This window comes from Myotis yumanensis, unplaced genomic scaffold, assembly GCF_028538775.1.
Source record: "Myotis yumanensis isolate MYYU_CA2020_CCGP unplaced genomic scaffold, mMyoYum1.0.hap1 SCAF_1, whole genome shotgun sequence".
Taxonomy (NCBI): Eukaryota; Metazoa; Chordata; class Mammalia; order Chiroptera; family Vespertilionidae; genus Myotis; species Myotis yumanensis.
In genome coordinates, this window is record NW_027223752.1 from 16,089,709 (window position 1) to 16,211,604 (window position 121,896).

The window sequence follows — 121,896 nt, forward strand, 5'->3', positions numbered from 1 at the left end:
CTTTCCTCACTCAGGAAAGAGCAAGCTTTCTACTCTGTGTTTAAGTTACTGCCATTAAATCAACTCACTTCCTGGGAGCAGTATCCTGGGACTCGGAGGAATCCACGACTGTTTCCTCCTCCTCTTCCATTATTGTTGGTAAGAAATACCCTTTTCCTCTGTAAATAGAGGAGAAAGAAAAGCAATCTGGTTTTTAAATAAATCACATAAATTGACTCAGCCCAGCCTGGGACCAGGCCCAGAAGGGCCGGCATTTTCCTGGGACTCAGACATCACGGGGCTCATGGCCTTATGATTGCCGAGTCGGGAACATGGGGATGAAAGCAGGTGACGTGGGTCCGGGAACCCTAACATGTGGAGGAGGCCTGCTGAAGCACCAAGGATCAGGCTGAACGTCGTCTCCAGAGAGCAAGCCCCGAGCCATGTGAAACTCAGGGTCGGAAACCCGTGGGCCCTGACAGCTTAGACCCTGGTTTCCTTGCTGGAAAATGAGTTCCCTGGATCGAGGCAGCTGCTCAGACTCCGTCAGTCATGAAGCTACCCAGGTCCCACCAACACGAGGAACTTTCCGTGAGTTCACCGTGAAGTAAGCATCCCGTGAAAAGTGATGGCTCTCACACCACTGGACCCCTAACCACCGATCCTGCTCTGCTCCCAGTGCCCTTGGCGCTGTTCTTCTAGTCTGTGTTGTTCTCTTCCCACAATCATGCTGGTTGGCCTTATGCTAGAGCGCTTTCCTGTCTGGCTCTGACCAACCCTCCACTCCAGGCGCACAAACGCACGGAGGGCAGGCACCACCCTCCCAGGACTGGGGAAGACTCCGCTCAGAGCAGGCTCAGCAAGCCTGCCATCTCCCTGGCCTCCTGCAGACCTGTTTAATGCAAAACCATCATCAGATCACCCCCTGGATACCAGGACCCGAATCTTCTAGTTGGCACCTGCCCAACCTCTGCTGGTAATTTTTACCCGCTGCGTTACAGAGAGCCAACTTCAGGCCACAGTCATTTCTACCCCAAAACTACAGTGTGGCTTTCCACATAAACCATCCGGGGTAGCTGGCCAACCACTTGTAGAAAAGCAGATGAATCTAAGAGAACAGTAAAGCAGGCCTGCTACCCAGGGAGCTGGGACAGTGCCCCTGGGGTCACTGTGACCATGTCCCTCTGTCCCACATGGCCAGCCATTCCTGACCACAAGGAAGGACAGTCCCGCAGCACAGCACCGAGGGGGGAAGACCACCCTGGGCCCACAAGATGCATCTCAGGTTACTTGACTTCCAACCACAAGATTTCCAACACCAAGGCTCTTCCTCCCGCCCTCCTTTCTGGCAGCTCCGAGGCCTGTAGACCAGCTTCCCATAAACACTCACTTCCCAGTGAACCCGACTCCTTAGCCGGGCATGGACGCCTTCCCCAGCTGAGTGCCGCCTGCTGCAGCCTTCCCTCCTGCCACTGCCTGCACCTTCCCTGCATCCAGACCACCCGTGCTCCACCGTCACTTCCCCCCACCGGCCAGCCCTGTCCCCATCCGGGTCAGCAGCAGCACCCCAATTCCCACCACCACGCTTCCTTCTAGGCCTCTATGAAGCTCCTCAACGCCTGTCTGCTGTGCACACAGCTCTGCTCACATCCCATCACGCCTACTAGCTCCTGGCCACCAGGTCACTGGTTCTGTGCACCTCGCAGGGCCTACGCCAAAGCCAGGAATGTGTCATGTCGGCAGAGGGAGGACAACCATGGTGCACCAACGACCCTCTCTCCAGCCTGTTAAGGGAAAACACACAGAAAGGGCTCGGCCCTCAATCTGAATTCCTTCCCTAGGCACCACTCTACCGCCATCATATTTTTAAAACTGAACTGAATTCCAAGAGCAGATTAAGAACCATCTGGCAGTGGGCAGTATCTTTGAAAAGCCAACCACCCCTACTTGCAGAAATCTAGAACCATTCCAGGAAAACGAGAGGAGGATGCGCTGGGAAGATGGTCTGACCCCTTGCCCTTGGGACACCAGTGCGCCAGGGGGCTCTCTGCCCAGAATGTCGAGGCCCAGGCGCGGGGCTGGAAGTCAGGGCCCCTTTGTGGACAGGGCAGCCCACACCCCTTACATGCACTGAGTATTGTCCTCAATCTCATTTAGAAGCCGACTGTTCCTCTTGGCCAATGTCAGAATCCTGCTCCTGAGTTTATATTTTTCCTCTTCCAAGTTCTTCTTCACACAGACGAACGCCTAGAACACAGGTCAACAATGGCTCACATACCATGCACCCCTGTGATTCCACTGCTGGGAATCTGTTCCCAAAAGAAGAAAAAAAGGCCACGTGCTCAAAGTGACACTCACACACAGTCTTTGAGCACAGACGCCAACGAGGACCCAGTCCCACCTGGCTGAGCCAAGGCTGTCGCCCAGGGCACAGGCCCGGTGTCCTGAGCCCTTCAGCCCAGGCCTCACCTCGCACTGGCTGTCCAGCTTCCTCAGCAAGATTTCAAAGTTATGCAGGTTGTCCCTCGCCTCTTCGTACCGGGCCTGCCAGAGCCTCACTTCCTGCTGCAGCTTCTCTAGGGACGTTTGCATGTCTTTGCTCTGGGTGTTCAGCTCCTTCTGCTCCCCCTTCACCAGCCGGTTCCAGAAGTTGGCTCTGGGGGTGGAGAGTCACATGGCCAAGGGCTGAGGGGCATTCCCAGCCTCCGACACAGGTGTGCACCTTAATCAAAACCACAACCTCTCTGGGCCTCCGTTTTTCCCGTGTGTAAATGAGGGTTGAACAAAATCAGCGGTTTTCAAACTGTGTCTGTTGGGGTTCTATGAGGCTAGCCCAGCTGCCCACTCTGGGCTGGGGGAGACAGGACAGGCAGGTCAGACACCTCTTCAGCAGAGCACCCTGTGAGAATCCTTCCCATGCAAGGCTTTGGCAGACCTGCCGACCTGGAACAAAGGGCTCTTCGACTGAAATACTTTTGAAATACATGGAATCAGAACATTTTGTTCTAAATCTGTATGTCTATGCCCAGCTCTTCCCCCCAATTCCAAGCTCCTTTCTAATTTCACTCCTGAGACAAATAAAATATGAGATTTGAGAGTATTAGGTAAATCCACTGAAATCATCATCGTCATCGTCATAACAGCCCGACTGGGTATCAGGGGGAAGATTTAGACCAGAAAGCTCACATGACCAGAGGCTCATGGACTCAATTTGAACACAGATGTGCTCTGTTTGGCCCACATCATCTGTCTCTGCTGACTTCTGGTTTTTTAATTTATTATTTTTTAAATTAAATCTTTATTGTTCAGATTATTATATTGGTTCCTCTTTTTTCCCACCATAACTCCCCTCCACCCAGTTCCCACCCCACCCTCCGCCCTCACTCCCCACCCACTGTCCTCATCCATAGGTGCACGATTATTGTCCAATCTCTTCCTGCACCCCCCACACCCTTCCCCCCCCAAGAATAGTCAGTCCATTCCCTTTCTATGTCTCTGATTCTATTATAATCACCAGTTCATACTGTTCATCAGATTATTTATTCACTTGATTTTTAGATTCACTGTTGATAGATGTGTATTTGTTATTCATAATTTGTATGTTTACCTTTTTCTTCTTCTTCCTCTTCTTAAAGGATACCTTTCAGCATTTCATATAATACTGGTTTGGTGGTGATGAACTCCTTTAGCTTTTTCTTATCTGTGAAGCTCTTTATCTGACTTTCACTTCTGAATGATAGCTTTGCTGGATAAAGTAATCTTGGTTGTAGGTTCTTGGCATTCATCACTTTGAATATTTCTTGCCACTCCCTTCTGGCCTGCAAAGTTTCTGTTGAGAAATCAGCTGACAGTCGTATGGGTACTCCCTTGTAGGTAACTGACTGTCTTTCTCTTGCTGTTTTTAGGATACTCTGTCTTTTGCTCTTAGCATTTTAATTATGATGTGTCTTGGTGTGGTCCTCTTTGGATTCCTTTTGTTTGGGGTTCAGTGCACTTCCTGGACTTATAAGTCTATTTCTTTCCCCAGGTAGGGGAAGTTTTCTGTCATTATTTCTTCAAATAGGTTTTCAATATCTTGCTCTCTCTCATCTTCTGGCACCCCTATAATTCAGATGTTGGTACACTTGAAGCTGTCCCAGAGGGTCCTTACACTATCTTTGTATTTTTGGATTCATTTTTCTTTTTGTTTTTCTGGTTGGGTGTTTTTTGCTTCTTCGTATTTCAAATCTTTGACTTGATTCTTGCGATCTTCTAGTCTGCTGTTGGAACTCTGTATAATATTCTTTATTTCAGTCAGTGTATGCTTAATTTCTAGTTGGTCCTTTTTCATAACCTCGAGGGTCTCACTAGATTTCTTGAGGGTCTCACTAAGTTTATCGGCTGTTTCTAGAGAATTCTTGATAAACCTTAAAAGTGTGGTTTTGAACTCTATATCCAGTAGTTTGCTTTCCTCCATTTCTGTCATTTGTGACCTGTTGCTTTGTCTCTGCATTTTGGCTGCTTCCCTGTGTTGATAGAGTGGCTTTCTGTGCTAGGTGTCCTATAGGGCCCAGTGGCTCAGCCTCCCCAATTACCTGAGGTGGACACTCTTGGTGTACCCCTTTGTGGGCTTTGTGCGCAGTCTTGTTGCAGTTAAGCCTTGATTGTTGTAGGTAACACTGGGAGGGATTGACCTCCAAGCCAACTGGCTGTGAGAATCAGCTGTGTCTGCAGTGGTAGAACTTCTATGCTGGAGACACCCCTCTGGGGCAAGACTCGCTTTAGTGGGGCTTTGGTGCTCACTGAGTCTGCCCCCTGAGTGTGTCCTTTATGGATCCGAGGAGCTGCAATCTGGATGGTCCCACTCTGACCACCGGGCACACTGGCTCCTGGATCTCTAAGGAGGTGCTAATCTAGCCTCTACCTGAGGCTACCTAGCAGGAGCCAGCTGTGAAGCAATGCGAGTTGCCTGGGGCCTTGGGCCAGCTGCAGTTTGTTAGGTAATTTTCAGATTGCAAAGGGCCAGGCCTTTCATATGCAAAAGCCTCCGTGCATGGCTTGGGCGGAGCGGGTCCCAGGCGATCAACAGGGCGGAGCAAGCAGCTATGGCTGCCCTCAGAGGCCCCGTTTCTCAGTGCCCCGGCAATCGTTGCAAGCACCTCCGAGAGAAAGCTGCCCTTGAGTTCCAACTGATGCCAGACAGTCCAGTTTCTCCCGTATGAGTCTGGGTCCCCAGAGACTCGCCCAGAACTGGAGCTCAGAGCTTGAGACTCCCTCCCGATTGAAAAAGACATCTGTGTCCTCAGCCGCCAGCCCTCTCTGCGTGTGCCTCCGTACCTCTGTACTTTACTTCCACACTGCACCTCCTCTGAGTCTCGGTATGCTTTTCCCTTTCCTTCTAGTTGTAGAATTTCCACTCAGCCAGCCTTCCTGTGGTTCTGGATGATGTCTGTTCCGTCTTTTAGTTGTATTCTTGAAGTTGTTGTGTGAGGCAGCAATCTCCGGTGTTTACCTATGCCGCCATCTTGGTTTTCCTCACTTCCCTTTTCATAGACGTCATCAAACTTCCTCACCATGGCGTCCAGAAAGGGAGCTCCTAATTGCAAGAATGAAACAGACCAAACGTCATCGCAACACCTGACAATCGCGGCAGCAAGTTACTCTCAGGGATCCTTCTTTTCAACAAGCTGAAGTGTTTATGTTGAAAGAGTCAGTACTTTTAAAATCAAGGTGTCAATATACACATGGTAGGATACACACACCCACAGCGGATATGCTTTAAAAACCAGTCTGAGTGTGCAGTATGATACAGGGCCACGCGGACTGGTGGATACAGCACAGAGCAATCCGCCACAGCACTGGGACCTGCCTGTAAGCACACCCTCTCGTCTTCTAGGTCAAGGTGGACTGCCTCGGCCAGCAGCCTTCTGGTTCCTTGGAAAAAGACCACTGCACATCTCTGTCTGCAATGCTGCACATCTAACAGCACTCATTCTGGAGAAGGAGGCAGGAGCAGGACGAGGTGGGGGCATGGAGCCGTGTGGAAGGTGCAGTTGGGAAGGGAGACCTGACAAACGCAGTCCTGTGGGACCTGGGAAGGAAGACCCCGAGACAGAACTAGCAGGTGTGACCAGCCACTTGGCCACTAGACGTAAAAGATTAAACTCTGAGGAACAGGAGCTGGAGGAGAAAGGGAGGTTATGGGGGGCTGCTTCAACTGTGGGTGCAGGTGAGCTCAACCACACAGGTTAGAGTGTGATATACACGCGTCATTGCTGAAGGGCAAACACTAACTGCTAGAAGCCTCCAGAGAAAGACGCAGATGGGCAGGAGGGAACAACTTCACAGAGGCCAGCGCCCACAGACAAGGGATATTCTGTGGGTAACAAATAATAAATGTAACCTGTAAACTCCCTCCTGGAGCCCCTTCACGAAAATCAACCTGAAGAGCATACTATGACCACACATTATGCTCAAGTATAACTTAAAAAAAGAGACATTAGCTCAGCCGGCATGACTCAGTGGTTGAAAGTCGACCTTCGAACAAGGGACTCGAAGTTTGATTCCTGGTCAGGGCACATGCCCAGGTTGTAGGCTCAATCCCCAATGTGGGGCCTGCAGGAGGCAACCGATCAATGATTCTCTCTCATCATTGGTGTTTCTTTCTCTCTTCCTCTTCCTTCCTCTCTGAAATCAATAGAAAGATATTTTAAAAATTAGAATTCTGCAGACATAAACATTATTTATATATAAAACTAGTGGCCCAGTGCATGAAATTCTAGCGGGGTGGGGTGGGGGGGTTGTCCCTCAGCCTGTCCTGCACCCTCTCCAATCTGGGACGGCTGGCTCCTAATCGCTCACCTGCCTGCCTGCCTGATCACCCCTAACCACTCTGCCTGCCGGCCTGCTCGCCCCCAATTGCCCCCTCTTGCCAGCCTGATCACCCCCAACTGCTCCCTCTGCCAGCCTGCTCCCCCCGCCAGCCTGATCACCCCTAACCACCTCTGCCTCGGACCCACCATAATGGCTTTGTCCCGAAGGACAGCTGGAAGATCTTCTGGTCTAATTAGCATATTACCCTTTTATTAGTATAGATAGTATAGATGCCTGGTGCACAGGTGGGGGCTGGCTAGTCTGCCCTGAAGGCAGTCCCAGACCAGGGTGGTGGTCCCCTTGGCGGGGCAGGGCCAGCCTGGGCGAGGGGCTGAGGGCTGTTTGGGGTCAGTGTGCAGACCAGCCAAGCCTCTGGCTTTGTCTGGAAGGTCTCTTGGTCTAATTAGCATATTACTCTTATTTTATTAGTATAGATACTCAGGTTGAATGTTTTCAACACACGATGGGAATTACTTAACTACATCAAATACCTGAAATTTTGAATGTATTTGATGTCTTCAATATAAACTATCATCAGTGGAGCATTTAAAACGAGCAATACCGTTCATGTTGCTGAAGTTGTTAAGCTTGCACATTGGTTCCGATGGGACTTGCACGCAGATCTGCAGAGATCTGGTGTCTGATGGATAAATGACTCCAGAGCAGCTCAGGGGCGCACCCCAGGGGCGTGACCCACTCTGGGCCCCACGAGGACGCTGCTGTCACCGCAGACCTGGAGCCTCCTGCACGTGCGGAGAGCTCCTCCTCTGCGCCCGAGGCATCGTGATGAGGCCCCGCAGCGCGTCCTTCCCGGCGTCCTTCCCGCCACGGGTAAGGCTGACGGGGGAAGCGGACAACGACCTCCGGCGCCCCGTCAGTGGACGCCTGACCTGCTGCCGGGGGCCGGGGGCCGTGGCTTTTACTACAACTCGGGGACTTTCTGTCTGAGCCGAACCCTGTGGCTGAGGAGGGTCCCGGTCCAACACCGGAGGACTTGGGCCGGGAAGCCCTGGAGCGGCGCCCCGAGTGGGGGCCACACAGGGCAGAGGCGGCGCGGGCTCCAGCGCCCTCTGCAGGGCGGGCGGCCTGGGAGGGGGCGTCTTTCTCAGAAACAAACCCCGACTCGGAAGGCGCCTCCCGGAGCCGCTGGTGCAGGCAGAGCGGGGAGGCCGACGCCCGGAGGCCCCGGGGCCTGAGCGGGGCCGGTCCCCAGCCCGCGCCCCGTGCCCCGCGCCCCCCACGTCCCATCTTCCCCGCAGAAGCTGACCGACTCCCCCGCATGAGCACGTCCCCCGCGGGGCTGCCCTTCGAGGCCGCCGGCCGGGCTCCTCCCCGCAGGGTCAGCCGCCCCAGGGCCCCGCCCGCCGCCCCAGGCCCACGTCTGCCCCGAGGTCCCCAGGGTCCCTGCTGCAGCAGCTACAATGGCCAGACACTCCGGTGCCCCGGGACCTCGCCATCTTCCCCAGGCGCCTCGCTGACTTCCTGCAGGGGCGGGACTTCCGGTCGGAGCGCGGCGCTCCGTGAGGGCCGGGGTGTCCCCTGCTGGCGGGAGGCGGCAGTGCAGGGAACCGCGCAGCCGCCGCGCGTCTCCTCTCCAGCCAAGTTGTAAAGGGGTGGGTGGTGCGTGCAGAAGTGCGCCCCCACTTCATCCCGGAAAGCCTGGTGCAGAGGCTTCTGCACGCCCTGCTCGGAAGGGGCCGTGCTTGTCGCCGGCGTGCATCTTGAGACACGTGCACGGGGGAGAGAACATGCCCACAGGGAAATGTGTCCTTGTGCCTGGGCGTGCATTTACCAGTAGTTATGGGAAATTTCTGCTCAGCTTGCTGTTCTGAGACTGGTGTTTCCACTCCACCCCGGGGCTCCGTGTACCGTGTGATACCTCTTCTGAGGTGTGTTGTGTCCCCAAATCCATGCGGATGGGACACAGTGACCGCGGTCTTGTTGGGAATATGGCCTTTGCAGATGTAATCAAGTTCAGAGGAGGCCTTGGGTCTTGGATGGGTAGGCCCTCGCTGCAACGACAGGTGTCCTTGTGAGAGGGAAATTAGACTCACTCGCAGAGAAGGTCATGTGAGTTGCAGCTCCAGAAGGACCAGCCTTGCCCTCACCCTGATTCCGGGAGTGAGCGTCTCACAGGCAGCGTGGAGAGCTCCGGTCCCTGCCCACCTGCCCCGTCACTGTCTCCTGGGCTCCTGGAGAGAAGCCACAGGAGAGGAAGGGACTCCCAGCTGCAGCCCCCAGCCTAGGGGTGAGGAGCAGGAGAAGGGGGTGCCTGGGGCACTGGCCCATCCCTGCCTCCCTGGGCACCTCCCATCCTGTGCCCTGACAGGTGGACCAGGGCTGATATCTGCCCAGAGGGCCTGAGGACCCGTGTGCAGGGCTGTGCAAGGGAGACCCAAGAGCAGGCGTGACAAAGTTCATCTTCCATCTGTCTCACCTCATCCAGTGCTGCATATACTCAGCACCCTCACTACCCCCACCCAAGTCTCTACAGGGTCTCCCTTCTGTCTTACACCCTGGAGCCCATGCCTGTCTCTCACCCAGTGATTTCTCTGGTGCTAATTGGGAAGACGGAGTCAGTCTCCCTTTTCGTCAGCACATTTAACAAATGAAGTAAATCCGTTTATTCCCACGGAGTGCTTGGAAGGGGTCTGGCCCACAGTAACTGCTCAGTGAATGAGTGTCAGCGCCCTCCCCAGGCATTCAGGGCAGTTGGTGGACAGGAACTTCTGTTTCCCTGGACCTGGTGAAAGGGCTGGTTGCAAACGTAAAAGATTCCATGAATGACACAGGGGCTGACAGGTGGGCAACAGGGCAAGTGGTAGAGCCAGGGTGCTGGTGTGCACACATGTGTGCATGAGTGAGTGTGTGTGTGTGTGTATTTGGAAGACGTGCCAGTGTTTCACAGGTTATCATCCTAGAAATAGCTTAGGGAAAATGTATAAATGTACTTTTTAATTAACAGATAATGCCAAATTTCCAACCCACTTCTGTGCCAGCTCACACTCAAATGGAGAGTGAGCGCCTGTTCCCCACACCCCTCCTTCATTGACTCCTTTATGGGTTTTCATCTTTGCCCATCTCGTAGGTGAAAGGTCAGCATGGAGATGCCCTGTGAGAGGGGATGGAGTGTGGGGGGCCCCTAGGCTGCAAGGTCATCCCAACCCCCTTCTTCAGCTCCCTTCACCAACGGGCCACCGAGCCACAACCCAGCTGTCTTCCCTCGCATCCACCCCACTGACCTGGGGGAGAACATTCGGGCAGACCCTGGGAGCCGCCCAGTCTCTTCTTCCATCCATCCTTCTGACCGTGGTCCTGTGCAGCCCCTCCCGTGGGTCCAGTGGATTTGCTGGCAGAGGCCTCACTCTCACCCTCGCTGGCTCCTTCCGTTCAGCCCACCCTGCCAGGCAGTGCCCTTGCTGTGCTGGAGGCAGCCTGTGCTGGCTTGTGAGAGCCCATGGTGTTTCCAGGGACTTCACAAGCCAGGTGTTAAACTCAGCCATGGCTATAAGGTAACTTGTGTGAACTTGGGATTAAATAATTTATATTAAAAACAAAGGTAATACCCCGGCCGGTGTGCTCAGTGGGTTGGGCATTGATTGTCCTGTGCACTGAAAGGTCACTGGTTCCATTCCCAGTGAGGTACAAGCCCGGGGTGTGTGTTTGATCCCTGGTAGGGTGTGTGTGGGTCACAAGTGACCAATGTCTCTCTCTCTCTCTCTCTCTCATCTCTCTCTCTCCTTCTCTCCCCATTCCTCTTTTTAAAATAAGTGAAAACATTTTAAACAAACAAAGGCAATAAATACTCTGAACCTGCCCCTTGTAATTGTTTTCCTGTTACCTATGCTCTTGGGTTATTCATATCTATCGTACCTGCGTGGAGGTGATATTATAGAACAGGTGGCACCGCACATCTAGTCCCATCTTGGTGGATAGGGACTCCAGGTTGGCAGCTTGAAATCAGCGATAGTGAAAGTATTTACACCGAGGAAATTGGCACATGTTACCAAATCAGGGCTTGATTTGTTTTCCTCAGTGTGTGCTCTCTCTAGACTTGAGAAAGTGATGAAGAAAATGTTCATAGTAAAGATTAAAACTAAAACTGTGTTTGGTGAATATTATGGTATGTAAATTGTATCTTTTTTTTTTTTTTTAAGTCTGTAGGCATTACAATGCAAATACATCACAAGCATTAAGGAACTGCCCTAGCCGGTTTGGCTCAGTGGATAGAGCGTCAGCCTGCAGACCAAAGGGTCCCGGGTTTGATTCTGGTCAAGGGCATGTACCTTGGCTGCAGGCTCCCTCAGCCTGGGCCCTGTAATTGAGTCCTATGGGTGGGCCTAATCCAATAGCACTGGGTCCTTATCAGCAGAGGGAAAGACACCAGGGGCCCATGCACCGAGGAGAGGCCGCGTGAGGACGCAGCGAGAAGGCGGCCGTCTGTGAGCCAAGGAGGAACCGATTCTGCCAACGGCTTAACGTAGGCTTCCAGCGCCAGTGAGAAAACCAGTTTCTGTTATCGAAGCCGGCCGTCTGTGGTGTTCTGTTATGGCAGCCCGAGCAGACTAACACCCCCTGTCTTTGAGCCTGCACGTCCTCATCCGTAATATCTCCCTCGAGGGGCTGTGTGCAGATTCAGTGAAATAATGCAGGCGAATTGCTGACAGCACCAGGCCCACCGAGAGCTCCGCATGCGCAACGGCCCTGTCCCGTGGCCCTGGATCAGGCCCCCACACCTGAGGTTGTCCCCTCACACCTCCCTTGGGGCTGAGGCATCCGGATGACAGGGGGTCCAGGTGGCCCCGCCCCTCCTCCTCTGGCCTCTCCTGATGATGGGTGGGCCTCAGCATTGGCCTCAGGATGGTGGGCCTGGTGCACACCCAGGCATACACTGTACACACACACACCCTCTTCTGACAGTGGCCTCTCAGTCCCGCTCGCTGGCTGGCTCTGTTCCCTTACTTGGGAGCTTAACATAATCCCCCCGGGGCTGGGCTTGTGCCCAATCCACCCTCTGAATTCCGCCCCACACCAAGCTGAGGCCCCACCTGGGTAAGAGGGTGTTTGGGTCATGGGCCCCCGTGACCTTCTCCGCCAGCCTCAGGTCTTGTTGGAGGCGGTGGGCGCCTCGCCTTACAACTGGGGGCACAAGGCTGCGAAGGCAGCTCAGCTCAGGGCTGCGGGGCAACTGGAAGCTCAGGAAGGGGAGAGGGTCTGCGTGGGGGAGGGGGCAACCTGGGGTCCTGGCTGGCTGCCCGCAGCTCTGGGTTTGCGTTTTCTCATGTCTGCTACACCGAACCCCAGCCTGGGAAGTCCTCCAGGGCTGGCTGCATCTGGCCGGAGCACGCCCCACAGTTCACACGGGGCTGGCCCAGAGCCAGAGGCCTACAGGTCTGACTGGCTGGGGGAGCTGGTTGGTGCCCAGGAGTTTAATTCAGGGGGGTCCGGCTGACCCCCTTGGGGCAACCTGCTCAATGCTATCCACGTGAGCTTTGCTGTGTTCTCTGCTGTGTCCCAGGGCCTGACAGAGCAGGCACTCCACAAATACATATTTTTAATTAATGCGGAGGACACCCCTGAATGGTCCAAACCTGGTGGAGAAAGCAGACGAATCAACAGACAACTGCACTCTGATGGGATCTCTCTTGTGAGAGAGATGAGCCCAGGGGGCTGTGGGAACGTGGACAAGGTCTATCTGGCCAGTCTAAGAAATCAGAGAAGCCTTCCTGGAGGAGGTGGGCTTTGAAGACTGAATAGGAGTTTGACCAGGCAAAGACTTTAGGGAATGGGATTTCTGGGATAGGTAGCGGAAGCAGGAAGGTAAGAGACTGTTTGGAAAGCAATCCAGAGTTGGGAATGATGGGAACCAAGGATGGTGAGGAGGCAGGAGACGACCGGGCTGAGGGGCACACAGAGGCCAGAGCTCTGAGGCTGAGGCTACATGGCAAATTCTCAAAAGATAGGGCCCTCGGTGTAAAGGAGGGAGTCTTCTGAACCCCTCCCGGGGAGGGAGTTAGGCTATTCATGGGCTGCCTGGCCGGCTGAGCAGAGTCCCAGCCCCTTGAGAAAAGGCGATACCATTTTCAAAAGGGCTTTTATTAAACTGTCCCCACACAGTGCCTCCTGCCACAATGGCCACAGCCCTGGTGTCCGCCAGGGCAAGGGCCCTGTCAGTGTTCCTGTGTGGCCGAGGCTGGGCTCGTTCCTGGAGCAGAGGAGCTGCCCTTGTTTGGGGTCCCGGTGCATGTCTGGCTGCTTCTGGAGGCACTCAGAAGCTGCAGGAGAGACTGTGGGTGCTGGTAGCCGAGGGCAGGCTCTGGAGCAGGGAGGGGGGCCTGTCTCTTCAGCACACACCCTGAGAGATACTCTTAAGATCCTGAGCCTCCTATATACCCCAGTGCCCCCCTGGGGCCCAGAGGGAAGACATCAGATTGGACGATGGTGCGGGAAGGCAGGGCCTGTGTGTGAACAGGGCCCCGTCTTGAGCTCTTTCTGCTGCAGCTGGCAGAGCCTCAGTTTCCCTAACAGGTAACCTGGCCCTCCAGTGCTATGACTCTCCCTCAGGAAGCATGCTTGGCCACTGCTGCTTGTCATTTTCACAGCTGTCCTGCCGCGCTGGCCTCGGCATGCTCAGTGGGTTGCAAGCACGTGTGACAGACGGGCATCCATGTTGGGTGTGTATGTGTGTGTGTGTGTGGTCAGATATGGGCTCCTGCTTGTATGAGGAGGTCCAGCTGAGTGTGAGCATGGGGCGTGAGCGAGTGTGACCGCAGTCTGCCCGCTTCTCGGCCCAGCCAGTCTCAGTAAACACTGCCACCGAGGGGGCTGCAGTCAACCGGGCCTCACAGGAAGTTGGGCTCCCGCACCACGAGGCAGGGCGGGTCCCCGCTGCCCCCCGCCGTCCAGGGGCCGGTACACGAAGTGGAAGTCGCGCTTGGGCTCGCTCCGCAGCAGGTAGCCCTTGATGTGGTGCGGCAGCGCCTCGTCCGCCAGCTGGAAGCAGCGCCCGTCCACCAGCACGAAGAGCCGGTGGTCCTGCGGGTGCAGCACCTCGAACTTCTCCGCGCACTGAGCGCACAGCGCCGTGGCCAGCGTGTCCGCCCGCGACGCCAGCGTCCGCGACTGCTGCTCCGGCTCCAGGTACGACACGCAGATGAAGTCCTGCGGGGTGAGGCGGAGGGGGCTTGGTCACCAGCCGGCCACGCGCATCCTGTCTCCCCCCTACACCCCACGCAGGGGAGCTGGGTGGCCTCGGGCGAGACCTTTTCCCTCTCTGGGCCCCAGGCTCCTCTCCGGAGAGAGAAGGGATGGTCGGACGGTCGCGAGGCTGCAGTCAGGGTACCCGTGGCCGACCCTGCTGTGCCACCTAAGGCAAGGCCCTCTGCACCCCGCCTCTCTGCGGGGATGACCCTGCAGGGTGAGTCAGTGGCTTGGTCTTGGCACCGAGGAGGGAGCACGCCCCCTGGCGGCCAGTACACGGCTCGCCATCATGTATGTATTCAGCTGTCACTTCCTCATCATTTCAGCGGTCCTCCTGCACCCCAGGGGCAATGCAGGGCAGGAAGGGCGGCATACATAAAACTGGAGGCAGGTCCCGGCCCCAGCAGCCCAGGGTCCAGCTGGGACTAAGGCAGGTGGAACAGCTCAGGCCTTAGGGCTGGAAGAGCCTGGGGTGGGTCAAGCTGGAGACAGGGAGGTGGGGGGCGGAGGGAAGGGGGACTGGAGGGAAGGAAGAGGCTTGGTGGAAGCGGGAGGGGAGCTGGGCCTGAAAGGTGGAGGGTTTAGGCCAGGTGGAGAGGGGCAGGGCAGGGTGAGGCGATGCTTCTGCATGTGGCTGGGGATGGGAGCAGCATAGGCGCATGAACACACACACGCACACACACACACGCACACACACCAATGGCACCTTCACCTTCCCCCACCAGTCTGGGAGGGAGGATCCTATGGTGGAAGGATGGGCCCTCCAGTCCCTGCTCCCACTCACTGTGTGACCCTGACCTCTGAGCCTCCATTTCCTCCACTGTAAAGTGGGAAAACTCCAGCTCTTTACAGTTTACACCATGGCTGCGAGGGAGGCCTCTTTCCCAAGCACCCAGTGGGCAGGTGGGAAGGGGTATGTGCGGGACTGTCCCTTGTGGACGGATGGTGACAGGGGTGCATACCAGGTGCTGTGTCAAGAGCGTCACTGGGATCACCCTTTCTTCCAGGATGGGAAGCCCAGCTCACTCCTCCCATGGCAGTGGGGATGGTGTGGGTACAGTCTCCTCCCATGGCAGTGGGGATGGTGTCTGGGACCTGGTCTCCCCCCATGGCAGTGGGGATGGTGTGTGTGCCTGGTCTCCTCCCATCCCCTGTCCCAGGCGTCACCTGCACGGAGGAGCGGGAGGCGCGGGCCTTGTTGAGCGTGCGCCGGCGCTCCCAGCGGTGGATGGAGTCCTGCACCTCCACGCTCAGCTGCCTGGTCACCGTGATCTTGTCGTAGTTCTTGATGTGCTCCAGCGCCCCGTAGGTGGTGGTCAGATAGTAGGAACCTGCGGAGACAAGGGTGTGCGGGTTGACTAGGGCCGCCTGGGCCCACCCACAAAGGGAGCCCCTCGCTTTAGAGAGGGAGGAGGACTTTCATGGGGTTCCCTCCCACTTACCCGGCCTTTCCCCCAGCCCTTTAGGTACCGGGACAATGATTTTTGACGTGAGGCTGATTCTCCTAGTGACCCACCCAAACTCCATCTTCTCGTTCTTCCTTACTAACTGACCTTTACCTTTCTGAGGGAAATAACAATCAGTAGAAAATGCTTACTGCCCTGACTCCCTTGCAACTCGGGGTAGAGGGCAGGAGACCCCGTTCTGGCTATTTATTTTTATTTTTTAAAAATATATTTTATTGATTTTTTACAGAGAGGAATAGAAAGTTAGAAACATCGATCAGCTGCCTCCTGCACACTCCCACCAGGGATGTGCTCGCAACCAAGGTACATGCCCCTGACCGGAATTGAAGCTGGGACCCTTGAGTCCACAGGGTGACGCTCTATCCACTGAGCCAAACCAGTTAGGGCTGTTCTGGCTATTTAGATTTAAGTGGAAGTCCCTGGGTGGGGCAGACTAAGGGGCGGTGAGCACACAACACAGATGATGTATTAGAGAATTGTACACCCGAAGCCTATATAATTTTACTAACCAATGTCACACCAATAAACTCAATTAAAATGAAATAGTAGTTTCTGTTAATTATATATAAAGAGAAAAGGAGCAGACTCCGTTGATACGTCCCTTTGGGTTTTGCCCATTCCCTTCTTCCGACCTGGAACACAGACGTAAGCCCCGAGGCATAGCAGCTGTTTTGTGACCAGGAGTGAGAGGCACGTAGACAAAGGCTCACGCCCTAAGAACAAGGGAAAGAGCTGGGTCCACACTTTCCTGATGGCAAAGCTAAAAACCACCGTCATGATCAGTTGCATACCCCACGACTTCTTGGTGCAAGAGACAAACCATTATTAGCTGCATCGTGAGTTATTTGCAGCTTAGAGCATCCTTAACTTCCACCGGATGAAGCTACATTTACCTACAAACTCTACAGCCAACATGAGAGAAGGCCATGCCCTGGCTGGGTTTGGTGGAGGTTATAATAAAGGGGTTATGGCCACAGGATCACACACCCTGTCATAGTAGGAAAGAGACATTTAAAAAAAAAAAAGTGCCAGGGCCCGTGTAGAACTTGGCCCGTGTAGAACTTGGCCTGGTGTCCCTTGTCAGAGAAGGGCCATGAGCCACTCATGGTCTCCTTTCTCCGTGAAGCAGGAAGCCTGCGTGTGACCGGAGGCCTTTCCTGGTGCCTCCAGCCCTGCTGCCCGGGAGTCCCTGTCCTCTAGTTGGCGCGCCTCGAAGGTCCTGTTTCCCATCCGTGATCCTGGCTGGGACCTGAGTGCCGTGGGCCGATGGAGAACAGTTCTGGAGGCAGAGCAGGATCTAGGTCTCTGCCCTGTGATCTCAGGTGAGTTAGTGCCCTCTCTACACCTGTTTCCTCAGCTGCAAATCCCATAATATCCACGTGAAAAGTAAATGAGATGATACACTAGTGCGTACAGTGCTTAGTAATGAGTAATGCACGGTGGGTGGGTAGGTGACCTAGGGGAGGTGCTCGCAGGAGAAGGGGAAGGAACCCCCAAGTCCTTTAGCCACTCCTCTTGCTCATGTCCTGTTTTTTGTTTTTTGTTTTTCACAGCCCAGGAGACCCCCCAGGCCACTTCCCTCTGTGGGATGCCATGCAGTACCACCGAGGGCCATTAGGTGGCAGGTGACACCAACCACAGTGAGGTTTGGAGCTGATCTCTCAGGGGAGAAAGTGTTGCCCTTTGAGGAGTAAAACTCACTGCCCCATTAGATATTAGCCAGCTGTCATCCGACGTGGAGAGTGGACGTGGTGGATGAGTCCATGCGGCTGCTTCTGGCAGCGGTTTGGAACCTGAGCTGGCTCCAGCCAGGTGCCCCGCAGCTCCCTGGGTCTCCTGTCCATCCCATGGTGGCAGGATGGTGGGAGCTGCAGGGAGGGGCTCACAGGGGGCTGGGGTCCCATCAGCCTAAGGCGTAGGACCTCTCGACTTCTCATCTCCCCAGCCTGTTCTACCCTGACCTCTCACACCTGATAGATAGGCTCGCTGCAGAGAAAATGGGACCCCATCACTTGTTCTTTGCCAAACTACAGCAGACTGAACAGCTGGTGGAACAGCTGGCGGAACACGAAGGTCCCGCAGTGCACAGACTCCGGAGCCCAGCTTGCGGGCTTTTTGTTGAACACAGAACCGTGTGCTACTATGAACCGTGGAACACGAGAAGGCAGAGCCCAGCTCCACCGCTCCTTCTGCCCACGGCTATCTCTGCAGAACACAAAACTGCCCAGACAAGTGGAAAACCCCAAATCCAGCCCAGTGCCTTCACTTTCCTGAGCCAGAGAGGTTACACCACTTGCCCCAGGGCTCCAGCCAATCAGAGGCAGAACCAGGACCGAAATCCCGCCCCCACACCGCTCATATTACTGCATCCTGTGCTACTTCTCCTCTGAGGTTCTAGCAACTGAAGTGCTCAAGACTGGGGACTCCCTGAGGGCGCCTGTGTCCAGGCATCTCTGAGCTCCGTGAGGACCAAGAGCAGGGACTGTCGGCACCCTCTTTACCTTCGCGCGGGGGCTTTGGCGATGGAGCACCCTGGGCACCACCGCCCAGCTAGGACATGAGGATGAAGCCGGGGAAATACAGTGTCTGTCCCTCATCCTTGGGCCCAGATACTTCCAGATGGGGCCTGATAGCTGGCAGACTTGAAGGGTGGGAGCCCCTGCCCAAGCTGGGGATCCCCAAGTCATCTCAGAACAGGAGGCTAATAGCTGTTGAGGCCTGGCCTGGGTGCTGCGACCTCCCGCCCTGGCTATCAGCCTAGGAACACGGATGCAGGGAGGCACCCATGCCAGCCATCCCACCTCCTGGTGTGTGCTGCATGGTGTGACATTTGTCCTCTGGCCCCCATGGGCAGGGTCTGACGCTGCTGTGTGTGTGTGGGGGGGGGGGCGGGGTGGTGAGGGGTGGCAGGCTGCTGGGAGGGGCAAGTGTAGCAGCCTGGCTAGGTTTATCCCACTTAATCTTTATTGCAGCAAACACCCCACAGATTTCTTCGAAATCCCCTCATAGGGCCAGAAGTGGGGTGAGGGTCTCTGGTTACTTAAGTCTGAAAGAGGGCAGGCTGCAGGGGATTGAGGCAGCCTTGGGTCAGAAACTATAAAGCATTTAAGGCCTTTCTGTATTTATTTGTACTTTCGTTTTTCTCAGGAACACACTGTAGCCCATAACAGACCAGTGTTCCTGCCTGAAGGATATCACCTTTCCACTGGAACCCTGAAAGCGTCAGGAACAGGAAGAAGGACCCAGGAGGCCATGGCAGGATGGGGTGGGGGTGCAGGTCCATAAGGAGAGAGTAGTTGGGCCAAGGATGTCCCTGTCCTGCCCCTGCTCAGCCCCTGTGCCTGGCTTGGAGCCCCATTAGGAGTCCTGGTGGCCAGGGCGGGCTGGTCACTGCCGGAGAGTGAGCCAGTGCTGAGACCACCACAGAGCCTTCCGGCCTCACACCATCCTTTGTCTCCAAGACTCGGCAACAGCCCCGTGGGTTTGGAATCAGTCCTTTCACAGAATTTTTAAATGATTTCTTTCCAGGAAGATGAGCAACATATACTCACTGTGGAAAATTTGGAAAACAGAAAAAAAAGTAATGAGAAGATTCTCTGTGCTCAGCGACTCCCTTGGTCATCTGAGCCCTGTCCTGCCCGACCATCCTATCCCACCAGCCTTCTTCCTGTCTTCTCAACATCCACTAGATGTGACAGAACAGAATAAGGCATTCATTCATTTTCATGAGACTATCAGCTCACTACTCTTGCTTGCATTGCAACCCAAGTGCCTGGCAGGGGCCCTAAGCACATGAGTAACTGCTAAATGAACAGATGAATGGGTGGGTGGATGGATGGATGGGGAGATGGGTGGGTAGGTATCTGGGTAGATGGATAGATGGATAGATGGGTAGGTGGATGGATAGATGGCTGGATGGCTGGATGGATAGATGGGTAGATAGATGGATGGGTTGGTGGATGGATTGATGGGTGGATAGGTGTGTGGGTAGATGGGTAGGTATCTAGGTAGGTAGATGGATGGGTGGGTAGAAGGATAGATGGGTCGATGGATGGATAGATGGGTGGATGGATGGGGGGTGGATGGGTGGGTGGATGGGTGAGTGGGTGGATTGGTGAGTGGGTGGATAGATGGGTGGATGGGTAGATGGGGGGGTGGATGGATGGATGGATGGGTGGGTAGATGGGTGAGTGGGTGGATAGATGGGTGGGTGGATGGGTGAGTAGGTGGATAGATGGGTGGATGGATGGGGGGTGGATGGATAGATGGGTGGGTGGATGGATGGGTGGGTGGATGGGTGAGTGGGTGGATAGATGGGTGGGTGGATGGGTGAGTGGGTGGATAGATAGGTGGGTGGATGGGTGAGTGGGTGGATAGATGGGTGGGTGGATGGGTGAGTGGGTGGATAGATGGGTGGATGGGTGGATGGATGTACTGGGTGGCTGATAATCACTGCTGAAGGGGCCTGGCTTCTACTGAGTTCCTGCACCCTCTGGGAGACAGGTTGTTCCAACTGCAGGGAAGTTTTAACTATGGAGGAGAGAAAAATAGATCTAGTGGTCCTAGGGCACAAACCAAAGTCACATGTGACAGTAAACGTCATGCTTTCCATGCTCCTCTGACCTTCCAAGAAATCACAGAGGCTGTTGCTCAGAGACCGATGGTTGCTAAAAATGCAAACAGATGCAAAGAGGGTCGGTTTAGCATAAAACCACAAAGCCCAAAGGGGCCACTTGGGGCCTGAGAGCCTTGTTTCACCCTTCGAGGCGGATGTGTTAGAGGACAATTCGGGGTCCCTCAGAGCTGATACCTGGGCAGGCTGCACCTCTGGGATTCTTGGTGGAGGCGTGGCTGAGGCTGAGTGGGTGGGAGGAATGGGAGGGAAGGAAGAAAGGGGAAGGAAAACTGAGGGTGGGTGGAGCAGACCACAGCCCTGCCATTTACTCACAGCCTTAACCTCCGCCCACTGAGGACCTGGCCCAGGGCTGGCTGAGCAGGGGGCTGAGCGCCCACAGGGCCGCCCCAGCCTGGGAAATGACCATCGTTCCCCTCGCAGAAGCCCCATGGACACTGCAGCCTGCTCTTTTACACGACTAGCAGCTGCGGTTCCCCTTCTATTTTCTTGTTAATCCTCACCAGAGGATATTTTTTCCATTGATCTTTAGAAAGTGAAAGGGAGGGGTAGAGACAGAGAGAAACATCCATGTGAGAGAAACACATTGATTGGTTGCCTCCCGCACGCTCCCCAACCAGGGCCAGGGATCGAGCCTGCAACCGAGGTATGTGCCCTTCATCAAAATCAAACCCGAGACTCTTCAGTCTTTGGGCTGACGCTCTAACCATTGAGCAAAACCAGCTAGGGCCGTTCCCCATTCTTTATCTGGCTGGTTCCTATTCAATCTCCCATGCTCCGCTCAGGTGTGACCTCTTCCAGGAAGCCTTCTCTGACTGCACCGCCTGAGTAAACAAGCTCCTATACCCTCTGGGCTTCTCACCATTTCAGCATATGTCAAGCAGCAGTGACATGGTCCCTTGATTGGCCCAGTTCCCCTGCTAGTCCGTGAGCTCCACCAGCACAGGGTCTGTGTCGGGCTCTGTGCGGTGTCCCCAAAGCTCAGTGGAGTCTGACATCTAGGAGGTGCTCGCTGGACTGCCCAGTGAACCCCCCGCTGGGCTGGGTTGGGGGTGTGCAATAGGCCCCCGGGGCCCAGAGACCGCCCCAGAGTGACTCACCCTCCCCCAGCTGCAGGGCGGGGTCCATGAGCTCCATCATGTACTCCACGTTGAGAAGCATCTCCGTGAGGTTGCTGCGGGCCAGCACGTACATGAGCACGGGCAGGAAGTCGTCTGCCCCGTAGGGCTTCCCTGGGAGGAGGAAGGAGGCAGAAGGCGGTGAGTGAGAGGTTCTCCCTGTGAGCGGCCCCCTGCCCAGGGGGAGGGGCCGGTGGTTTTCTGGGTAGCGGGTGGTCACTGCTGGAAGAGGAACCTTCCCGCTCTCTTAGGACTCTCAGGACGGGGGCGACCCTGGAAGCAGACTTCAGGGGGGTGGCCTGTGACACAGTCCGGGCTTGGGAAGAAGGAACCGAGAAAGGTGCCCTCCGCCAGGGCGGGCAAGACCCAGGCCCTTCCTCTTTCCTGCCCTTCCCCTCAATGCCACTTGCTGCCTGACTGACTGGCAGTCAAGTTCACACCACGCGTCTCCACGGGCCCACCCAGAAGCACCTGCCTGTCTGACGTTGATGTCTTCTGGGAAGGCTCCCTGCACCCCCCCTCCCCTTTTTTTTAGGTATTTTTAAAAATTCTTTATTGTTGAAAGTATTACATATGTCTCCTTTCCCCTTAATGACCTCTCCCCAGCCGTTCCCACCCCCAGCACACGCCCTCACCCCCCACTACTGTCTGTGTCCATGGGTTATGCTTATATGCATGCTTACAAGTCCTTTGGTTGATCTCTTACCCGCTCCCTCTCTCATCCCCCCACCCCCTGCCTTCCCTCTGAAACCACACATCTCCCTCCATCTGCAAAACAGAAAGCCCTCCCTCAATCAGTGCTACCAGGCAGCAATTCCACCATTCCACGTTCATTCCTTGGGCTGAGGTGGCGCCCTTTGCAGAGGGTTTCCTTTAAAATGTACAGCCCTCCAAAAGGGAGTGCTCCTCCCTGCTGCTTCTGCGGGAGATGTTCCCAGGGCGCGAGCCTCTCCGCAGGAACAGAGGCCTTGGGGAAGAGAAGCGGCTGGAAGGGGGGCCTTCCCAGTTGGGCTCTGAAGACTGACCATATGGCAACACAAAAATCAGAGGTGGGACCCGGAGGGCGAGGATTCCTCCTGGAGCTCCCCGTTGGTCTCTTAGCCTGAATACAGGTGCCCTGGGGACCAGGACCACTTGGCAGGGCAGCTTTGCACAGTGAGGAACAGCCACTGGGCTCCCCAACTCCCTTCTCGCCTCCTCTCACTAAAGGGCTCGGAGGACAAAGGCCTCCAGACTCAGAGCTACCAGGCCTGGGCATGGCCCCAGAGGGTCATCCAGGGCTGCTGCCCGCTGTGTCTTGGGAGAGATGAATAATCAGTTCAAATACACACCAGGCAATCTACACTTCTCTCAAAAAGGTAGTTCTACTTGGCATGTTTTACCAAAGGTTTAGGTGGCCCATCAGGAAATACATGATAAAACAGTAAAAATCTACAATAAAAATGTAAACATCAGGGCAAACATAGATTACAAGAGGAATTGTGCATCATGGGAAAAAGCAAACACACGCATAAGCAAGAAGTCACACAACTGCTCCTTTGGAGCCACCAATCTGGCTTTTGAGTTTCCTGGTGGCCAAAGTGAAAAGGGAAACACAATCAGCTACATTCTTCTCAGTGTCCCTGAGAAAATACACCTGTTTCTTGCGGGGGGGGGGGGGGGGGGGGGAGGGGGCGGTTAGGGGGGCAGGGAAACCAAGTTATTTTTCTAAGCCTGAGGACAAAAATGAAATGTTCACATGCGGCTTCATTTAGGGCAGTGGTTTTCAACCTTCCTAATGCCGTGACCTGTTAATACAGTTCCTCATGTTGTGGTGACCCCCAACCATAAAATTATTTTCGTTGCTACTTCACAACTGTAATTTTGCTGCTGTTATGAATCGTAATGTAAATATCTGATATGCAGGATGTATTTTCATTGTTACAAATTGAACATAATTAAAACATAGTGATTAATCACGAAAGCAATATGTAATTATATATGTGTTTTCCGATGGTCTTAGGCGACCCCTGTGAAAGGGTCGTTCGACCCCCAAGTGGGTCGCGACCCACAGGTTGAGAACCGCTGCTTTAGGGGGACATGGTTGTGGGTTCCCATAGCACACGTGAGGACAGGTTTCAATTAGTGATTCATTTCGTTGCCTCAAGGCACGCACCTCCAGGGAGGAAAGCAAATTTCCCAGGTGACTGTGCATACGCACATCATTCCTCACAGCAATCACACAGAGTGGGTATTTTGCCCGCCTTCCTGAAGAAGAGACTGAGGCTCAGAGAGCTTAAGTGACTCTCCCTTGGCCACACACCTTATGAAGTCGTGAGAGGGACAGTGAGTGGTGTAGAGCCAGGCCTCTGGCCGCAGGCCCAGGTTCAAATCCCAGCTCTCCCATTCACTAGCTGCAAACCCGGGGACAGTCCTGCCCTCCTCTAATCTGGGCAGAGAGGCTGGAGAAGGAGGTGGAGATTTGAGAGTTAAATGAAACCACGTCAGCGGTCAGTGCTTTATTGGGCCACAGCGGGGCCTGTGGCAACAGGAACATGTGTGCTCCGACAGCTACTTATCAAAATATCCCCTCGTATTTTGAACCCAAGTGGAAGAAGTTAATGAAAAAACACAACTGCATGTCAAACCCTGGTTAAACATCTGCCTGCATGCCATTGTCAGGCTCCACAAACTCACACGAGCCCAGGAAGTCACCAGCTGATTGGAAATGTCTGTTCCTGTTGTACAGTCACACGGGCCACACAACAGACAACACCCTGCCTTTGCTTAAAAAGGTTGATGTTTTTGTTCATCACAGATTTTTGTGCACTCATTTTTATTTTTTAAAATACTGAGTTAAACGATTACTCATCTTAACATTTGACCCAGTAATTCCACTCCCGGTTGCACACCCGAGAGAAATGTACACACACAGACTTGTACTCACACGGTCATAGCAACATCGTTCATAAAAGCCCAAAGGCGGAAAACAGCAAAGATATTTATCGGCTGGTGAGCGAAGAGACAAAATGTGGTCGATCCAGACAATGGGACACCCGCTGGCCATAAAAAGAACACACTACCGGTACATGCTCCGACACCGATGAACCTTGAAATCATTACGCTACGTGAAAGGAGCAATCCCCGAAGACCACGTGTTGCACGTATTGTATGATTCCATTCATATGAAATGCCCAGGATCAGCAAATCCAGGGAGACAGAAGTGGACTAGTGGTTGCCAGGCACTGGGGGAGGAGGGGATGGGGAGTGACTACTAATGGGTTCGGAGTTTCTTTCAAAAAAAGACAGGAGCTCAGTGTTGAATATCCCAGCCCCTCTGGGGATCGCACCCCGAGAAGCACGAATCGGCACCGCCTCAGTGGGCTCTGCGTGGACACGGGTGTCTCCATAGTTCCACTCATCCTTGTTTGCTTTCCAGAGAAAGGTGTGCCTGTGGCCTGCCTTCCTGGCCACGCTCAGGTTTATTTTTTCTTCTTTTTTCCTGGCCCAACTCAGTTTTTACATCTGCAACATGGGGCCAGCAACACCGGCCCTGATGGTCTTTCAGGTTTTCAAGAGAACAAAATGAGGAAAATAACACGAACGCGATTTGGAGCCCATAAAGTGCCACGGAAAGGTGAGCTCTTACCGACACCCAAGTTTTGTTTTCTTGGGTAGCCCCAGTTTTTCTGCCTGTAAAATGAACAGGCTGAAGGGGCTGGTAACGCAGCACTGACCAGCAGAGGCAGGCAGACCCGCCGCGAGTCCCAGCACACCGCTACCTAGCTGTGTGACCTTGGGCTAATGGCTTTATGTCTCTGAGCCTGCGTTTCCAGTCACCGGTGAACTGACACAGAGAACATGATATCCCAGGGGGTTTTGGTGAGAATCCTGTGGGCCGCTTTCCATGGAGGGCTCCCACCATGCTCGCTGGGAAGCACCCGCTACAGAACATTCGAGATGCAGCTCGGTGCTGCGAGGCTCTCTGAAGATTTGTTCCAAGGCTCCCGCACCCTCCCGGCACAGAATCGGCCCGTGCGGGAGAAAGCCTTCCCATAAACCTCTAGGAGCCGGGACACGACTAATCGGTTCCCAGGGAAAGGCTGTTTTGTGCCAGAGGTTGTTTTTCATGGCGATAATGGAATGATTAGAATCCTGGCATCCAGGAGACTCATTTCTTGTTTGAGTTATGAGTTAGGAACAAGGGGAGTCAGGCAGCAGGAATGTGAGGGAAAGCCCACCTGTGCCTTTAAAATTCACTGGCGCTCACGTGTGGATTTGGGCTGACGGAATTTCTACTCCGGCTCCAAGAACATCGTCTTCTGGGGTGTCCTATGAATAACTCACCAAGGGATACAGTCAGGAACGTCATTTGCTTTCGAGCTGTGGTTCTCCAGCAGGGGCCGTGTGGCAATATCTGGAGTCCCTTTTTTGGTTGTCACCACTAGAGTGATGGTCCCCCTGGCGTCGAGGCCAGGGATGCTGCTACACATCTTACGGTGCAAGGACAGCCCCCCGCCGAACAGAATTACTCAGCCCCTAACTGTCTCTAGTGCCAAGATGGGAAACCCAGCTGGAGGGACAGTGACTTTCAGCCAAAAGGGTGGTCCAGCTGGGGCCCATGTTTGAGGACTTAGAGATGGGGGAGGGGGACGGGAGGAAGCCCTCCAGACTGTGGCTCTGTGCTCCGTGGGATTGGAGAGTCCTTTGCCCCTTTCTCTTTCTTCTCTTCTTGAGAATCTTGGCTGACCCGGTGCATCAGAGGCGGGCTTTGGGGCGCATCTCCTTGATTCCCACCACGTTGTATTCAGCCACCCGCTGCAGGGGACTCCTGCATCTGTCCCTCCACCTACCCATGAGCAACTCTCTGTCGCCCCAGTACACAGAGCATGGCACAGTGCTGGGCATGGCACGGTGCTGGAGGAATGAATGGGTGAATGAATGAATGAATGAATGGGTGATGGATGACTGCCGAGCTCCCAGCAAGACCTCAGAGCTGGTGACTTGGCACCAACTCAGATAAGCCTTTACAGAGACTCCACGAGTCCTTCCCCATTGGGGGCCAAGCCAGGGTGTGCGTCATCTGTTCCTGGAAACCAGCCCTTACTGAGGCCTCCCATTTCCATCAAGGAACCCATCCCCCCGCCCCCAAGTGCTGAGATGCAAGGCCTGGGAGTCCCCCTTTTCTTCTGGGGCCCTCTCTCCCCTGTGGCCAGTGGTGTCTTCCTCCTCACTGCCTCCTTTGCTCACCCTTTGCTTTCCCAGCCCCACTCTCTAAGGTTGCCCCCCAGCAGGCTCTCTGTCCTATGATCTACTCTGTCTACCAACTTATCTTGAGTTACAGCTCCGATCATGCTACGTCTCTTCACAAGAACCATCAATGGCTCCCCACTGCTTAGGGAATGAAGTCCAGATCTCTTACCCTGATGTTCAAGGCCTTCTGCAATTGGGCCCACAGACACCTGTCCCACGTGAATGACCCTCCTCTCCTCCAGCCACATGGCCTAGTCGATGGCCTCTATGCAAGTCACCTGCATTCCTGCCCCTTGGTTTTCGCCACTCACCCACCTGGCAAGCCCTCCCCTTTCCTTCCAAAGGCCGTGCCTCCGTCTCCCACACAGCACCAACATTTAAAGATGCAATGCATATTTTACAAACTCATTATACCAGTGAACTCCTAAACCAACTCTGAGCTGTGTTAGAGTCATTATGCCTACTTCACAGATGAGGAAAGTGAGTCCCAGAGAAGTTAAGCTTCCGGTCTAAGGTCACATGGCTAGGAGGTGGTGAACCAAGACTTGAATCTAGCTTTATTACACGCACAATCCCATGTTCCTGCTACGTCAACACTCTTGCTTCAAGTTCCACCTCCTCCACGAAGCCCTCCTGGACTGCCCCAGCTCCCAGCGCTTACTCTACACTCTGCTTTGCAACTTCTGACTCAGAGCGACATTCCGCCTCCATCACCTTCCACATAGCACTCCACTGGGTTGAATTGTGGGCCATTCTCTGACCTCCACAGGCACTTTTACACCTCTGTGCCTTCACATGCACCATTCCCTGTGCCCGGGGCACCCTTCCTACCTTCCCTTACTGATTTCTCGTCCCCTCCCACACCGTCAAGCACAGCTGGATGGCTCCCGCTCCCAAGTTGTTTAACCACTCTGAGCCTCTGCCTCATCATCCAGTCACTACCACAGAGCTTGGGACATAGGACCCGGGCAGTGGGCTGAATTGAGGCCCACGTGTGTTCACACCGGTCACTCCTCTGTCCTGCCCAGGGCTGGGGCCACGGTCAAAGATACCGGGATCTGCCATGGGCCTTAGACAGGGGTGTGCTGGGAAATGCTTCACGACCGGTTCTCTGAAGAAAAAAGAGTTCGGATTTGTAGAGTTTACCAATTTCCACAGTGTAAATATCTCCTCAGTGCTCCATTTCAGCTTCTACCAACATGGACGAGGAGGGCACAGAGACGTACACAATTAGCTCTCCTGGGCTGGCACGAGCTGACTTAACACATCATGGTCCTGGGTCCATCAAGTCCGACCTCACTGTGAGGAAACTGAGGCTCAGAGATGCAAGACATTTGCTACAAGCCCCACAGCTGGCCAGAGGTGGAGCTGGGCCTAGAATCTGGCCTCTCTGCCCTGTGAGCGTGAGGAACGGCCCCATGGGTTCTGGGCCCTGAGAGCTGTTTGCAGACAAACATAAGCTTCAAGCAACCTTTACAAGCACCAGCTCCCGCTGATCTCCCAGGGGTGGTCAGGGCTGCTCTCTCCTTCCGGTGAGGCCAGGAGCCCAGGCCCAGTCTCAGCCCTGTGCACGGTGGGGCCCCAGGCAGCGCCCTGGGATGCTGGGGCACAGATGCAAAAAGCCCTCCTGTGATGGGAATCTGTCTTTCATGAATCAGATATCTCGCCCCTCTAACTACGCCTCCGGAAGCCCCGCTGGGCTGCAGCCTGCATTTCCCAGTGATGTCTGCTTCCCACCTGTAGATATGGGGGGAGCCGATCACATTTCAAAGAGCTGGTTCGAGGCTTATGGTGTTTCACTGGCTGGGAGATGTCAGAGGAGGAGAGTCTGCTGACAATGGGCTGAAGCCTGCTCACCTGGCTCACGCACACGGAGGCACACCGGGTTAACGGGCCCCCAACTCTGCCACTTAACTAGCTGAGCCATCTGGGGCCACTCATGCTGAGCCTCAGTTTTCTCATCTGAAAAATGGGTATAATAATAAAACTCACTCAGTCTGTTACTCAGGCCCTTGTGAGCATCAGATGAGTGGCTGGATTGAAAGAAGGATTTCTCTTCTAGGAAGCATTATCTAAAAGAAGAGTTGGCAATTGTGTGTGTGTGTGTTTGCTGTAAAGGGCCAGATAGTAAATATTTTAGTTCCATGGTTTCTATCCTGACTATTCAGCTCAGCCATTGTAACAAACGCAGCCGCAGACACTGCGTAAACGAGTGGATGTGACCGTTCCAGGTGGCAGGCCAGAGCGGGCCTGCGGGCCGTAGTGTGCAGACCCCCGATCTAGAGGAAGGGTCTGCCATCATATAACTGCCCCTCCCCCCCCGCCCCGGTCCCCCAATTTGTTGACTGGCCTCTGAATGATGCGACCATCCTGGGGCAGCACAAGACCCTCAGCTGGGACCCGCCTTGGCCCTCACCTCCTCCTTGGTTCCCCCTTACAGCCGCGTCCTTTCTCTAGGAAGTCTTGCCAAAGACCCCACACCCACAAACTAGGTCAAGCACGTCAAACTCGAGGCCAGTGGGCCGCATGCCTCGGAAATAAACGGAATGAATGAAAAAACAAATATTATACACTGATACTTGTGTTAATGAATCAGAGAGGCCCTTACCCCGACCCCGACCTCCCACCCCAGGCAGCAAACTCCTTCAGCACTGCCCGGACCCCTCCTGGTTTCCCCAGGTAGCGTGTTCCAGCACCCGAGGATGTGTTTGGTGTTTGTTTCCTGGTTGCGCACCTGCCTCTCCCCACTGGAATGGAAGGTCTGTGCGGGCAGGGACTTTCTGGTGCTTACTGTTGATACGAAATGCCTCGCCAGTGCCTGTGGTAGGTGTTGAATAAGTATATTTGCTACGTGAATGAATCGCGTTTATCTCTCTGCACAGATGTCGTTTGTTTGGTGCTGTTTTTCCGCCTGAATTGTGACCATCCTAAAGACAGGGACTGTTTTTCTGTCAATATCTGTATCATCCACACATGTCTGTTAAGTTGCTGGATAAATGGACCTACTAGTATTTGATGAAAACGTAGGCTGGCAGGAAGCAGACAGCCTCTAGAGCAGGAGGCCGTACCGTTACTCGGGCAGCGGGAGCCTTCTGTTAGGGGTGTTTTATACAGACGGCGGCTCCTCTGGCTGACTGACTGAGATGGGGAGCTTCCCCTCGCTCCCATGGAGCCCCCAAAGCTGTCCTGTCCGGCTGTTTGCACTGCGTGCAGGTGCGGCTTCGGTCTCAGTTCTGCTTTGAGCAACGCCACATCCCCGAAGAAATCACTCCAGCTCCCTGGGTTCCTCTTTGGAGAGCTCAGCCCGCAAGCCAGCCAGCCGAGTAGGTGTGGGCTCAGAGACCTGAAGCCAAAAGTCCCCGCCTGCCTGGGAGGCCCTGAGGCCGCCCATGACGTGGGCCCATCTCTGAGGTCACCTCTGACCCCGGACACCCTGGACAGGTAGGAGAATGCAGCAGCTCAGCACAGCACCTGGATCCAAGTCCTAGGTCTGCCACTCACCTGCCCAGGCAGGACCCTGAGCATGCTGCCTCGGCTCTAAAATGGGGAGAGCAAGAATGTCCACGCCTTGTGGGTGGTTGTGAGGGTTCAATGAGACAGATGGGAAATGATTAACACGGTGCCTGCTGCGTTACTGGCATGTGAGAAATGTTAGACATGGTTATTAGGCAAGACAGGAGAGTAACATGTCTAATAATAAAAGGGAAATTTGCTAATTAGACCACAAGTCCTTCCGGACAAAGCCGGGGCCAGAGGGAAGCCAGCCTGGGTCCCGGGTGTCTGTGGGCGGCCAGAGGAGGGAAGCCGGTGCTGGCAGCCGGGGGAAGGAAAGCCTACTCTTGTACGAATTTTCGTGCATCAGGCCTCTAGTGTCTAATAATCCTCAGAACATGACATCTTAGAGCAGTGGTTCTCAACCTTCCGGCCCTTTAAATACAGTTCCTCATGTTGTGATCCAACCATAAAATTATTTTCGTTGCTACTTCATAACTGTAACGTTGCTACTGTTATGAATCGTAATGTAAATATCTGATATGCAGGATGGTCTTAGGCGACCCCTGTGAAAGGGTCGTTTGATCGCCAAAAGGGTCGCGACCCACAGGTTGAGAACCGCTGTCTTAGAGGGTCTGAACCCCAATTCTGTTGTGGGGTGTAAAAGCAAGCTTGTGCTTCACTACCAGGCCTGGGTCATATGTGCGTCTCTCTCTCCTGGATGTCAATGCCCAGGGGCACTTAGAAAGCCTCCCTCGGTCTGGGTCCCTGAGTGACTACAAAGCAGAGCCCATGCCCCCGCCCCCAACCATCCTCCATTTGACTGGACTTCATGACTGAGAAATAAACTTCCCTCAAGTTAGAGATTGCAGGGTTTTTCTGTTACAGCCACAAGTGTCTCCTTAATTACTTACCTATCTAGCTCCCTGTCTGTATCTATTTCTAAACCACCAAGAAATCCATCAAAATACTCATCTTTTTTCCTACAACAAACATGAGTGACTTTTGTCATCAGAAATCAGTTTCGATTTTTTTCAACCCAGATTTAAAAACAACCGCAGCCTGACCTCTCTCTGTCCTCTCCACCCCAGTCAATGTCATAGGCCTTTCGTTTCATGCTCTTAGGGGCTCCATCGAGGTTCCTTCCCCCTCCCAACCCCCAGCCTCTGCCCCACTCTGAAGAGTTGCAGATTCTTAGCTCCCTGTGTGGTCTCTGCCAGGGAGATGGAGGGCAAAGGGCCTGAGGGACTTTGGGACTCCAAGACCACCTCTTGGGCCCCATAGTCAGCCACCTGGCTGTTGGGTACCCTGTCCCCCAGGGTCAGGAGCCGGTTCCATTCCCTGAAGTCTAGGGTGTTGAGACAGACTGCTGAAGGGACAGAAGAAAGCAGCCGGCTTCCACTGCCTTCTGGGATATTGCCTGCCCTTTATCTATGTTAGAAGAAAGTTCTTTATATTCTTTTCTAAAGAATCCCACGGCCCTGGCCAGTGTTGCTAACTGGTTAGAGCGCTGGCCCACGCACCAAAGGCTCGTGGGTTTGATTCACGGTCAAGGGCATGTACCTGGGTTGCAGGTTAGCTCCCTGCCGCTGGTGAGTACTTTTCCCTATTCTTGGAATAGTACTTAGGGGTAAAGAGCCAAGATGTATGTGACTTACTCTCCTATGATTCAGAAAAAAATTAAGTATGCTCAGAGATAGCAGGTGGTTCCTAAGCCAGCAGAGGAGGTTGCACAGAAGGAAAAGATATCCCAGATGTAGATTCTCTGATCATTGAGCACATCTAGGTCTCTCTCACATGGATGTTTCTCCCTTTCTCTCTCTCTCCCTTTCCCTCCCTCCCTTCCACTCTCTGAAAAGCAGTGGAAGAAATATCCTCTAATGAGGATTAGCAACAACAAAAAAAAAAAGAAAGAAAAGAAAAGAAAGAATCCCACACTTGCAAACACTGCATTCCTCCTGCCCTTTCCCCCCCCATCTTAGAGAGAAATTCTTTGGCTTGAATCTCTGCCTCCCGAATAGCAGGCCAGCTATCTGGTCTTAGACGCTGAAGAGGTGGGAATCACTTCTTTGTCAAAGTAACGGGGACATGATTCTAGACGTCCCAACTGGTCTCACTGAGCCGCGTGACATCCACGAGAAGCTGGGCTGCTCCTGGCTGAGGATGGAGGCCATGTTTATCCAGAGCCTTTATGTCCTTGAACTACCCCCTCTTCCTGATGTGGGGCCCTCACTTGCTGCAATGGTGGAGGAAGCTCTTGGTCAGGAATCAGGAACCTTGAAATCTGTTCCTAGGCTGGCTGCTCGGCACAACAATAAAAGCATACGTGTTTCAGAGTGAGAACATGCTCGGTTTGAATCCTGGCCCATCTGTATCCTGGGCATAAATACCAACTACGTTTCTAGAAAAGATGGCCTGGCCAGTGACCTCAGGCCTTGTGCTGGCGGGGAGCACAGGGAACTTAGTTGGAGAGTTTGTAAGGAGGAAATTCCAACTTAGGCAAGTTGGCCGAAGGCGGCTACCCCTAATTGTTCCTTGACCTTTCCAAACAAGTCTGTGCACCTGCAGACCCCCGGGTGTTTACCGGAATCTTTATGCTTAATCTTTAGGTCCTTGCTTAAAGGAAACTGCAGACACATGTGTCCTCCCAAGATTACTTATCCATCTGATTGTATCTAAAAGATAAACTTTACCCCAAACTGCTGTTACCATAAAAGCCTGAAGAGGCAGGCGAAGGAGGCTGTCTGGTTCCTTTAGCCAGGCAGTCCCTTAGCCCTCCCTTTCACAGAAATCGTGTGGCAGAGTAATCATTTATCTGTCGTTCAGGGTCTGCTGGTCAGCCCCGGCATTGTGCCTCCAGGTTTAACCCTCTGCCCACTGTTCCAACAGGTCTCGTCAACAGCCAGGCCCTATATTTATCTTCGTCTCAAGTGGCCACGGCTGGACCACAGATTACTCTGCCAGCTTCTTCCCTGGAGATGGAGGGGCTGGGGCAGGGCGGGTGGGGTGAGAGGGAGGGTGGGAAGGAAGGGTTGATCGCTCTGAGGGTGCCAGGGGTGGAGGCAGGCAGGACCCACGCTGGCATTCTGCCCTCCATGGGGTCACTGGCCAACAGCTCCAGGGCCTCTATGCAGGGCTGCTGGTGTGGGACCATTTTGGGCAGCCAGGCGCTGGGAGCGTCTGGCAGGAGGGAGGTGTGGATTAGATGCTCGGGGTCAAGGGCCTGGTCCTAAGGTGCTGAATGTCCAAGTCAGGAGAATTAAAGAGTCAGTGGGGGTCTGGCTGAAAATGGACAACCTCTCTCTGGTCACGAGGAAACATCTGACAAAGACAAAATGAGGAACTTTAACTAAAAAGAAAAACTGGTCTTCCTCTTTCCGAAAGCGGCCCGAGATGACCCCTGAAAATGGTTCACTCTCCACCAGACCCAGAAAACCCCACAGAATCACGCAAACCAAGAGGCTCAAATCTCTGTGTTCCCTTTAAGAACACCTGTGAAACGGCCCAGGCCAGTGGTCGGCAAACTCATTAGTCAATAGAGCCAAATATCAACAGTACAACGATTGAAAATTCTTTTGAGAGCCAAATTTTTTAAACTTAAACTATATAGGTAGGTACATTGTTATTAACTTAATTAGGGTACTCCTAAGGCTTAGGAAGAGCCACACTCAAGGGGCCAAAAAGCCGCATGTGGCTCGCGAGCCACAGTTTGCCGACCACGGCCCCAGGCCACCGAGGATGTGCGTCGCCGAAAAGCCACCATGTATCTGAAGGAGATCACCTTTCAGAAGCAGTGGGTGCCACTCCATCATTACCATGGTGGGGCTGGCAGTGTGCCCAGGCCAGGCAGTGGGGCCGGACACAGCGTTGGGGGCCCCAAAGAGAGCTGAATTTTCGCTGCAGATGCCTCAGAGTGCGGACTGAGGGGTTTCGAGGTAGACTCTCTGGTCTCTGAGCACATCCAGGTGAACAAAGCTCCCAAGATGCAGCACAGAACCTTATAGAGCTCCTGGGCAGGTTAACCCTAACAAGAGCCCTCCCCGGCACATGGAGGTGATCCTACTAAAAAGGGAAGATGGTTCCTGAACCAGCAGAGGAGGCGGCACAGGAGGAAAAACATCCCAGAAGAAACTAAAGAAACGGAAACGTATGGCCCAGGAGTAAATTCAACATAAATACTAAAAAAAGTAAAAAAAAAAAAAAAAAAAAAAAAAGGTGGGGGATGGGGAAGGACAGTTCTATTCCTTAAAAATACCAATGTCATCCAGGACGAAGAAGGGCTGTGGAGACGTCCCCATGACGAAGACTAAACATGATGCGTGACCCTGGGTGCTGAGCTGGGGGAGGAAATGCTAACGAGGACCTTGGTGGCTCAAGTGCCAACTAGGAATACAGATGGCGGCTCAGCTAAAAATAGTTTCAATGCAAATTTGCAAAGCGGACACTTTGCTGTGGTTACGTGGGAGAATTTCCCTATTCTTAGAAACGTACTTAGGGGTAAACTGCCAAGAAGTCTGTGACTTACTCTCAGGCGATTCAGAAAGAAAATGAAATGTGCACAGAGACAGCATAAATGACAAAGCAAACGGGACTGTACCCATCCCCGGAGGATATGTGGATATTTCCACGGGAATGTACTCTTGTTGACGTTTCTGAAGTCTGACATTATTTCCAAATGAGAGATTTTTAAAAAGCCGAAAGATTTCGCAGCAGAACTGGTTCTTTCACACAGAATCCCACGTGGAACCCCACGTGTGAAACAGGGACAGGCAGGATGATCCGGGTGAAGCCAGGGTGGGCCCCACTTGCCTGTGCCCCTTTGGTGGCCCCGGGGGGTGCCTCCTGGAACCCAGTTTGGAAACCACTGAGCGGGTTCAGCCTCCTGGAACCCGGTTTGGAAACTGGGTGAGCGGGTTCAGCCTCCACATTCTGGGGAACACTGTGAGGAGGCAGCCATTCCTGCATCCTCACGTCCATCGGACACACACACACACACACACATACTTGGTTGCATCTGATCCTCAAAATAGCACTGAGAGAGACGTCCTCAGTCCCACTTTGTAAGTGAGAATATCAAGATGCTGGAAGGTAAGTACCTCCTTGGGGTCAAGCCATTCAGGTGTTTTCTATATGCTCTCCTGCCTTCTGCACCAAAGCTGGGGTTCAAACCCAGGCCCGTGAATGAACCCCGAAGACCCTGCTCTTAGCAGAACCTGCTTGCTCCCAGGGGAAGGGGCAGCCTCGGCCTGCTCAGGGCAGGGGTGAGACTGGGAGCTGCAGGACTCGCTGTCCAGTGCTCACCCAGGACCCACCTGGTCCTGGCAGGGAGTCTTTCCATGGAACCAGGCTCCCGGCCTGAATGTCTAGGCTCAGAGACTCCCACTGGGGCTGGCTTCTGGCTCAGGGGAGCTCCCAGCCTCTCTTTGCGAGAGCGGGGGACTCTGAGCTCCCCGCAGCTCTGCTCTCCCACACGCTGTGCCAGGCAGGCCCTCTCACAAAAAGAAAGGCAGGCCTTTCCTTCCTTTCTTTTCTCAAAAGCAGCCATCCCTCCCCCATGCCCTGCTCTCTGGTTTTCACTGAGCGAATTCACTGTCAGTGAAGTCACTGTGTTTGAAGTTAGTCGAGAGATTGTGTGTTTAAAAGAATTCCAGGACGCCCAAGCTTTCTGAGTGAACTGGGACTCGCTGAGAAAAGAATTGCCCTTTTCAGGCCCAAAGCTGTCGCTCTGACAGTCTAGGCCAGCCGTGGGCAAACTACGGCCCGCGGGCCGCATCTGGCCAGTTTGTAATGAATAAAACTAAAAAAAAAAAGACCGTACCCTTTTATGTAATGATGTTTACTTTGAATTTATATTAGTTCACACAAACACTCCATCCATGCTTTTGTTCCAGCCCTCTGGTCTAGTTTAAGAACCCATCGTGGCCCTCGAGTCAAAAAGTTTGCCCACCCCTGGCCCTGACTTTGCTCTGAGCCCCAGCATGGCCTGGGGTGGCGGGGGGGGGGGGGGGGCGCGGAGGTGGGAGAAGATTCTCCAGATTAGAAGTTCCAAAGGGAAGGTCTCTGAAGGGAGCTTTTCTAGAGTGAGTGGACCATGCTCCACCCCCCAGTCACATATGGACCATATTTTCTGTGGGCCTTTGGCCAGACTGGCCTGCCCTCCTCCCAGGGAGAAGGGGAGAATCCCTCCTCTGAAATCGCCACCGTTGGCTGGGCCTGCTGGGATCTACGCTCAAAGGGCCACACTGAACATCTGCTGTTTCTGCATCACCAGGGAACGAGTGTGGCTTCTGAGGCCTCAGGAGTCGTAGTTCCCCTCTTTGTAAAACGGCTTCCCCAGGTGAGGAAACTGGGCCTTAAAGGGTTAACTCATTCAAGGTCACACAGGCCTAAGTGATATCAGGAGTTTGCCCCCAAGTCTGTGCGGCTACAGAGGTGACAGTCCTTCTACTCCCCATGGCCATGCTGTCACGGACGGTTACCCAGGCTGCTTGCTGCACAGGGCATCCGCTGACGGGGTGACTGGGGGACCAGGTCCAGCCAGCGCCTGCTCACTAAGGTGCGCTCCCTGCTGCGGACCCTGTGCTTCTCCCCTGTAGGGGTGCCGTGAGAAGCCGGTTATAAATGGCCCACTGACTCCCTTCCCCACATCTGCATCCCTTGAGGCTCCTGACTTTGCAGCCCTTCCCATCAAGAAGGGCTGGGTTGGTCTTGTGACAAAACACATCAATGAAATATTTCCGAGTGGCATCATGCCAGTCCAAGCTCAGGCCCTGAGAGCCTCACAGGCTTTGCTTGTTCTCTTGGACCGCCTATTGCCATAGGCACAAGCCCGGGCTAACCTGCCGGAGCATGAGAAATGTGTGGCCCAGTCACTCCCGTGCCAGACCAGCCAATCAACCACCCAGCATCTGATCAAGGCCATCCTAGACCAGCCAGCCTCCAAACAACCTCTCTGATCACAGACCCAGCAGCCAGCCCAGCCACGCTCAGCCCATCAGACCAGATCGGCATAACTGCTCCGATCCGTGAACAAGAATACATGCTAACTGATTCAGGTGGCTGCTATGGGGTGAATTGTGTCCCTCCAAAACTCATACGATGACATCTTTTTTTTTCAAATGAGCCCTGACCGAGGCTGGGGATCGAGCCTGCAACCAAGGTACGTGCCCTTGAGTAGAATCAAACCCAAGACTCTTCAGTCTGAGGGCCAATGCTCTATCCACTGAGCCAAACTGGCTAGGGCCCTGTGTTGACCTCATAACCCTCAGTCCCTCAGAATGTGACCTGCCTTGGGAACGGGGTTGTTGCAGATGGAATTAGTTAAGATGAGGTCGTACTGCAGCAGGGTGGGTCCCCAATCCAATATGACCAATGGGGACATTTGGACACAGACATGCTCACAGATGAAATGCCATGTGAAGATGGGAGTGATGCTGCCACAAGCCAAGAACTAGCAGAGGCTGGGAGCGAGGCCTGGAACACAGCCTTCCCTAGAGCCTTTGCAGGGAGCATGGCCCTGCGGACACCTGGGCCTCAAACTTCCTGCTTCTAGAACTGCGGGGGAATAAACTTCTGTTGCTGCAGTCATCCAGCTTGTGGTACTTTGTCACAGCAGCCCTAGGAAGCTAATACAGCACCTTTTCATAATTCACACAAAGGCACAGCCTGGGCTGGCCTCCCTGCCTGCCTCCAGCCGACCGTGGCCCTCCTCCTGGTACCCAGGCAACCCTGCAAGGTGCTCAGGAACTGCACCCCCACCATGCCCAGTTCTGCCCCAGCAGGCCTCTGAGTTGGTAAAGGCTTCTCTAGTGCCTTCCAGAGGCACTGGAGGCCTTGGTGGGAGAGGAGTCGCAGCCCTGGAGCCCCAGCCCAGACCCCGCCGGCCGGCCGGCCGCCTACCTGGGTTGCCGAGGGCCATGGAGTCGTAGATGAGCTTGCAGGTCTTGAGCAGGATGGAGATCTTCTTCTCGGGCGAGTAGGCCTTGTGCATGCTGCTGAACTTCTGCAGGATCTTCTCCATGATGGGCACCTCGGGCACGCTGGTGGTCACGCCCAGGTCGGTGGTGGTGGTGGCCAGGATCACCAGTTGGTTCTCCTTGAGCTGCTGCAGGGAGCCGTCCTTGCTGTGGATCTCATGAAGGCACGAGTTGATGGCTTCCTTCAGGGGCTTCAGCACACACTTGTACAAGGCGGACTCCACAATCGCTTCTGTGGGTGGGAGAGAGTAGTAGGGTGAGGACCCCAGTGGCAGGGATCCTGGCCCCGGGCCTTGTCGCCCAACAGTGTGGCCAGGCCTATCTTCTGATCCCTGGGAAAACATACAGCCCCAGCAGGTACAACCGCCGTTCCGACACAGGAGACTGTGAAGTGCATGCCACAGAAAGCCACACGCGGAGCCCTCCGACTGACACACTGCATCCTAATGCCTTTCACAGGGCCCGGCACAGATTAAACTCCCACAGAGCTGCCCACAGTACACAGCTTTGGAGGGCACTGCTCACACGGGAGTTGTGCAGTGTACAACCTGTGTAGCTGTACTTGGAGGTCCCAGGTACCCAGCAAATGCTCGGTGGACTTATTCTTGATTCTCTCTTTCAATCCTCAAGTCCACTTGTCTTCAGTCTCAAGAATCTAGTATATTCAGAACCTGATTTCTCACCACCTCCAAGGTTTGACCTTGACCTGAGCTACCATCATCTGTTGCCTGAGTTACGCTGGTAGCCTCTTGCTCTGGCCCCTTACAGTCCATTCTCAACACAGAAGCCTGCGTCATCCCGTTATGGCATGATTGACCATGACATTACTGTGCTGAGAACGCTCCAACGGCTCCACCTCATGGACAATACAAACCACAGCCTTCCCTGTGCCTTTCAAGGCCCGAGTGATCTGTCCCTGTGACCTCTCTCACTAGCACCTTGCTCGCTCCCCTATGCTGCTCTGCCACCTGCCATGCCTGCTCCTGCCTCAGAGCCTTTCACCTGCTATTCCTTTTGCCTGGAGAAGTCACTCCACATGGCTTATTCCTTCACTGCCCAAATGTCATCTTATCCAAGGGGCACCCTGATCATCTAGTACAGCGGTTCTCAACCTGTGGGTCGCGACCCCTTTGGCGGTCGAACGACCCTTTCACAGGGGTCGCCTAAGACCATCCTGCATATCAGATATTTACATTACAATTCATCACAGTAGCAACATTACAGTTACGAAGTCGCAACGAAAATAATTTTATGGTTGGGTCACAACATGAGGAACTGTATTTAAAGGGCCAGAAGGTTGAGAACCACTGATCCAGTAGAATGGGAGCCAGCCAGGTTTTCTCTCACAGCAGCTCTGCCACCCACCTGCCAATATCCCCACTCTACAGACGGACCAACTCAGGCTCCGGTGGTGTGGGCCACACAGCTCGCTGGGGGCTGACCAAAGATCTGCACCCATGTCTACCTGACACCAGGCCCATGCCCGGCTGCCCTGGGTGACCGTAGAGAAATATTCTTGGGAAGTCTTTCTGGCTTTACCCTTTCCCCAGGGGAAGGGTCTCAGCTATTGTTTCCTCATCGGCAAAATGAGAGAGGGCTTCGGCCCAGCCCTCCAGGTTCCTTCATCCCCGAGAGCCACCACATCCCCTGCAGAGACCGCCTCTGGCCCTCAGCAGTCACAGGTCCGTACTCCTTCGGCCTCTAATTGCTCCTTGTGACCGTCCCCCTAATAAAACCAGGAGCATCCTGAGGGTGGGGTCCTGCCCAGCCTCTGAGGTGGGCGCATGAGCAGAGCTGGGAAGCACAAGGCAGAACAGCAGAGGGATTAGTTCAGTTAGTTCAGGAGGAGGGGGGTGGGGACGGTGGATGGTGGATTATCTGGGACGACCCCTCCCTCCCGCCCACTCCCAGCCCCCGCCCGGACTGACCCAGCTCCTCCTCGGAGTACTGCGTGTGGTCCCCCAGCGCCTTGAGCTCGGTGCTCTGCAGCAGGTAGCTCTTGAGCTGGGTCATCATGGTGCGGATCTCCTGCAGCATCTCGGTGCTGGAGGCCTGGCGCGCCATCATCTCCAGGCTGTACACTTTGTAGTCCTGCACCAGGTTGCCGAAGTACGAGGCCTTGTCCTGGGCCAGCTCCACCACCTTCTTGTACAGCTTGCGGTCATTGGAGAGGAAGGCCTGGAAGACGCTGGTGAAGCTCGCGAGGCTCAGGCGGTGCCGCGCCTTGCCCAGGATCATGGACGGCTTCTTCTTCACGTTGGGGCTGCTGAACTGCTCCAGCTCCTCCTCCGTGCTGCTGGTCGAGTACGAGTCTTGATCGGTGGCCGGGGTGTGCACCCCCGTACTGTCTGAGAGGGAGGCCAGGGAGCCTTTGAACTCTGGGGCGCTCTGGCGCCAGGCGCTGGCCTGGGCTTCTGGGCTCGGGGTCCCAGCTTGGGAGGCAGGGCGCGGGGCTTCTTCGTGTGGGCCAGGGGTGGGTTTCTCAGGGGCTGCCCCCTCCGTGGAGAGCTCGGCGCTCTCCAAGGGGCTCGGGAGGACCGAGGCCAGTTGCCGGGAAATCCGCTTCTTCCTAGGAGGAGGGACTGGGGGTTGCCGGATCTTCCTTGCCGACTCTGGCAGGATGCCCAGCTGGCTGGCTTGGGCCACTACTTCCTGTCCTTGCTCTGTGGTCCTCTGAGACCTGTCCCCAGGGCTGTCTGAGGTCCCCTGGGGAGGCAGGCCGAGTGGGGGTGTCCGGGAAAGACCCGGCTGGTCCCACTGTGCGGTTGTGCCCCTGTCCATCTTCTCCACAATCGGGTCCTCCAGGGAGAGCTTCTCAGAGAGGCGGCGTCGGGGAGGAGCAGCAGGGGCGCCCTTCTTCCCTGGGCCTGGAGGGGCGGGGGCCTGTTGCAAGGGGCTGGGGGCCGCCCCTGGCTTCATCTCTTCCTCCCTGAGGGGGCCCAGGCCTGTGGGGGTGCATGGGGGCCTCTCACAGGCTGTCATGGGTTGCTGGCTTGGATGGTCCGGGGGGCCTAGGGCATGGGGTGCCAGGTGGGGGGCAGATGCTGGGGATGCAGGAGGAAGGGCGTCTGGAGGTGAGGGAGAACTGGGCAAAGGACAGGCCGGAGCTGGGGCAGGGGGTGGACGAGGCCGGGCAGGACTGAGGGGGTGGAGAGGAGTTGCTGGGGGCGGGGGCGCCGGGCGGCGAGGGGCCCACCGGGAGGCGGGTGAGGTAGCGTCAGAGGTGGGAGGCAACGGGCCAGAGGGGCAGCTTCTCAGGGGTGACAGGTCGGCAGGCAGGGCGCTGCCACAGTCCTCGATGAAGATCGGATTCACAAACCACAGGCGGTCATTTCCTACCGAGAGCTCAATTTCACACGCGCAGTTTTCCTGATGGGAGGCGGACCTGAGGCTGGAGGCTGGGGGCGCCCTGGGGGCTGGGTCTCTTGGGGGTTCTGCTGGGCTGCCAGCTGCTCGCCGGGGGTTCAGCGAGGAGTCCCAGAAGCCTGTGGAAACAAGAGGAGAAGAGGCGGTCAGTCCCGGAGCCGGGCCCCTGGGTGGGGTGGGGTGGGGACGGGGCACGGGAGGGCTGGGAGGGCCGTACCGCGTTTGCTTCTCTGCTGCCTGGGTTGTTTTCCCCTCTTGGACTGTTTCAAACCTCTCCCACCACTTCCTGCCTCGAGAGGGGAAGCCCCGCAAGATCCTCCCCTGCGGTGCTGGGGTGGGGCCAGGCGCCCTGTGACGGGGCAGCGTCGGCTCCGTCCCTGGGGTGTGAGGGCCCACCATGGAGGGCACCGTGACCCCGGTGCAGGCCGTGTGGGGACGGAGGGGCCCACAGCCAGAGTTCCTGCAGCTGGCGGGCCGGGGACTCCGGGGCAGGTGGCTGGATCTTTCTAGGCCCCCGTCTAGTCACCTCTAGAATGGGGGTGGCTGCGTGGGGCCTGTTCCCCGTGGGGAGAACACACCTATGGACTGTGGCTGGTGCGCTCAGGCCTGACCTTCTGAGTGGGGAGCACCTGCCACTGCAGAACGACTGGTCTGGTCAGCCTTGATGCTCACTAGGAAACTGCCCATCCCCCCGTGGGAGGGTGTCAGCAAACGGGGCTCCAGCCCTGCTGGGTGGCGTTCCGGCCCGTGCCTTTCTCCTGACCTAGCCCTCAGGACGCAGCCCACGGCTGTGGCCACTAGGGCACACCTGTCCCTATCCGGGCGTAGCTGGTCAGCGCCAGGCGTGTTCTGGGGAGGAGCGTGGGACCTCCAAACTGAAGAGCATTGGGGGTCACCGAGCTCAGAGTTCTTGACTTCTGGGTCCCAAGCCCCGCGGAGACTCTGACAGAAGCTCAGGGCCCTCCACGAAGGGCAGAGGCACATGGCTGAGAACAATGCAGTCGGCCTGCAGCCGCTCTGAGCCCCAGGCAGCTCCTCCTGGACCAGGGGGCCCAGGTCTGGTTCTACCTGTTAATGTTAGAGATTCAGAGTGCGGACTCCCTTGTTAAAGATGGGCCAGGCCTCTGGACGCTCCCCTGGAGCCCCTTACTTCTGGGAATGATTCATCAGGAAGAAAACCACCAAAATAGCATCCAGCACAGTCACAGGGCAGACCACCCTGAGTCCTGGCGGTGAGGGCCACTGGCTCTACCCGGCTCCTCTCTCACCGATCCTGACCCCAGGCCTTTGGTGTAAGTCCTGATCCATCCCGCATTACACGTGAGGAGAAGAGGCCCAGAGAGAATCAAGAACCCGCCCACAGCCAGCCGGACTGGTGTGGCTCAGTGGTTGAGCGTCGACCTATGAACCAGGAGGTCACAGTTTGATTCCTTGTCAGCGTACATGCCTGGGTTGCAGCTCGGTCCCCAGTGTGGGGCATGCAGGAGGCAGCCGACCAATGATTCTCTCTCATCATTGATGTTGCTATCTCTCTCTCTCCCTCTCCCTTCCTCTCTGAAATCAATAAAAATATATTTAGATAAAAAAGAACCAGCCACGGTCACCGGGCTGGTGAGCGAAGGAGCTGGGGTGTGGGGCAGGTCTGCAGGTCTGAGGCCTGTGAGCCCGGCTGCTGTGCTGTGTGGCCTCCCTTCTTGGGAACTTGCGACACTTCCCATCTCAGCTGCTCGGCCAGCGTGAGTGAGGGGTGGCGTGTACCTCAGAACTGGGGATGTGGTAAGCACCCGACGGGCTCCTGACACCGAAAGAAAGTGGGTATCACACAAAGGCTGAGGGCAGTGCGTGTGCCTGAGATGGGCACTCCCAGGGACGCAGGGGTTTGCCCCCTTGCTGGCCAGGAGACCGCAAACCCCGTCCAGGTGAGCAGGGTGCACCCTGAGAAACGGACACGTGAGCCTGTGCATTCCCTCTGAGGCGTGGCCGTGACCGGGAGGACCCCCGGCCTCAGGGTTCAGCTCCGTCCTGGGCAGAGACCCCGTGTCTGGTAGCCCGAGTGCTGTGGCCAGCTGTCTCCACGGTAGCAAGGGTGACAAGCCTTCGTGGGACTCTGTCCAATTTGCAAAGCTCTGTGCACATCACAGCCACTATCTGAGGACAGAGTGCTGGGAGGGAGGAGGCGTCTCCGGGGTGCGCCCACCCCCCCCCACCACCACCTAGGCGAGCTGTTCTTCACGGCTGCCTAGGCCTTTGCACGTAACTTTGGGAGGCAGCTCCTGATACCTCCATGACTCACCCACTCTCCTGGGTGCCTGGCACCGAGCACACAGCAATTCTGGCCTCGGGGAGTGAGCAGTGGAAGACCGTGCCCTGTCCGCACAGCCCCCACAAAGCTGCCTCCTTGGAAGTTATCCTGGGCAGGCAGCCAGCCTGACTCAGGGGTGAACTGGACAGGAGCCCCCTACGTGAGTGGAGGCCCCTGATGCTCACCTCCAAGCTCCCATAAGCCCCTCCTTTGGGTGAAGGTGGATGCCATGGGGCAGACCATAAACAGAACTGCCCACCCATGCCTGGGCACCCCCATTATTTCTCACCTAGATCATGGCCATAGTCTGCCCTCCCCCCCCAATCCATTCTCCCCTGTGGCACTATGCTGGGCATATAGTAGGCTGTTTGTTCAGAATCACTGCCAGCCCTTTAGCCTGGCACTCAAGGCCTGTGGGATCTGAATCTGTACACCTTTTCTTTTTAAATACATTTTTATTGATTTTTAGAGAGAGAGGAAGTGAGAGAAATAGAGATATAAAAACATCGAGAGAAACATCACCGATCAGCTGCCTACTGGGGATCAAGCCTGCAACCCGGGCATGTGCCCTGACTGGGAATCGAACCAGTGACCTCTTGGTTCATGGGTCAATGCCCAACCATTGAGCCACACTGGCTGGGCTCTGTACACCTTTTCCAGCATCACCGGCTGAGTCCTCACCCCATTCTCTGCCACTTCTTCCTGGGATGCCCCACCTTCAGTCTTGGCTGATGCTGTTCACTCTGCTTGGATGCTTTTCCCAGCCTCTCCACCTGGCCAACTCTCCCTCACCCCTCAAGACCGGGGTCAAAGCTCTGTGCCAATGGCTGTGATGTGCACAGAGCTTTGCAAACTGGCTCCCTGTTGGGTGAAGTCATCCTGACCCATCGGGGCCTCCCCTACACTCTCCGTGCTCCCAGCCTTGGCACACACTCTGACTGAAGTGGCCATCACTGGGCTATATTCTCTGATTTTGTCAGACTGCCCCGCCCCCCGACTCTGAGCTTCCAGAAGGCAGCCACAATGCTTCATCCATCTGAGTATTTCCAGCACCTAAGACGGTGCTTGGCACAGAGCAGCAGCTCAGCCCTTGCGCTTGCACAGTGGATTAGCTTAGCCAGAGGGGAGAGAGGGGCTCTGAGGTGTGGGATACAGGCAAGGTTAGTTCTGATGGGGAAGCGGGGATGACCTGAACCACAGGAAGATGTCTTAAGGCAAGAGAATGAAGAGACGAGAAAACGAGAGGAGGGAGGCACCGAGGAGGGCCATGGAGCTCCACAGGTGGGGCGGCCAACAGCTGGGCGGCCTGTCTCAGGAGAGCAAGGTGGGTCCATCCTGCACAGATTAAAAAAACAAAACGACACACGTTTCCTACAGCCCGGATTTGGGGGTTCTGGAAGGCATGGAGCAAACATTGGGGTTCAGGGAAATGGGCCCAGAGCCTGGGGGACTAGGCACTGCTCCCCTGCTCCTAAGACAGCCTGCTGGCCGTACCCCGGCAGGACAGAGCCAAGGCCACTCTGAGGGATGGGGGGAGCTGAGACCTGAGGGGCTGCTATTTGGGGGCTGGACGCCTGTTAAGGAATTGCAGTGGCAGTGCAGGGTTTTATGATAAAAAAAAAAAAAAAAAGGAAGTGGGTCACTTTCTTTGCAGCCTGCAGAACATCGAGGCCAGAGGAAAAGCGGAACACTGGCCTGCAAGCTAGTGGTTGGCAAAGCTGTGGCATCTGCGTCTAGTGGCAAAATGCCAGGCCTTGGCTCAGGGCCCTGCCTCCACTGCCTCTGTGCTGCCCTTGGACTGAGGGACATTTTGCTGGCCCTTGGCCTCCCCCGCCTTATATGGACATACCTCTTGCCAGGTGTCCGCTCCTATAATCTTTGGGGGTGGGGGAGGGGGGCCAGGGCCAGGCCAGGTGCTGGGGTGTAGGCCCTGGGGGCAAAGGTGACAAAGGTTTCCCTCCTGGGGAGCCCGGGCTAGTGGCAGGGCAGAGAGGGCATGAGTAAATGCAGCAAAGTATTCCAGATGCCAGGGAAGCCGCTCCAAAGTCCAGGGGTTCAGGGAAGAAATATTCCGTAGCGTCCCAATCCCAATGACGGGCAGTTGGACAGTCATTCCAACTTGAGTGTTCAATGAGTTTTCAATAACTAGGAAAATTCTCATTTGTGATATAAAGGAAAAAGCAAGTTCCATGCCAACCCGGAAGAGCAACAGAACATATGCCTTTCCTAAACAAATTTTAAACCTATGAAACATACTGCAGACAAGTCAGAGAACGCCGGCAAGTCTAACCCGTAGTTACCACCGCTTTCTCTAGATTCCTTTGCACTTAGGATCAACCGCATACAGGTAAGTGCTAAATTGCTCCCAGTGTTAGTTGTGTAGCCTCAAGATTATTCCTTTACCGCCTGGCCTGCCCTTTCAAATGGTGGCTTTTCCAAGCCCAAACTCAGAGTTTCTTACGTCAGCTCACGAGCGAGTGTCCTGGGCTATCGTGTGGTGCTGAGCCTGCAAACCAATAGCTCCCTTTCAAGCAAACAAACAGCATCACCCGTGCCTGAACAGCAGGGCTTGTGCAACTGTTTGGATATTTATTACATTCCCCTCATTGCGTGAAAAGTGAGTAGAAGGCCAGAAAAAGAACACTGCTCCCCCCAGGGATGGGAAACACACGGGCCTCATAAACTAATTCCATGCAGAGCGGCGTGGCCACTGCGGAAAACAATATGCAGGATCCTCACAAAATTAAAAACAGAACTGACCCAGAGGACCCACTTCGGGAATATCTCAGAAGAAATGCAAGACATGAATTGGAAAGAATATACGCACCCCTATGTTCACTGCAACATTATTTACAACAGCCAATATTTGGAAGCAACCCAAGTGCCCATCAATAGACGGACGAGCAGATCAAGAAGTTTTGGTACATATACACAATGGAATATCACTCGGCCATAAAAAAGAAATGAAATCTTACCATTTGTGATAGCATGGATGGACCTAGAGCAGTGGTTCTCAACCTTCTGGCCCTTTAAATACAGTTCCTCATGTTGTGACCCAACCATAAAATTATTTTCGTTGCTACTTCATAACTGTAATGTTGCTACTGTTATAAATCGTAATGCAAATATCTGATATGCAGGATGGTCTTAGGCGACCCCTGTGAAAGGGTCATTCGACCGCCAAAGGGGTCGCGACCCACAGGTTGAGAACCGATGACCTAGAGGGTAGAATGCTAAGTGAAAAAAGTCAGTCAGAGAAAGGCAAAACAAACAAACAAACAAACCTAATAGAAATAGACGCATGGATACCGAGAGAGAACTGGTGGTTGTGGAGGGGAGGGAAGTCGGGTGACTGGGTGAAAGAGGTGAAGGGATTAAAAGGCACAGATTGGCAGTTACAAGATAAGTAACTGCCAAGTCACGGGGATATAAAATACAGCCTAGGGAAGACAGTCAGTAACACTGTAATAATTGTGCCTGGTGCCTGGTGGGTACTGGAAATATGGGGGGGGGGTGCTTTGTAAGGTATGGTTGTCTAACCGTGACTGTACACCTGGAACTAATACAAAATAATACCGAATGCCAACTGTAATTGAAAAGATAAAAACAACTTATTCCGATTGCAAGTGGGCAGGAATCTGGAGCTGACGGGCGGGATGCTGCGTGTGGGGAGCAGCTGTGCCCGCAGAGCCCGCTGACCGTCTTCGCCGTTGCTGGGGGGTCCCCGTCCCTTCACCGAGTCCTGTCTGTGCTACGCCAGTTGGGCTGGGTTTCAGTTCTCCGCCGCAAGAGTGCCTGCCTAGGACAATATGTGAGGGGCCTGTGTGTCCTGGCCCTCGGCAATCGCTGCTCTTTGCACATTTGTTACCACAGAACGCAGGTCAGGGCGGCCCGGCTCAGGCCTGAGCATCTCAGAGCCGAGGCCCGGCCTCTGACCGGGTGTGCCCTGGGTCACACCGGTCTCCATCCATGCAGGGGATGGACAGAACTCGGGGATGGACGGAACCCGGGGATGGACGGAACTGGTTGTGGATGGAACCCGGGGATGGACGGGACCCAGGGATGGACAGGACCCGGGGGTGGACGGAGCCAGGAAAAGCTATTCTGATGAGCCTCACTGTACACCCTTCAGCCCTCGGAACACCACGTCCGATCAGAACCCTCTGCTTCCTCAGCTGCCGAGTCCCCAGGTGTTTCACGTGAATCCCCTTCTCAGGGACGTAAATGCTGACAGACGGGTCTGAACTGCCACGGGTTCCCCAGATGACAACCTCTCTCCCTCACTGCATCGCAGCCGCGGTCAAGCTCTCCTCGACAGAAGGGCTTGTCCAGTCCAGAAAGGAGTGTCCCAGGGATGCCCGCCTGAACCCCACGGGGGGCCAAGGGCTGCAGCACAGCACCCCTCCTCTCACAGGTCACCCTCCCGTCTTCCTCCCCTGCCAACTGGCCCCACACTGGCCACTGACTGCTCATGGAAAGACACCGAGAAGGTCATGAGGGGGGCCGAGGGGCGGTGGAGAGCTGGGCTGGGAGTCGGAAAGCCCTGGGTGCTCATCCCAATTTGCTCATCCCTCCCAGGCCCCCGACACGGCTCTGTGCTAACACTAGATTTCCTATCTCTACAAGGGACACAGGGTTACCCAAGACAGTGCTGGGTGTGTCGCAAGGAGAGGTCATTCATGCCGCTGCAGACCTCAGGGACTGTGTGAATTTCAAAACTGTCACCCGCTCCACATTCAAACTTCTGGGAGGGTCAGGGGCCAAAACGGCCATGATCTGGGGGTGAGATCAGTATTTATCCCCAACAGCAACTGAGAACTGGCCCTAAAGTTTCTAAACGGGGTACATCAGACCCAGGAGAGTGGGGTGAAGCGTTAGGGGCGGTGCTGCAGCTGAACAGATGGTGTGACACCGGACACGCCGCTCAAGCTCCCGGGCCTCAGTTTCCTCTGCCATGAAGTGGGGGTGACAATCACAGAACCCACTTTCTGGGGCTGCTCGAAGATCTGAGGAGTCTGAGGTTATGATGCAGTCAGGGCTCCTTGGAGGTCGACGCCCCCGGCCTGGAGGACTCTACTTCCTCATGGGGCCCCTGAGCTTCTTGTGGCGTCGCACGCACGGCTGCCCAGAGGCCCCTCTGGATGGCGGGCTGCAGCCTGGCCTGGGAACCGGTGTGCTCTGACCCCACGTGTGCCCCCAACTTCCTCTACGACCGGGTCCTGGCCGCTCGGTCACCGCTGCCCCCAGGGGCCCAGCTCTGGGAATAGGGCGCCGCTCTCTCCAGGCGCCGAGCGCAGCCGCGTGCTGTGCTGTCCTGTGTGTGGCTCAGTCTTGATAAAGGCCCAGCGATTCACTGCTGGTTCACTGATGTGACCAGGTCTCTCTGCCCGGGGGTCCCAGCCCGCAGAGGCGGCTGGGGGCCAGCACGGTGCGGCCCGGTCAGAGCCTCAGCAAGGCCTGGCCCATGGGAAGGGCCCGTAGATGTGAGATCTCACTATTATGCGGGAGGGCTAGGGTCAGAAACACGCTTGTCTTTTCTCCTCCTGCCTTCCCTCTCCCTCTTCATCCCTCCGAAGGTCAGAAGGGAAAGGCGCAGGGTCAGTTGGCGGGGGCAGGCCAGATGGGGCACACGCTTTAGTTCACGGTCATGTTCGTGCTGCTCTTCCTCTGACAAGGATGGGGCTGGGACCAGGGCTGTGGTGGCGGCTGGTCCCCCCTCTCTGGCCACCGTTGGGAAGGACCTTGGCATTTGGTTTAGCCTCTCCCAGAGCCACGCCTGACCATCGGTGGCCCTGACCAGCCCGGCCCCGCAGGTCCCCTGGGTAGCTGCTAAAAGGCACCTCTATGAAGCCTGGAGGCTCTCCCTGCTGTTGGGCTCAGCAGCCTGGGCAGTGTGGGTCCCCTGGGAGCCGGGACTCAGGATCCAGCCTGGGTCTCAGCGGAGGGGTCACCTCTCTGCACAGTGGTCAGCAGGGGCAGTCCTGGGGCCCCGTTTCCTCGAGCCCCCCCTTCCCCGGCCCTCGGGGCGGACTTACCCAGGCCCAGGTTGGCGATGGTCTTGAGGTCTGTGAAGCTGCTGGCCTCAAGGATGGCCTGCGGCAGCCTCAGCGTGAAGGGCAGTAAATCTCTGTGGGAACAAGAGGGGTCAAGGTCATGTCTGGGAGGGACCTGTGTGTCCATTCTCACCCCCACAGCCCCTGCACCCAGAGCCCATAGAGGAGAAACCCCAGCAGCCCCGCTGGCTGCTGGGGCCTCCACACAGACGGGAAACCCCTGGGGTGGAGGGCACAGCCCCGAGGCTGACGGAGCATCCAGGCAGGTCCAGGCCCCGGGCCAGCACGATGGACCCTGAGAAGTGGGAGACCCCCCATGGGAGTGGGGAGAGGGCACAGCTTCCCCCACTTTTTCTGCCTGGGAGCCCAGGGAGCTTCCCAGGAAGCCTCTACGCTGGGTAAAGCCAACGACCCACCCCTCTCTGCCCTCTGACCCTCACTGCTCCACACAGAGGGGCAGCGAGCAAGCACACAGTCTCGCTTCTCCAGTGAGCACCCAGACATCCCTCAGTGAGCACACAGTCAGGCTTCTCCAGTGAGCACCCAGACATCCTCCAGTGAGCACACAGTCAGGCTTCTCCAGTGAGCGCACAGTCAGACACCCCCAGTGAACACACAGCCAGGTTTCCTTGGTGAGTGCAGTCAGACATCCCTGACAACGCATAGTCAGACAGCTCAATCTGCTGCCTTTGGTCTGAACGGGGAAGTATTCAGGGATTTCCCCAGAGATCTCCTGACAGGGACTCAGACACTCTCCCCCTTTATTGTGCAGATAGGGAAACTGAGGCCCAGAGAGGAAAAGGAATATGCCCAGGCCATACAACAGGTTGAAGGCAGAGTGTGCTAAGCCCTGGGCCTCCTGAGTTCTCTCCCAGGGCTGTTTCAAGGGGCCGGAGGGGGAGGGGCCCCAGGATGGACGGTCCCAATTCTACACTTCAGCCTGGCATTCAAGGCCCATCACAGCCTGACCCTGACACCTCCCCCGCTCTTTCCAGCTCTAGCCACCTTCTCCCCAAACCCCAATTCCAACCCTGTGGGTAGGCATTAATGCCTTTGTGTTAAATAATTAATTTGGCATTAAATCCCCTAGGGCCGTGGTCGGCAAACTGCGGCTCGAGAGCCACATGTGGCTCTTTGGCCCCTTGAGTGTGGCTCTTCCTAAGCCTTAGGAGTACCCTAATTAAGTTAATAACAATGTACGTACCTATATAGTTTCAGTTAAAACAATTTGGCTCTCAAAAGAAATTTCAGTCATTGTACTGTTGATATTTGGCTCTGTTGACTAATGAGTTTGCCGACCACTGGCCTAGGGGAGCTACTAAAAATGCATATTCCAGATCCATGCCCAGGGGTGCCCAGGGTTAGGTCTGGGGATGGGCCAGGAACCCACATTTTTTACAGCTCTCTGGACACCGCCTTGGGTGGGAATCACATCCCCCAAAGCAAGGGGGGGGGGCCAATAAAAATAAAAGTTAAGCAGCTCTCCTTATGTATGTATGTCTATACTTCCTTATAAACTAAGACCACTGAAAAGCATTCACGAAGAGAAAATTTCAAAATGAGAGTTTTAGAACAAGTGTCCTACCCTCCCCCCCCCCGCCCCCCCCCCCCCCCCCCACACTCTGGTGGGTCAGCTTGTGTACCTCCTAGGGCGCCAACGCCCCTCCGTGGAGGCCTCTGTTCTAGCTGATGTTTTTCAAACTTTTTGGATTATGACTGCCAGCAAGGAACACATCTGGCATCATGGGGCAGTGTGTACACACACACACACACACACACACACTCCTAAAAGAAGTGTAGCATGAGACTTAGTCCAGCCACATGAGACACACTCTGGTATTTTCTAGTCTAGTTTAATTTTTCATCAAAAAACAAAACAAAACAGCCAGTCGTGCCCTGGCCGGTGTGGCTCAGCTGGTTGAGCTTTGCAGGTCAGGGCACATGCCCAGAATGGGGGCTTGATCCCCAGGAGGGGGCGTGTGGGAGGTGGACAATCGATGTTTCTCACATCGATGTTTCTCTCTCTCTCATCAATAAAAACATATATATTTTTGAAAGAGCCAGTCATGATCCACTCAATTGATTTGACGACCCCTCTGGGTGTCTTCTGACATTACCAACCAAGCCACCAACACTAGGGGGGTGTCCCCCAAGGTAATGCAGTTCTGGAGTTAGTGCAGACCCCACAGGTTAAGGACACGGTCCCCCACTCTGCCCCCAGTCCGGGTGCCCTCTGCGAATCCCAGGCCGCCTGGACTTCCGACCGGCTAGAAACCAGGGGCTCCCGTGACCCCGTCCTCAGGCTCGACAATTTGCTGGAACGGCTCTGAGAACTCGGGGAAACACTTCACTTACGTTTACCGGTTTGTTATAAAGGAACAGCCCGATGGAAGAGGTGCACCGCCAGGGGGTAGAGGGAGGGGCAGGGAGCGTCCACACCTCCCTAGACCCAACGCCCTCCCAGCACCTGGGAGTCCATCTGGGAGGTGGATGGGTGGGGCTGAGAGCTCCGGCCCTCTCACCTCGGGGGTTCTGGGGGTCAGCCCCATCCTGAGGTGATCGAGGGCCCCCACCTGTGTCAGCTCAGAATAAACTCAGGAGTGGTTGACAGGGGCTCATGGTGAACCAGGAGAGCCACCCCACCACCAGGGAGACCCCAGGGCTCCAGGAGCTGTGCCAGGGAGCTGGACAAAGAGCACATCTTTCTGTTTTCTCCACGCCTCCCCCTGGCTGTGGTCCCAGGTGGGAAAGCATCACACACCACGTACATTTTCGCACTCACTCCTAGGCACAGGCTAGTTTCTCCTCCCCCGGAGGGTCTGGGCACCTCGCTAGGTGCTGAACAATTTGGGGGTGACCCGGGGAGCACTTCTAAGATGTCAGACCCGGCCTAGAAGAACAATATCTGAACCCCCTAGATGCCCACGGCACCCTGAGCTCCATCTCCTCACACATCCTGGGTGACTTGTGGTTTTGAAAGTCGACCACTATAGAGGGAAGAGCATGAATTCATTTTGGTGACTTTTTTTTTTTTTTTTTAGAGAGAGAGAAAGACAGAAAAAAGCCATCCTGAACTTTAGAATCCACGGGCCCAGCTCGAACCCTGGCTGCATTCCCTGCAGGGTGTCGTTTCCATTTCCCGTGTGACAGGGGGGCACCATGCCTGCTAACGGGGCCGTTTTGTGAATCCAACGAGCTGGGGCATAGGGACCGCACGGCCCCGACCGGGACCGGAGGCTGCGCCTGTGTTTCCTCCTCCTCCTGGGAGCGCAGGCCATGGACACCTCTCAGGGCCTCGCCCTGCTCACCAGGTGGCTCCTGGCTGAGGGGGCAGGGGCCCCAGCTCCAGGCAGTGATAACAGCTCTTTCTTCAAAGGCCGAGAGGCCCTGCCGGCCTCTTCCTCCAGGTGGCAGGAAGATGGCAGCTTAGTCACAACCCTTGGTGCCTGGACACCTCCTCGAGAGGGCAGGCCCAGGGGCTCCTCCCTTCCTTCCTCATTTTGGTTCACTGCACCCTCTTCACGTGGCTACAGACTCCTGCCCAGGGTGTGCAGAGGACCAGACCTCATGGACCCTGTAGCAAGGATGTCAAACTCGCAGCTGGCGGGCCGCATGCCCTGGTGGCCGGCTGTGAGTTTGACATGCTTGCTAGGGCTCAGCCGAGATCTGCCGCGTAGTAACTGCTTCAGATGCGGTCAAGTGTGTTCACCTCCTGCTGCTCAGGATAGAGCCCTGGCATCTCCCCCATAGCCCCTGCTTCCACCCTCTCCCTCTAGGGGCTGCCCCAGCCCTCGGGTTCCCCCATCCAACAGTCCCTGAAAACAGAACCAGAGCACCTACTGGGTGTCGGGCAGCGTGCTGTCTCTATCCCATTCCCCCTCCAGCATCTCTCTCATGAGCATTATTCCCACACGGAGTTGAGACTCAGAGAGATGAAGTAACCAGCTCAAGTGCTGGGCTCTGCGACTGCCATCATTCATTCTTTCATTCATTCATCAAAGCACCTGGAATGTGCCAAGCCTTCCACTAAGGTGAGAACGTCTCATCACAGGAAAGGCCTATCTCCCGCAGAGACTGACACGTCATCGTTCACAAGGGCAGGGCCTCTGAGGCTTTGTCTTGTGGGCCTGGAGGGACACGCTAGGTCAGTGGTCGGCAAACTGCGGCCCCTTGAGTGTGGCTCTTCCATAAAATACCACGTGCGAGCGTGCATGTACAGTACGATTGAAACTTCGTGGCCACACTCAAGGGGCCAAAGAGCTGCAGTTTGCCGACCACGGCGCTAGGTCATCGGAATCACTGCAGGATGTGCGTAGCAGACCTTGGGGTTTTATCTAATTACTAGAGGCCCAGCACATGAAATTCATGCACCAGTGGGGTCCCTAGCGGCTGCCAGCTGCCGGCCGGGGCCTTCCTTCGTTCCGCACTGCCCCACGGTGGTCAGCACAGTCATAGCGAGTGATCGAACCTCCGGCTGGTGGAACTCCAGAGGAGACACTTTGCATCTTAGGCTTTTATATATACAGATTTTTGTTGTTGTTAATCCTCAGCCAAGGATATTTTTTCCATTGATTTTTAGAGAGAGTAGAAGGGAGGGAAGGTGGGGGAGAGAGAGACAGAGACAGTGACAGAGAGAGAGAGAGAGAGAGAGGAAGAGAGAGAGAGAAAGAGAGAGAGAAAGAGAGAAACATCGATATGAAAGAGATATCTATTGGTTGCCTCCCACACATGCCAGACTGGAGGGCTGGGGATCAAACTTGCAACCCAGTACATGCCCATGACTGGGAATCGGTGCGTGGACCAATGCTCTAACCACTGAGCGCCCCCGCCAGGGCGCTTTATCTATTTTGCATCTCCACTCTGCCATTTAACAGCTGTGTGACCTGGAGCAAGTTACTTCTCTCAGTCTTAGTTTTCTCATCTATAAAATGGGAATAACAAGAGCACGGCCTCGTGTATTGTTTGCAAGATTGACAAGGATATCGGTTGTCAGAGCTCAGTGCTGGGCACCAGGAAAGTGCTCGGCAGGCAGCAGCTCTTAGCAGCTGTCAGTACCAGCACCAGCGTTTCTGCCCATCGGGGCCCGGAGGGTCCTGGCAGGTGGCAGGTGGCAGGGGGTGTTCTGGGCTGGGTGCGGTTTCCACCAGCAAGGATGGTGTCTTTGAAGGAGGGAGAAGTGGGCCTGGAGCTCCGGATCCCGAGACATCCTACCCAGCCTCTAGCCAGTTTTAGCCAAGACATGGTAGCTTAAGCCAGCGGCTTCTGACACCCAAATGTATTTTTAAATATATTTTATTAATTTTTCACAGAGAGGAAAGGAAAGGGATAGAGAGTTAGAAACATTGATGAGAGAGAAACACCGATCAGCTGCCTCCCGCACACCTCCCACTGGGGATGTGCCCACAACCACGGTACATGCCCTTGACCGGAATCGAACCTGGGACCCTTCAGTCCGCAGGCTGATGCTCTATCCACTGAGCCAAACCGGTCAGGGCCCAAATGTATTTTTAAATTCCTTTTGACCTGCAACCAGTTCTGAATAAATAGAGCAGCTCTGAGGGTGGTTACCAGACACCCGCTCCACCCTGCAGCTGCTCAGCAATCACAAGCTCCCTCCCGAGGAGGGTACCAGCCCTTCCTGCCGCCCCTACAGGAAGTTCTTCTTCTAAGCCTAATGGGGTGCACCAGGTCCACCCAGGACCCCCAGCTGCCCTGGAGGCCGGAACAAGGGATGCTAAGGTGACAGGCAGTGAGCCGGGGAGCAGGTGGTGGTGAGGGGGGGTCCTTACTGGCAGATCTAAGGAAGCACCACCCTCCAGGGTTACCAGGGCAAAGCCTGGGACTGTCCCCCTCCTCTGCATCCTGTGGGCTGCACCCTTCCCTCGGGGGCTTCCCTGGGACTCCCCGCCCTCACCCAGTGTTGTATGGCCATCTGTTGCCACCAGACGCCCTCCTGTGGGGCCAGGGGTACTCACCTACTGACACAGTAGAACGCGATCAGTCTGAAGATGTCCTCAAACACAAGAACCGAGCCTTCCAGGTACAATACTGAGGAGAGATGACAGAGGCCCGGATGAGTGTCCCGGTCAGAGGGAGGGAGGGTCCCTGGGGGCGGGGGGAGGTGTCTATCGAGTTCATTATTGCAGGGCCTGGCCTGCTGCGGCCACATGTTCATCAGCTACCCTCGGGACCAGAGGGGAGTGAGATATGAACTTCTGTGGCGGCGATGTTCAACCTTTCTCACTTCAGGGCACACAGACTAATTACAGAAATTCTGCAGCACACCGAAAGTATTTATTTTTTTGCCTATCTGACCAACAAAAGGTATGCGATGGATTCCTTCACACCAGACGGCTATTGTTGTATTGGCTGTTGTCATTTTTTGATTTGTCAATCTGGGGGGGGGGGGGGGGGGGGCGGGGGAAGAAATCGGTGCCCCTGACTAAACAGTCAGGTATTGCATGTCTTAAAAATTCTTGCAGCACACTGGTTGAAAATCACTGTTCTATGGTGTTAATCCACTGAGATTTGGGGTGGTGATTACCTGAACGAATACACACCTTTTTGGGCACAATAACACAGAAGCCTCCAGAATGAAAGCAGAGTGAAACGTTTAACTGATCAGGGTCACCTCAACCTGGCAACTCTGAGGGCGGAGGGGACAGCGGGAGAAAGCCGTCCAGGTCTGTGTTGGCCTCCGGGAGGTTCATCGGTCCAGGGTGCTGACCTGGGGCCACTGGCCCTCCACCCAAGAGGACCTGGTAGGACCTCACTTGACGTGCCTGCATGGCAACCCAAGGGCGAGGCTGACCCTGACGTTTTTCCAGCTCTGACAAGGGAGAGGGACCAAGGCATTTGCCCAAGATCCCACCCCAGGGTGGGTGTGGCTCCTTGGAGAGACTGGGTGCCAGGATGTGGCACCAGTGCCCGAAGCTGCGGGTGCAGTGACCAGAGGATGTGGCACAATGCCACACCCTGCTCTGGACGGCAGGCAAGGGCCCAGGGACGCTGAGTGGATGCTCCCCAGCGCTCTTAGCGCCCTCCACACCCACGACTCCTGACTCTCACTCAGGACTCATTTGCCCAACAGAGGGGCTCCCTGTGCTGGGGACCCCCCACTGCACTTTCTAGGGCATCAGAAGGGCCGAGAAACATGTGTGCATCACCCCTCAGTTCCAATTTCCTGAGGGCCTTCTAGCAGCTGTGTGATGGAGGGAAGGCAGGTCCCGGTCCCAGGCCGGGCTCTGACCCTAGGACCAACAGGGTGACTCTGGGTACATCCCTTCCCTTCCCAGCACCTCAGTTCTTCCACCCTCCGACCCTGAACCCCCCGTGCATCCAGGTGACACTGGCCGGCGGCCCGTTTTCATAGCCTAGGACAGCGTTCCTTGCACTGGTGGTCTGCGAGGTGGTTCTGGGTGACACATGGACCAACACGGGCTGTTCTAATAGCTTCAGCTTTATATTCGCCTTCTTTCCATGTTCTAAACAGTTAACATGCTTTTTAAAAAACGTTTGCATTCATCATCTATTTATGGCAGAGAGGTCATGGTTTCCCATTAGGACAGACATAAGAAGGTTAAAAGGGAGTTTAAAGAAAGACATGCAGTAGGTGATAGCATGGGAGGTGCTCTGAAGACGCCTACAAATGACTGGAGTCTGAGAAACACTCCATGGAGCCTGCACCCTCTGTGAAGTGATAGCGGCGGGGCGGCCCACGGCGCCATCTGGTGCTGGCATTGGGTACAGCGCCTACTCGCTGCAGCACCCGGTGCCCAAAGACCTGCAGCCACAAGAGCTAGAGACCATTTCACCTGTAAAAGGAGAACATGAAGCAGGAGCCCCTCACAGCAGGGGGTGGTGGTGACCCACGCAGAAAGCCCCGCCTCCTACGCGGGACGTGCTCAACAATGAGAAGCTTTCCTTCGCTGTGGGGACCTGGTCTGACCTTGGCCGACACAGATGAAACCTTTGCCTGCTGGCACTGTACATAAAGCCGCACTTCTTTCAGACGTCTTCCCGACCGTCTGCGTGCTGGCCAGGTCCTCGAGGGCAGGGACAGGGCGCATTCACTTTTGTAGCGGAGGACAGAGCACAGTTCTCGACATAGCACCAGTCACCTTCCTACTGTTAACGCTGTCGAGTTTCAAAATCACACGCAAGGGTCAAGGCGCTCGTTTGTTTCTGGTGACCTCTTCTGCCCCAGCTCCAGCCCCAGCCCCAGCCAGCTGCCCACGTCTGCCCGGTCCTGACGGTGGGAACTGCTTCCCCTCACCCCGAGGCCCCCGGGAGCCCCTGCACGCCAGGGCCAGGCTGGGTCCCAGGGTGAGCCTCCCTCAGCTTCCAGCAGAGTTGCCTGAAATGGGTAAACTTATGGTACAGGATGCATGACAGGAATACGTCTCAATAAAGCCATTATTAAACCAAGAAAAACGCTCGCCGAGTGGACAATTTCACTGCCCGCAGTAAGATTTTCTAGGATTTTTATAATGAGCATCTATGAGTTCTGTAAGCAGAGAAACTGCCAGGACTCTCTACCTGGTTCTCTAATTTCCTACTGTTCTCTGTAAACGTGTCTCTAGAGCCGACTGGCTTCCGGCGTCCTCTCAGCTCCTGCTGCTATAGGACCGCTCACAGCCCTGCAGGGCACAGCTGACAGGCCCATCCACCCACTGTGTACCCCTAACACATGCTCCTGCCCCCCAGCCAGCTTCTAAAGAGCCGTGGGCGAGTCCAGCACCCACTCTGCCCTGGGCAGCAGCTCACGCAGGGACCCGGCCAGCGGCTCCTCCCAATACAGATGCCAGTGCCAGCGGCCACCTTTGAAAAGCACGGGCAGCAACCCCTCCACTGTGTGCAGCCCCAGGGTCCCTCAGCGGAAACCCTGGTGGGAACACGCCAGACCCTCTCTGGCTATTTCTCTTTCAAAGGGTGAGGAGAGAATGGGTACCAGCCAGCAGCATCCAGCATTTCCCGATATGACCACAGGCGACAACAACAGAACTTTGCCTCCACTTAGAGAAAAGGAAAGCTTTCACCTATGACTCCCCGTCAAGGCTGAGTGGGGACAGGGTGCAGATGCCAGGCCCACACACGCCAGAATGGCTCCCAGCATTCACAACCCCAGTGTCAAAATGAGATATGCACAGCCTGACTGGCGTGGCTCAGTGGCTGAGTGTCGACCTATGAACCAGGAGGTCATGGTTCAATTCCTGGTCAGGGCACATGCCTGGGTTGTGGGCTCGGTCCCCAATGGGGGGCATGCAGGAGGCAGCCGATCGATGATTCTCTCTCATCATTGATGTTTTATCTCTCTCTCCCTCTCCCTTTCTCTCGGAAATCAATAAAAATATATTTAGAAAAAGAGAGATATCCACAAAGAATGGAAAGCTAGTAGATCTTTAAAAAAAGGGGGGGGGGGGAAGTTCCATTTAATCACTCAATCGTCCAAATGAACTGCCAAGGACAGGAGCTGCGTGTGTATCTTCTGATCTTCACGGTTGCCCAGACCCAGGCATGGTGCTGAGCATGGTGCCGGCTCTCCAATGCTTATTTACTTATTTATTTACAAAGTGCTTTATTTGAAAATACTTAGAAGAGTCATAAGAAGTTGCAGAGATGTACAGGGAGGTCCTGGGCACCCTTCACCCAATTTTACAGGGGTGCATGTGTGTGTACGTGTGTATGCGTGTGCGTGTGCATGCTGGTACCATGCTATGAATTGCATCCCGTGTGTAGCTGTCTGAAATCACCACCACAACCAAGATATGTCACTGCACCATCATTGCAAGGCTCCCTGTGCTCCCCGCTTAGAGCCACAGCCACTCTCCGCTTACCCCGGACCCCTGGCAACCACCAATCTGTTCTCCATCTCTATGGTGATGTTATTTCACGAATGTCTTATAAGTGGAGTCACACAGTATCCAGCCTTGACACTGGCTTTCTTCACTCAGCATGATTTCCTCGAGGGTCCTCCAGGTCGCTGGCTGAACCAATCGCCCGCTCCTCTTTAGTGCTGAGTCAGCGCCCATGGTTTGGATGGAGCATTCTTTGCTTGACTAGATACCCGCTGAAGGACATCTGGGGAGTTTCCAGTTTTGAGTTATTATGCAGAGAGCTACTATGGACATTTGTGTACAAGTGTCTGCATGAAAATATGCTTTCTGGGCGACATCTGTAATACTGTCAGTAATAAAAAATATATTTAAAAAGAAAATAGACTTTCCTTTCTCTGGGATCTAAGCCCAGGAGTGCTATTGCTGGGTCATACGGTAAGTCCGTCCAAGGAACCGCCAGACTGCTCTCGTGAGTGGCCAGCAATGCACGCAGGGTCCAGCGTCTCCCGTGCCTGCCGATTCGTTGCCACTGTTCTTTATTGTAGCCATTCCAGTCGGTGTAGAGTGACATCTCAAGATGGTTTTGATTTGCATTTCTCTGATTTGGATTTTTGGAAACAAAGATGTTGACCTTCTTTTCATGTGGTTATTTGTTATCTGTATATCTACCCTCTGGTGAAGTGTCTATATATATCGTTTGCCAATTTTCTAATTGGGTACTTTTTTAATGTTGAGGTTTTTTTTTAAATCACTACATTAAGATATTCACATACCATACAATTCACCAATTTAAAGTGCACAATCAATAATCAATGGTCTTACCATATTCACAGAGTTGTGCAACCATCACCATAATCAATTGTGGAACATGTTCACCGTCCCAAAAGGAGACCCTGGATGTGTGTGCCCTCGGCTTAGTCATTTTATTTATCTTTTTGTGCTTTGATTTTCTCATCTTTAAATGGTGACAACAATAGTATTTTCATCATAGGTTGTTGTTGAGGCAAATTAATGGAAAGCATTTAACCTAGTATACAGTTGAATCCACTTTTTGACAAGTAGTCAAAAAGTGGATGAAATCTGTATACAAGTTTTTATGTGGACATATGTTTTCATTTCTCTTGGATATATATTAGGAGTGGCATTGCTGGATCATCTGGCAACTACATGTTTAAGAACGACCAAACTTGAGGACCTCAACAGCATAAAAATGGAAAAGAACCAGTTGGAAATGAAGGCTACACTAACTGAAATAAAGAATAATTTACAGGTAATCAGCAGTAGAGTAGGTGAAGCCGAGAATCAAATAATCAATTTGGAATATGTGGAAGCAAAAACACCCAAACAGAACACCCTCCCCCCCCCAAAAAAAGAGGGGGGAGGATAGTGTAAGGAGCCTCTGGGACAACTTCAAGTGAACCAACATTCACATCATGAGAGTGCTGGAAGGAGGAGAGAGAGAGCAAGACATTGAAAACCTATTTGAAAAAGTTATAACGAAAAACTTCCCTAACTTGGTGAAGGAAAAAGACATATAAGTCCAGGAAGCTCAAAGAGTCCCAAAGAAGATGAACCCAAAGAGGCCCACCCCAAGACACAACACAATTAAAATGTAAAAGGTTAAAGGCAAAGATAGACCTTAAAAGCAGCAAGAGGAAAGTAGTTCATTACCTACAAGGGAGTGGCCATAGGACTGTCAGCTGATTTCTCAAAAGAATCTTTGCAGGCCAGAAGGGAGTGGCAAGAAATATTCAAAATGGTTGCCGAAACCGGTTTGGCTCAGGATAGAGCGTCGGCCTTCGGACTGAAGGGTCCCAGGTTCGATTCCGGTCAAGGGCATGTGCCTGGGTTGCGGGCACATCCCCAGTGGGAGATGTGCAGGAGGCAGCTGATCGATGTTTCTCTCTCATCGATGTTTCTAACTCTCTAGCTCTCTCCCTTCCTCTCTGTAAAAAATCAATAAAATATATTTAAAAAAAAATATTCAAAATGGTGAAAAGCAAAGACCTACAACCAAGATTACTCTATCTTGTGAAGCTCTCATTTAGAATTGATGGACATATAGAGCTTCCAAAATAGACCAAAGGAAAAAAAAAGCTACAGGAGTTCATCACTGCCAACCCAGTATTACATGAAATGTTAGTCTTCTTTAAGAAGAAGAAGATAAAAAATATGAACAATAAAATGCCAATAAATACATATCTATCAACAATTGAATTTAAAAAACAAAATGAACAAGGAGAACAGAAACAAACGCATAGGTACAGAGAACTTTTTGCTGGTTGGTGGATGGGAGGGGCGTTGGGGAGAAATGCAAAAAAGGTGAAGGGATTAAGAAGTACAATTGGTTGTTACAGAACTGTCGTGGGGTGTAAAGCACAGCATGGGGAACACAGTCAATAATATTCTAATAACCAGGTGTGGTGCTGGATGGGTGTGGGATTTATTGGGGTGATCGCTTAGTAAGTTATGCAACGTCTGGTCACTGGGGTGTACGCCTGAAACTAATATAATGATGCATGTAAACTGTAATTGAAAATAAAAAATAATTAAATTTGCAACCCCTCCCCCTCCCCCCCCCCAAAAAAACCTACCAATTACTAAACTGTTTTCAAAGTTGCTGCTTCACTTTGTTTCCACCAGCAATGTCTGAGGGTTCCAATTTCTCCACATCCTTGTCAACACTTGTCTTTTTTAGCGCAGCCTTCCCTGTGGGCGGGAGGTGATAGCTCTCGGTGGTTTTGCTTCGCATTTGCCTAATTATTAGTGATGTTGAATGTCTTTGCATGTGCTAACAGGCCATTTGTGTATAGTCTCTGGAGATAAGTTTATTCAGATCGGTTCCCCACTTTAAATTGGGTTACTTGTCTTTAATGTTGAGTTTGGAGAGTTTTTATTCTAAGACGAGGCCTTTGTCAGTTGTGTGATTTGCAAATATTATTTTCTCCCAGTCTGTAATTTGCCTTTTCATACTTTTCATAAGGTCTTTCAAACATCTATTTTTAAGAATGAAAAAAAAAAAAAAAATGGCCCTGGCTAGGTGGCTGGGTCGGTTAGAGTGTCATTCCATACACCAAAAGGCTGCAGATTCGATTCCCAGTCAGGGCACATACCTAGGTTGTGGGTTCAATCCCTGGCTGGGGCACATATGGGAGGCAACCAATCAATCTTTCTTTCTTTTTTTTCTAATTCTCACCTGAGGATATTTTCCCATTGATTTTTAGAGAGAGTGGAAGGGAGGGGGAGAGACAGAGAGAAACATCGATGTGACAGAGACAAATGAATTGGTTGCTGCCTGCATGCGCTCTGACTAGGGCAAGGGATCAAGCTTGCAACCAAGGTATTGTGCCCTTGACCGGAATTGAACCCAGGACCCTTTAGTTCACAGGTCAACACTCTATCCATTGAACCAAACCGGTTAGGGCTGATTGATGTTTCTTACATTGAAGTTTCTCTCTCTCTCTCAAATCAATAAAAGCACATCCTTAGGCGAGGATTAAAAAAAAAAAAGGATGAAAAAATAAATGCTGTCCAAGTTTGTTTGCAAAATAGTAAGCACTCACCTGGTGTTGTATAACTGATTGACAGGGGTATCTCCAACCTGTTATAATTAACAGTCACCTCTTATTTGTAGCTGGCAGCATCTATTGTTATAATTACTGCTTAATGGGCCTGTAGCCAGTTATTACCATAATCTAGGCCAAAGTCCCTCTGCAATCTTGACACTTAATTCCCTTAACAGACACTTTCTTCATGGATGGTGCAAAGGTAAACTGGAGACAGGCCTGGTTTTAATGACCACAAACTCCCAGGGACTGAGGCGAGTGAATGTGACAAATGAAAACCTTTCCACATCACGTTCACGCTGAGCAGAGAATGGGTCAGCCCTGCCTTCGCTGAAATGAAGGACGAACGTTTCTTCACCCGAGCCTGACCCTCGGCTTCGAGGAGGAACAGATCCGTACACAAAAACGTGGAGTGAGGCTACACCTTGCCAAGGGTCACTAAGATGGCCACGTGAACGCTGACTGAGAAACATAAGCCCAGTTCCTGTTAGCAGACGGCCTTGTTAACCCCAGAGATGAAACACGGCAGTTCTTCATAAATCTCCAGTTTTGAGTCCCCTTGGAAGGGCTGGGTCAGAGTTACTCTTTAGCTAAAACATTTTCATTGTGTTATCACTCACTGACAAATATTTATTGTTTTCATGGTCTGTAGAAAGAAAGGGGAAATGGACGCAGAAAGTGAGAGGAAGCCTCGCAGTTTGAAGGGTGACAGGGACCTTGCCAACAGCCTGGCCGCGGGACTGTCTGAACGCCTTCCTGAGGGCCGGAGATTCAAACAGCTGGCTCACTCGCTTTTTAAAAAATATATTTTTATTGATTTCAGAGAGGAAGGGAGAGGGAGAGAGAGATAGAAACATCAATGATGAGAGAGAATCATTGATTGGCTGCCTCCTGCACGCCCCCTACTGGGGATTGAGCCTGCAACCTGGGCATGTGCCCTGACCGGGAATCCAACCGTGACCTCATAGGTCGATGCTCAACCACTGAGCCACGCCGGCTGGGCCTGCTCACACTCTTTTCATGATTGAAAATGTGCTTGGTGGGGGTGGGAGAGGCATGAGTTGATTTCATCTAAGAGGAAACCTGGCATGTAACGAGGCCTCAAGGTGCCCATTTACGGAGTGAGCCCTGGGTGGGTGAGAACTGCCCCAGGAGGACCATGTCCGCAGAGGGTCCCAGGAAGGACCCCATGTGGGCAGTCAGAGGGCTCACCTTTGGAGAGAAAAGGCCATCACGCCTGGCTGGCGGGGGGTGGGTGGGGTGGGGATTTGGTGGGCCCCGGAAGTGGCCCTGAGCCAAAGCCTTATGTGACACCGCCGAGCCCGCCCCCCTGAAACCTGGCACCCAGAATGGGCTGGAAGACTGAGCCTACTGGATTCCGATCTGCCTCTGTACAAGGGGTACTAGCTGACCAAGCTGAGTCCCTGCCAGGAGATGCCAGGAGCGCAGACTGGAGGCCAGGGAGTGGTTCCCAGCTGGGAGCAGGAGGAGGGGCACCTGCAGACCGGAGACAGGCAGGGCCCGACCGGCTTGGAAGGTGACAGTGGCCTTTTTCTGCGCAGGACCCACTGCTGTCCGGCAACACCACAGTTGCCATGGGAACTACACCTGGACAGTCTGTGGCTGGGACGGAAGGAGGACTGTCTCTACTACCATCAGGCCTCGCCAAAGGCCCCACGTTCTGTAACAGATGAAAACTACTTCCCCTGTTCCCAGGAGTAAAGTGGGGAGACCAGCAGTCTCTCCGGAGCCCGACCCCGGGACCCCATAGTTCCAGGACATCCCCGCCCTCCCTCCCGCCCCCCCCCCCCCCTCTGGCTCCCACCTGCTTGGCGATGCTGCTGCAGTGCCGCTGCCCCACCCAGGGGCCTGAAGGAGGTGCCGCTAGACTCGGGCTTCGGCCATCGCTGGTTCCCACCCACGGCAGACCGTGCCAGGAGACACGAGAAACCCACGGGCCCCACGCCGGGCAGCAGGTCTCCTGTGTTCTCTGGGCAGCCACACAAGGACCGGCCCACGGACTTGTTCCTGCTCCGGGCAAAGCCCAAGCCTGGACAGGACTGACCAGGGGCGGCTGCCGGCTCCGCCCATCACATGCCCTGAGATCAAAGACCTGGACTCTGCCACCTGCTTCCTCTGCCTGCAGGTGAGGATAAGGGTGACCGAGGCCTCCGGACCCTCCACCTCCTTGCTCAGAGGCTCCGAGTGAAAAGATAACCGAGGTCTGGAAGGGCTGGGGGCGGGGGGTGGGGGGGTGGGGGGTGGGGGAGGTGGGTGGTGGGGGGGGGAGTAAAGGGCAGGGGGCGAGTTAGGGTTCAGGGAGCGGGGAGAGAACGCCGACTTGGAAATGTGCTGGGATCAGCCCCCTCTCTCTCCCGGGCTGTCACTGACGGACTGGCCAGGTGGGCACCTGGGCCCCTGCCTCCCTGGCTGGCCCTGCAGCCCTCACTGTGCTACCAGCCTGCGGAGCCTAATTCTGTAAAGGCCCGCCCCCCTCCAGCCCTGAAGTCCCGCCCCCTGCCCGTCTCCTCCCCCAACCACAGGCCGCGGGGCGGGACCAGCTGCAGGACCTCCTGTGCAGGTGGGAAAGGCACAGGGAGGACCTGGCCGCCCTGGCCAGGGGTCCAAGCAGGGAGCCGCTTCTAGTGCTGCCAGCGCCCTGTTGCAGGTTTGGCCAAGGAGCAGAGGGGTGCCTCTGGTCCAGAGGACGGCTGCCCGGCACGGAAACGCACAACCTGACAAGTGGAACCCCAGCTGGGTGTCACCCCCACACTCAGCTCCCCTCCCAGGCTCTCTGGGCAGCATGGCCGCGCAGCCGTCCACGGCAGCCCTGGGCATGAGTCATGGCCATCTTGCCGGCCGTGGTTGGCATGAAGCGCAGTTGCCTCTTGATTGCATCTTAAAAATCTCAGGATGAAGAAGGCAGCAATGGCTTTTTACTGAGTTCCGCGCCACACTCCGAGTTTGCTCAGACTGGAGACCCACCCACACCAAATGCCCCTCCCGGTGGACGGGGAACCACCGAAAGCAGAACCAAAGGGCCCGAGAGACCCCTGTGGTCCAGCCTCCCCCACTGCACAGATGGGGAAACTGAGGCGCAGAGAAGGTGTGTCATTGTGCGGTGAGAGAGTGTGAGTCTGGGCGCTTCCCAGAGTTTGACCCTGGTCTCTCTGGAATCTAGATTCCGACTGCTGCATTCCCCTCCTCCCAGCTCCCCAGCATGGGCTCTGAGCCTCGTGATGAACGGTGGTGGGTTACTGCTGTCAAGCTTTAATAACAACACTAATAGTAATCATAATATCATCTGCCATTTATCATGTCCACTGTGTACCAGTCTCTATATTTCCAATCATCCATTATCCTCAATTACAGGCAAGGAAATGGAGGCTCAGAGAGGTTAAGTAACTGGCCCTAGACCCACAGTCATGGCCGGGGGGTGGCCTTTGAACAGGAGAGGAGGTGTGGGATGAAGGGAGGGAGTCCCCGTGCCTCACCCTGGGTTGCTCTCATCCTGTCCCTGCCTCACTGTTTGGCTAAAAGAGACGCCTCCCATCTTCCCACACATCTCCCCCGTCACTGGGCAGGCCCCGTGCTCCCCTCGGAGAAGCCCTCCCGGGCAGAACTCCCGGACCCTCTCTCAGGCCCCGGCGCTGGGCTCACCCCACCAGAGAGCATGACTCACCCCATCCCAATGCGCTCACAGGCCCACCGCTGGCCCTGAATGAAGCTCTCAGAGAGCAGGGGCCAGGCCTGCCTTCTTCCCACCGTCCCAGGACCTGCCTGGACACACCACATGCCTCACGGCCTCGGTGCTGTCGCAAGCACCGGTCTGACCCCAGGTTGGCAGTCACATCTGCAGCAGCTGCCACCACCCTGTCCCAGCTGTCATGAAAGCCTCCCTCTCTCTCTCTCTCTCTCTCTCTCTCTCTCTCTCTCTCCCTCTCCCTCTCCCTCTCCCTCTCCCTCTCCCTCTCCCTCTCTCCCCGCTTCCATATTTAGCGATGCAGAGATGAGGACTGAGTCCAGGAACAGGACAGAATAAACTGCCACAAGCAGACAGGACTCTGCCTGGGAACTATTTATAGGTTCCGATGCCAAACAGAAGGGGAGGTATTAGACAGATGTGTGAATTGCCAAGTGTCAGGAGAGACTAAACAAAGCGCAAGGAGACAGGAAGGTGTTGGGGGAAGAACCTGGGGAGGGCAGAGGAGGAGACGCCGAGCAGGGGCCTGCCATTCATCCCCACCGGCCAGGCCAGTCCTATGGGGGCACTGAACTACCCACAGGGAACTGACAGCCAGTCCCTCCGCTCACACTGCAGGGCGAGGAGGTGCCTTTGCCTGTACTGGCATGAAGAAGCACTTTGCTCTCTCCGGAGCAGAAACAGGAAAGGGAGGTGGCCCAGGGCACCTCCTGATGGTGAGAACAGCTCTGAGTGCCCGAGGAGGACCCATCGAGCCTGCATGGCTCCATGGTTGAGCATCCACCTCGGAACCAGGAGATCACGGTTCGATTCCCGGTCAGGGCACATGCCCAGGGTTGCGGGCTCGATCCCCCGTGTGGGGCGTGTAGGAGGCAGCCAATCAATGATTCTCTTATCATGGATGTTTCTATCTCTCTCTTCCTCTCCCTTGCTCTCTGAAATCAATAAAAATATATTAAAAAAAGAAAAACCCAGAATTGGGTTCCATAATAACCTAGAAAACAACCCATCTTCAATGTCAGGATCTTACAAAGTTTGTCCCACCCCAGGGTCTGGGAACTTCGATCTGAGGTCTAGAAGCAAGTAACCGCCACTTATGAGCTGTGAGACAGGCAGGTTAAGTGGCTTTCTATCCGTCACAGAGCTGGGGAGCAATGATGCCAGGACGTGACTGTGAGCAAGCCTGACTCCGCGGTCCATGCTTGCACCCAGCACACAGGCTGCCGTTCTCTAGGCCCTGCCGCCCAGTGGAAATACGACGAGGGCTCCACGTGCAACGTTCAGTGTTCTCACAGTCACATCAGAAACAGTAAACAGAAAATAGGTGACATTAATCTCCATCATATATTCTATTTAACCCGAGATATCCAAAATATTATCACTTCAACGAACCATAAACATAATGAGGCGCTTTATGTTCCTTTTCTCACACTCAGTGTTCAAATCTGGTGTTTTTTACACTAACAGCACACCTCCATTCAGACTCACCACATCGCCAGGGTTCCACAGCCCCGTGCGGCGCGTGGCTGCCACACTGGACGGCAGAGCACTGAGTGATGCTCTCACCCAGGAGCACATTTGCCCCCAGGGCACAGCTGGGAGTGTGGAGATATTTTAGGCCAGGGGTCCTCAAACTACGGCCCGCGGGCCACATGCAAATACAAATATTGTATTTGTTCCCGTTTTGTTTTTTTACTTCAAAATAAGGTATGTGCCGTGTGCATAGGAATTTGTTCATAGTTTTTTTTTAAACTATAGTCCGGCCCTCCAACGGTCTGAGGGACAGTGAACTGGCCCCCTGTTTAAAAAGCTTGAGGACCCCTGTTTTAGGTTGTCACATCTGGGGGAGAGGGTGACACTAGTGGGCAGAGGCCAGGGATGCTGCTAAATATCCCACAGTGCGCATGACAGCCGCCACAGCACAGGATGACCCACCCCACACGCCAGGCGCCGAGTCTCAGAAGCCCCTGAGTCTCAGAAGCCCCCGCGGAGCTCAGCCGGGAGGCTCTTCTGCTCCTCGTGGCACTGACTCGGTCGCTGGGTGGTATTCAGGTGGGGGCTGTTCTAGTCCACAGGGTCCAGAGCCTTCACCCGGCGCCTTGGCAGGACAGCAGAAGACTAGCCTCAGCCGGGCCCCCTTGGGACTCCCTCCCTCTCTCTATAGTGTTGGAGCCTCTCCCGGTGGTCACTCCATCACTGGCCTTCTTACATGGCAACTCGGGCTCCCAGAGCCCAAGCAGAGGCTGCCAGTTCTCCTAAAAGGTGCACACAGACCTGGCATAGTATCATTTCACCTTATTCCATTGGCCACAGCAGTCCCAGGCCACCCAGATTCAAGGGGAGGGGCCACAGCCTTCAGCTCCTGGTGGGAAGAGTGTCAGGGAAAGTACAGCCACTTTTATCTGCCACAGGATAGTGTTTCTATCTAGGACTCAAATGTCATCCCACGATTTCTCTAGGGGCCTACACTACACCTGTCATACCTCTCCCTGATTCCAATTTATTTCATGTTCCTGCAAAGACACAGCCCCCCTTTTCCCAAAGATATACCTTTTCAGGTAAAAATTATAATACCATATGAATACCTACATCATCTCTACACACACATCATGCTTTAGTTTGCAAAACGCTCACCCATGCGTCACCTCCTAATGGTTCCATAAAATGGGCGTTACTGTCCACTGTACAGACGAGGAAGCAGCAGTGGGTGCTGGGACATGGTTAGCAACAGGCTCTCCAGAGAGAAAGCCCCGATTTACAGCATTTGTCAATTTCCATAATGGAAATACTCCTGCCAGGCTGACGGGGGGAGAGAGGGGCACAATGGACTCTCACGGGCTGAAACGAGCCAGCTCCGGGATGCCACCAAAGCCACAGCTCAGAGACAAGTCCACTTTGAGATGGTCCTTAAGAGCAAGAACCATCACCCTTTTCGACAGCATGGAAGGACCTGGAGACTACGATGCTAAGCGAAATAAGCCAGTTAGAGAAAGACAAACATCACATGATCTCACTTAAATGTGGAATCTAATCAACCAAATAAACTGATGAACGGAATAGGTCGAGAGGCATGGATGCATGGAACAGAATAACAGAGATCAGTGGGGAGGGGAGTAGAAGAGACTCACCAAAGATCATATATGCATATATGCATAACCCATGGACGCAGACAATAGTGGGGGAAGACCAGGGTGGGGCGGGGGTTGTGTGGTGGTGGGAAAAAGGGGAGGATGGGGGGACATCTGTTATACTGATGACAACAACAACGACAAGAGAGCCAGAATCATTAAGAGACCTGAAGCTCAGGTGACCTCACTGACTCTCGAGACCTCCCCTCACCTGTTGAAGCCATCCAGTCCCTGTCTGCCACCTCTCTGTCCAGCTCTGGTTCTTTGCAATGCACATCGAGCCCTGGGGTGTAACCTTAGCTTAGGCCTCTGATGCTAGAGTAAGTCTGGAGTTCTTCGGTGTATTTGATCACTGCTCTACCTCCCTCTCTGGCGTCCTCCACCTCCCCTGACTTGGACAGCCACGTGCATAAGGGCCATGCAAGACCAGCTAAGAAAGCACCTGGCCCAGGTGAAAGTGGAGTTAACAGCCCCAGTTCAACCCCAGTTCCCTCCTTGGGCACAATTTCCTCAGCTAAAATGGGGGTCCTGGCACCTGCTTCCTAGGGCTGTGGTGAGGACCAGAGGGACAGATTCTATGGAAGCCACCCGTGCCTGGTACACAGTGGGTCCCCAATAACTGGGGAAGGCTGGATAGAATGGCTTGGGTAAGGCCTAGTTATTGGGGAACTGGGTCTGCCCTGGGGGCTGCTCAGGGCAGCCTGGGCTGGCAACAACGACTACATGAAAGGAACATCCCAGCAGGGGAAGTTTTGCCTGGCAAGTTCCCTAAAAATTTCCACTGTGCAAACCAAGGCCAAGACAGCCACAAGTACAACAAAAGGTATGTAACAGGATCAGGACTGCTGATCAAAGCAGCACAGACTAATCATTGATTCTCGACAGATAAGGACACAAAGGACAGCGATGGATACAAAGAGCTGCAAAGATACCAGTCCATTTCTACAGAACTTTCCAGAAGGCCTCACCTCTGACTGCTTCTTTAAGTAGTTTGGGCAGAAAGGAGAAGTTGATGGGACAGGCGTAATAACAGGACTTCCCAGGAGGCCGGGTGGGCTCCCTGGGCACTGAGCATCCTGTATTTTGCTTGGCGGTGGCGAGGCTTTACAATCCAGGTGCCTGAGGTCAAGTAAATGAAGAACAGCACCTTCTCTGTGTGGGCCTTTATCCTTCCAGGCATTTTTTATTATATTAGTTTCAGGTGTACACCCCAGTGATTAGACATTACATAACACACTAAGGGGTAAATCTCATACTCACCTGACACCATACATAGTTTTCAGGATATTATTGACTATGTTCCCTGTGCTGTACTTTACATCCCCATGACTGTTCTGTAACCACCAATTTGTACTTCTTAATCCCTTCACCATTTTCACCGCCCCCCCCCCGCCCCCCGCCCCCCTTCCCATCAGGCAACCATCAAAATGTTCTCTGTATCTATGAGTCTGTTTCTGTTCTGCTTGTTCATTTATTCTGGTTTTTTTTTAGATTCAGTTGTTGATAGATATGTATTTATTGCCATTTTATTGTTCATATTTTTTTTTTACCTTTTTTTCTCCCTTCTTCTTAAAGAAAACCCTTTAACATTTTATGAAATACTGGTCTGATAGTGATGAACTCCTTTAGTTTTTTCTTGTCTGTGAAGCTCTTTATATGTCCTTTGATTCTAAATGATAGCTTTTCTGGGTAGAGTAATCTTGGTTGTAGGTTCTTGCTTTTCATCACTTTGAATATTTCTTGCCACTCCCTTCTGGCCTGCAAAGTTTCTGTTGAGAAATCAGCTGATAGTCTAATGGGAGCTCCCTTGTAGGTAGCTAACTGCTTTTCTCTTGCTGCTTTTAAGATTCTCTTTATCTTTAACTTTTTGCATTTCCAGGGCATTTTGTATCCACCTCTTGCTGGGTGAGGTCGGGATGCCCAGAGACACTGAGTGACTTGCTTAAAGTCATGTAGCAAGCTACCGCGGGCACCAGATTAGAACCCAATTCATGGGCACTTACCCCTGGCTTTGCAAAGCTCACACTGACCCTAAAGCTTCTCACTCTTCAACCTGGGGAAGCTGCCTGGAAACTCCCCGAGCAAAATTAATCTGGGAGGTAACAATTGGCTTCTCCTTTTGGGAAAAATAAACCAACCCAAAGCTAAGTCCCCTAGAAACATCTCCTTACAAGTCCTAGATGTGGGGTAATCCTCCCAGGACCAGCCGAGCCTCCACACAGGGACCCAAGAGAGCCACAAAGCACTTGTAAAAGCACTTTCCCTCGTTTCTTCCATTCTTGCCCCAATCTACTCAGCTACCCAAGTGAGCCTGTTAAGAGTAGAATCTGGTCTTATCCCAGCCCAGGGCTCCACGGATGCTAGCTACGTATGTTCACAAATGCACGCATGCCGCAGTATGCAGCTCACTCTTGCATGTCTGCCAGGTTTTCAATATGTTCACATGATTTCTTATCAGTTTCTCATAACAGTTCCTTTGGAGGCATCATTAACCCATTTGTGGTGGATGACAGTGAGGCCCTGAAGTCAAACCACTTGCTTCGGTTAAGCAGCAGAACCGAACACACATCCAGGTTTTCTAACCCTAAGACCCAGGCCAAGGGGGAAGGCGGGCAGTCAGGTGACAGAGACCAAGACAGAGACAGACCTGGAACTGCCTGCCTTTCCAAAGCTCATGCTCTCCAAAGAGGCTGGCATTGCCAAGAGCGCCAAACCCACCGCGAGGCAATCCCGCCCCTGCTGACACAGCAAGAGCTGCTTCTCCATTCCAACCTGACTTTAATAAATGTTCCTGACCTTTTTTTTTTTTTTTGGACTTAACACATTTTAGTGCAAATGCAGGTGTAAATATCACTCTAGGATAATGGGTCAGCTGGTGAAGGGGTCAAACCCAAGAGCACCAATGCTATGTTCCCGTGTGGACTTCAAAGTCATTCTGGGGGACATGCTTGACCAGCCCATACATACAGATCTCTGCTGCAGGAGGATTCAGCTAGAATTTCCCCCTCCTTGGTTTAAAAGGTGCCCCTGCCCGGCCAGTGTGGCTCAGTAGTTGAGCATTGACCTATGAACCAGGAGGTCAAGGTTTGATTCCCAGTCAGGGCACATGCCTGGGCTGCTCTTTCAGCCCCAATTGCAGAATGAAAATTTTTTATAAAGAGCCTCAGCTGACATGTAACATGAGAGAAAAATAGAACTCATGCTACTCTCTGTGTATACATACCTGTTATTGCGGCATAACTAGTCTGAGCTGACAGTTTCAGGGTTTTGCAAAGAAACTCTGAACAAGGGACCAGAGGCAATCCAAGCACACAGACTCATAGAGGTGGTCCAGGGGAGTCTTTCTCCCTCAGAGCAAACAGAGCGGGGCCACAGATGACACTGACCACCCACTTTTGGGGGATCCCCTTGTCTCCTTCCTTGGCCTCAGCTTTGGGTGGGGAATCCCAACAAAAGGCCCCGGTTCTAGGCCCTGGGCCTTTCCCTGCCCACTTCCTCCTCAGGCTGCCCCTCACTGCAGCCACCACAGCCGCAGGAGGACTCGGAGGCTAATGGCTTCCTTCTCCCAAGAGGGACCACAAAGTGGTCCCCGAGTGCACGCTGGGACTGACCCAGAGCCCTGCAACCACGTGTGTAGTAGGCTCATTCCACTCCGCCTTTTGGCTTAATCCTGCGGGAGGATTAACAACAACACCAAACACTAACTTTTATTGTTCCCCGTACTATCCTAAGCACTTTATTATCTTTTTTTTTTTTAAAGATCTAATTGGCTTTATTAAGCGATTCATGAATCAGGCAGCATCCCATCTACCAAGTGGAGAGAGGCTCCCTGTCCTAAGCACTTTATTTATTTATTTAAAAAAAAATATATATATATATATATATTTTTTAAATATATTTTATTGATTTTTTACAGAGAGGAAGAGAGAGAGATAGAGAGTTAGAAACATCGATGGGAGAGAAACATCGATCAGCTGCCTCCTGCACATCTCCCACTGGGGATGTGCCCGCAACCCAGGTACATGCCCTTGACCGGAATCGAACCTGGGACCTTTCAGTCCGCAGACCGACGCTCTATCCACTGAGCCAAACCGGTTTCGGCTAAAAAAATATATTTTTATTTATTTCAGAGAGGAAGGGAGAGGGAGAGAGATAGAAAAACATCAATGATGAGAGAGAATCATTAATTCTCCGGGCATGTGCCCCTGACTGGAATCGAACCTGGGACCTTTCAGTCTTCAGGCCGACGCTCTATCCACTGAGCCAAACTGGCTGGGGCCCTAGGCACGTCAGACACACTAACTCCTTCCTGCACCCGCCGGGGGAGGCACCGCTATCACTCCCATGGCAGGAGCCTGGTGCCCAAAGTCACACAGGCAGTAAAAGCAGCCCTGGGTTCCAACACAGGCTGTGCCCCAGCACGATGCTGGGGAGGAAACCACCAAACAGGAAGACAAGGAAAAAGGTAGGCTCCGCGAAGCAACATGGCAAAGATACCCATTACCTGCTGCTCTCCTGCTATTGTCTGGGTTTGGGGCAGGGGAGACCTCAGGGACCAGAGGTATGGGGAACAGTGACGTAATATAAAGGAAGAGCAAAACAAAACACGTACAAACCTACAGACAACATCTGTGCAGTTACAGTGAATGGACACGAATCAAGATTAGAAGAGTTATGTTACATAAAGGATTTTTGGTTTGGGTGTTGATAGTCCTTTCAGCAAAGCTGGGTGCTGAACTTTTTAAAAGTTTAAAAACGGAAAATGAGCCTGGCTGGCCATGGCTCAGCGGTTGAGCGTCGACCTATGCATCAGGAGGTCACGGTTCGATTCCCCGGTCAGGGCACATGCCTGGGATTGCGGGCTCGGTCCCCAGTGCGGGGGGCATGCAGGAGGCAGTCAATCAATGATTCTCTCTCATCATTGATGTTTCTATCTCTTTCTCCCTCTCCCTTCCTCTCTGAAATCAATAACAATATATTTTTAAAAAAATGGAAACTGAGATTCTACCACATGGCTCTGGGAGGAAGTCGCAAACCCAGAGAAGAAAGCTGCCTCCATCCCTAAGTGCCCTGGTTTGTCCTCTGGTCTCCTAATCAGAAATGAGACATGCCACCAGACACGGTGTCCTGGTCCCATTGGGCAGGCTTGTGCATGCTTTCTGATGAAGCTCCAAGAAGCCGGGGCAGCTGGGGGGTGGATTGGGTTGGAGGCACCTAGAAAGGATTGCCCTGGAGGCTGGGGCAGAGAGATGGGAAAGAAGCAGCGGGGCAAAGGAGAAGAGCAGAACTTTCAGACTCTCCATCGGTCCAGCTCCATTCCCTCTTCCTCCGAGAAGCCTTCCCGATCAGCCTGACCTTGAACCATGCTCCCCCCTTGCACTTCTAGAGCACATGTTGGCGTGTAACAGGCTCAGCACATCACTACTCGCCACTTCCAGCTCCTTTCCTGATGTCGGTGTTAAAATTTAACGTGCATTTGGCCCTTGGGTTTCTAAAGGATTGTAGTAGCTAACTAGTGTCTAGGTCAGTTCCCAAAGCCCGGTTACTCTCATCAAGAGGCAGGACTATACAAGTCCACAAGCCGATAGGCTCATGTCTGTCCCTCTCCCATGACCTCAAGAGAGCACCCAGGGTGTCTGCAGCCCCAGAGGCACCTGCTGAGACCGTCAGAGAAAGGGTTCTTGGAGAGCAGTAGTTGCCCCAAACAACTTCACCCCTCCTGCAGTCGGTAGAGGGTGCTAGATATTTGCTCTGGGGAGGCGATGACGTTGTTTCTTTCCTCTTTGAGATCCCTACACTTTCTTTCCTGCTGGACACTGCAGGATGGGGGGTCACTAAGGTTTGCTATATAAATTAACAACCTTACACACTCTGTAACCTTAGACTCTAGCAGTTCACCAAAATCCAGGCCCTCTGCTTCTGCCTGGACACATGTCTGGACCACATTTCCCAGTCTCCCTTGCAGTTAGGTACGGTCACATGACTGGTTCTAGCCAATGGAATACAAGCACAGGTAACACTTCCAGGACTGGGTAAATCCGCCCACAAGCCTCCTCCAGGCGGTTTCCCCTTCCAGCCTATTGGGTGGAGTCAACCATGGGAAACTGGAAGCTGTGCTGAAGGTGGCTGGGCCTCCATCAGCCAGGATCCCTGAGCCTTACCCGCGGACCAGGAATCGTGCACATGAGCGGGGAAACTAGCCTCTTCTATGCTTAAGCCATTACACCGTTTTATCATTATCCCAGCAGCTGGCTGATCTTCCCACCTCCACCTTCTGCATAGCCTGACTCCATCTGACTGACAGCCACCCAATATGGTTTCCTTGTTGTCTCCTCCCTCCACCCCAACCTAAGCTCTGAGAGGCAGGGACTCGGTTTTGTTTCCCGCCGTGTCCCCAGTGGAAGGACAGCGCCTGACATAGAGTAGTCGCTTAATAACAATCTGTTGAGCACACGAACGAGTGACTTCTGTTTTCCCCATTCTTCGTGAGTCCCGGTCTCCATAGAAAGGACCCCAAGAGCGGGAACGAGCCTCTGCCTTCACTCTCTCCTCCAACTCCCGAGCTAGAGAATTAGCCTTTATCTCTTACACTCACCCTCAGGACCCAGCCTGGGCCCCCTCCTGCTTGGCGCCCTCCCAAATCCTTCCCACCACGGTCTGTGAGAAACCGGCTGAAGAAATAAACGCAGTCACTGCAGACAAGCTGCTAAATTACCAGAATCGAGCAGGCTGAGGTATGAGGAAGCGATTCTACTCTTGTTCTAACGAGCCTGGAACGTAAACGTTTTGAACTTTCCCGTCCTGCATCGAAGCCTGGCTATACATCGGCACACATACCAGACCTCCAGATAACCTTCCGATGATCCCCAAGGGCTCGCGCCGCCAGACCACATGACATTATCCTGACCACTGGACATGACCAGACCTCCTGGCACCCATCCTCCAGGTCACCTGACAGCTGGTAATGGCCCTGGAGCGGTCCTAGGGCTAAGAATGCAAGGCCGATAATGTTCAAGAATTGTGCTTTATATTGTAAGAATTCTCAACGTTTCTTTCTTCTTTGGAACATTTCTGGGTTTTTGCCTGGACTGTTGACTGCATCTCTATCATTTATTTCTAGCCAAATCCTCCAGACTCTTTGAATTCATTCGATATCTGTGGCCTCTGTGCCCCTCAGCCCGGGGTCCCCTTGCAGTCACACCTGTCACACTGCACAGCAGGTGCGGGTGTCTGTCTTTATCACCCACCACGCCCCACCCTCTATTAGACTGGGAGACGCTGGAAGCCAGGGCTCTCTTATTCATCTTGGCATAGTCCCAGTGTCGGGCATAAGTGCCTCTTAGGAAACAAGCATTCCACAATATTTAATAAATATTTTAAAATATTTAGATAATACTTAGTTATATAAACATAAATTACTTAAGTATATACTATTTAAGTATATTATATACCTATAATACTCATATAATACTACTTAATATATATTTTATTTATTATTATTATTTATTTTTGGTTAATCCTCACCCAAGGATATTTTCCCATTGATTTTTAGAGAGAGTGGAGGGGGAGGGAGAGACGGAAAGAGAGAAACATCAATGTGAGGGAGACACATTGATTGGTTGCATCCTGCACACGCCCTGATTGGGGCCAGGGATTGAGCTGGCAACCGAGGTACGTGCCCTTGACCAAAATCGAACCTGTGACCCTTCAGCCGGCAGGCCGATGCTTTATCCACTGAGCCAAAACAGCTGGGGCTATTTTCTTTTCTTTAACTGTTGTCACTATTGCTAACTAAGAGTAAAAAGCTGCCCACACACCCTGGATCCAGTTATAAGAAGATCTAAGCTGGTACTTGGCATATTCTTCAGATTCTTCTAACAGGCTTTGGGGCCCTTAATACAGGGCGTGGCCCATGAGAGGAGGGGGGAGCCCAAACACTCTCATTGTGTCTCGGAACAAACCACCCTGGATTGGGGGTCCCAAAACATTTTCCCATTGAGGTGCAAGCCCGCCCCTGGCAGCCCTGCACACACAGGAGTTTTGTCTTTCAAAGCACCTGCCCACTTGACCCTCATGAAGGCCCTGCGGTACAGGCAGGAGACGAATACTGTGCCCATTTGACAGATGAGAAAACAGAGGCCCAGAGAGGTTCAGTGACTTGTCCAAGATCATGAGTGTGTGCTGGGCTGTCACTAGGCCCCAGGGCCCCAGACGTCCCTGCTCCATGTCTTGCCTCTCTCCGGCCTGAGCTGACAGGAGGAAACTCCACAGCAGCCTCCAGGAAGCCAGCCAGCAAGCAGCCACACAGTGAGCGGAAACTGACACTGACCTGCCAATCCCGTCAGTGCTGAGAGCTTCCCCCGATTCTAACTCTACACCCCTCCGGCCTGCGGGGGGGGGGGGGGGGGGGGGGGGGGGGGGCTCTGTGGTTAGGGTTGCAGCATCTGCTGCTGTGGTCGGAGGCCAGAGCGGAAGGACGGTACTCACTCGATTTTTCTTCTTTGACGGTGTACTCGAGCACCTCGGACGAGCCCGCGTTCAGGGAAGGGAAGTGGACACAGAGCACCAGGCGCTTTGAGCAGCTGTCCCTGCGCACCAGGAATGTCTGCAACAGAGAAGGGGGCTGCGTGAATCCAACGTGTGGGGGGAGGTTCGAAGGACAACAGAGAGATGGAAGTCATCTGGAATGTTCCAGAAACAAGGAGGCAGGGTGGACAGTCAAGCATCTCTCAGGAGAATGGGAGATTCTGGCCAACGAGCCACATGTCACCCAGCCCACGACCCCTGGCTCCTGCGTCTCAATTTCTCATTTGTCCACAGAGCGGGGCTCAACTAAATCGACGTTTCCCAAAGAATTCTGTGCTGCAGACAGAGTTAGGCAAGGGGTGTGGAACCTGCAGCGTCCCATGTCCCACCTCAGAGAGGCTGGTTCGGTTGGGGGTGTGTGTGTCCAGAATCAGCTGAGTCTGACCCGGGTGGTGGTCCAGGGTCCACACTTAGAAAAGTTCTAACGTTCGGGAGTCAGGTTAGATTTCAACTCGTCCCCACAAGTCACACAGCATGGACACCCTGGGGAGGCCGATGGAAGCGGTCACAGATATGGGTCAATTCACACTACTTTCCCCAGAAATAAAAATAGCTAATAATCACCATAGAGCTGTCTCTGTGACAGGAACTGTTACAAATACTTTGCATGCATTCACTGGCTCCTTCCTATCAATAGCCCTCTGGCGTGAGCTGTGTTGTTCTCCCCATTTTACAGATGAAGAAACAAAGGCACTCGCGGGTCCTGATGGGACCCCTCTCCTCTGGCTGCTGTGATGACTGAGTACCTACCTGCCTGTCTGGGCCTGGCGCACCGGGTGGGCCCTGTCCTCTCTCCTCCTGGGGGTTTGCTGGGGTCGAATGAGACGCTGTCTCTCAGCCTGGGGGATGTGTCTCTCTCTAGTAACCAAGCGTCACCAGAATCTAAACCAGAGCTGGCGTTTACAGCGCCCCCTTCCCCACCCCCCCTTCTGCTTCTCCAGCACTTCTGCTCAATGAAGGGGCTGCACTTCCCACAGCCATCCTGGGGAGGGGTCCCTGCTTCATTCACAAACTGTGGTTTCAAATGACCTTTTTAGCCTCTGCCGGCCCCATCCGAGCTCAGCCCTCCTTCCAGGTGATGATTGACACCTTCTAGAATATCCCCAGCCTCCAGGGGCACAGCCTCCCCCGAGGAGGGGGGCTGGGTGTCCTTGGCCAAGGAAGGTCATTCCTTCCTTCCCTGAGAAAGGACTTGGTCACTGAGCCCCCATCCCTCCCTCCACATCCCACCCGGGTCTAAGCTTCCCTCTGTCAGGCCTCACGCACCTGGGCTAGAGCTGGGAAGACCCGGAGTCCCGCCAAAGTTGCAGAGGGAAGGTTGGGTGGGGGGCGCTGGGGAGGGGGCTGGGGCAGCTCTGAGACGTGGCCCACACATGAGGGGCTCTGGAGGACCACCGAGATGGCTCTTCCCCCCTTTCCTCACCGAGGCCCACTGTCCTACCAGCCCCTGTGATGCTCCAAATTCTTTGCCATGGTTACTGTTACTATTATTATGATCATATTTCTTTGTTATTAATACAATGTTGCTATAATTGTTAAGGAAGCATTATAATAATACTAGAGGCCCGATGCACGAAATTCGTGCAAGAGTAGGCCTTCCTTCCCCCGCTGCCGGCACCAGCTTCCCTCTGGCACCTGGACCAGGGCTTCCCTTGCAGCCCCGGCTTCCTCCGGAAGGACATCCGGTCTAATTAGCATATTATGCTTTTATTATTATAGATCGTTACTATTAATAGTAACAGCTAACTCATATTGCCTCCCTCCTCCAGTTCCTTAGATTCCATGGTCTCAGTTAATTCTCTTATGCCATGGGGGTGGGTGCTATTATTATCCCCATTGTACAGGGAAGGAAACCTGGAGAATTAATCATGGCCAAGGCCACAGGTGAGTAAGTGCTGGCCCTGGATCTGAGCTCAGGCCTTAGCTTCTGGATCCCGAGCACCGCACTACCCTCCGCCCAGCCCAGAGGGTGCCCTTGCCTGAAGGTTGTGCTCTCCCTGCGGGTGCCCGTCCCCTGGGGAGCAGTGACGCCGAGAACCCCTTAGTCACGGAACGGGGGTTGGCAATGCGTTTCCCAGCCCCTCTCCTGGAGCACGCAGAGGGCGTGAGAACTCGGAGTGGACAGAGGAGGGTGGGAGGGAGGCTTCCGGGGGCAGAAATGAGGAGCAGGCGGGATGCTGCTTGCAAAGGGGCCCCCCCTGGAGGGACCCTCCCCAGGGGACCCAGCAGGCAGGCGGCTCACTTCCAGATGCCGGGACGACGCTGGGCTCCCAGCGCACCTGGCCTTGCTCTGAGCTGACCCCAGCAGCACGCGGTCTTTCAGAGAAAAGAGGTCACGCTGCCTCTTCCTCAGAGGACCAAGTGGGAACCAGCGAGGGAGCGGGAGAGGATGTGTGTGTGAGAACGAGCGAGTGTGGGGGTGATTTACGAAAATACATCTGGCCTTTGTCCCCCTCTCCTGGCAAAGCTTCAGAAACCCCTGGAATTTCCTGAGTGATAGGACAGGAGTGTCTTCTGTTGTCCACAAATAGCCCCTCGCTACCACACCTGAGTTTCAGCTAACAGGTGACTCCTGGTGGGCCCTGAGTTTCAAAAGGGGTTGGAACTGCAGCCTCCGCCCCTCCCCATAGACCTCTGGACCCTGAAGCTCAGAGGAGCCCCTGCTTGGTGACACATCGGTATGCAGGGAGGGTGATGGGCCCAGATCCACCAGGAGAGGCCTGGGGGCTTGCATGAGGGCTTGTCAGCGACCAGCCAGGGGAACAGCCAGCTATGAGTTCTGGGGGCCTGGGAAATTCCGTGGCTTCCCTGAGCCTCAGTGTTCTGGTCTGCAAATGGGATGACTAATACCGAAGACCACCCACAGAAGCAAGGAAGGAAGTCAAAGCCCTCAGGGCTGGAAGAAGTAACTGAGATACTGCACAGGAACATGCCCCACGGGACAAGGGGGTCTCCACAGATGCCCCCACCCCCCACCCCGCTGCTGGGCTTTGTCCTTCAGGCTCCCAGTCCCAGGCTCCATCTAGAACCACACGTGTTTATTGTGCAAAGAAGAGCAAAGAAGAAGGAGGGGTTTCCTGGAGAGAGTGGTCCAGTCGATGGTATGGAGCCACAAGTTAAAAGAGCGGCTAAGGCCTGCGCTCCGGCCCAGGCACCTTACACCGGCATCACCCAGTTCTCACCGCAGCCCTATGGCATTGGTACTGTTACTGTTCCCTCTGATGGATGAAGATGTGGGGCACAGACAGATCAAAGAAACCCAAGGCCATGTGGACAGGAAGTGCAGACACAGGATGCAGGCCCAGGTGTCACCGTGAGCATCTCGCTTATCTCTGCCATCACCTGTTATCTACTTCCTCGGGGGTGGTGTGAAGGGTGGAAAGCTCCCCAGGCTGGTCTCTGACAAGCCCCTCAGCTCTGAACCCGAACTCCCACCTCTGTCCGTATGGCTACAGCCTCACATAGCACCTCCTCTGCCATGGCCAAGGCCTGGGGTTCTCCTCTGAAGAGCCAAGATAGGCACTGGGGGCAGGGGGTTTTGGGTATAAGAGGCTGCGAGTTAGTGGGGGCAGGTGGGGAGGGGCCCTCACAGGTGCCTGCTGTGGGCAGAACCCCAGCCGGTGGTCTGCCCTGGCCACTGTCCTTTGGAATAAGACAGCCTGTTCCTCCTTCCCCTTCAGGGAGGTTTAGCTGCGCAGCTAGTCACAGGGCCGCTTCTGGGAAGTAACCGCGGCGTCGAAACTGTGTCCCAGTGCAGCAAACCGGGAGACAAGGCAGAGCAGTGACCCCTGCAAAGCATTCTAAGCTCCGGCGAGTGTCCTGGGCCTACATCCGGGGAGTGCAGCCAAGGTCACTGCGAGGGAGACCACCTGTGTGAGCTCCCCCGGGCCCCACCTTCACCGAGTGCCCACTGCTTATCCTCTAAGGAGATGCTTCTCGCAGAGCGGGCAAACGTGCTGGGTGGGCCACCCAGAGCTCTTCCTCCAACACCCCTGGGGGTTCCGTGTGCAGATTCTCCCAGCCCCCCTTGCTTCTCTTTCTCTACCCCCTGCAGGTAGCTGTTGGGAGGTGCAGTGCGACTAGAATCCCAGCCCTGCCACTTACTAGCTATGGGTCTGTGGGTGAGTCCCTTTTACTTCTCTGGGCCTCAGTTTCCGCATCTGCCCATGAAAGTAATCATGCCTGTCTTTCAGGGTTGCTGTGAGGATTGTTGCGATCATGTATGTGAAATGCCCGGCACAGAGTATGCACTTAAATGATAATACTTATTCAGATAAACTGCTAGCATTCACCGAGCACTAAACCACATGCTAAGATTTTTATAGGCATTTTTACATGCATCATCTCATTTGATAAATAATTATTTATAAGATGATGATGATGATGATGAATCTTTATCCAAACAAAGAGATAGAAAAAGGACTCAAAGACCATTCACGAAGTGGCAGATTAAAAATGGCCACAAATTCTTCGCAGCTTCTCTCATCCAGAGGGCACGTCTATTTCCCCAGACCTGGCAGGGTGGCCTTGGGCCTTGCTTGGACCAAAAGAATGCAGCAGAAATGACGCTGTGGCGTTCTGAGCCCAGGCCTCAGAGGCATGTCAGTTTCCACGCTCACCCTTCGGACCACAGCCAAGTGAAGACACCTGAGTGAGCCTGCTGGAGTCTGCTGGCCCCGCCGACAGCGGGCACAACCGCTGGACATGTGAGTGAGGTCATCTCAGGCCAGCCAGCTCGTCACACTGCCAGACAATGTGGCTGCACGCTGACCCTGGGAGAGATCGGCAGAAGAACCGCTCAGCAGAACTCAGCCCAAACTGCTGACCCACAGAATCGTGAGCAAATCCAAAGGTGACTGTTTTAAGTCACTGAATTTTGGAGCAGTTTGTTAAGCAACAGAAGGTAGGGACATAGCCATGGGGTAGATAAACACGCAGCCTCAGACTCCTCTCTTCCCTCTAGGAGGATTTTGCGATAAGGCCCGTGGGTCGGACACTCCCCACCCCAGGTACCGTCCCAGCATAGTGACCTGGGGTCCTTCCCAGACCCCAAGAGGCTTTCGCAAAGGTGAGTTTAGTCTCATAGGTAAATGATTGCAGTGCATGAGGCAGGGTCAGTGGGTCCCGGAAGCCCCTCCCTGTCTACCTTTGCCAGTGGGGGTTGGAGGACCCAGCTGATTTCAGTAAGGGCTGGCACAGGGATGCTTAGGGAGAGAAGTCTGCAGCCACTGCGCCCCTCCTCCTCTCCACACAAACGTATGAAGACCCAACACTCGAGACTCTAAATGGTTTTGTGTTCACTCGCCGCTTTGGCCTGGACCATGCCGAGCTGTCTGCGTTTCCACTTTTGTTATTTTAGGACTATTTTCCAGTTGCTCGGGGAGATTTTCCAATCAGGCCCATCAGGGCTGGAACGGAGTCGCTAGTGTTCCCGAGGCCACGGGTGCAGGGGCTGCTGTGCCTGTGGAGGCCGGTGATCCAGTGGCCAGAGCCCACTCTGGACGCATGCGGCCCACCTTCCCATGGCTGACTCCGGAGCTGTATCATAGCATGGAGTGGGCTTTCTCAATCCTGGCTGCACAACAGAACCACCTGGGGAGCTTTTAAAGCCCACTGATGCCTGAGCCCCATTCCAAGCCAAAGAATCAGCATTTCTAAGGCTGAGGCTGAGACGTGGTGGTTTTTTAAAAATGTATTTTTATTGATTTCAGAGAGAAAGGGAGAGAGAGGGATAGAAACATATTTGAGGAGGGAGGATCATTGATCGGCTGCCTCCTGCACGACCCCTGCAGGGGAAGCCCTGGCTGGTTTGGCTCAGTGGATAGAACATTGGCCTGAGAACTAAAGGGTCCCAGGTTCAATTCTGGTCAAGGGCACATACCTGGGTTGCAGGCTCGATCCCCTGCCCTGGTCCAGGCACATGTGGGAGGCAACCAATCAGTGTGTCTCTCTCACATTGATGTTTCTCTCTATCTTTCCCTCTCCCTTCCATTCTCTCAAAAAAAAAAAAAAAAAAAAAGAAAAGAAAAAGAAAATCAATGGAAAAATACCCTTGGGTGAGGATTAACAAGAACACACAAGAAAATACAAGATAAGCCTGGCATCTGGTAGTGACGGAAAGTAAGGGAGGGCTCCAAAAAACTAATGAGCAAACAAACAAAACCCACACACAAGGGGGCAAGTCCAAGGGACACAGGAGCCAACAGAGAGACTCCCAGTGGCCAACGCTGGAGTAATTTGAGCAACAAAATAAAGTAGAATTGGATTGTAACCCCCAGCATAAAATAAATATCCAGAGTCCATATTGGTATAAGTCAATGACTGAATAAAGAAGTAAACGGGGAAGAAGATTCACATGTCTTATGCAGAAGAATTGCAAATAATTTATGTGGCTAATCAAAGAGGTGGAGTGTGACTTTTTCCTGTGTGTGGGCTGTGCACAGTGACTTCCTTCTGAAGAGGACAGTATGGAAGGGGGAGAGGAGCAACCTTACAGTGGAGGAAGTGACAATTAATGGTCTTAGCCGGGTGACCAAGGTCAACATCAACAGTGATGAATCATGTTGCTAGTATTGAGATGATGTGATGAGAATAACCCCAGTCTGACCATCGGACGACTCGCAGCTGAGGGGCATTCTACAAAATGTCCTACCAGTGCTCCTCAAAACCGCCAAGGTCGTCAAAAACAAAGTCTGAGAAACTGTCGCAGCCATGTGACATGATGACAAGGAGACACGGCGAGAACATGGTGCCTTGGAGAGGATCCTGGCGCAGAACAAGGACATTAGGCAAAAGCTAAGGGGATCTGAATAAACTGTGGGCTTTCGTTGACACGGATGTATCAGTCTTGGTTCATTCATTGTGACCAATGTGCCCTAATAATGTTAACGTCAACAAGAGAAACCCGGTCAGGGATCTATAAGGGAACCCTCTGTACTCTCTTTGCAACTTTTCTATAAATCTAACACTCCTAAAAATAAAACAAACAGACAAAAATACCATTTGGGTGTAGGATGAATAAAGGTGGCTTTCTGATTGCCTTGTTTCTCCATACACACACACACACACAAAAATAAAAATTGGGCCAATGTGTTCCCACCTTATCAGAGAGAAGCAGGCTGCAGGGAGGGGAGAAGGGAAGTGGTGAAAGGGGTGGACATGGTCAAGGTCACATAGATATTTGGGCAAAAAGGGCCTGGATCTCCACTCTCCTGACCACTGGCTCCAGGCTGGATGAAGCACTGTCACTCACTGGTGCCAGGAGGAGTGGTCCAGGTGATCTTGGAAGACCCTATGAGCGCTCACAGCCTGAGGACCACCCACACAGTATCTGCATCTTTAAAAACACTGACGGCATTGCACTTGGCGGGGGGGGCGGTTGGACAGTTCGGTGGGGGTGACATTATGCAGCAAAGGGTCTTCCCAGCATCCCTGAAGGCCATGCCCTGCAGGCTCTGCTCCTCTAGCTGTGTGAGCTCAGGCCAGTGAGCCCAAGTCTCCGGCCTTCATTTCCCCCTGGGGATGGGGACACTGATACCAGAGAGAACTCTGTGAGGATGAATAAGATCAGGCGAAGAGCAAGATTGGGTAAAGTTGGCCAATCTTTTATGCAGCGCATGAGCTTAGGGCTTTGCTTCTGCTGGAAAATACAGCAGCTCCTGGGCAGAGTCGGTGGAAGGGCAGAGCAGGGAACAGAAGGCGCATCTGCTCCAACTCGGGGACTTTGCTGGAGGCCCCATACGTGGCAGTCATTCCTATTTCCAGGTACCATTGCCAACCCGATGGATTTTATCTCGTCCAAAGTGAGAAGGAGTCCACTGACCAACTCAGCCCATGAACTAATGAGCGTGGTCTAGCCCCCGGACACGGTGCAGCATCATAGGCTACACGGAAGGTGAGGACAGCAAAAGTGCCCAATGGCTGAAAGATACGATTTCGTCTGCGTCACATAAAACGTGTGTGTACTATGCAGCACAGGAGCACCCAGATTGCCGGGGTTCAAGTTCCAGCGTGGGCCTCACGCCCTGTGTCACCTGGGGGAAGTCACTCAACGTTGTGTCTCAGTTACCTCCTCTGTAAAATGGGCAGAATAGTCCTTCCTGCCCCAGAGGGCCGCTGCAAGGATAAACTGTGCTGATTCACGGGAAGAACTTAGACGACTGCCTGGAACGGGAAGTACTTGGGGAACAGGAGCTGTCATCGATGTGGGACTCTCCGTGGAAAAGGGCTGGAGAGCAACACATGCACTTCTAGCAAAGTGACTTCTGGGAGCAGGCTGGGGGTTGCCGGGGCCTGGGCAGGGAGGACTGGGGGTGACTGGCTGCTTAAGGGCTAAGGGGTTCATCTCGGGGTGATGCAATGTTTTGGAACTAGATAGAGGTAGTGGCTACACAACATTGTGAATGTGTTAAATTGGGCATTTGGAAATGGCTATTTTTGTGTTAACTGAATTTCACGTCGTTAAAAAAATACAAGCAAAAAGACTTGTAGGAACTGGGTTAGTTGAAAAAAACTGGTGGCAAAGAACTTTATAAGATACTTCTTATTTTATCACTTTTGTCCAGTTTTATTTTTTTTTTTGCAGTGAACACGCATATCCCTTTTATAATTGAACAAGTTAACTGTACCTTCTTTTTTTAGAAGGGAAGGGGCACGTAAGAGAAACTGCGTGGGGTGGGTGGGGGTGGCATTGGGTGAGCGCTGACTCACCCTTCCTGCGCACCGGCCCCTCTCCCGGTGTGGGGCTTACCCTACGGGGAGGAAAGTGCTATTCGAGGCTCCGTTTCGAAGGGGGAAAGTGAGACTCAGCGAATGTGAGCCTTTGCCCAACTCACAGAGCCTGATTCCAAAGAAATCTGTGGCCCCGTCGCACAGCCCCTATTTTCATGTGTAAATAAGGGGTGTAAAATGATTTCTCAGGTCTGTCCGCTTCTGGTTCTCTCTAGTCCCAGACACCTGGCTCAGTTCTTGAAGTGTCAGTCCTGCCTCCGGTGCCCAAATGCCCAGAGGGCCCACCCAGCCACACCTGCCCTGCGCTCCAGCGGGGACACCCGCTCTCCAAACAGAAACCAGCCCTCCCACCAGGCCCCACTCACTCCTGAGCTCTGGAAAAATCACCCTGGTTGGGAAGCTAATAAACATAAGCAAGGAAAGCTAATGCACAGCTCCCTGTAGCTGTACCTGCCCCACTGACCACCAGATGAAGAGACCCCCGACTCACCCCGGCCGCCTCCTGGTGCAGGATCCTGGCCGCCTCGGCCCGGCCCAGGCCCAGCTGCAGCCACACCGGGCACGTTTTGACGAGTTTCTCCAGGACGCTGATGCCCCGGGGAGCAAGGCAGTTCTTCGGGGTGACTGGCGGACAAGGCCCCATGCCATCTTCCTCCTCCTCTTCCTCTCTTTTATCAACCTCTGGACTAGGACTGAAAACAGAATCAAAAGGTCAGCCGATTCTGCAGCCCCACAGGGAGGGGTTTAGAACCAGTGGGGGCTCAATGCAACCTGCTGACTTATTTAGCATCTAGGAGCCAGTGGCCCCCAAGGGTGTTAAAAATGAATGAACTCTTCACCTTTCAGTGCTTATAACAAAACTAGAGGCCCGACGCACGAAATTCGTGCAAGGGTAGCCTTCGCAGCCCTGGCTGCCTCGCGGCCCCAAGGCCCCGCCCCCACCCACTGGTCGTTCGGGAAGGTCATTCCGCCCGTCAGTCGATTTGCATATTAGGCTTTTATTATATAGGATGGGTTAAACATAGATAGAAACCACCAGCGGTAGGACAACACTGGAGTGAACCTCACAGAAACACAATGTGAGGGAAGTAGCTAATCCCAGCCCAGGGTGGTTCAGAGGCCTGAGGGAGGGATGAGCCAGAGGGCGCATTCGAGCAGAACTCTGAACAGGATTTTAAGAACCTTTTTAGTGAACATGTAGCTTACACACAGTGAAATGCACCCGTCTCTAGCATACAGTTAGACAAATTCTTACAGTGTCTATGCCTGTCGGCTACAACCCAGATCAAGGCAGAAAACTGTGCTGTCCGATACCGTAGCTACATGTGGGAACTGAGCTCTGAAAAATGGGTGGTCAAGCTCGGCCCGTGTGGCTCAGTGGTTGCGCGTCAACCTATGAACCAGGGGGTCGTGGTTCGATTCCCGGTCAGGGGACATGCCTGGGCTGCAAGCTTAACTCCCAGTTTGGGGTGTGCAGGAGGCAGCCAATCAACGACTCTTTCTCATCATTGATGTTTCTATCTCTCCCTTCCTCTCTGAAATCAATACAAAAATATATTTTTTAAAAAAAGGGTGGTTTGGGGCCCGGGAATTTAGGGCACTGGGTGAAAAGATGGAGGGATTGAGGAGTACAGATTGGTAGTTTCAAAATAGTCACAGGGACATGAAGTACAGCATAGGGAACACAGTCAATGATACTGTAATAACTATGCATGGTGCCAGGTGGGTGCTGGAAATATTGGGGGGAACACTTTGTAAAGTACATGATTGTCTAACCACGATGCTGTACACCTGAAACTCATACAAACTAATACTGAGTGTACACAGTTATTAAAAAAAAGAAAAGTGGGTGGTCTGAGCTGAGACCTGCACACAGGGTTTTGAACACTATTGATATTAAAAAAGACTGTAAATAGCTCATTAATAATAACTTACATTGATTACACTCTGAAATGATAATCGTTTAGATATACTGGGTTAAATAAAACATTAGTAAAATTAATTCCACTGATTTCTTTTTACATGTGGCTACTAGAAGATCTACAACTACCTACGAGGCTTGTGTTCTACCTGTTGGATGCGCTGATACAGACACTTCCAGAAGTGTCTCCTGTGCCCCCTCCCAGTCAGCACCCCTGCCCCCACCAGGAGGACGTGACAGGCCAGGGCGGGGGGCAGAGGAGATTCTCGGCCTTAAGAAACAGCAAAACCAAAGCAGAGGTCCAGTTTAAGAGATCTCGGACCCTGCCCGGAGCACTCCCCCCCCCCACCCCCCCTCCACCCCCCGTCCACAAACACACTGTGATTCTAGAAAAGGAGGGATGGCATCTGAGTGCCTCCAACCCGGAGTCAGGTGGGCTGCATGGGCTGTTTGCATCCCACCTGAGGGAGGAACTAAGTCTGCAGGGGTGAGGCCTTAATCAGGCCAAAGGGGGTAGTTAGTTATGAAGCCAGGAGGCTGTGGCTCTTTGCCCTGTGTGTCCCTGTGATGCTGCCCAGGGTCACCCGTGATCAGGGTTGGCATTTGCTGTCAGGAGAGGCCCTGGGGGAGGGGTGAACCAGGATGGAGCCACTTCCTGGGGCGTGGGGAGGGGCCAGAGGGCAGCAGGACCCAGAAGTCCTGATGAGAGAACAGCATTTCCTAAAGAGGAGGGTGGGGTCCTGGTGGTGGTTGGGGGGGGCGGTGAGGAGACCCGGGAAGTGGATTAAACCGTCCAGCAGAGCTGTGCTGTGTTAAGCAGGTGGGTTTTGCAGAGACCTGAGCAGGGAGATGTGAGGTGATGCGGGACATGGCAACGTCCCTGTGATACAGTTCCTCCCCTGACGCCCCACCCCAAAGCCTCCGAGAGGCCCTCCCTCTCCTGGATCTCTGTGTGCGTGCGGCTATTTATGGATTTCCCTCTGGGTCCACACAGAAGACGGTGCCAGGTTACGAGGACGGCAGGAGTGTCCCAGGCAGTAGCGGGCACCACGCGGCTGGGGGCGTGGGGGCAGCAGGGCAGCCCCAGGGTGTCCACAGGCTGTGACATTGGGGCCTGGTGGGTCTCATTCGGAGCTCAAGACCGGGGCGGCCCAGCTGCTGTTGATGTAACCTCTTCCCAAGCCCTAAAGTGTGGTTGCAGCATCTCCTCTGGGAGAGAAGTTGAAACAGAGGAGCCAGAATTACCCAGGAAACAAGCACTTCAGGGCCCATTAGTTTCCTCTAACCCTCCCTCCCTCGCCCCCTTGAAAACCAAAAATATCTTCTGGCACCAAAAGGCTTGATGATCATCCTCAAGTCTCCTCCCTTGGCCCAGGGCCTCCCTGGGGAGCAATGAGGACTCTGATGGCAGCCGGGGCGAGAGCTCTAGGCTCCTTTCTGCTCTGCCACAAACTGGGCAAGTCCGGTCCCTCTCAGGGTCTCAATCTCCTCATCTGTGCAAGGGCAGGGGTGGCCTGGAAGATTCCTCCATTGGCTGAGTGGCCCTGGGTGACCCCTGGGAGAAATGAGGGGTTTGCCTCGCATTCATTCATACTACGAATATTTTCTGAGGGCCTGCAAGTGGCAGATGTTGGTCTAGGCGCTGGGTTAGAGCAGAGAACAAAATGATTAATAAAACACACACGTACCAAAACCTAGATATACAGCCAGGAAGATGTGGCTCTTTGCCCTGTGAGTTCCTGTGCTGTTGCCCAGGGGCACCAGTGATCAGGGTTGGCATTTGCTGTGGGGAGAGGCCCAGGGGAGGGATGAGCCAGGATGGAGCCACTTCCTGGGGCGGGGGCGGGGGACGGGTGGCGATAGACAAGGACAGTGAGGGACCTAGCCTATGTCAGATGATGACCAGTGCTGGCGAGGGGAAGAGATTCCAGACACAGGGCTTATGTTATTTATCTGGTCTAGAAAAAACTGCAAGGAAGCCAGGGAGGTGGCAGGAGCTAGGGAGGGGTCGAGGTCAGCGTGGGGAAGGGCAGGGGTCCTTGTAAGGATTCTGGGAGAGTTGGCTCTAACCCATGGACATGGAGCCCTAACTGGTTTGGCTCAGTGGATAGAGCGTTGGCCCTCGGACTGAAGGATCCCGGGTTTGATTCTAGCCAAGGGCAGGCTTGAACCCCGGCCTTGGTCGGGTGTGTGCAGGAGGCAACCAATCGATGTGTCTTTCTCATATCGATGTTTCTCTCTCTCTCTGTCTCTCCTCCTCCCTTCCACTCTCTCTAAAAAACGATGGAAAAATATCCTCAGGTGAGGATTAACCAAACAAATAAATAAATAAGCCCATGTATGTGGACACCTTCCCTGGGCTGCCTTCTAGCAACTGGCCCACGCCAACCCTCAGGCTTCTTTGGCAAGAAATGGGCCATTAAGTCCTAGTGGGGACTGGGTGGCTTCTGGGCCCCTGGAGAGTCTTCGAGGAGCCACAGAGATGAACCTGAACCCCTGCCTCCAGCTCCCTGGCAGGGGGCACGCCCTGCTTTCAAGGTGACCAAGAAGAAACTCTGCCCCAGGCTCTAGCATCCCGGGGCTGTGCCATCCCTCTCTTGCGATCACGTCCTCCCCTGCTCTGAAGCCGTCAATGGCGCCCACTGCCTAAGGAATCAGTCCAGTCTCCTAATACTGCAGGTATTCCTTTCTGAACAACACCTCCCTATAGACTCCCCTACAAAGGCTATTCTTCATCACCCAGCAAAAGCGGCACTTCCCCACCTGGGGCTCCCACACGTTCTCTATTACCCCCTCCAACATTCTCTCCAATGGGCAGGCAATGGTTTATTGCATTGGACCCAGAAAGCAAGAACCATACAAGAAAAGACGGATAAATCAGATGCTTCACAATTTAAACTTGTGCCCATCAAAACACCTCATTCAGAAAATGAATGCTCAAACCACAGGTGGGGAGAAAATATTTGCAAAACATGCATGCAACAGAGAATGAGCAAATCCTATATAATAAAAGGTGAATATGCAAATTAGCCTGGGAGTTTGACCAGGAGTTTGACCAGGGGGTGGGGCCGGCCGGCCAACCTCCCGCATCCCCTCCCCCCAGCCGGCCCAGCCCGATCGGCCAAATTGGGGCGGGCAGGCCGGACCCCATCCATGCACAAATTCGGCCTGTAGTTAATTTATAAAATGAGCAAAAGATTGGAAGAGCCCTCAAAGAAGAAGACATACAAATGGCCAAAAAGCAGGTGAAAGAGCGCTCACCTCATTAGTCATAAGGGAAATGCAAATTGAAACCACAATGAGATACCGCGTCCCAACCACCAGCATGGCTAACATTACAAAGCCTGCCGCCATCACTTGGTGGAGGGTGGTTGTAATGAGGACTCTCGTACATTGCTGGGGAGAATGCACACTGGCACAACCACTTTGGGAAAAGGCAGGTTTTTATAAACCTTAACATACGCTTGCCCTCTGGCCCAGCCATTCCATGCCTGTGTGTAAACCCAAGAAAAAAGGAAAGCGGATGTCCACTAAAAGACCGGAAGACACCCTAGCTGGTTTGGCTCAGTGGATAGAGCATTGGCCTGCAGACCAAAGGGTCCTGGTTCAATTCTGGTCAAGAGCACGCACCTTGGTTGCAGGCTCCTCCCCGGCCCGGGCCTTGGTCGGGGCTCGTGCAGGAGGCAACCAATCGATGTATTTCTCTCACATCGATGTTTCTTACTGTCTTTTCCTCTCTCGTCTACTCTCCCTAAAAATCAATGGGAAAATATCCTCGGGTGAGGATTAACCAAAAACAAACAAAAGACCTGAAGCCAAGCGCTCTCAGCGGCTTTACTCATAATAGCCCCAGATTGGTCCGGGGCCCATCGATGGGAGAATGGACAAACAGATGCTGGGGCATGGAGGAGCGGAACAGCAATAAATACGGAACTACAGATACTAGTACACACGCCACATGAATGACCCTCAAAAGCTTTGTGCTGAGTGAAAGGAGCCAGAGGCAAAAAAATTCATACTGTATAGGAAGTTCAAGTGGTACACTCAGTATGTGTATTTACACTTTATCACGTGTAAATTTTACACCAAAACAATAAAAGAGAACCATAGATAAATACTGGACTCTAGTTAATGAGAAGCATTCTAAAATATTCAGGGAGTGCCCAAAACTTTCTTTGAAATGCAAAAAAAAAAAAAAAAAAGAACAAGAAAAAGGTAGATGGATAGAGATATGTAATAAAACAAATATACAAAAACATTAAGGGTAAGAGGGTAGTATATGAGTGTTTATTGCAAACTTCTTTCAACTCTTCTTATGTTTAAATTTTTTTTATAGTAAACTATTGGGGATAAAGTTTGCCCCGTCCTTGGAGGCCCGTTCAGGAAGAGGCCTGCCTGCTGTTGATAGAAGCCCTAGGTTTGAATCCAGGCTGTGGGATCTCTGTCTAGTTACTTTACCTCTCTGGGCTTCAGCTTTAGCATTTAAAAAAAAAAAAAGACTAATAATAATAGTCCTACTAGTAGAGTGTTCATGCAGATTCGCTAAGATGCCTCTCAAGTACTTTGCACAGCACACACAATCATAGTCAATGTCAACTATTGTTTTTCTAGTTCTAATCCTTCTTTTCCTCTTCTTGCTACAATTCTCCCACTTGGTAGCCTTGATTTTAGGACCTAGCGCGTTGGATAGAGTGACTGAGTACACATCTGCGTGTTGCACTCAGCTCATACCCACGATAACATCTGGCCCCAGAGATAACCCACAAGTTCAAGTGCCTGGGAACCACATGGCTTGACAAAAGACGTCAGTTTGTTTTGGCACAGAAACAGCCTGGGAGGGTCCCTTTGACACAGCGAGCCCAGCTGGTGCTGGCTGTCCCAGAAACCTTGCGATGATACGTGCCATAGAGGCCATCCGTGGGGGCTCTGACTAAACCACCGGAGAGGCCAACGGCTCTTAAGATGCGGCTCTCCAGGAATTGTCCACGCCTCTCCCGGGGGCTGGTGCAGCCGTAACAAAGGCCTGTGCAGGGCCCTTAAGAGGCGACTTGGCAGCTATGGGACCTGAGGGTGGAGAGGATCTCCAAGTGTCAAAGGCTACAGCAAGTGGAGAAGTTAGAGAAGGAACAGTTGAGGTGGGGAAGGTTTGGGTCTCGCTTGGGTCACAGGAGCAGGGAAGCCCTGAGGAGACAGAGTGACAGGGGCACCTGCTCTGACCCGGCCAGAGGGGTAACAGGGCCGGGCAGCTGCACCTGCTGGCTTGGGCCTTGGGTGACCTGAGCTGCCTGGGTGCGCACCTGTGACTGCACGGTGCCCATGGCCATGACGGTGGCTGTCAGGCTCTGGCAGGATGGCACAGCTGGGGATCCCCGGAGCTGGCCCCGGTCCGGCTCTATTTCAGTGCCGTGATTACTGTTCTACAACGGCCTGGCCACGTCAGCGATAACTACCAGGGACCATCGCGGAGCCCACACGGCCCTGGACATGTCATCTGCCGGCAGAACCAGTGACCCCGACACCCAAGCCTCCCTTCTCAGCAGCCACACCCCGCTCAGGGCCCTGCAGAGGCAGCCTCAGTATTAATGGCAAAACAATGAGCGTCAGAAACTTGAGAGCAATTCCACCGGAAAGAGAAATCGTTACAGGACTAGTTTTCCTTCTGCTCCTGGGAACAGAGCACTTCGCTCGAACCTGCAGTGCTGACAGCCTCTGACACCCAGGCTGCACTGCCCAGCTGCCGAGTGGTCAGACACTCGGGGACCCCTGGCCCGGGGCTGCAGGGACCAGGCTGGACTCAGCATCTGGTTCATGGGGGAGATTTTCTCACCAGCTCCCGGAAGGAAGGAGTAAACTGGCATGGTGTGCCCCCAGCTCCCTGGCCTGGTACCGTGTCCCCATCACAGGCTTATGCAACGTGAGTGTGAAGAAGAGAAAGATCTGCTCTGGGTGGAGAGGCATCCAAGGGGGCTGCTGAGCACAGAGGCGGAGCCACGAGTGTGGCAGCCCCGGGTGGGGCCCCCTGGACGCTGCGTGTCTGAAAGGAAGGCAGGAGGTCTCCCAGCTATGAGGATGCGGCTCGGCTTGGGGCCACCTCTGCCCCAGGGAAGCCGCTCAGGAAGTTCCTACGATGCCTCCCTGGGAAGAGAACTGAGGCCCCTTGTGCAGACTTGGCAGAACCCCGGGGAGTGTGGGATGGAAGGGGAGAACCGGGAAAAGGCCACCTCCGTCCCGTCCACCACCCCGACTTCAGCTGGCCGGCCTCCAGCCACCATGAGACCAAGGGAGAGGCCTGGTCCCCAGGCTCTCAGGGCTCCCAGGCCAGCAGGGGCAGGCGTGGCCGCAGTGGTCCATGCTCAGGTGTGGCCCGATCCCTCTGAGCAAGGCGTGTGAGTACCAGACAAAGCCCCTCTCTCCAGTTGGAAGTGGCACCTCTTTCTCGAGCTGGGACAGGACCGGCCAGAGGCCTGGGAGGAGTGTTTCCTGACTCTGACCCTGGAGCCCGAGGCCACGCCACGCCTCGGCCCTCCCTCCCGGGTGAGCGGGACAGTCACTCACTGACACCCCCACACCTTATCCTTCCCCTTCCCCTCCATGCTCACTGCTGCTCACCAATCCCCCTGCACGGAGGGGAAGGGACCGAGAAGATGGGGCAGGAGCGGGAGTGGGGGATGTCACAGGAAGAGGCCTTGACCTCTCAGCTGACGTCCTCTCCCTGCAAATGCAGCCAGAGAGTCAGTGCTTATTTCACACAATCTGCCAGCCCGAAGATAAAGAACAAGCCTCACCCCAACCCTTGCCACATCCCAGCCATTGTGACCTTCGGCGGGGTGTTTAACCTTCCCGGGCCTCAGTTTCTCATCTGTACAATGGAGCTGGTAATGCCTGCCACATGGAAGGTGCATCAGGCAGCATCCAGCACACAAGAGGTGGTTATTCTAGCTGGGGTAACCATGTGTATGGTCATGCCTTTTCTCCCAGGAACACCTGTTGCTATGGCAACGGCATGAGAACTGGCCCAAGAGAGGTGAGAATCCATCAGTCAGCCCCCTAAAAGCCACCGGAGCACCAAGGGGGTAAAGCACCCCCCAAAATGAAAATGGTTGCACCTACTCTGAAGACAATCTGTCAAAATCTACGAGATGGGGACCCCGGAGCCCAGGCCCCAGCAGCCCCCCTCCCAGGACGCACTCGAGAGCATAAGGTAACAGTGAGGATGGTCACTGCAGCAGCGGTCACACTGAGAGGGCGGAACAGCCAATGTCCATCCACAGAGAATGAGGACAGGCTGGGACTCATCCACCCTGGACTGGCACCCGGCTGCTAGGGGGTAGAAACCACCACCTCCCCATGAAATCCCGAAATCCTGTCCGTAGCACACGCTGATTTCCTGACTTTGACCCTTGTGCCAAGGTTAGCAGGAGAATGTCCTTGAGTTTGGGAAATCCCCACGGAAACAAATAGGAGTTAAGGGAAACAAAGCCTGCTTCTTCCCCTCACAAGGTTCAGGAAAACATGAAAGAGAGAGAGAGAAAGAACAAGCAGGTGTGAGAAAATGTTAATATAATTGGTGGATCTGGGTAAGAGTGTCCACACGGGGATTCATGGGTCTATTCCTGTAGCTCTTCTTGGAGTCCGGAGTCACGCCAAATGAAAAAAACTTCTAAATCAAACAAACCCCAACACCTAATGTTAAGTGCCAGGAGCAAATCACAGAAGGAACAAAACCATGCAGATGAGGTATGAAAACACACACAACAGTTCTGTGTCTTGATTGTGGGTGCGTACGCACACCAAAGTCAGGATGGTGGCCGCTCTGGGAGCGGGGGTGGGGAGAAACCGAGATGGGGAGGGGTGTGAAGGAAGCCTCAGCCAGTTCTGTAACGATTTACCGGTTTTGAAAAGATCAGAGGCAATTGGCAAAAGATAGGATTTAACAAAGCTGACATATGGGCACTCAGGGTGTTGTTAGGCTTTTCCCTAGCTTTCGCTGTGCTGGAAATACTTAATTAAACAGCAAATGAAATGCCCACGTGCACACACCTGCCCCCAGGTCCCAGAGCCTGTCACAGCTGAGCAGACACGGCGTGGGGTTCTCAGGCACCAAGCTCATCCATTTCTTGGCGAAGACTCCGGCTATTTTTCCTTGGTGTTCTCAACTCAGTCCGGAGCCTGGGGGGGCCAGTGTTGGAAGTAATCAGGATGAGGCCACCCAAAGAATCAGGCCCCAGGGACTTTTTGAGAAATCCTAGGAGAGCTGCCGCAGAGGTCAGCAGAGCAGAGCCAGGGAAAGTCACGGGTCATTTTTCTGGCCTGTGGCAGCCACGGGACTTGGACCAGGAGGAGCAGCCGGTGCCAGAGGGAACGAGGCCCTGGCGTTCCCGATCGCAGGTGAAGATGCTGGCGGGGCAGACATCGGGGGCTGGAGAACTCCCGACAGGCCCCGGTGTGATGACAGAGGCTGGCTGCTCCACCCCTCCGTGCCTCAGGTGGCCCCCTCTGTCAGCAGGGAGCTTGTACCCCTACCTCAAAGGCCGTGTGAGGATCAAATGGAAGAGTGTAAGGAAAGGACCCAGCCACAACTGACACGTAGCCAGTGCTAACTACTAGATGAGATGGAGGCTCGGGGACAGTTCGTGGAGGAAGTCAAGACTCTAGGCCGCAGGGAAGGAATTCGGTTGGTGAGGGAGGAGGACCTGAGACCGTTTGGAGGGCAAGCACACCCAACGACCAGTGGGGATATTTGGTTTGGATCAGTGGGGAGCCAGTAAAGCACTTGTCTAGGACCCAACATACTAAGTCCTGATGGGTAGTGTTTGCCAATTTCCATGGTGTCAATACTCCCACCATGACCGATATGAAGCTGTCAATGGTTTAACAAGCAGCTTGCAACATTCCTGAATAGATACAGTAGGTCCCTGGGAGCCTACCAGCTGCAGCACCAATGGGGTTAAGGCTGCCCTCGGCCTCGAATGTTCCCCCCACCCTGGAATCCTCTCTACCATCCCCATTTGCAGTTGTTGGACCCCAGGGGATCACATGGTGGAAATGGAGGGAGGTAGGAGTTTGTGAGCTGAGGAGTGACACGGCAAATGCTGCACTCACAGAACGGGTGTGACACAAAGGACGTGGCACCGAGCTCCGTCTCGGGAGACCTTGGTCTGGTCTGTCCTTCACTAAGTGGCCTTGGGCAACTCATTCCCCCTCTCTAGGTTCAGTGAGCGGCCTCTTCAGAAAAATGAGACGGTTGGACAGGATCTGAGGCGGCAGGTCGGTTGACTTTCCATGGGAACCCAGGTGAGTGGCAGCAGCTGCCTAGATGGTTATGCTGGAGGCGGGTCAGAGAGAGAATGTCAGGGTCTCTCGGTGACGTCTGCACCGGAGAGCGGCTGCCGCCGAGCGGTGCCTTTACTGAGCGTGGCCCAGATCAGGGACGACGGCGCTTCCAGCACAATGAATTCCATGACTCTGTGACTCACCGACCCCTGGCTAGACGCCACCTAAGGGCTTCTCTGCTAAGCTAGGCTGGCTCTGCCCCAGCAACAGCCGGGAGAAGGCGGGCAGCCAGGCCAGCTCCTCTGTGGCTTCCTCTCTGCCAGATGCTTCTGCCTGGATGTGTGGAAGCTGAGCCGCAGCTGCCGCCTGCTTCACCTCTGGCCCAGCCTTCGGTGGACTCAGGACCAAAACCACAGCTCCTGGATGATCGTGGCAGCCATGTGGGGATGGGAGAGACGCAGCTGGGCTCAGAATCAGCCTCTCTCACACACATAGTGGCAAACACGTGGCAAACACCCCCAGCCCAGGTCCACGGGCTAAATACTGGCACGGGGCCTTGGCGGATCCAAGGCCAATCCTCGGAACATCCTGTGTGACCAAGATCCCTGGGTTTCTCTCGCCCAGAAACCAAAGGCCTTCTATGATGAGGGCGGCACAGAGGCAGCTTCAGGCCCTTGACCCTCCGCGTGTCAGCCTCGAGGAGCCTGGGGCTCAGCTTGTGGGCCTCTGCCCACAGCTTCTGGGGGGAAGACAGCCCCGGCAGGCCTTCCGGACCCAGGAAGTGCTGAGAGCCGGTCAGGCTGTCTCGCTTGCACGTCACAGACCACATCAAGGGGTCTAGCAGCTGAAGGCCTTCAAAGTTTCCGCACCTGTGTGTGCTGCAGGCCCCGCTGCTCGGCATGTGACAGGCCCGGCCCGGTGCCCAGCCTGCCTTCCAGGAGGACTGCTGGGTGCGAGGCTGTCCCCTGGGGGTTGTGCCTGCCCAGATGAGGCCTGGTGGAGCCTGCGGGGGCACCAGCTTCAGTGCTGCGGGCCCTCCTGGTGGCTGCTCCCACTATGCCAGGCCTGTCCCCCCGAAACCCCTTCCTCAGCCACTCCAGTCACTGCCTCATGGCTTCCCTCGCCTGCCTTCTGGCCCTGGCTGCTCTGTGCTCTTGGGAGCCCTAGACACCCTACCTCCTGGGACCCTGGTTACTCCACCCTCCCTCTGTGACCTCCTCTGGCCCCTTGAACCAGCCTAACCAGACTCAGCCTGCCATGCTGCTGACCCCCCACCCGACACCAGCCTGGGCTAAAACCCTGTCCCCAGTGCTGTGTGCGATGAGGCACTGAGTGCTGGCCAGGGCTGTGTTGACAGTAGTTTAAACATGGCTTTGGGAACCAGGCAGCCCAGGTTAGAATCCCAGCTTGGTTGCCTTGGCAAGTGATTAAACATCTCTTTGCCTCAATTTCCTTACATTTAATATAAGTATAAAATATAATACTTGTAAGTAGTATAAGTATTATATTTTATACTTATATTAAGTATAATGTAAGTATTACTACCTTATAGGATTGCTGTAAAGAGTTCAGGATAGCACCCGGCATAGAGCAGACACCCCATCATGTTATCATCCATCCATTCATCCACTAAGTATTTATTGAGCATATACTATGGACCAAACACCACTCTAGACTCATCATCATCATAATAATGACAATAATAGTTACACATAGTGAAAGAGCAGCGGACATTTCTCTCCTTCTCTGCTCCCCCAAAACAATCCTTAGAAAGTTCACTACACATAGACATGGTTACTGGAGAAGACAGGATTTGGGGGGCTAGTTTCCTGACTGGGACTGAAGCTGGAGGCAGCAGGGACACAAGAACCCAGGTCAGCAAGGGCACTGGGCAGGCCCCGTGTGTCTAGGTGACACATGGACGGTGAGATGGGCTGAGGCCACCTCTGCAAGGAGACTGGGAGGGTGACCACGTGGTGCCGCTGAGGAGTGAGGGCCTGAGAGGCTGACGGGCAGAGGTGGAGGGAGGCAATTCACCCCACACCCTTTGTACCTTTTGAATTTGAGCCACATGACTCCACCACTTATTCAAAAAAAGAATTAAACCCAGCTGCTGTGGCTCAGTGATTGAGCATCGACCTATGAACCAGGAGGTCACTGTTTGATTCCTGGTCAGGATACATACCCGTGTTGCAGACTCAATCCCCAGTGTGGGGTGTGCAGGAGGCAGCCGGCTCTCTATCATTGATGTTTCTATCTCTCTCTCCCTGTCCCTTCTTCTCTGGGATCAATAAAAGTATGTTAAAAAAACAAAGAACTAAAACAACTTGGCCTTTTGCCTCGTTGCTTCAGAGAGAGCAAGAGGGGTGGGTCACCAGCAACTCTACTGCAGCCATCGGAGAAAATCCAGCCGCGTTCTCGTTCGTACGGAAAGGACACAGACTCATCAAGCTGGACTGAGTGGACGTCCAGGAATGGGTCATTCAGGACAGCTGCCTGCCTGCAGCATGTGATCTCTTTGTATATAAAATTTTAAAACTGCGAATAATAATAATAGAAACAACAACCACCAATTTGGGACTTTGAACAAGAACGGTTCTCGTTAAGGGGACTGCAGGTGTGGAACTGCGCTTTCTTGTTTGGGCGAAGATTGCACATGGGAGGTCACCTCCCTTCTGGAATCTATCTCAAAGGCATATTTAAAAATGCAGATCGCCCAGCTGGCGTGGCTCCGTGGCTGAGTGTCGACCCTTGAACCAGGAGGTCACGTTTCAATTCCCGGTCACGACACATGCCCGGGTTGCAGGCTTGATCCCCAGTGTGGGGGGTGCAAGAAGCAGCCGATCAATGCTCTCTCTTATCATTGATGTTTCTATCTCTCTCTCCCCCCCCTCTCCCTTCCTCTCTGAAACCAATAAAATATATTTTAAAAAATGCAGATAACGTTTGACGGACAAGGATGTTTACTGCAGTGGGATTTACAGTCGCCCCAAACTGGAAACAAATGGTGAGCAATACCGCTTGTCACACGGCCGGCTCCTCCCCTAACTCTGCCTCCCAGGGATGGTCGCTTGTACTGCTGTGCCCAGGCTCAGTACGGAACGTGTGTTCAGTAGAATTTTGTTAATGATTGAGTGGGTCAGGAAATATCAGCGCTATATAAAAATTGGAAACATTCAACCATTTCTGGCCTACAAAGGAAGCATGTTTGGATATTTAATCTAATGCAAACCCAGGATCACAGATCGGTCCAGGTAGAGTTGCACATGTTTAAGTGATGCAGAGAAAAGATACTCACTGGATTCATTGGAGCCTTGTCTGAAATGGGGAAACGACGGGAAACAAGCTAGATGCACACCCTATAGGGACCAGGTAAATGAACGGAGACTATGCAAGTGTTTGTGTTTGTTTTTTAAAAGAAAAGAATGAGGAAGGTCTCTGTGTACTGATATGCAAAGGTCTCTAGGGTTTGTGGTTAAATGACAAAAACACAGAACAGCAGGTAGCCTGTGCTCCCGTGTTGGGGAAAAAAAGAGAAATTACTGGTATTTGCCTAAAGAAACCCCGAAAGAAGGCACAAGAAATTAATAACTAGCGGGCCAGGTGTGAGAAGGAGTCCACAGGGCACGAAGGTGGGAAGACCTTTTCACTGAATGCATTTTTTTAAAGTTATACTTGTATTGTGCATCTGTGAATGTATCACCTACTTAAAAAATAAATTAGTGATGTTTCCAGAGATTTCTGAGGGAGGGCCAGGCATTGCTCTAACTGCTTTTACATAAACTTCAAGTTAATCCTTTCAAACAACCGTATAATTCTGGTTATCATTCCCATGTTACAGAGGGGGAAGCTGAGACACAGAGAAGCTAAGCAGCTCACAAAGGCTGTGAAATTAGAAAGTGACAGAGCTGGGATTTGAACCCTGGCAGCCTGTGAGTGTACAGTCCCATGACCTTAACTCCTCCGCCAAATCCCTCCAGGTGCCTGCTTGTGATGTAAGGTTAAACTTTACAAACATACAACAGGAGAATAAAGAGATGGGAGGGTAGATCTTGCCCACAGGGTGGAAGACGTAATACTGTCGAGACGCGCGCTCTACACAAACTGATCTACAGGATCTGCGCCATCCCAGCTCAGACCCAAAGGTGTTCTGTGAAAAGGCACAGAGAGATGCAAAGGACCAAGATATCAAAGACGCGTGTGACGAAGGGGGTAGGGTTTGCTCTGCTGGATACCAAGTCCTATTCTACAGCTACACTGATGAAGACAGAGAAGTAGGTCAGCAGACCAGACTGGTCCAGAAACATCCCCACACATACACAGTCACTTGACTTATGTGTGGCCACAGTACAGCGCTGAAGAACGGACAGTCTTTGCAACAAAATGTGCTGAGACAACTGGGTATCCACATGGGGAGAAAAGAAACTTGACTCCTCTTCACAGCGTCTGCAAAAACCAGTTCCAGGAAGACTGTCCTGAGCTCAGTGTGCAAAACAAAACAGAAGGTCTTTTGGAAGAAAATAAGGAATGTCTTCATAATCTGGTGGACAAGAGTCTTCTTAATAGTGCGTGCACACACGCACACACACCCTCAAAAGAAGACTGCTGAATTGGACTGCATTAAAATGAAGACTTTCTGTTCATTAAGACACCAGGAACGGGGATGGAAGTCCAGCCCCAAATGGGAGAAGATACCTGTAACCCACACAGCCAACCAAGGGCTCAGAACCAGCGTATACACAGAGCTTCTACACACCGAGAAGGAAAAGATGGAACGGATAAAAACATGGGCAAGGGGCTTGAACCGTCCACACACAGGACGTCCACATGGCCAACAAGCGCACGTGAAGGTTCTCGAAGGCAGGAGGACGCAGGGACCCTGGAATGAGAATTATGAAGACGGGCTCTGCCGAGGACTGGGGGGGGGGGGGCGTGTCGAGGCACCAGGCGCCCTGCTCTGCCGGGGGGAGGTGCTCATCCTGAGATTAGGGGACTCTTTCCTCCTTCTTCACACGTTTCTGTACATTCCAAAATTTTACATGGAGTGTGTACTATTGTGAAGACCAGAAAGCAATGGGGGAACATTTCAGGGGAAACCATAAACATGGAAGAATGGATGCCTGGGGCACAGTCTTCCCGAAGATCAGCTCGATCTGGGTCTCTCCCTCACACACAACAAAGCAGAAAGTGCTGGAACTGGACAAGCTCACAGTAGGCCCCGCGGGGCTATCCCTCGGCCTTGTGGACTAGCCAAGGGGACGGGCCTCTATCCTAGGGAGCAGCCTGGTCCAACACTCCCCTTACCTGTGGCCCATCAACCTTCTCTGAACCTCAGTGTCCTCATCTGGGAAAAAATGGGGAACAGCATCCCGCTACCCACAGGGCCAAGTAGCTGAGCAGATCAGATGGCACTGCGTGTGAGGAGAGGTGGGAACCTAAACCCAGCAGATTCCAACAACTAGTTTTCAGCGGGTAGCGCCTTCCCAGTTCACCATCTAGCTCAGTGGTTCTCAACCTTCCTAATGCCGCGACCCTTTAATACAGTTCCTCATGTTCTGGTGACCCCCAACCATAAAATTATTTTCGTTGCTACTGTTATGAATTGTAATGTAAATATCTGATATGCAGGATGTATTTTCATTGTTACAAATTGAACATAAAGCATAGTGGTTAATCACAAAAACAATATGTAATTATATATGTGTTTTCCGATGGTCTTAGGCGACCCCTGTGAAAGGGTCTTTCTACCCCCAAAGGGGTCGAGACCCACAGGTTGAGAACCACTGATCTAGCTGCTCCTTCGCAAGTGCTGTGTGAGAAGGTGGAAATGTTTCCCATCTGCACCATCCAGTGTGGTCACCACTTGCTACCTGTGGCTGTGAACACCTGAAAGAAGGCTAGTGTGACTGTGACTTCATTTTAATTCATTTAATTTATCAAACAGCTGCACAGAGCTACCAGCTAAGGCACTGGAATGAGAGTGGCCGTATCTCCACTACATCTTTTCAGTGTGTGAACTCATGTGCTACGTGCGGGACTTGTTTGTAACTAGGACGAGAGAACAGGACGACGAAGGAAACTGTACGCATGCTGCATGTTATCTGCATTAGCCATTCCCCGCCCCCCGTCAGAGAGTTCTTCAGGAAAGGAGATTCACTTGGCCATCTGTCCCGGGGCTTAAGGAGCGGCCCCACGTGGCTGGTGGCAGGTCAAGGCCCTTCTCGGGTCTGGCTTCTGCACAGGACCCCGCCCCAGCCCTCCCCAGGCTTGTCCCTGCAGGACTGCGGGAGTCCTTGCCCAGGGATGGACCAGACTCAGAAAACAGGAGGCTCGGACGGCTCTGGGGAGGCACGTCCTTGGCCCCTTCTGGCCTCCCTCCCTCCAGGAGCACCCACATCCTGTGACGATCCGCAAGACACGTCCCACTGTGACCCCGGCCTCAGGCCCTGCCTGCTGCTGACTCAGTGGTTCCCCATCCCCTGGGGAAACGGGAAGGAGATCACAGGCCTCTCCTCCCCACCTGACACTGGGCTGAGAGGGGAGACGTGCAGGGGGGCAGCCCCACGGGGGACATGACTCACCCCAGGAGACACAAGGGGCCCCTCCTGCTGGATCTCCGCTCGGATTTCTCTTTTCCTCACCTGGGGGTCTGGGGCCTGACCGAATCCCCCTCTGCTCCTGATTTCAGTGTCTGTGAAATGAGGCTGAGGACAGTATCAAGCCCAGAGGGTTGTGGCGAGGGCAGCGTGGCCCACAGAGCTCACGACGGCTCCATGAGCGGTCACTGCAGACGGCATTCCTCCTGGATGGCTGGGAGAGGGCAGGAAAGGCGTGGCCCTGGAAAGGGAGCCGGAGTCTGTTCTAGCCTCCGCCACAGGCTTGCTGGGTGTCCTCGGGCAAGTGTCCCTCCCTCTCTGAGCCTCGATCCCTCAGTAAGGAAACGAGCAGAAGGATACTCACACCCCCCTGCTGCAGAGCTTGCTGGAAGGGGGACACATGACCAGTGTGTGGGGGATGTGCTCTGACCAAGTGAACCCCCATTTCTAAGCTGGAGGGGGGTCTGGCACCGAGCCAGTCTAGGGCCGAATGCAGCGATGCCTGACAGCGGCCTCCCATGGGCAGGCTGTGGACTCGGCCCCCGCCTGCGCCTTGCAGGAAACTACTGCAGCTTTACATTCCTTCCACCCCTGGTGACACTGAGTCACCCTGCAACCCACCTAGCAGAGTGGTGACCACATTTCCTCTGTGGGGGGAGGAGCCGTCATGTGCACATGCAGTCCCGATGCCGCTAAAACAAAATGGGCCCGAAACCCCACCCTCAGGGCGCATCTCTTGTAGGTTTTGTTCCCTGTTACCATGGGCACCCCCTGCCCTGGGGGCACCGCTTGGGCCCCAGCTCGAGGGAAGCCACTGGTAGGAGGTTCCCAAGAGCAGGAGGCTGGAGGAGGCGAGGACACTGGCTGGTGAATGTTGGGGGTCCTCAGGGTGCTTGGGGGAGAGAACAAGGAGCTGTGAGGAGCAGTGCCCACGCCTGACAGGCACCGTCCCCACACCCAGTGGCTGCAGGGGCAGCTGGGGCTCGGAGAGACTGGTGGGTGGTGCTGGACTTCCTCATCTGGTCCATCCGGCCAACTCAGGGCGGGGCTGGGAGGTCACCCCCTCGGGGACACTCGGAGGCTGGGGGAGGTCCCAGCAGCGCCCTCCCAGGATGCAGGCACACCAGGATAGAGGGGTGCAGCAGGGCCCTGCAACCTTGGGGTGCAACACAGGGCTGCAGGGAGTTCTGGGGCTCAGGACAGAGGTCTCCGACTTGGACAAACCTGGATTCAGGTCCTGGCTCTGCCACTGATGGTGGGGAGCTGCGATCAAGTTGCTTATGGTGTCTCAGTTTCCTCGCCTGTACATTGGGCCCTGTAACCCCAGCCTCACAGGCAGTGACTATCCTATCTAATAAAAGGCTAATATGCAAATCAGCCTAACAGCAGAACAACTGGTCGCTATGATGTGCACTGACCACCAGGGGGCAGATGCTAATGCTGGAGCTGACCCCTGATGGTTAGTGCACTCCCACAGAGGGAGCACCACTCAGCCAGAAACCAGGCTCACGGCTGGCAAGTGTCTCAGACTGCCAGCTTAGGCCCGCTCTCCAGGCCGGGCTGAGGGACCCCCACCAAGTGCACGAATTTTCATGCACTGGGCCTCTAGTTAACAGATAAAGCTCTTAGTCAAGGGGCCTGAAGTCAGCCCGTGAGACATACTTGCTGTCATTGTAAGTGTCCAGTCTCTGAATGCCAACAATCCCCACTTTACATTGGCCTCGATCGATTCTTCTATTAATTCTTCTATCAGAATCACCGGATATGAAATCACACTTTTTCCTGGGAACTGTCCTTTCCTTGAATTTCACCGGAGGGGAGTGGGGACCGGGCTGAGAGAGCGGAGGGACAGTGCGTATCGCAAGGACGTGTGCATTTTAAAGAAAGACCCTACGTAAGACGGGCACTTCTTCACCCGGAGGGACGAACTGCTGATCGGGGGCGCGCAGACAGCGCCGGGCAGAGATCTGGGGTCGCTTACCTCCATGATGGAGATGCAGCCACTCCCATTCTTTGGGGACAGCTGTGTTCCATGGAGTCCCCGTGAGCGCTGAATTAGCAAATTCCGAACCATCGCGCCAGGGAAGGCACAGGGGTGTAGGTTCCCGCCAACCTCTGATCACATTTTTGTCAACGGATCAACACAGAACCTGGTTTTGTGTGTGTTTCTGTTCAAAGACACCTTATTTAGCATGTATCATCGATTCATTAATACTGAACTCAAGACCGACAGCACAGGTAACTCGGGCCTGACCGCAGCTTATCCAACACACGTGTCCTCCGGGCGGCCCCGCGCAGCCTTCTCACTTTTACAAACACTGGACAGCACTTCAGTACTAGACGTGGCAGACCTTTAAAACAGCAAAACCATCCGCAAAAGGCCTACAAGTGTGAAACACGTGGCACTAGCTAGACCCCGACAGGGACACTTGTTTGAAGTGTGAGCATTGGGCCAGGGAGGCTGGGCATCCCCTCATGCGGCCTCAGGTGGGGGCGTGCGTGTCAGGAGATTCACATTTTTCCTCATCGGCCACGTCTGCAAGTGACTCCCCAGGCGCTACGGTTTGGGGGTAACAAATGCATTTTGGCAAGCAGGCGAGTTTACAGATTCTGAACCTGTGTGTCATGAGGATGGGCTGCAAATGTCCCTTCATGAGGCTGGCACCCCTCGCGGCCAACCTGGACACAGACCCTGGTCTCAGAGCAGGGCTCTCCTCCGACACTGGGAGCTGCTGAGCCATTTGAACTTGAACCCACCGCACACTCCCCGTGGTCCAGGCCAGGCGACCAGTTCATCGGCGACTGTTTAGCTGCCGAGGCTGCCCGGCTGCCACGCTGGCCAGTTCCTGTCGGAGGCAGAGTTTATATTTGGCCGGGAAAACAGAGGAAGATATCTGCAGCAGCTTTGGGGGAGCCTCTGCCAGCCCTGAAACCTAGGGGTGTCCTGAGAGCCACTCACCTGGGCTTCCCCTCATTGTGTCATGAGCAGGTCACACAATCTTAAGTTTTTATGAAGAGCCTACTGTGTGGGGGCTGTTGCGCCACACGCTCCTGGCACTGAGTCCAGCACACAGTGGGGCTCTGTGTGAACGGAGGAAGCAATGATCAGGTCAGGGAGCCAGCTCCAGGTCTCGCAGTAAGTCAGGACAGGCCTGGGAAAGGACGGGGGTGCACAGGAGGATGCCCCCCCACAGCCCCGGGGGGCTCGTGGCCAAAGAGGCGAGTGGAGTGGACTCAGGGGTATGGAGTAAGAGCCACTCAGAAGACCAAGGACTACATTCCTTAAACACCTAGTGAGTCGAACTCTGTTCAAGCTCCTTACGTGGATTAACTCATGGAGCACATCAACAGCACTATGAATTGGGCATTGTAGGCACCCCCATTTTACAGACGAGAAAACTGAGGCACAGAGTGGAATGTGAACTCTGACAGTTCGATCCAGCACCCGCACCCATAACCCCTACGCTGTTCTCTTCCACCTCTCAACATCCACACGTCCAGAGAGCCATGCTGAGCCACAGCAGCCACCCTCCCCTGGGGAGACGGAGGACGGGCGAGCGGGAGGCAATAAAGGTGGCCTCCTTGGCCCTGTTGTGCTCACCCCATCAGCACCAGATCTGTCCACTCTACCTCCTAGATCAGTGATGGCAAACCTTTTGAGCTCGTGTGTCAGCATTTTGAAAAACCCTAACTTAACTCTGGTGCCGTGTCACATATAGACATTTTTTGATATTTGCAACCACAGTAAAACAAAGATTTATATTTTTAATATTTATTTTATATATTTAAATGCCATTTAACAAAGAAAAATCAACCAAAAAAATGAGTTCACGTGTCACCTCTGACACGCGTGTCATAGGTTCGCCATCACTGTCCTAGATACACCTCCATGGGGCTGCTTCTTCCTGTCCCTGCTGCCGAGAGCCTAGGCCAGGCCACCATCACTGCTGGCCTCCTTCCAGTCTCCCCGTATGCCCCCGCCCCTGACCCCATGCCCTTCTTCCCACAGCAACCTGAATGCAAGCCAGCCCATGCGGTTCCCCACGCAAAACCCTATACCCTCGACGCAAATGTTCGCAGCAGCTTTGTTTGTAACTGCCCCAAACTGGAAACAACCCAGATGCGCCGCAGCGGCTGATGGCTAAGCAAACGGCGATGCGTCCACGGAGGACATTCTCTCAGCAATAAAGGCTCCCCACCCCGACGCGCACAGGAGGAACGGGTCCCCGATGCATTCGGCGAAGTGAGCGGAGCCAGGCTCACAGGCGGCTTTCACCTGGCTTTCTCCAACAGGCAGGACACAAGGATGGAGAAAGGAGTGACTGCCAGGGTTTGGGGGGCCCGGACGGGGCTGACGAGAGAAGGGCACAGGGGAGTTTTGGAGGGGGACGGAACTGCCCTCTATCTCGATTGTGGTGGTGGTTCCGGGACTGTCTACGTTTGCCAAAATGGGCAGAAATGTACGCTCAGAAGCGTGAATTTCACCCCATGTACATCTTAGTTTGTGGGTGTGTTGTGTCTTCCCGAAAGACATGCTGAAGACCTCAGAAGGCGGCCTCATTTGGAAACAGGGTCACTGCAGGTGTAAGTAGTTAAGATGAGGTCATCCACTATGACTGGTGCCCTTTGAAGAAGAAACACAGACACAGAGGGCGAAGGCACTATGTGACCATGGAGGCAGAGACTGGAGTGGCACAGCTGCCAGACAAGGGACCCCAAGGACCGCCCAGGGCCACCAGAGCTTGGAGGAGGCAGGGAAGGGTTCGCTCAGAGTCTCAGAGGGCACGTGGCCCTCAGCTGCCTTGCCCTGGAACTTCCTCTGCTGTGTGAGCCTCCCAGCTTGTGTAACTTGGTGACAGCAGCCCTAGGAGACTAATACATAACTCAATTCAAAAAATGAGGGAACAGCCCTGCCTGTTTGGCTCAGTGGACAGAGTGTCGGCCTGTGGACTGAAGGGTCCTGGGTTGGATTCTAGTCAAGGGCACGTGCCTGGGTTGCGGGCTCATCCCCAGTAGGGGGTGTGCCGGAGGCAGCCGATCAATGATTCTCTCTCATCATTGATGTTTCTATCTCTCTCCCTCTCCCTTCCTCTCTGAAATCGATAAAAATATATTTAAAAAAAAATGGAGGAACACATCTGTCTCAATCTTCACGGCCTTCCGGCTACAGCCTAAGAGCCTCGGCTGTCTGGTCCCCTCCTGCACGGCCCACCCTCCATCCACGCAGAGCGTCAGGCGCACGAGCCCGCAGCCCCCGGCACGGCCACGCTGGCTCACCCCCCGCCCCACGTTCACCTGGGAAACTCCCAGCACCGCTCAGCTCAGCTCGCATAGATGCTGCACGAGCGTCCTCTGCGTGGATCGCTCTGTGCCACCGCAGCAGGATCTGGCAAAGGCAGCTCCCTCTCCCTGGAGTCCCTCCCTCCGCCCTCAGGAGCTGACAGCCTAGCGGGGTCACAGAAGGAGAACATTCTCAAAGCAGGGAAGCCATGAGGGTGCTGCTGGGTCTTCTGCTGGCTGGGGTCCCTGACAGCCTATGTGGCACCTCCGTGTCCATTAGAAAAGGTGCTGCTTGCTCCCTGTGGAGGTGGGTCACCCCCTCACCCCCTCAACACCCCCCCCCCCCCGCCCCCCGCCTCACACACACACACCGCACTCAGCTGGGCAAGAGAATGAAGAGCCAGTCCCCGTCAGCTTCACTCTCAGCCAGGTGCTTCGTGCAGTGAACCACCTGCACAGCTGACGCAGCGGCCCTGGAGGCCTGACAGCCTGGAAGGCTTCTTGCAGGAGGCGGATTGGGCATCTGTGCTTAGTCCCTGCCAGAGGAGAGAGCTCAGCACTTTCCAGAGGCTGGAGGGAGAGGCGGCCGGTGGAGGCTGATGTGCCGTGCACCCCCCTCCCCATCTCCAGGGCCTCACGCAAGGGAGCGGGCCTGGGTGTCTGCACAGTCTCGGAAGGGCCTAGGTCCAGCCTTGAGACTTCGGGGCAACCCCTTCCCCTCTCTGAGCCTCAGACTCACCTGTGAGCAGGGCCTGGGTTAGGGGTTTCCAGAGCACCAAAGAGCTCTGACGCCTGACCATGCTAGAGCCGGGGAAGACCCCCGATTGGCTTTCAAACCACTTCAAGGGGCACTTGACCAGCCTTTCGAGACAGGCCAGCCTGCTCAATCCCTGGCCATGCATAGGGCCCAGGCCCAGGGCTACTCAAGGTGACCAGTGGCCAGTGGTCAGTTCAAACCCAGCCTGACACCCAGCATGTGCTCGATAAAGAAGTAATGAGCGAGTGAACGAGTGAATGAATGAGTGAGTGAGTGAGTGAATGAATGATGGCAGCCGGCAAGCACACAGGCCTGTGCAGGTTGGGTCCCGGCCTGCCTACTGCTGGTGCGGTGGGAGAGCCAGCCTCAGAAGGAGCACAGGGAGAGTGAACCCAGGAGAGTTCTCCACCTGAAGCAGAGAAGAGGAAACTGAGGCTGAGAGAAGGGACATGGTGGCCATGCCTAGCACTATTCAGCCCCGTCAAAGCATAGAGTTTGGGAGTCAGAACTCAAACCAAAGTAACTAGTCGGAAGCTTCTAATGAAATCTAAAACTCACAAACACCCAATATGGGGAAAAAAAAGTTTGTAGCCTAGTCCTTGGAGTAAGAGCCTCCGTTAATGCAAACATGCCTGTCTCCTCCTCTTCGGCCTCGTCTGGGAATAGACTTGCAGGTGACCCCGAAAAGCAACTTTACTATTTCCAGCATATAATCGGGTGTCATGTGACAAGAGAGAAAACTTTCTGTGTCAGGGTTAAGTTTGCAAGTGACAGAAAATCCAACACAACAGTGATAAATAAGATAGGTGTGTGCTCCTCTCTCATAGAAAAGCCTGAATAAGGAGCCCAGGGCTGGGATGATGCTCTGACATGTCTGGAACCCTTACTATTGTTGCTCCACCCTGCATAGCTTCCATGCTCAAGTTCCCCTCAGAGTCCCAGATGGCTGCTTCGATTCCAGCCATCACATCTGCCTTCCGCCCAGGACAGAGGAAGGAAAAGGGTGCCCCTTCTCTTTAAGGACACCTCCAAAGAAACTGCACTCCCCACTTGCATTTCACTGTCTTGAACGTCACCACATGGCCAGACCCTGCTGCGAGCTAAAATGTACACCCAGCTGAACCGCAGGACCAATCAGCAGGTCCTGCTTCACCCTTGAACTCAAACTCCCCGGGATGGCGATGGATCTCAAGGAAATAGTGTCAAACCCTAGACCCGCATAAGTTTTCAGGAGCGTCTTTTAAAACCGAGGGGACTTGGAAAGATGTCGGCACGTATCTATGCCAACCGCCACCATTAAAATGATCATAATATGATGGGAGGTAGGTAATATGTCCACAACATGCCATGTAAAAATGTGTATAGGGAATAACAGTAAAAAAAGAGGAACGCAAATTCACATATACACAGAGCACAGCTGTGCACATAAAGATTGAAATGAAGTAAGCATGTATTGGACAAAGACAGTAACCTTGTTCGATGCCTTAAATGTCACTGTTTTGTGGGTATGCATGTGAACATCAGGCATGTAATGTTATTTGTTTTTAAATCCACAACACACAGGCACACACATCCCATATACATGCAGGGATCAGCCTCCAACAGGTCTCACAGCCCAGAGAGCTAAGAACATCCTCTCATGTAACCATGGCAACAACCCTGTGAGGCAGGGATCATGGCTCCACTTGGCAAAGGAGGAGGAGGAGGAAGGAGGTGTCCTGGCAGGTACAGGTGCAGTGACTGGCCCAGGGTTGCCCAGCGCTAAGTGGGAGAGCAGACCCGTGGTCTTCGCCACCGTGGGAGAAATCCACATGTTCCCACGGGTAGCTGAGTGGGACCCTCACACACAAAGAACCTTCCTCCCTGTCCCCAAAGCCGCTGTTCAGGACTCCCAGCTTTGGGCCTTTCTCCTGTCTGGGACACCTTCCTCTGCATATGCCCGGTGTCAGCTGTTACATCCTGCTCATCCTTCAAGACCCCATCCAGATGCCACCTCTGGGGGGGGGAGTCTTTCCTGCTCAGCACAGCTGAGTGCAAAGGCACCTCAGCACGTGTTCATACAGCGCCCTGCACTGCAATTATGTGCACGTCTCTCTTCTTTTCCCTAGTAAACCGGAAACTCCTGCATGTTCAACAAATGATGAGTGAGTGGGTGGATGGATGGGTAGGTGGGTGGTTGGGTGGATTGGGTAGATGGTGGATGGAGGGAGAGGGGAGGGAAGGAAGGAAAGAAAGAAGGAAGGGAGGGAGGAAGGGAGGGAGGGAAGAAGGAAGGGAGGGATAGTGGGAGGGAGGGAGGGAAGGAGGAAGGGAGGAAGGTATTTGGACAGATGGGTAGGTAGCTGTATAGATGGATGGGTGAGGATGGCTGAGAAAGACGTTAGTTGAGAAAAGAGTCTCTGGATATATTTTAGATGAATGCTCTGTCGAAAATGTCAGGACCAGAGAAAAGGGAGCATAGTAACTGTCACCACGGGTGGAGCTAAGTGCGGCCTTGAATCGCAGTGTCCCTAGAGAAATGTGGGGGACCAGTCTCTGACACTGACTGAGATGAGGCAGCCGGGACAAGGAGGCTGGGGACAGAGGTCCCCAGTGAATTCCTCCCTGACAGCTTGCTCCCCTAGCCAGAGACGGCCAGGGTGTAAATTTTAGAAGCAAAGTCCTTTATTTCTTTGGTTCTGGAGGTGGCTGACCCGGGAACAATTTAGCCTGGGCCGGAGTTTCTCTGCTACCACCGGGGTTCGCTCTCTTTCCTGGGGGCTGACCCTCCCCCCACCTTCTGTCTTCCAGAAAACAGGCCCTTGGCTCAGCCCTGACACCTCCTATTGGATGTCAGTCAAGGAGTCAGGCTGCTGCTTGGCATCTGAAGTCCCATCTCTTACCTAAGGAGCAAAAGGTCCTTGGCTTTGACCAGGACCCCAGGGTCAGTGATGCAATGGGGCCTCCTTGGGGCCGGGGGGGGGGGGGGGTGTTGGGGGAGTGTCCACAGGAAGCCCTGCAGGCAGCCCCGCACACACCCGCTCGGAGGCACCCGGCACCCACCGGGGGAGCAGGTCCGGGAGACTCTCAGGCTGCCTGGCCCGGGCGGAGGGTGCAGGGCCGGGTCCTCAGGGGGTGCAGTTGCCCCACAGGATGTGGCCTGAGTGTGCCGCTGCCTCTGTGCACAGGCGGCGGGGACAGGGCTTGACCACAACCGCTCCCTGCTCCGGTTCTTCTAAAAGGGAACTGACACTCTAGGGTGGGAGGCTTGTTGTTCAAACACGTACCGTACTGGCTGGGGTGGGACGCCCGGGAATGACTGGCCAGATGGGGGCGAGGGGTTCTTTGTCATTTTGGCAGCTCCTGGCCACGGAGTTGTCTCAGCCCTTGGGGAGTCTCCTCCAAGCGCCACCCATGTGGATGGGGGTGCATCTGAGGCTGCACAGGGGCTTATGGCAGGCGGGGCGAGCCGGAGGCTGAGGCCACGACTGCGGCTTCCAGAGTCTTCTATCAGAGGCCCCGAGGCTGAGGCCACACAGGTATGGAGTCGGTAAGGCCCTCCTCCCTGCCCTGTGGACACAGGGGCAGAGGGAAGGGCTCCTCTGTGCTCACCCACCTCCTTCTTCTCCTTCAAGGCAGAGGGAAGGGACTGGTTTCACTGGAGAGCATGTGTGTGTGTGCATGTATGTGTGTGCACACGTGCGTGCATGTATATGTGTGTGCATGTGTACGTGTGTGCTTGTATGTGTGTGCATGTGTAGGTTTGTACGTGTGTGCTTGTATGTGTGCATGTATGTGTTTGTGCGTGTGTGCATGCATGTGTTTACGTGTGCGTGTATGTGTATGTGTGTGCATGTGGGGGGGGGGGCGGCAGAGGCACACCGTGCTATCGGGGGCCCGACCTGCCCAGGGACCGGCTGGCCCTCTTGGGGCAGCACCGAGCGTGCTGTGGGGGGCCTGGCCCACCTGGCAAGGAGCGCTTTCCGCAGCCTCAGCCTCCCTGGCAGCCTCCCGTGCAACTTGTCCCTGCAGCCCCGACAGGGACGGCCTTCCAGCCAGGAGCCCTGCGACACGAGGCTACTGGGACCGCCTCTGCATCTCCACGGCTCCCACGCAAAACAGCCAGATCCATCCCATCCGAGAGCCATGCCAACATCCCCTTCCCACCCGCCATCCGCCGGCCACTCCCACCAGGAAGGCAGGGCCTTTCTCCAGTGCGGGCTCCCCAGCCAATGCACTGTTTTCAGAACTGGTTGTTCAAAACTACCCCCTCAGCAGTGAAAACAACCATTCCCTTGCAGGCACTGGCCAGGGTGATGGCCCAGTCTCCTTTCGGGTCTCCGTCTCTCGTGAAAGCGTACCCGTATATTCCAGACTGTTCCATGGGCTGAAGGAGACGGCTGTCTGCTCTGCGAACAGCACTTCCATCCCTGAACTCCACCGCTGCTCTAGGGTACCAGCTCCCACTGCTCGCTGGCCGGTCATACGGGGAAGCACCGAATGTCAGGCCCAGCGGGACCTCAGACATCACTGAGTTCATTTTAACAGGGAAACTGAGGCCCAGAGAGGAAGGCACCTGCTTCCCAGAGCACAATCCCGAATCAGCAGAGGGGATCCCACAGAGGTCCTCCAACTCCCTGACGACCTGTGGCATGCGAGTCCCTAGGCATCTTCCCATCAGCACAGAGCCATACAGTCAGGCCGACGCCCGCTGCCAGGGACAGGGTGGTGCGGGGGAGGGGGCCTGAGATGGATGAACTCCAGGGGAGCAACCAGGGCAGCGTGCGCCAGACTTTCCTTCCGCAGCCTTTTACTTTGCTAAAAAGACATTAAAAACCAACAACCACCATCAACTCACCCAATCCTTTCATAAAAGACCTAATCTCAGAATAAAGAACAGTTCTGCCCAAGAAAAGATACTTTGGCAACCTTGGCTGATAGGCACAGCACACACTTACACACACACAACAACAACATCTTCCTAAGACAGTGGTTCTCAACCTTCCTAATGCCGCGACCCTTTAACACAGTTCCTCATGTGGTGGTGACCCCCAACCATAAAATTATTTTCGTTGCTACTTCATAACTGTAATTTTGCTACTGTTAGGAATCGTCATGTAAATATCTGATATGCAGGATATATTTTTTGTTACAAATTGAACATAATTAAAGCATAGTGATTAATCACAAAATCGGCGACCCACAAGTTAAGAACCGCTCTCCTAGGTTCTCAGTGGACCACAGACCTGCATCGGGGACCTGCCGACCCAGCAGGGCTCCCCCAGAACCTGTACACCCAGCGAACTCCCTTCTTTCATCTGAGGACGCAGTGTCCATCCAAGAGCCGGCTTCACCTGCTCCCAGCCTCTCTCCCAAAGAAGTGAGGGGGCTCAGCGGACTGAGGGGGTAAGGGGAACATAACTGGGAGTGGGGGCTACACAGGGTCTCCACTCAATTCCCCGGGAAGCCAGCCAGATTGGGGGAGGGGGCGCTTCACCGCCCAACCCTGGGCCCCACCCTTCTGGGCCCCACCTCGAGGTCCGGGCTGCCTTGCCAATGATTTCAAGGGTTCAGGTGCTTCCAGACATAAAAGAGAAGGCGCCGAGGCGATTTTGAAAATGCCATTCGGCATACCCTCCTCCTCCAACATTTACTGAGTGCCAACTGTATGCAGGACAGGAAGACATGGAACTGAAAGATCTGGTCCCTTTAATTTGGAAGTTTCTAATCTAAGTAGGAAGACATGATATTAAAAGGGGTTTGGCTTCTCTAAAGTTGCTAGGCAAATAAGTAGCCCATGTGAAAAGGTTTTTGAGGATTCAAAGAGGAGAAATCTCTGTGAACTGGGGGATGGAAAGCTTCCTGGAGGAGGTGGCAGCACCGTGTGCAAAGCTGGGGAGCCTGTGGGCAGTTCTGCATGTCGGAGGGCAGAACGGTGAAGTGGTACCTTGGCTTCATGTAGGACTGGAGTGGGTAGGAAGGACAGGGATTCCTCTAGGGCAGTGGTCGGCAAACTCATTAGTCAACAGAGCCAAATATCAACAGTACAATGATTGAAATTTCTTTTGAGAGCCAAATTTTTTAAACTTAAACTATATAGTTAGGTACATTGTTATTAACTTAATTAGGGTATTCCCAAGGCTTAGGAAGAGCCACACTCAAGGGGCCAAAGAGCCGCATGTGGCTCGTGAGCTGCAGTTTGCCAACCACAGCTCTAGGGGTCTGTTTTTAATACGAGATTGTGGCACCTAAGCGTGAATAGGGGGCTGGGGGGGGGGGGCATGCTTCTTTCCTCACTGGGCCTGGAGTAGCTGTCATCTGTCTCAGCCAAAAAACCACGCCACCAGAAGGGGTCATGGGGAGGGGGAGGAATGGAGGGGAGATCAACAGTTTAGAAAAGTCATTAAAGTTGTGATTTCCACCTTTAGCTCCACCTCAAAGAAAACGCCCATGTTTTGGACACTCCTGGGTTGTAGGATGAATAGCAGGTTTGGGGTAATAGTTATAGCAACCAAAAGTTCTAGAGTTGGCCGTCAGAGCAGCACTGACTGTCTCTAAGCCGACTTGCCTAGAATGAGATGACTCCTGGCCCCTCACTTGGCTCTGAAGGTGACGTCCTAATGGGGGGCCGGTAGGGGAGGAGGTACATGGGGGCTTTTCAGGGCCCAGAGTGCAGGCCTGGACTGTGAGCCTGCGGGCCAGAGTTTCTTTTAGGGTGTGGAAGGGGGTGGGTCTCCCAGTTGAGCACCAGCCAGGAGCACCGGGGAGCATTAGCCCCTGAAAGCAAAGAGGCCCAGGTCAGTGGGCAGAGCTGGAGCTGGGAGCTGGGTCTCTGAATTCATCACTGGTCCCTGTTGCTGGGGCAGCCCCTGGCAGACCCCGGGTTCAGGAGCCCAGAGTTCTAGGCCCAGCTCCACCCTGGGCTCCTAAGACCTTGGGTAAGGCACTTCCTCTTTTGGGGTCCCCATTTCCTGGTTGTTACATTTGGGGATTGGATTAGGTCTGTGATGAGCACATTTTTTCTGAGCGTGGAATCCTTTTACAAATGAAATCTTAAGCAGGCCCTCAATGTATCAAGCACATGAGAGTGTGGGCTCTAAGCACCACACCCTCAGTGACCCCTGCACAAAATTCAGCACCCGGCCCTTGAGCTGTCCCCTGCCCCCCCCCTCACCCCCCCCCCCCCCTCTGCCTCCCATCACAGAGGCATCCTGGACGCCTCGGCCTCTCCCACCTCCCCTCCCAGCCATCAGCACGGCCTGTGCTCCAGCGTCCACATTTCCACTCCCACTCCGTCCCTGCCTCCAGCCTCTGTCCTGGCCACCACACCCCACAGGGGCCTCCCACAGACTTGTCCTCAGTACAGCCCACGCCAAATCAGGTCACCCCTCTGTGCAAACCCCATCCATAGGCCTGGCTCACTTGGTCCCCAAAGCCTTTCCCCCACTTGACCAGCCTTCATCTGTCCTCGTCACCCACACTCCACTCCTCCCACAGTTCCTAACAGGCCAACCACATCCCCCAGGCCTGGCCTCACTCTCCCTCCTTCCTTCAGGCCTCTGACAGATGCCACCTCCTTGGAGCAGACGTCCCTGACCACCTGCTTCAGAACAGCCCCTCTGGGTTCCCCACACCCCTTATCTGGACTTTCTGTCTCTTTTCCTGGGAATGTCAGCGGCAAGGGGGCAGGGTCTTGGTTAAAGGCTGGGCCCCACCCACACCTCACACAGATACTATCTGTGGAATGAACCTTACATGAATCAGCAGAACCCTACGGAGGGAGAAAGTGTCTGTGCCCGTGGCACTGGGCATCCTGTCTGCATTTTCTTTGTCCCCAGTTGACATTTTCAACCAGAAGTAGACAGAGCTTGCTTGCCAAGACCCTCACGCTCCTATTCTAGGGGGGCCAACACCCAAGGGAAACCATCCGAGTCCCTGGGGGTTGAGGGTGGGAGACATTCCCTAGCTGTTTGAGCATCCATTTCCCACCATCGAGAAGGAGGGGGCTTTGGGAAGCCAGGTGGAAAGCTGTGCTCAGCTGAGGACCCGGGACCCGGAAGGTGTGCGGGTAGCCAGGGAGCAGGGTTGCAGGGGCTGTACCTGAAAGCTGCCTTCTGGTACCTGAGAGACAAGAAGGGTTGGGCTCCTGAGGGGAGAACAGACTCTCAAATGGTATATGTTAGAAGGAGGCAGATTGCAACTCAAAGTTCAGGAATTCCTTTCTCAGGTAAGCTGCCTATGGAGTGGGGGCAAGCTCTCTGTCACAGGGCCTTCCAGAAATGTCAAAGGGATTCTTGTACCTCAAGCATGTCAAACTCATGGCCCATGGGCCGCATGCCTAGGTTTATTTGGCCCGTGTTAGTCTTTGAGTTTGACATGCTTGCTGTACCTGGTGCAAGGCTAAAGGAGATAGGATCTAGGAACCCTTCCAACCCATAAGGTCCTTTTAAATAAAGCAACATTTTCAGCAACAAACCAATATTCATCTGACCCGTAGGATGTGCCCGGCATTGTTCTAAGAAGGCCTGACAAGATCCTGGGGCCTCCTTCACCCCCGCAACACCCCCACACCCTGCCGGGTCCCTGGTACGAGGTCCTCAGCTGAGTTCGTGTGTTAACCCTTAGCTCATCCAATCCTCATAACAATCCTATGAGTGGGTATGATCATTATCCCCAATTTACAGATGCGGCGAAGGCCAGGTCTCTTGTCCAAGGTTAAACAGCTGGCGAACAGAGGGGCTGCACTCGACAAAAATAATAGTAAAAATAACGAAGGCCAAGGTACAAAGCTCTTTTATGCATTATCTCATTGAATCCTCAAAGACAACTGTAAGGGGTAGTTATTACTCATTTTATAGATGAGTTAACTGAGACACAGAGAGGTTAGGTAACGGGGCCACTAATGAACAAAGAGAGGCAAGAGGAAGTGGGTCAGGCTGTCACCCCTGGGAGGAAAATGGGAAGTGGGAAAGCTCAGGACTCTGGCCTCTCACCTCCCTTTCCTCCCAGGGAAACTCCTCCTAACCAGCTCCACCCAGAAATATTGGGTGTACCAGATACTTGCCCCTGGGTGGGTGGGGGTTGGGGGAGCCTTCCCCAATGGAACTCCCAGTTCCTCCCACTGGATGGCATTTGTCTTTCCAGAAGTCACTTCCAAGGGAAAGCAGATAGGCATACCATGGGGGGGGGGGGGGGGGGGGGGGACAAATGAGGGGGGAGGGGGGAGGCAGGAGGAGGAAGGCATTCAGATCTAGATGAATTTAAGGGCCCATCCAAGCCACCCCACCCACCAGAGTGGGAGCCAATCACCTCCAGCTGCCCCCGCCCCCCCCCCCCCCCCCCCCCCACCTCCACTCGGGTCTGCATGAGATGGGCTCAAGCCTCCTGTTTCACAGCGGACAACTGAGGCCCTGGGAGCTAGGCCAGGCAGCGTCTGGGTGTCCATCACAGAAGTAGGCCAAAACTTTTAAACCTGGGAATGGCGCTCCTAGAGGCGCCCAAAACCTTGGCACCCAGAAAGGTTCTAAGAGTCTTTCCCAGGAATCTGCCTGCGAACCGAAGCCTCCTCCCCGCCCCCCAGCTTTCTTGGGCGCCCGCTGGGCTGAGTGAGGCCAGGGAACCTCCGCGGAGCGCGCCCAGGGCGCTGTCCCAAAGCCCCAGGTTTCGAGGCGGTGAAACTAGTCCCCAGAGACCTGGTTCCCATACCGGTTCGGCTCCACGCATTCCAAGTTGTGCCCTCCCTTCGGAGATGCCGCAGGACACGCTCAGCCCACGCGAGCCCTGGTCCCTCCCCAAGCACCCGGCTTGGCAAAGGCGGGTCCGAAGGTCACGGTCCCCGGACGCCCCGGAGGGGCGGGGGAGGGGATCCCGGTGGGTCCTCAGTCCAGGCGGGCTGGCCATTTGGGGGTCGCGGGCGCCCGAAGTTACAAGTTACCGGGACCCCGGTGCCCCACCCCAAGTCCTCCCGGCACTGGCGCCTGTGCACGCCCGGCGAGCAGGCGGAGCCGCGGGTGTTTGCATCCAAAGTTCAGGAGGGACAGGCGGCCGGCGGGCCACGTCCACACGGCCCCCCGCCCCGCCCGGCTCTGACAGGTAGAGACAGACGCCCTTCGGGCACCCGCGCCGCCTGGAGCACCAGCTGGCTTTCCGGCGAGCGACGCCTGGGCTGGAAAGTTTGGCCAAGTCTCCGGGTCCCGCGGACTCACCAGGGCCGCCCCCTTCCGCGCTGGACGGAGGTTCGGCCTTGGCCGTAGCCAGGGCTGGGGTCTCAGCCGGACACCCCCAGGCTCCTCCGGAGCTCCGAGCGCTCCCGGGGACGGGGATGCGGGTGGGGCGGCAGGACGCCGCCGGGGAACGGGGGACAGGAGGGGACTCGGCCCCGGACTTACCCCGCGGGGTCCTCGCGCGCCAGCGCCCCGGCGCGTCGGCTCATGCCGCCGGCAGCTCGCGGACCGCAGCGGAGGCTCAGGCGCCGGGCGGCGGGGGCCGCGGTGGCCCGGGCGCCCGCATGCCCCAGCGCCGCCCTCGGGAAGGGCCGGCGGGCGCCGCCGCAGCCGCGCGCCGAGGGGAAGCCGCCGAGCTCCGCGCTCTGGGCTCTGGGCGCCCGCTCCCGGCTACTTCCTGTCTCCGAGCGAGCGGGGCTGCAGGAAGAGGCTGGCCTTGGTGGTCAAGGGGTTTTTGTCAAAAGCCTTTCGGCGGCGGCTCGCGGCCCGGAGCCCTCCCGGGGCACACGGAAACCGGCGGCCGCGCCCCCGGGGCCGGGCCTGGCACGGGCGGTGCCGGGCGGAGGCGCCGGGCGCGGGCGCCCCACCGCGGGTGCTGCCTCGGCGGGGCCGGGGCTGCCGCTGTGGCCCGGGAGGCTCCCGGAGAGCC

At 54.2% G+C, this 121,896-nt stretch overlaps 2 protein-coding genes across 4 annotated transcripts in view; both read right to left on the reverse strand.

The window, feature by feature from the left end:
* LOC139010316 (protein Daple-like) overlaps positions 1-8,041 on the reverse strand; it is an 11,898-nt gene extending 3,857 nt beyond the window's left edge. Inside the window, exons 1-5 of one of the 3 annotated variants that reach the window (XM_070414591.1) lie at positions 7,394-8,041; positions 3,587-5,554; positions 2,449-2,635; positions 2,105-2,226; positions 69-158 (exon numbers count right to left, since the gene is read on the reverse strand). In XM_070414591.1, coding sequence (XP_070270692.1) covers positions 69-158; positions 2,105-2,226; positions 2,449-2,571 — 335 coding nt within the window. In that variant the 5' untranslated portion in view covers positions 2,572-2,635; positions 3,587-5,554; positions 7,394-8,041. Of the gene's footprint in view, positions 159-2,104; positions 2,227-2,448; positions 2,636-3,586; positions 6,732-7,393 lie in introns of those variants that run through there. The other 2 variants (XR_011471500.1, XR_011471501.1) reach the window with 2 other exon arrangements.
* Positions 8,042-12,918: 4,877 nt separating this feature from the next.
* Positions 12,919-121,586, reverse strand: LOC139010326 (ras and Rab interactor 3-like). The gene is given in 11 exon segments (XM_070414614.1): positions 12,919-13,728; positions 13,730-13,992; positions 15,199-15,362; positions 21,231-21,362; positions 37,872-38,180; positions 39,877-41,433; positions 49,652-49,743; positions 55,645-55,717; positions 78,390-78,507; positions 87,709-87,910; positions 121,413-121,586. Coding segments are annotated over 11 exon segments (3,009 nt in total). The 5' UTR covers positions 121,457-121,586; the 3' UTR covers positions 12,919-13,673.
* Between the last annotated feature and the right edge of the window lie 310 nt (positions 121,587-121,896).